Source organism: Pipra filicauda, unplaced genomic scaffold (assembly GCF_003945595.2).
Source record: "Pipra filicauda isolate LSUMZ 115617 unplaced genomic scaffold, ASM394559v2 scaffold439_size563993_pilon, whole genome shotgun sequence".
NCBI lineage: Eukaryota > Metazoa > Chordata > Aves > Passeriformes > Pipridae > Pipra > Pipra filicauda.
In genome coordinates this window covers 438453-563978 of record NW_024104575.1, presented here as the reverse complement: position 1 = coordinate 563978, position 125526 = coordinate 438453, and the positions used below count along the sequence as shown (strand labels likewise).

Sequence of the window (125526 nt, the reverse complement as noted above, 5' to 3'; positions counted from 1 at the left end):
GAGAGAGTAATCAGCATGGAATGGGCTGCCCCAGAGGGTGGTGGATTCCCCATCCCTGGAGATTTTTAAACGCAGATTGGACGTGCATTGAGTGCCCTGATCTAGTAAATGGACTGGCTTTGGACCAAGGGTTGGACTCGATGATCTCGGTGGTCTTTTCCAACCCAATCGATTCTATGATTCTATGATTCTATGATATAGAAAAAGATAAAAGGTAAGAAAATAATTATACTTTTTTTACTCTGCTTTCTTCCTTAACTAGTTAGCAACTGACATTTATGTTACTTTCTCTAGAATGAATTTTCTGCAAGAAAATCAAAATTAAGTCTAAAAGAAGGTGGCTACAGTCTAAATGTAAATCCTCTTTCTCAGGGCAGGAAGGAAATGGGATGATCTCCAGACATCTGTGTGAGTGACAGCATGCTAACGAGAGGCAGATGGGCATACTTATTTGGCACAAGTTTTTTATAATTTGGTGTAACTATTCTCTTAGCTTTTTCCTTAATTACATTGACATGAGGTAAAAAGAGCAACAGGTCCCAGGATGTTTGACTTAGATTTGCCCTGATTTGTACAACTGTAAAAGACAAATATTTTAGGATTTCAGAGGTTAGGACTAAATAAGGCCAGAGATTTAAATAAACCCATGTTTAGGTCTCCATTTCCTTGAATCCATTTACAAAACATTATACTGAAAATGGAACTAGAAAAGTTTGGACTCGATGCTGTTAGTATTGAAAATCTGCTAAAACCCTGAAATTGTAGCTTTAAAATATATTTTTATTATTGTGTTTCATTAGTCTCAACAATATCAACCCACCAGAAAGCTATGCATGCATGAAAGAGCTGGAGGCACAGCAATTAGTTTTAGATATTATGATTTTCCAGGAGCTGAAAGGATCTGATCAGTTCAACTGCTGTGGAAAGGGGTTGCTATTGCCTAACCCTGCCTCAAGCATCAAGGTTTTGGCTTGCAAATGCTACCAGGAACCTAGGCTTACTTAATATCTTACTTAATACCTATTATCTAAGAGCAGCATTTTTGTATTCTGCTCAGTGTGCTGCATGCTCCTCCCAGACACACAAAATTAGCTTAACTTCAGTTTGAGAGAAGAAAGGCTGTATCATATAACCAAGAGTCCATTGGGCAACAGTTCCCCTTCCTTTGGTTGCAAGTCCACACCTGGACACAGAAGTTTTATATTTTCTTCTAAACCCATTATCTAAGATTAAAAAAAAAAAACCAAACAAAAAAAACAAACCAAAAAACAAACAACCAAACAAAAAAAACCCAAAAAACCAAAACCACAAACCAAACAAATAAAAAAAACCCAACAACTGCTCCCCCCAAAAAAAACAACCAAAAACCACAACCAACCAAACAACAAAACTCAAATCCACATATGATTTGTCCATGCTATCAGGTTATCCAGATGATGTCTGGGAACAACGAAAATAGAAAGCTTCTGGACTGAAGCTGTGCTGGTCTTCAGTTCTCTTCAGAGATGGTGTATTGCAGCAGGGCTAGAGATTCAAATAGTCCAGATGCTTTACAAACCATAGGTACTGTAGGAGCCAGAGCTTTGCCATACATAAATACTGCAGCAGAGATAGAAATAGTACCTGTACCTTGGGAAGACTTTCTGAGCTAGGCTTATTTATTTGGACTTTGCTGAGTGTGCAGTCTTAAATGGATGGTCCGTGAATTTCAGTTATCTGGTCTTTTTTAGCTTCTATGAATAAATAATCATAACCCATGAAAAGATTAGCAGCTTTTCTCACTGCTAATAAGTCAGAATCCCGTCAAACAGTATAGTACTCCAGGTTTCTGCTAGTCAAAAGGCTCTGAAAGACTTAACTGATACAAATTTAAAGTCTCATAGTTTCATAATGGAGCAAATGTCCTTCCAAGGGGATATTAAGATAAAATGTAGTGCTTGCTGTGGTGCCATTCAGCAGACATTTAAACAGTACCAGCTAGGACTCAGAGAATAGTCACTGAGGTTATGAGGTTTTGCTCTGAAGTCTTCTACCAATTCCAGAGCACACAGAAATCCTGTGCCAAGTTAGGTCCTCCACACTGTTGGGAGAACATATACTCCAAAGCTGCTCTATTGCTGAGTGAAGCTCTCTGCAGGAAGGAAAGAAAGTTCAATCTTTGTTCAGCCAGAAAGTTCAGGCCCTTCCACAGATGCAGCTGAGGGCTGTATACTACCCCGTGCAGCTGCATCTGGCCTAAGCAGGCAGCTGGGATCTGCCAGGGTGTGTAGCAGGAGTGCAGAAAATACCAATGACTAACACTAACCACTCACACCCTTACATTACTTCTAGTTTGATTCAGACAAGACTACCCTTTTCTATTTTGTTTTGCCATACTCTCACTCACTTCCAGAAGGTAATCTTTCTGACATGTTGATTTTTGTTATTTAGCATTTGATCTTTTCACAAAACTCAGCATTTGGTCGCCAGAAGGAAGTTTTAGGACAGCTGAAGTGCTGTCTTAGCAATCATAGATGAGATGGTTATATCACACAAAAGCCTTTTTGTGTCATGACTAATTTCAGATCCTCCCTATTTCTTATGCAGATTTCAGCCTTGTTCCCTCATACACAGAAAAATAAATTCTGCATTTCCTTCTGGCTTTTCCTCTAGGACACAGACTTATTCAGAACAATCAGATGAGCTCAGGAGGCAACAGGAAGACATCACCAACAGCACTTGCTATCTACCCTGCAGGACTCCTTTGCATTTCACTGCATGTCTGTCCCTGGCACAGAAGGGCTACAGGAGCTAATCTTCTTCCTATAACTGCACACTTGGTCAAAGGCCATCTTTTTTTCTCCCTTTCCCAAGAAAAGTGTCCTGCTAGGGCAAACTCTAGACTGCACTCTCCTACCAGCAGTGAAATTTTAGCTTTCTGTGTTTTTCTGCATGTTCTGGCTTTGCTAGGAGAAGTCTCACCTATGTCAGGTGAGTATCTCTACAAATCTCTTATCTACAGTGGTCCTGACTAATATCTGCTGAAGGATAATCCTCTTCACAAGTGCAGCAGGTGTTACAGAACTTTATCTACCCTTTGCACCACTGTAGCCTCATACAGGCAAATGCCTGATAATGTTAAGATAAATCTCAGCGGAGGTAAAGAGAAAGTATGATTGCCGTCCCTATTTATAGGTTTGTTATTCTCTAGATGAAACTAATGTACACACAGGTGTCCTGTTCCCAGGAAGCCATATTCATTACGAAACAATTCAAATATAAATAATTAATCTGTTTTATTGTATCCAATTTCAGGCAAAACAAGGCTAAAAAGAGAAAATAAAAGCCAAACAAATACACAGATCCTACTTAAACAAAGTCTTCTAGTTTAATTCTGATGGGGCAGTTTCTTGCAGCTTCTGCTGCTCTGAATAAATCAGGCGTGCATTTCCCTTCACTGATAGAGTACTGCTTTCAGAAGTAAAACTTGCTTTGATTACAGCTGATTACTCACATGCTTCTTTCGATATTTTCTGAAAGCAACATCAGGTGTGTCAAAAGACTCTCCTTATGGCTGCCTCTGCAATTACAAAGCAAGTCTCCTAGATACTATTTTTTCTTTACTTGGGTAGATGAACTCCTTACATAATAAACATGCCTTCAATTTTCGAACATCTGTGACTATATTTACCTCAAAGGACAGATATACTCCACAGCAGGACCATAGCATGTTTTGACTCCCAGTCACCCTGATTATGGCATCTCCTGAAAAATCCTGCAACTATCTCCCATGCTTAACTCACCAGGAGAGATGTTTATCTGGGTCTTCACCTGAATCATCTGAAGCCAAGGGGTGGGAATCACTCCCAGGCTCCCCTGGTAGAAATGCAGCTTGTGAGACTGTTGATGGAATTTTTTCATCTGTTTGAGAAGAAACTTCTATAAGTAAAGTAGTTTTAAGGATTTGCTCCCATTACTTATCAAGAAGTACATATTTTCATGACAATTCAGCTATCAGATACGCAGATTGCATACCTATCTCCCTGCTTTCCTAATGACAGACAGCAAGAGTAACAACATGTATTGTTACTTAAGTCTTATAATTTGAACTTGAGAATTTCTTTTTCCAGAAACACTGAAATAAAATCCCTTGCACCCCATCTATTACATTAGGGGAAAAAATGCTGAAGAAACTTGAGGGTGGCCCCCTCTGCCAGTGCCTTCCCTGGACTTTCTGTTTCAGTCCTGTTGCCATTGCACTGTTTCCTCAGATTACAGCTCCATAACATAGCACCACTGCTGGTGATCTCTTCTGGTTCCCCATTTCTAAAGAAAAAGAAAAGCTTGCCTTGGCTTTACAGGTGAGATGTCAGCATTCCTTCTCAATCCAACACGACAGCTGGCTTCCTTCCCTAATCCCTCAAGGACCAAGTGCCATGCCCATATCTCTTTCAGAGCATTCTTCCAGTGTGCTCTTTAATTCAAATAAAAGCTGGCATTGAATTTTTCTGCCTGATCTTCCTCTTGACAACAGAGGCCAACTTCACCACTCAGTCAAAAACAGGAGCCCTCCCTCAGCCCTATCCTCATCTGAGATGTATTTAAGCAACCAGTCAGCTGCTTTGTACAACTGCATAATATTAAAAGCAAAGAAAATATATTAAATTCTACATTAGGCCTATGGAAATATTAGAGAAGTACAATCAACATTAAAAAATCACACCAAAGATAACTGTTAGAGTATATACTAAAGAAAGCAAGGTCAAAATTACAGAATTCTAGCACAGAATTTATAAGAGAGAGACAGAAAAAATCGAGCCAAACACTAGGGGACTTGCCTTAGAGCTAAAGATCTGAAAATGTTTGGTCTTTAAACCAAACATTTTGTAACTAACTGTTATTTGGGACTAGCTTTGTTAGAAAGATTCACAACAAATTAAGAATAAATGTGCAATAGCCTGAGGCTGGAATTGAGTCATTTTTTCCCTACAGTTCCTTTTTCGTACTTGGTTTAGTCAAAAGACTGCAAGTTCAGTGCAGAAAAAAAAAAAGCACAAAAATTTTCAGCTTCAGTTGCTCACAGCACAAACTATGCTGACCTTTTCCAGACAATTACATAAACCAGCAATGATAAGCAGTAGGGATCCCTATTAAAATACAACCCACAGCTTTTGTATGTGTGCATGCCTTCTTTTTGACCCACAATTACTGGCTACACTGAAAAAGATTTTATGAAGAAAAACAACAGATATGACAAATTCCAACAGAAATCAGATTCCAAATATGAAAAGCAAGCATAACCACAGCTGAATCCAGCATTTGCTTAATTCACCAGGGATGGTCTGAGACATCTTTTATCCTTTATATTCAACTCAAACTAGGCATGCTAGTAAAACCCCATTAATCTGTTTCATGAGTCATAGGCATCTTTGTTCTGTGCACTTTGCTGACAGTTTCCTTTATCTGAGGGTGGAGAATGTGCTTTGTGTAAAGTTTCAATTTGTGTGTAAGTTTTCTCTGGCAGAGTGCATGTGCCCTACGCAAGAGACTGTTTTCCTGTGCCACATATTGCTACAGCTGAAATAAAGTAAAAATCTCAAGCAGGAAATCCTTCAATAAGAACTGTTCCTCTTTTCTCAGTCTTTGCAAAGAAATGGAAATAACTGAGCAGACCTTTGGTTGCTTGGTTTCTACCATACAGCCTAGGTAGTTGTATTTAACAGAAAAAGTAAGTAAATCTAGCATCACTGTTTGCTTGTTGGATCACCAATACAGTGATTACTGTTGGGAAATAAGTTATGGTGGGTTTTTTGATAGCAAAAAGCAGCTTTCTGTGGAAAAGGAATGCCAACCTCTCCTACACAGTTTGGAGGGAATCAGATTTCAGTCCACTGCTACTCCTTTTGACTTTTCCAGCAACAGCAGGCATTTCTGAGACATTCCCCAAATCATGTTTGAGGATGGCAATATAAACAAATGATTCTTTTTTCTTGAAAACAGGTTTAAATTCACCATCAGTAAAGCGAACATAGCTACATAAAAATGCATCCACCTCTCAGTGCAAAAAAGAAAGTTCTACTTCACCTTCTGAAGGAAGATACTTCGAGGATGTATAGTTTATTATTTTCTTCCATTCTCTCATTCTCTACTAAGGAATGTTTCTGAGCTCTAAAATAGCTCCACACAAAATTAATACTGTTGAATTAATGAAGGTCTGTAAGCCAGATGCCTGAGAATTTGATCAAGGGATCAAGTGTTGATTTTCACCTTCCCATATTATCAACTAGAACACTTGAAAAAGGATGTAAACATAAATGATGTAAATTTAACTTAAGTAAATATAAGCAGTATTAGATTTTATATATGTATCAAATTAGTTGCGTGTATCAATCTCAGCTTTTAGACTTGTAAAATCCTTTATATCATTATACAAATGCATCACTGAATAAATGCTGATAGCAGGGGATAAGACAATTTGTGGTATACTGTGAATTACACTGATAATTAAACATACCTGGAAACTCACAGGAAACCTCAAGAGTTGTATAAACAAAATTTAAAAGTTATATAAATTATTATTTGCAAATAAAGGCAAAGAGGCATGTGCAAGAATGGCATAAACTTGACATTCAGCTGTTGCCAAAACTGGTGTGCTGAGCTGATGTTTTCCTTAAATCCCATTGTGTTGAATTTAAAAAGTCCACTGCAAAAGCACTGAGCGAGAACAGAACTTGACAGGTCAGATGCATGTTTGTCCATTGTTTCACCCTCCTCATGCATCCTCTCCTGCCCAGCATTTCTCCTGAGGCAGGAAATTCATTACCATAGGCCAAATAGAGAAGCAAAGCTTGATTTTCCTTCTCATTAGCCAGCTTTAAGATGTGAGCACTAAGGCCGGTGAGTAGAGCTAATGCAGCAGAGAAAAATACTGTGAATCTGGAAGTGTTTCAAGACATTTCCAGCTGTGCATAAGACAGCAACAAAGAGATTCTTCTATCTGCCTTGTCTCGATGCTGTCTTCAGAAAAGAAAGTGGGCTAGGAAGTTATTGTAGAGTGGCTGGTAGAGCGTGGAGGAGACTTTTGTACAAAGCCCCTGGAAATCATTGGGTTGTTGTTGTTGCTATATCAGAGAAACAACATGTTGAAAACATCTGTTTTTTTCTGGTGGTGTCAGTTTTGTGATGCCAAATCCCCTCAGCACCAGAATGTAACACAGCTGAGAGTCAGTGTGCTATGTGCTCCTGCTTGCTGTACTTCAAGATCACAGACCAGGAATAAAAACAGAAATCTCAGTTCCTAAGCTCCCTATTTTCATCACTAAACAATCACTATCTTTGCTCAAAATATGGAAAGTCCTCTTTTGAAGCTTTACACAAACCATAAATAATTTTGTACATTCTGTACTCTAATATAAAGACAGTGGATGTCTGCAGGACTTGGCTACTTTAATTATAAAAGGACAGCTCATTCCCCATAATCACACTGCCTCACAGAATATTCTCAGAGAGAGGGTAAGTGCACCTTTCTCTACCTTTCTGTAATGTTCATCTAAACCACAGGCCACAGTTATCCCCAGTGTCCCATTACATGGCACTGTTCTATAGGAACCCACGCTAGCAGGGTGCCTCTATAGGGAAGGGACTTGTAGTGGGTTTCTGTGGCTGGGTTTTGGTAGCAGGGGTGGGGCTACAGGGGTGGCTTCTGTTAGAAGCTGCTAGAAGCTTCCCCTGTCCCATGGAGCCAAGGCCAGCCACCTCCAGGACAGACTTCCTGCCACTGACCAAGACCAAGCCAATCAGGAGTAATAGTAATGCCTCTGTGATAACATATTTAAGAATAGAAGATTGTTGTATAGAAGAAATTCCAGCCAGGGAAGAGTGGAGTGAGAACATGGGAACAACAATGCAGACACCAAGGTCAGTGCAGAAGGAGGGGCAGGAGGTGCTCCAGGCGCCAGAGCTGAGGTTCCCCTGCAGCCCCTGGTGCAGACCATGGGGGAGCAGCTGTGCCCCTGCAGCCCATGGAGGACCATCGGGGTGCAGAGACCCACCTGCAGCCCATGGAGGAGCCCGTGCTGGAGCAGGTGGATGCATGAAGGAGGATGCGATCCCGTGGGAGGCCCAAGATGGAGTGGGGTCCTGCCGGGGACATGCAGCCCGTGGAGAGGGAAGCCCACGCTGGAGCAGGTTTTTCCCGGGCAGGACTTGTGGCCTTGTGGGGGACCCACATTGGTACAGCTCATTCATGAAGGACTGCACCCCATGGAGAAGTGACCCATGGGACAGCAGTTTGGGAAGAACTGCTGCCCAAGGGATGGACTCACACCGGAGAGGTCCATCAAGGACTGTCTCCCATGGGAGGGACCCCACGGGAGCAGGGGAAGGACTCCTCTCTCTGAGCAGCAGCAGAAACAACAACTGACCACAACCCCCATTCCCCGTGCCCCTGCACCGCTGCGGTGGAGGAGGGAGAACATGGAAGAAAGGAGGGGTGGGGAGAAGGTGTTTTTAAGATTCTTTTACTTCTCACTCTTTGGCTCTTATCCTGTTAGTAATAAATTTAAGTACTATGCCCACTTTGAGTCTGTTTTGCCCATGAAGGTAATCAGTAAGTGACCTCTCCCAGCTGTTATCTCTACTTATGAATCCTTAGCTGTTTTTTTTTCTGTCTCCTCTGTCCATTTGTAGAGGCGAGAGTGAGAGAGTGGCTTTAGTTGGTGCCTGGCATCCGGCCAGGGTCAACCCACTGCAGGACTGAAGTGGCAAATGTGTACTTGTCACACAAAGCATAGATGTATACATACCATTACCTCTTACCAAAGATCAAGAAGAAAGTAATAACAGACTTCTGTAGTATTTTGTACCTTTAAAAAGATCCTTACTGACATATATATCAGCAGATGTCAATCAGAACTGGGACCATCTATAGTAAAATATATAATTATGGTAGAAATGCTCTGGACAGATGCACAAAGTTTACTGCCCTTCTGAGATACTTGATATGATCAACTGATACGATCAACTGATACATTCTACTTTCTTATCTGGTTTTAAAGTACTGAAGTCTGTCACTGCACTCAACAGAGTGCAGACTGAGGCATAACAAACCATCCTAGTCATCAGAGTTTGACCTGGTTTTGCACAATAAATGAGATCCAACATAGTAGCAATGAAAGACCTCATTAATACACATTTGTGCTTTTGGTCCCCCCTCCACATCTGATATCACTATGTAATTTTACCTTCTTTTAAATCTTGGCAAGCATAAAGCTTCAGATTTTACATTACGAGGCTGCAGTGGAACACTCTCCAGTAAGTCTTAATTTCAATGTGGTCTCCCCTCTGACTCCATGGTACCAGATGTAGCTGGGGGTGCTTAAAACTAAGGCCATGGTGAATTCTTTTGCTGCCTCATGTTTAGTGCTCTCAGCAGACAGCAAGGGCAAGCTTAAATGACTTTCCCAATTACCCAGATGCAGAAGTAAGAGACAAGGCAACAAAATGGAATAGCATATGGGAAAAGAAGGTGAAGCAATGATAAGAATGGCCAAGAGTAATAACTCTGAGATTTTCGAAAATGGCAATAACAAGCCCCACATGTGAAAATCTGACTCCATTAGGACTAGTAAGACCCCACTGCAATTCCTCACTCTACTCCCCCAGCAAAAAAAAAAAAGGTAGGAGGATTTGCTGTCATTTGTTCAAGCTTTCTGATAGCACTCTGGGCACTTAGGAAAACAACAGTGTAAAAATAAATGAGTCAGAAAAATGGATGTGGGAATGTCAAATGCATGAGCTATTTTTCTCAAGTGACACTTGCTTTCCACATTTCTTAAATTCTATGGAGAAGTTAGTCACAGCTAGTGTTCCCAAGGCAGGAACAGTTATGCTCAAAATTTTATGTGTTCAAATGGAAAATGCTGTATTGTTTGACTTAACTATTGTTTCCTAAACTCCCTAGACAGGAAAAGGGGGTGTTCCAGCTGTGTGGTTTGTATTTCACATACATACCATTTTGCCTTGTATTTATCTTCCTTTTTTTTCCTTAATTTTGCAATGCAGTAAAAAAATTAGACAATCAAGAACATTATAATTTTCTTTAGATAATAAGAGAAAAATATTAGAAAAATACAGTTGTCAATGTTCTTGCTCAGGATTACAGTATAGATCTGCCTCCCCAGATCCCAGCATTAACAAAAAACCCACATGTAAATATGTAAATTTTTATTCATAAGATGTATTTTAAGGAAATAATAAAAGATGACTTGAATTAGGCTTACTAAGTGCCTTTCTGTTATAGATGCTTTTTTATTCCTGCAAAAGCAGAAATGTAAAAGTGGAAAGGAAGTAAATAATTAATAAAGAATTGGAGGAAAACACTATTTCTCTCTGTAGTATGGAAAAAACCAACTTACAGTGTTATTCCTGACCTTCAACTGACTTTAAATCACTAGTTTAAAAAAAAAAAAAAAAAAGAAATTCCAAAGATGAATCAACTGATTTATTTGTGAAATACACTATCACTCAGTGCCAATTGAAACATGGAATAATTTAAACTGCTTTTGATTTCTTCTCAGCTGGACCACAACATCAACAACTCCTCAAGTTTCTGCCTTTCCACCCAAACAAATATTTAGGCTTCCCTATCAGTATACCCTTCTTTCCATCACTGTCGTAGAGATGGCTGCAAGGTCATCTTTTGGGAACCAAACTCAGGGAATCAGCTTTTTTTCACCAAAAAAATGCAGAAGGACAGCCATTTCTGAGTCAAGATCCAAAAAAAGCTCTATGGGCAGAGGAGGAAACCTCGTGAGCTGGCTAATTGGCATCATTGAGCACAAAGACACAGACTGTCATCTGCTCCTAAACAGATGATGAGATAAACCACAGGAGAGATCCTAAAGCAGGAAATCCAGTTCTGAAAATTATTCTTTAAAGAAGAATTTTAAAGTTTTTCAAAGGGAAATAAGAATAATGGTTTCCTACCCACCTTTTCAAGCATCCACCCATCAGGAGGGCATTTGACTATTTGGATTAATTTGTTCCTCAGACCATGCATGACTAGCAATCTGTTTGGTTCTCCTGTGTGTGGAAGGAGGTTGATTCTGGGTATTCTCATATTTAAAGACTTGCAAGTTTTTCACTGCCATGCTTTTGCACTTATTTATATAGCTATGTCTTTTCTAGAGCAGACAAGTGTCTACCTGTCTTAGTACACCGGCACCAAACTGAGCGTCTTTCCACACACACGCATGACTTAGTCACTTGAGCATCCTTCAGTCACTCAGTCCACAGCCAGGCTGTGCAAAGACAGAGGCCACATCTTTCAAATTACACTTGGGCTTGAAGCATAAATTTAAAAGCTTTAATCATAGAATGGTTTAGGTTGGAAAGAGTCTTAAGGATTGTCCAGTTCCAACCCCTTACCATGGGCAGGGACACTTTCTACTAGATCAGATTCCTCTAGACCGCCCCTTCTCCTCTCATTTACAATCCCTGATAAAGAGTTCCTCCTCATCTTTCCTGTTGAGCCCTTTAATGCCAAGGACAACAACAGTACACTTCATAACATACTGGAGCAGCTGCAACACACGACTAAAATAGTTTATGCCTGTCTTAGGCTGTAGATGGCTGAAGTTGCCAACAGCATTTGCCACAGTATCTTAATGAAGGATTCTTATATGGAGATCTAAGCAAGAAATACAGAGATGTTTTTGTTTTATCAGTGGAGCTGAAAAGATTTTACCCTGATGTGATGCATCTTGCGTGCATATACAAAAATCATTATGAACAAAATGCCTTCACAACTGACTGCTAAATTCTTGCTGTGTTTGTCAGAGCTGCTGGCCTCTTTCAAGAATCCTGCTACGCCCTCATGGTATTTACAAAACTGAGCAGTCACCTAACCCATGCTACATAACAGAGGTGGAAATACAGAAGACAATAAACCATAGAAGAATAATTAGCTTTCATTAAGCCTTAGCTTTCTTCCTTGTTCTAAATCAGTTGTTTCTAACCTGAGCCATCAGCACAGCACATAATCTGGGGTCGTCTCTTTGGATGACCACTGAAATTCCTAAATCCTGGTCATCTTAGAGTTCATGTAGTTCGGTAACAGCCCCTTAAAAGCAACTGGTCCAGATCATGTCCCTGGTGCAGGTGGCCTTTTGGTCCACACTGCAGGAGGCTTCACCTGAATAGGTCAGAGGGTATGCAGGAAAGCAAGCCCTAGCAAGCCGTAGTCACACAGTGCTATGTAGCAGTGAATCTGATGAGAAACTTGTTTAAACATGTCTTAAACTGGCTCTTTGTGGTCCCTTTGCAAACACGTGTTTCTTCTTCCCAACACCCCCCACAGCAACTGTTATCTCCCATGCAGGAATGTCCTGGGAAGGTGTCCCGAGGCGTCCCATTGGTCCTTTGTTTAACCCCTTCCTATTGGCTGTTGACCCTTTACCTGATGGTTTCTTTTGTGTGACCCTGAACTTGTGATTGGTTCCCCTTTGACCCTCCTAAAAGCTTTATAAACCCCTCCCCAACAATAAACTCCCTCTTGCCTCCTCTCCACGCCCGGTGTGCTGTCTCTGTGCCTGCCATGGAGCCACGTGGGTGTTGGGGGGAGGGGAGGGCACCTCTCCCCTCCAGGCTCGGGGCCTGAAAAACCCTGTCGCTGGAGTCCCCCTTCCCCGTCCACCAAGACGTCGGAAATGGTTCTTCAGATGGAGAAGGAACTAGAGCTGGGCTCCCCCACGTCGTGGGTGGGGAAAGGGATCCAGAGTGCTACATTCCTGAGGCAAGGAAAAGAAGGGGAACACATAAAGTGACACATATGATTGCTTCCTTCCATCCTTACAGGAAAGATGTTTTAGGAAACTTGATTGTTTAGGAAACAATGATACATGCAGACTTCAGCTTAAAAGGAAGCTTTGCAAGAATAGAAGAACCTTCGGCCTTTTTTTACTGTCTAGAGAATGTCAGTAGTGGGAATACCACAAATATCACACTGTTGCTGAATATGAAGGCATTCCAACTTTGTTTTACTTCTTGTGAATATCACACTTTATGAAAGTGAGCTATTTTTACTTTGAGGAGAAAATACAAGAACAAAATCATTGAATAGCATATGTTTAGATAATATGGCAAATGACAACAGTACCTGAACAACTAAAACTTATAATCACATGTTCCTGTTTTATAGAATAAAACACCTCTAAAATTTGTCAGGAATGCCAAAATCACAATTATTTAGACTGGGAAGGATGCAGCTCAATCGAACAGTAAAAACAGAATGTGGAACTTACCTGTTTAAGAACTGCTTCAATCAGTTTTCTCTTTCTTTTCTCTCTGAATAGCAGTCAAACAAAATTTCACATCAGGGAAAATAACATACAAAACTACCATTAAGTTATCTTAAAATTATTTTGTTCTTAGATAAAAAAGACAGACAAGAAATTGGACATCACAGGTTTTTCAAAAGGAACAAACATTTCATAACTAAAAAGGTCACTTTGCCAAAAACAGAGGAAAGGCATCCTAGATTTTCTTTTCATTAAGTCAAATATTTACATTAAAACAAAGGTGACTTAAAATTAAAAACAAAGTTTCATGGTGAAATATAGAGCTATGAGAAACAGGTTTCAAAAGGTATGTAGTAAACCTGAATCTCAGCAGTTAAATTACAAAGATATGTTTACACACTTAGCATAAAATTGAAATATTACTAGAGGAATTACTATCTGTAGAAGACCTACTCTACTTTTCTTGGAAAAGTTTACACCATAGCATACCTTACAAGGCTTTATCTTAAAAAAAAAAAAAGTGCTTTTCTCTCTAATTAATAAGCCTGTGTAGAGGTCTATACCATATACTGCTACAACCAGACTGCTTTCACCATTTATACTAGACTAGATATTTCTAGCTCATAATGTTATAAAGAAAAACTGTTATAAATGGCTCTCTAGACAGCAAAAAAACTCAACTGAATTCACTGAAGATACTATAGTCTAATAAAACAGGAATTAAAGAAAATAACGTTAAGGGTTGTTGCTTCAGGCTTTATTTGTTTGAAAAGGGTCATGCAAGAAATAAAATATTCCTCTGTTTCTAATAAAATCCAATAATGCTAAAAAAATTCTTAGAAGAGATATAAGTTATTTCATTAATCAATAAGCTGCATTTTCTATTATGGAACTAAGTTTGGATGGCACCCATGTCATTTAAAATACAGGTACTTTATAAACAATTTTTCACCTAATGTCTCATCAAATGTAGACCAGTATGCAGAAAAATTATCTATAAAATTGTATTTCTTTTTATGAACTGCTATGGAAAAAAAAAAAAAAGTGAGAGACTTTGGATGTAGAAAGGTATTTGGATAGTTACCAAGAGATAAAAATCAACAAAACAAAGTACAAAGCTATGTGGGGAGAATCTGAAAAGGAAACAATACTCAGCTGATAATTATAGTGGGAGAAATCTCTACAGTAGTAGAAATGGGATGAGCTTTAAAGGAGATAGGCTGTCAGTTGCCATAGACTTTGGTGCTGTACTACCCAAGCCACTGCTGTAAGTGGTGTAGGTATACTGCAATAATTGCTACTACTGGAGGGAACAAGTGGTACCAACAGAGAGGACATTTACCTCAGGAAAAGCTGAGGGTGGTAAGGACTAGGGAATTGGCTTTTGCAGAAGTTGCTTAGGATCTCCTGAAAAGACTCCTTTCTGAAACAATCATTGTTATCAAGCAGGCTGGTTGTAGAAGAATCTAGTTTGTTTCCTTGGGAAGAAACCCTTGGGCTGCAGTGTCTTCATGTCTTTTCTGCCCTGCAAAGCAGAGAGCATCAGAAAATAGCACCCAACAGGGGAGCCAGCAGAGATTCTGGAGCCTCTTTGGACTCTGGCTTATTCTCAATATACCCTTAGAACTGGGAATACTACTGTTCCTTCTTAAAAAAACCCCCAAAAACCACCAAAAAATCAAAAACCAAAAAAAAAACCCCAACCAAAACCATAATGAAACGAAAATCAAACAACTCTAATGTAGTATTATAATTTTTGACCAAAGATCAAATGGTGTTAATTATGTTTTTAACATATTCTTTATATTCAATCCTTAAAAAAAAAGGGACTGTATTGACTGACTATACCACACCAGTTTGTTTGTGGCCCTAAAACTTCAGATTGTTGCTAAAAGTTTAAGCTTATTTATGGGAGACTTTGCCAGAGGAACTAGCCCCTTCTCACAGCTCAAGATGAAAACACTGGGAGAAAATAAGTTGTCACATGTTTGACTTTTATTTAAAAATACAGACAAACATAAACCTTTATATCCTCACAGCAAAAAGAAACATAAAGATGAGAGTCCATGCTTCAGTAAATGCCATGATAGAAACCAGTGCTGAAACCCTGCCCTTCAGTTGGATTTCTGATTGAGTAAAAACCATAGGATACACTTACGGCAAATACTCTTTCAAAACATGCTGTTTTGATGAAACCACATCCTCAACACACTCAAATACACTCCTTAGATGTGAGCATGTTCTTAGCCTCACAAACATTGCACTTGAAATACAGTCATTGCAGAGTATTGCCAAAAGTAAAAAAGGCAATATAATTTCCAGGGTTATTGTACTCATATCAATTTTGTAACAATAACAGAATGTGTGTACATCAAAGAATAGCTTGCCAATACTACCCATCTCCTTTCTTTTTTTTCCCCTAGTGCTGTCTTTGCCCATCTGCTTCACCATCCACTGGCAGTGGCTGTGGCCTTCTAATTCCAAAAAGCGTCCTAGAGGGTAAGATTGGTAATGTTTTAACTGCTCCATGAAGACCTGGCTTTTAGTAAATAAAAATCTATTTGTCTTTGCTTCTTTGAATATCTGGAAAGCTATGATGTTTCTGGTAAGGTTGGAAACTCATAGGTAAAAGGGGAAAAAAGTTTTGCTGAGGCAGGAAAAGAGCTACAAGGACCTTATTTCAGAAGAGGAATTGGATGAAACTGAGAAGAAGGAACATTTCCCTTTGTAGCTCACAGACAGCTCTTCAGCTGTGCACATCAATGAGTTTGTTCAAGTTTGAATAGTTTGACCTGGGTTTACAACTTCCAGCCTTCATTGTGATGCTGTATGTCACATTTTTTCTTCAGGCCAAACCACAGACCATGCACATCTTTTAAAGTTCCTGTTCTTTAAAAATGAGTCTTAAGGTAACCTTTTCTCCTTTTGAGGCATCTTCAGATCAGGCAAATGCCCAAGCTATCTGCAGAGGCTTCCTGGTAGAGGCTATGGGCAGGACAGAGACAAAGACCTGCTAGGACAACCATTGCAGGCTGGGCAAGCCAAAGATAGGTGCTACTGGAAGAAGTGGTTCTCAGATTATGAGTATCATTCATACAATCAGATAAACAGCCTTATTACTAAATTATTTTGATTTTTACAGGTGAGTTGGCCTTACATGTGAAACAATAAAGCCTGGATTTTTTTTTCTGATCAAAGTCCACCCATAGAAGAGATAGTAATCACAAATAAGGAAACTCATTTTCACAAAATGCCAGTGAAATCTTCAGATCAAAAGATTAGTAAGATTTAAAAAAAAACAAAACAGATATTTATAAGTCTGGACAATTTATTAGCCTTAGAGTTGCCATGGCCAGCTAACTGTACCCCTGCCTCAAGGATCGAACCAACTGGAAAAAGCTCTAGTACAAAGCACAGTTATCTCACATCTGTTCTAACAGGAGGTTTATTTTACCTCATCTGAAGATGGCAGCTTTGGTGAAGACTAATTTTGGCAACAGGAAGCTACAGGGCCCTGATCTGACATGGTAATGTCAGTGAGATAACAGTTTTCTCTGTTAGTTCGGCAATTCTTGGGTGGGGGTAGTGGTTTCGTATGATGTGATTAGAGAAGTGTGCTCTGAGGAGTACCAATTCTTGTTCTTTTTGGCAAGAAACCAACTTCTCAGGTGATGCTTAACAACAGCTATAAACAAACATTCTCTTAAAGGACATCCTTTGAGCAACGTTAATAATTTCCTGTGTATGTGTACATAAATGTAATGGCAGGATCCATGCTGCTGGATTACACAATGCATGTGCACATATTCAATATTCACGTGCCCAATATTCAATTCTCCTACGCTAGGAGTCTGGGAAAAAAGGAAGCTATTAACCATGTAATGTTGACTTCAATACTACTCATGCAAAACTCAGATATTTTAACGGAAAAGCTTATCCTTAATTTAAAACACAGTATAATTTTAAGTGTGTCTATTACTACAGTTAAACCCTTTATTACCTTAGGGTAAATCTAAAAATGACTTGACTAATCACTGTCAAAAAAGAAAAAAAATAACACCATCAATTTATGAACTGGTGACAGTGATTTGCTAACTCTATGACATTCCACTTTTCCAGCTGGGAAGGTTCAACAAATGCTAAAGAACAGCTATAGATCTCTGTGAGGAAGGTCTATGACCACTGAATCTGAGTCAGTTGCAGAGCACCAGTTACCTTCTGAATCACATCCTGTGTGTCACTGAACTTCTTATTATCCAGTCAATAACCAGCACGTTTGGCAAGCGAAAAACCAGGATTTGGGAGTTGTGTACTTGTCATACCTGCCCCCAAGCAGAGCTCAGCACAAGCGTCAATACAGTTCTGACCACGACCTGCAGCAGCAGCGCTCCAAGCTGCTACTACCACACTTGGGCACAGACTGGACCTCAACACAAGGCATTCAATACATGGCACAAAATGACCACTGGAAAGGGATTTATAGGAAATCAGAATCTTTAACGTTCGTCTTCCCACAGCTACAGCGCACACAGGTTTACATTTGCACCTATCAACCATGGGTCAGGGCAGCATTGCTTGTAAATACAAAACTCAAAGCTATTTTACTCCGGCTAGAGAAAAAGCAAGCCTGCAATAAGCAGGATTATTAAGTGCCCCGGTGCCTTTAATGTTCGGTGATTTTTCCCGAGAAAACACAATGAAAGAGAGTGCCTGGGTGAAGACAGAGCAGCGGTGCCTAAGCGTGCATCTCTGCTATTAAAATCTGTGGCCAAAGTTTAGGACTGTAGCCCCCTTTCGGAGCCTCCTTTGGTTCGCAGGCAGGCTGCACGGCAGCGATCAGGGCTGAGCAGCACCCCGAAGCAGCTTCTCCATCCCGCCGGTTCCGGGAGGGCTCGGCCCGGCCCACAGGGGAAACCCAGCTCCCGGGCTCAGCCCGGCGGCGAAAGGGGCTATCCCACGGCCGCAGCTGGGCGAGGTGCCCGCGGAGCAGCCGCGCCCGGCCCGACAGCGCGGCGGGCCCGGGGCGTGTTCCGGGCGGTGCCGCAGCCCCGGGGCGGTGCCGCTCGCGGGCCCGGCGGGAGCAGCTGCGGCGGGAGCCGGGAGCGGCTGTCAGGGCGCGGCAGAGCCTGTGTGTGTGTTTGTGGGGCGGGCAGCCATGCGGCGCTGGAGGCTCCTTCTCTTCCCCGTGCTCCTCGGCGTGCTGGTCCCCGTCAGAGGTGAGCAGGGCCCGGCGGGGAGCGATCCTGCCGCGGATGGACTGGGGAGAGAGGGAGTGAAGGCTCCCCTGCCCTCCGTCCCCGGGCCGGGGCCGAGCGCTGCGGCTCCGCACGGAGTCGGGGCTGGGTGGGGATCGGAGCGGTCCCAGGAGGAGAAGGGACGGGAGAGAGCCGGGCAGGTCCCCGGCTGCCCCTGTCTGTCCGGGGCAGGGAAGCGGCGCTCCCTTCCTCCAGCCTTTTTTTTTTTTCTCCATTTAACTAACTGGAAAAGTATGCCTGAACTTTCTGCCCGCCCTCCGCACTGGGAACCCTGCCTGGTGTTTTATCTTCGGTGAACACGTGGTACTTACCCCAGTAGGGCCCTTGGGTGCAGGGGGGTCCTCGAAGGAGGCTGGGAGGGGGTTTCAGAGCTGCGGGAAGCTCGCCTGGAGCGCGGCTTCCATTTTAGGAAAGAAAGCGGAGTTACGGCGGTCCCAGGGCATCGGAGAGTTACTCACCAGAAAATCTGCCGTCACACGATACCCTTTAAAAAAATTAGTATGGCAAAACCGCAGGGTAAAACACACTGCTGTATTTTTTGCTAAGCTTCTCGTTGCTTCAGTGCGTCAGGGACGATTTTCTTGAACGCTGATCAAAAAAGCGTGTATGTAATAGTGCGCTGGTGTTTGGTAAAAGGAAACATTGGGCAGAGGGAGGGGGAGGAGAAAAGTAGCAAAGTCCCTAATACCAAGTTTTTTTCATAAGGAAAACTGCTAAACTGGAATATGCAGTGCAAACTGTCATTTCCCATTTATATAATTTTTTTCTAAGACATTTCTTTCTTATTTTACTATGTTAATAATCATACTTGATGTTATGCCTAGGTATTTTCTTTCCAGTGTTTTGTAAAAGCAATACGTCAAATTTCTTCAGTTTAAAGGAGAAAGAAAAATACTTGTTCCTGACTTTGCCTGGAAGCTGTAGATAATGCATAGAGATATCAGATAAGCAGTCTGGCATCAAGCCTGCTTTGAATTCAGTTCTGCTGTGTCGCTATTGTGGTCTTGAATCCTAGGTTAGCAAAGCTGAGCTCTTGCAATAATAGTACAATTTTGCTGTAACCACCTTTAAAACTAACAGATCATTCAGACTGCTAACACTTATCATCTTACTACTTGTGTGGAAAACTCTCTCCTCTGCATCTGCAAGCAGTCCTCACAGTCATAGACAGCAAAATCTTTGCTGTGATGCTCTTAACATGTGGAAATATTTGGGGTCACTCAGAAATAGTCTTTCTAAACTTTTTGTCAAGAAGTGTGGAGATGAAAAGAGACTGTCTGGTTTCTGCTTACTAGAGGGAAGGTGCACAAAAACTGCCTTGAGGAGTTTTGTTTTGAATTCTGTGAAAAAAGATACTATATTTTAAACAGATTGCTTTTACAAAGCTCGTTAATTTATATGGGTACTCGTTAATGCCAATAATATAAACTGAGTAGATCGGTTATAATTAGTTTGGACACTTTTCCTTAAAAATATGTAAGAATTTGAGAACTGCTGAGAATGTCAGCTTAAGGAGGGTGGGGCCCTCCAGGGGAATTTCAGATCTGTGGTGGTGCAGTCTTAAATGACAATAAAGACAGAACCTGAATGACATACTTTTGAAAAACTTAATTTTGCCGTCAGTAGGCTGGCTGTAGTCTCAATGTGCAGAACTGCTGTAAAAAGTTAAGGATCTGTCTTTATAAGCAGTTCAGCAGTTGTGTGACTGTGGAGATGACTGGTTTCACTGTGGCTGCCTGCTTTCATGATTAAGTTAGATGAATCTACTCCAGACTGATAACTTCTTACGGATCATCCATTTTAGGCATGTGAAAGCTGTTACTGTTAAATCAATATTCAACATATCGTGAGGATTTAAATGTATTATTAAGCAAGGGTGAACTTCATTATTTGAGCTTGCTTAGAGGAAGAGCTCACGGTTTTAACCTCAAAACTGGTAAAGTGTTGTCTCATTTGCCAAATATGAACTCTGCGAGTCTGGCAAAGCTGGAATTGAGATACCATTGAGGCTGTATCCAGAGGAAGGTCGAATATGAGTTTTTATACACGAGTTTCTATGGATAGTCTGACAGCTTGCCCCTGCTAAGGAGTGGGATCTTTCTGCTTCCTCCTGTGTTTGGTCTGGTGCCCATTTTAGGCTTGCACTGAGATGGTTCAGTTTGATAAATCAGCAGATGACTAATCTGGTGCATTGAGTTTGCTCTTTGGAGTGTTTGATGGGTGTTGATGCCAGCAGAAGGGAGTGGCAGGGCCAAGCATGGGAGAGTGGAAATGAGGTGGGGACAGAGGAGGAGAGGGCAGGAGGCTTCCTGCTGTGGCTGACTGTGAGGAGTGAGACTGGTTCAGTGATCTTACACCTGCAAAACCACCAGCTTAGCCCAGCATCTAATTTGACCAGTAATCCTGGTTTTCAAAATACAACAAAAGAAAAGTATAAGACAGCATGACTTCTGTACAATGTATATGAGGACTACAGCAAAAGAAGAATTAAACAAAAAAATCCATACATGATACTCCATACATGGACTCAATGCTCTCAGAGGTCTAAACCAACCTAAATGATTCTGTGTAATTCTGCATATGATGGCCAGCAAAAAACTGCTGCATGCAAACACAAGGCTGAAAAGTCTCTCTTATCTGCTGCAGAAAAATCAAGGCATGAAAAGCTATTTTACTGAGGATATAGAGTTTGGACAGGGGGATATATGGTTTAAGTATCTGTTGCAAGAATTGAGTAGACCTTGTTGATTAGAAATGCAATTGTCAGAGGAACAGTTATGGTAGTGAGCACCCCATATGTGAGCAAAATACATGCTGGAAGCTGAGGTATCTATGTTGTAAGATCAGTAGCCTAGGGTGAATTGCAGGTGGAGATCCCTTCTTTGTAAGGTGACTGTAATTAGAAGGCTCTGAGGAAAGGGAAGGGAAAAGGGAATGGGGAAAGGAAAAGGAAAGGAAAAGAAACACTTGTGCTCCTGCCTTCTTGTTGAGGCAAGTCAGTGTTGAGAGAAATGACCAGTTGGATGAAAGATGGTGACATGATCCTGTCTGTAATCTAGATGGAGCTTTCAGCTAGGGCAGGGAGGTGCTGCAGGGACTCCTGGAGAGTGCGCTCTGCTTTTTGGGCTCTGGAGTTTTTTGCCTTTTAAATCTGATTCAAAAAAACCAAAAACAAACTAACAAGCTGCCACAAAACTTTCAGTTGAACAATTTCAGTAGGAGTGCTAGACTGGATACATGGCAGTATGAATATTAAAAGTGCAGCACATGTTTCTATTTTCTCTAATTTGAAAAGCTTGAGGCCTTGTTTTTTTTTTAATGTGGTGTTATTTACATAAAATGGCCACTGCACTGCTACATCAAAATGATGTCACTGCAACAATCCTTAAGCTCTCCATAGTTAAAGTGATTTAACTTGGCAAGAGTTAAGTGTGACTCAACCTACTGCAATGCAGCCAAGACCAATTTCAGTATTTTCCTGATGTTACTCTGGTGCATGTGATGGGTTTGCCTGCGCTTGAGAAAGGACTCTGCTTTAACTTTTGCTGTCTTGAACGTCTCATTGGTATCACCTTTCATCAGGTGACAGCTGTGTTGGTAAAATGCAATAATAATAGGAGTCATTGGTTAAGATCATCTTGCCGGGGGCATTCCTCTTTCTTCTAGCTAAACTACTTTTTCATGTTCCAGCACAGGAACTGACTCTTTGGAATCTAGTAAAAGTGTTTTGAGAGAATGTTATGAGCAAAACAGTCTCAGGTTGTAGAACTTTTCCATTCTTCTGACACAGACAGTAGTTTTCCTCGCTGATGATGATGATCATGATTCCAATCTGAGTAATTTCTTCACTGCATTAGTGATCACTTAGGGGTCTGTGCATATGTATTCTCAGAGCCAGTGGTGTTCCTGAGCATGTTCTAGGGGGACTCCAAAGGCCATTACTTCTGCAAACTCATGGCAGCCTCTTCAGCATGTAACTTGTCATGTGCTGGGGCATTTTATAGCCAGAGAAGTTCAGCCTTCTTCATGTTGTTGATTTGCTGGCTTCAGACTAATCAGTTCAAGTTGGGAAAATATGGTGCCCGTTACTTAGTACTGTTTTTGAGAGCTTTTCCTTTAATCAATGTCATCAGTACAATGGAAAAATTCCCTAGAGACATTGCCTTAAAATTTTGTGGGTGACACCATGGCAGATGGTAGGGCTATGTTTCCACCCTTTGCAACAACCAGTTCCAGACATACTGTACACCATTCCAGGTGGAAGCAATTGGGGTCTTGCTTCTTCAGCGAGAAGGGTTAAAAAGAATGTATTTACAACACCAGTTGTAACATACCAGCTATATTTTTTGACTTCTGGCTCATTCAAGAGCTGTAGCACACCTGGAATTCCAGCTGTTAATGCAACAGCTGCATCATTCAAAGCTCTGACATCTGCTGTTAACTGCAGGTACGCTTCTGGATAGGCTGAACAAGGCTGTTGTAAGGTAAATGTGTTTTGAATCTCTCTCCTCTTATTTTTCTGGGGAATCAGTTGGTAATTACTTTTTAAATCTCACCAGCGTCCCCTTAATCAGTTAGGTACCTCTTTCAGCAGATTATTCACATTGCTAGGGGAAGAGCATGTGGGTCTGAGTGCCTGCAGCATTGCTGGGGTCAGTAAGAGTCCTGTAGCTGGTTCCTTCCAGTACAAAGCACACTGCCTGTACCAAAAGCCTAATGCCTTCCTGCCTCATCTGTCCATCTGCAGTGGTCAAGAAGGGCAGGGCAGTAGGGGCAGTGGCAACAGGTAGGGGCTACCAATCTTGTCTATTCAAACTGAGGCTGCTTCCATCTGTCTTCCCCACTTCCTCTGTGTTCGTCTGCATTTATCACTGCTACACAAGGGCAATAAGGTGCACTGAGCACCCATATCCACTAGGACACAGTGGAGATGGGGCCAAGTGCTGCCTGGCTGCCTTACAAAGCCCAGTAAATGTGATTATCTGCACCTGCTGGTAGTGCAGTGAATTCAGGTGGATTGTCTGAACAATGTACAGTCCAGAGACTGTGGCAGGAGAAGGCAGTAGTTGAACTGAGTTCTAACTCTGTCCTATGCTCACAACTCCTCAGCCAGCAATGCAGCATCTCTGAAGGGCCTTCCATTCAGCTTGATCATACTCTCTCTTTTTCCATTTAGGAGCATCCATAAGTCCCAGCATCTGTGATAGGAGCATACAGAATTCCTATTCTTTTCAGGCATTTTTCCCCAAGATTTGCTGTACTGAGGGAATTTTGATGTTATCCCTGGCCTTGCTGTTAATCCTATGGCATGCTCCCCCCAATTGGACCTAGGAGGTCATTCCTTGGTCAACAAGGGATCCACCATGTTATCAGCCTCTGCTACCTAGAGCCTGCAGGTTATTCCCAACACAGGAAAACAGTGTTCCAGCTTGTGTGTCTTGCCCTTGGCCTTTCTGTCTGTATTTTATTGGTGCTGCAGAAGGTCTCTGTGCTGCCTTGCAAAGGCACATAGTGCCAGCAACAGCACTGAAACACCTTTTCTGCAGACTTGAGATCAATACTGCAAAAGGTAGTGTTTGGAAGATTGCTCGGTACGTACAAACTAGTTTTAGTTTGCTTTTTCATAAAAAAAAAAATAATAATTTTGTTTTTCTGTATGCTTGCAAATTCTTGTCTGGGAAAGATGTCCCTGCTTGATGCAGGAAATTTGTTGCGTGCTGCAACAGGTACATTTCTCACCTGTATAAAATAAATGTTGTGATACTCATCACAAATTTCCTTTTCAGCTGGTTTAGTCTCTGCATTTGATGTGACTGTGAAGCTCAGAAAAATAGAATCCAGAAGATTTTCTACAAAGGATTCCAAAAAGTCGTAGGACAAATTTCTTTGACAGTCCAAGAACTTATTCTTTATGGAGTAAGGCCTATTTACAGTAGTTCTTCTAAATATTGAACAGTTTTTCTAAATATAGAACAGTTCCTTTAAAATACATAGTGAATATGTCAAATGCAGGAGTCATTCAAATATGTTCTGGGAAAAAAAATAACTTTGAAAGAAAACATCTACGTTTTAGGTTAGGTCTGATCACACAATATCATTAGCTGCATAACAAATGCATTTGGCTTACTTTATACAGATATCAGTCACTTGTGAAGCATCCACATACTATAAACATATAAGAAATGTCATCTTTAACAGTACTTATAAAAGGAAGCTCCCTTGACCGAAGCAGCTGTTAGTTAACTGCAGATGTTAATTTGCTCTACTTTTCCCATAGCTTGTGTTCTCTAAAACTCCCATTGGATCTCTTCTTGCTTCAAAGTTTTTCGCAGGAAGTGTGAAAAATACATTTCTTGATGTATGTACGTTCTGGATGTGTTTAAAGTAACCATAAAGCTCATTTCACTTTGACCCAAAGAGTTTTAATAAAGTAAAATCAAACATTGTTTTTAGGATAGCAGTCTTTCTTTCATCAGGTAAAAGTTATCACTCAGATAAAAGTTAATCTTTCTGTGAAATAGAAGTTCTTTTTGATTAAACCCCTCTCAATCTAATTGGTTAAAATCTGATTTTAAATATAAAACTGTCTTTGTATGCTTTTTTGCTTAACCGCAGAAAAATGTTGCTTGTATATTTTCTGTTTGTGAAGAAGTCCAATATTCTGTGGAAAATATAAAGTGAAAAATTGTTAAACTCTGATATTTCTGGGAAAGTTAATCCTGCAAGTCTGGTATACCTTGCAGTATTGGTAGTATTACTGTTTTTATAACTGCCACAAAAATACTGCACTCTAAAGCTTTTCTGTCTGGAAAAAGTGGAGTTAGAGCGTTTAGATTTAACATTTTACCACCACTTGTTTGTTCCCTGTGATTTGGAGGAAAATATTGAACCTATGTGAAGAGGGAAGGAGTAGTGGTGATAGTAGTCGTAGTAGTAGCGAGATGCGGTGAATTAAAAATAAGTGAGGCAAATGTGTCGGGTAGTATCCAATGTTTATTAGAGCTGATGCTATTGTTGGACAAAACAGAGAGCTCTGGAGTCACACAAATCCTTGTTAAATTTAGAAACAAGAAGTTTCAGGATAAGCTTTGGGGGAAGGGTTTGGGGTAGCCTATGTGGAAAGCTTTTAGATAAGGCTATCTTTTTCTATATTTTATATCTTTATATTTCAGTCTACTGATTGTTCCCTCACCTGCAGCTATCCATACCTGTCTGTATTTTCCCTCTTTGATGCCAGAAATGTCTGCCTGCCTGCCTCTGTGTTTCTCAGTACATCCTGGATGCAATCTTGCGATTGGATCCCAAATTCAGTGGTTACTTCACCCTCTATACCCTGCTCTCTTCCTCTCTAGTTGTTGCAAATGGTTATAGAGACATCACTTCTTCAAATCAGAGCAGTTACTGCTTGTCTTAGCCAGCAAGTTTTCAATCCAATTTACAATATCATTTTCTTCCCCCATTCTCAAGAACTTCCAGCTTTCCTTTATGCTGTTTTGGCCTTCTGTAAAGGGCAGCTCTTTTCTGGGCATTCTTACCAGCGATGTGGATTTTTTTTTCCCCAGAACTTTAGGCAAGAGCTGTCATTCTGAAGCTCGTGGCTGTACTGAGCTGACAAATCCTCTGCATCTACACTTAATCTCTCTCTCTCCTTCTTTCTCTTCCCTGCCCGTTGCTGCTTTCCCTTGGGTGTTGTCAGTGCATTATTGTCACTGGCTCCAGTGCCAGTCCTATACCCAGGCACAGCTCCCTTCAGCTTGCAGTTCTTACCCGTCCTGCAGACAGGTTTTCCATCCATTTGTATTGCTTTCCTGTGGTCCTCCATGAAATGAGTAAATTTCTAATAAATGAGTAAATTTCTAGTGCAGACTGGAGTCTGGCATTTAGAAGGTGATACAAAATTCAAGTGGAGATAATGAAATTATTTCTTAGAGTGGACATGGAGAATTCTTGTTGAAGATTTTGTCGAAATATAACAGAAGTACTTTCACAAGATGAACCAGAAATGCTTACGGTTTCAGTGTGAATGCGTTCCAGATGTTTTGCTGAGCACATGAACACATTGAAATTGCTTAGAATATAACCTTGGTACAAAAGGGAGGATTTGCCATTTTCCTTAAGTAATGTAGGATGAGAAGTTAAAAAAAAACTTGCAACTGCCTTTTAAATGAGAAACAAATCTGACAAAACCTATGCCACATTTCTGGCTTGCCATCTCTCTGTGGCTGCCACTTAGTGGAATACTAACTAATCTATTTATTTTATCTATCTGGTTTCAGCAACTGAAGCTAGTCACATTGACCTGGGTGCATGGATGTCTTTCAGAAATATTTTTTTGGTAGTAATTTTGCATACACAGTAGAAAGGGTATTAGAAGTAGAAAAGGTGAGCCGTCTGCTGCAGTGTTCCACATTGCCCAGAGCAGAAGCTGCTGTCACATCACACGTCCTGTGGCTGAAGCTGTTCTGCCCATTTCCAAACCAGTGCTGTTGTGGTGCGATGGAGCACAAGCTGTGAAATCCTGGCTCACTAGATTGTCACATAATGCAGCTGTCTCAGTTAGTACCTTAATAGTAAATACCTGTAGGAAGGGAAGTGTCACTATTGCTACTGAAACATATATCAATGCTTATTTTGAGTAGAACAATAGGTTTTGTTATAAAATGAGCTGACTAGTACGAGAAATGGCTTAGTCTTAAAGCAACAGATTAAAATATGGTTTGAATCATTGCAAACACTGTACTGAGTCTGGTTTCCTCTACTCCCTGCCTTCCCCACAGGAAACCGCAAACAAGACCCAAAGTCATCGTCTTCTTACTTTTTGCAAAAGATGTAGTAGCTCTTTTCAAGTACACAGATTGAAAAGCCTGAAAAATCTTTTTAGCCATAGCTGAACAAACCATAATGAAAAAAATCCAGAAAAGCAAAGTCAATTTTATTGTTCAGGTAATGTTTTTGGCTAGATTACAGAATTTGTTTGGATTTTACTATTAGTATACAAATTATATTGAATTGCTAAGGCTTCTGATGAGGAAGGTGGAAGAAACAAACTGTGAAATTAAATGTCCGCTTACAAGTATCAGCAGACATAAAACAGCCCTGCTTACTAGGAGTCCTCATGTCGGTGCTCTGCTGTAAAAATAATAGTATTGATCTGCTTCTGTGTGCAGTGCAAGCGTATATTTCAAATAAATTTTATTTTAAAGAAGGAATTTATAAATGCAAATCCAAATTCTGTGTACTTGTTCAACATAAATTATAATTTAACTTTTTTTTCCTTAATCATAGTGAGGATTATTTACCAGTAAAACAATTGAGGTTTTGGAGCCAATGCATATTTTTACCCAGTGCCTGCCAGATCACAGATTTTGGTTTCTTAGTACTTCCTCCTTCCTTGTGCTAAAATTTTATCATCTTTCATCTAGTGCAGACCCCCCTAACCTTTCAGCCCCTGAGCCTTGCTGCTGCACTTCCCTTTTCCTCTGAGCCCCCCGGGAATGCTCTTTCTTCCATCCCTCCCTGCCTCAAAATCTTAAGAGGCTACCGGAGATGTAGTGTGAGCAAATAAGGATGCAGACAAAGGAAAATACTGTTGTTTCCTGACCATTTGTTGGGGACGAAAGCTTTCAATCTTACATACTTTATTGCTGTGTAAAGTGTTTTATTGAATCAGGATAAGCAGAAAAAGCAGACAGCTCTTGAAGTCGTGGCTAAAGACATCACACAATTTCCCTGAAAACACTTCTGTCTTTCTCTGCAAAAGGCTGGGCAGGGTACTGAGCTCTAGAAATGCATATAGAGGTCTTCAGTGCAAGGAGGAGAAGCTGTTGTTTTATCTGACTAGAAGCTGTCTGGATAAACTTCTGCTGATAAAATAGCATTAAGTTGTTTGATGTCAGTTGTAGTTACTTTCAGGAGAACCAATGATTTTATTAAATTGCACAATAGAGAAGAGTTTGCAACCTGCTTGAATGAAACAGTTTTCCTAAATTGGAAATTAATCCTTTGATTAAACACTGTTATGGTCCTTCCAGTGTATATGACTGTTAATTTTTGGTGCTGGCTGCAATTTGGGTTGTTATCCCAGTGAGGCTTAATGTTCATGAATCTGTTCATGAAGGCCAGAACACTTGAGTGTTTGAAGGACCTTGAATGCATGCCCCTTTCCAGCCCTGTCATCTCCACTGGTGCCCATGTTAGTGCCATCAGTGTGTGTATGTTGCTGTGCGCTGACTAGTTTTGACTGCTTGTGATGTGGCTGCTGTTTTGAAGTACACACTTCAGAGCAAAAGGCTTCATGGATGTCAGTCAACTGCAGAAGGGTTTCTGTCAGGAACTAGTGAAGGTATTTCTAGATGTAAGTGTAGAAATCCTGGAGAAGTAACTGGATTCTTTGGCACTGGAAGAAGGAGAGGTGCTGAGAATACTGACTTTGACCTCTGGAGAATGTTATCAAAAATTTGCAACAGGCCCTTGCCTACTGAAGAGAGAGGCTAGGGTGCAAAATACAGAATTACAAGGGTAAATACTTACTTATGCACATGAGGTATCCTGGCCAAATTGGGGCACCCCAATGTGGTTTTACACAGGGTTCTTGTAGGTTTTAAATGTTCAAGTATAAGAAAATTTGACTACTCACTGACATCCACAGTACTGAATACTAATTGTAGTAATACTTTGCAAAGCACCTATATTTCTTGCTGATTTTCAACTGATCCAGACATTCTTGAAGTCAGACTCACTTTAGTTACTTATCTATGATGCCAGCAAATGATGGGAGGATTTCAGAGAGGTGTTAGAGGGGCTAGGATGCTGTTATCAGGCATATATTTTATCCTTTGTGGACAACTCTAAGCTTCCAAGGTATAAAATTATTATTTACAGAGCTGAGCTGTCCTTTGCTTTCTTTTACATAAGCATGAGCAATACCAAAGTCTTCAGTAAAATTCCACTACATTGCTGCATTGCAGTGTATAATGTGAAATATACATTAACAAAGTTAATATACTTCAGTACTACAAAGACTGATTGATGTAATAGTTAAGGAAGAGAACTTACATAACAAGTAAATGTGAGCCTTGTGGTAAGAATGCACCTGGTTATGAAAATTTAGGCTATGGGAGTAGTAGCTGTCAGAAAGCTTGTTAGCTTTCTGAAAGCTTAAAATCCTGTCTCTCGAGCAGCTTAAACTTTGAAGCTGTAGACTGTGAGCAACATGTACTTAAAGACTTTTGGTTTCTTAGGTTTATAAAAATGAGATACTGACATTTCTTATGCTAGGACAGAATTTCAAAGGGCTGAATGCAAAGTAGGTACACAGTGCCTGCTTGATCTTGGTGAGATTTGAGAACAAGTTTTCCTGACTGCTTCAGAGCTCCTTATCCAATCCTGGCACAGGTTTCTCAAGAGGCAGTGGTGGAAATCAGGGGTGTGTTGGACCACTGTTAGCCTCCCTAGGGGAATAGTGATTATGTTGAGACCTGGGAAGAGGGACAGGGGTAATCCTTGCCTGCTCCAGGGGCCAAAGGACAGGGCTGGCTTCTGCAGGTGCTCTGTTGATGCAAGAGAAGGCAGTGGCAGTAGTGGCCCCAGGGCTGGCCTTGCTGACATCAAGTAACTTCATGCTTAATGCATACAGTGCATCAGTGTAGTTTAGGGCTGCTATGAGAAAGGATGCCAGGAACTCAAGACCAGTTACCTAGAAGGGTGAAAATTTCAGCATGCAAGTGCAAGGACAAAACATGCAGGCTTTAAGTAACTTAAGGTGAGGCAATGTTTAACCAAACACCTGTGATCTTTTTCAAGGGTATGCTACGCATGGATACAGACAAGATGATGCTTCTGTCTGCCGGTTGCGTTTTGCCATAGACCCTGAATTGACAAAAAAGGAAACTAAATATTTGCTATCTAGAAAATGCTTCATTAAAATGCTCACTAATTTTAGTAATGTGTTTCTGCTTGGTAAGGCCAAGTACATAGGTGAAATAGCAATAAGCATAGTATATGACACAGTCTTGAATTGGGGTCAGGCCCTCCTGAAATTACAGGTAAGAAATAATGTGCAAAATTCAAATAAATATGTCCAATAGCTTTTTATGTGTTGTCATTGGGATTCAGCACCTTTACTGAATTTTGCAAAACCCCTTTCCTCTCTTTCTGCTTCCTATTTCAGTGCCCCCCAAACTTAATCTTGTAATTTCTTGATGAAAGTACCCCACTTCTGTCACCCAAATGTTCTTCTAACAGCTTTTATTAGTGTAGCGTAGGTTTCTGCTTACAAGCTTTGGGAGACAGAGGAATGTGTTTCAGTTCTCATATGTATAAAGAATTGCAGATGGGCAGAGTGACTTATTTTATTTGTAATTCTGTGACTTTTGTAGCACAAGGAGTTTAGTCCAGTGACTAGAATGGGCCCATGTCATAGAACCTCAGGGTGCTGAGGCTGGAGGAGGCCTCTGGAGACCTTTCAGTCTCACTCCCTGCTCCAGCAGGGTCAGCCACTGAAGGTTGCCCAGGTCTGTGGTCAGCTGGGTTTTGCTTATTTTGGACGTGCGGGGGCGGTACTCTCTGCAACAGAACAGCTTTCCCCAGAGTGTAGAATATACTTCAGCTCTTCCCAAGCTGCTGTTAGTGACAGTGCCTTGGAAGCGCTTTTAAGCTTAAGGAGAAGATCTGGGACCTGTGGCTCTTCTGTTTGGTGCTGTTTTGCCACTGAGGGTTATCACTCAGCATCCCAGCTGTAGATTGGAGGGGGAGTGGTCACATGCGTTATGAATGTGAAGAATTACAGACTGTAAGAAAATAATCAGACCGCAGTAGACAACTCATCACTGGGTGGGTTGTGATTAAGATGCCAAATATTTGCTTTTATCCTCACTACTTGATTGAAGGGAGTCACAGGAGTTCTTACTTTTGTATAGTTCTCTTTCACCCCTTCTCATTTCTGTATAAGCAGCTCTGCATTTGACAGGACTGTCGCCATCGTGTTAATTCTCTAGCTTTGCAACTGACTCAGTTCTTCTGTATGCTTTCTGCTGATTCAGAGCTATTCATTCTGTCCTCTTACTCCTATGTCAAATCCTCCCCCGGAAAACTCTGCTTCTCTTTAATAAGAGCTCTAAGAGTCTTATTATATTTTCCTACTTTCTCAAAGGGGCAACAAAAGTTGCCCAGTGCATGGGAAAATTTTAAGCAAGCAAAATTCCCCAAATTGCTACAAAATATGGTTGTTTTCATCTCTGGTAAATGGCTTGTTTTACTATGTTTTGTTAAAAAACCCTCCCATGACTACAGCTAAAGTAAATAGTTTGAGTCAAAATGTAGCCTTGTAGGCTTTTAAAAATATTAAGTTGCCATTTTTGAACAGAAGGAATAGTTAGTAATTCAAATTTAAATAAATCAAAGATAAGTCTAAACTCTCTTTTTAGCAGGTAGATCACAAAAAGATTAGACCACATAGTTGTCTAACTTTTTGTGTACTGTGTTTTCAAGATAGGTGCAAATTCAGTAACTTTTCAGTGAAGAAACTTTTCTATCACTGTACAAAAACGAAATATGATCTTTTTTAGGGTAGTCTTATACATGTCTTTGAAGAGGAAATAAATTTTTTTATTCGTTCCAGTGGGAGATTTAGCTGACTTTATTCCCATCAGTTACATTGGTAAATGCTCCAGATATGCAGAAAGCAGACACTCTCCAGATGTAAAAAAAAATTGTCTTTGCTTTTTTGGCTGATTTACAGTTGTTATTGGTGTTTGGGGCATATTTGTTTTAAGCAGGAAGGGGCTTCATTCTGCTAAACAAAATTTTATGCAAAGTTTTTTGTTTTCTCTTGCTCTGCAGAGAAAGCAAACTTGAAAAGCAGCATTGATAGGTCGGTAGTTGTAGGAGGGGCAGGATTTGAAATCAACAGTGTGAGATGAGACTCTGGGCAGGGATAAACTGCTGCTTGGCAGTGGGAGTAAACGTCCTGTCTGCATTGCCATATGCAGAGATCTCACCTGCAAACCTCTGCCCTGGCTGAGAAGAAAGAGTACAGTTTTAAGTACATTCCTCTGTTAGCTACCTAGCTGCAAGTAGTTTTCATGTTTCAGGTTCTCCATTTAAAACATTAGAGATACAGTTCTTAGAGTAAGATATGGAGAGCCAAGTCACCTTTCTCCCAGGTTTTTTGTAATTAAATTGCTTCTCTTGGTTTTGCCTTAGGACATACTGGAAAATAATTGTCAAAATGTGAGCTGAACAGTAGAAGTCCTTTATTAATAGATAACTAATGCTGGTGGGGCAAAACCTGGATTGAAATCAAGTGCTGTTAAGGTTAAAAAAAATTGTAAGGGATAGGATGTCTATGTTCTCATATTTAAAGTGCTTTTTGAACAAGTTCCAATGTGTTGACCTTTCTGTATTTTCTGTAGGTTCTGTTATGATTATGTGTTGAATATTTCTACTCCTTGTGTTTTCAGTCCCCAAGAAGAAGGAGCACAAGGCATGAGAGTATAAAATCCAGTTACCCAGTTTTCCTGCTGGAAGTTGGAAAAGCTGCTTTTCGCCTCGTTTCCCGAGTTTATGCCTTTGTGGCTTCCAGTATCCTTGTCCTGCAAGACTGCTGCCAAACCTTGTGCAAACTCTACAGGGAAGAGGGACCTCTTTGAGCTCAAGATTTTTACGTATTTCATGAAAATAAGTGGCTAGGGAGCAGGACAGACACCAGTTGGGCAGTCGCAAACTGTATGAGATTTAACAAGAGCAAGTGCCAGATTCTGCACCTGGGTTGGGATAATCCTGGTTCTGTGTAAAAACTGGAGACAAGAGGCTGGAAAGCAACCTGCTGAAAGAGATCTGAGGGGTTGAGTTGATGGCAAGTTGAACATGAGTCAACAGTCTGACAGCCTGGCAGCCAGAAGGGCGAGTTGTGCCCTGTGGTGCATCAAGAACAGCAATGCTGGCTGGTTGGGGGAGGTGATTGTCCCACTCTATTCTGCGCTGGTGCGGCCTCAGCTCAAGTCCTTGTGTACAGTTTTAGGAGCCTCAGTGCAATAAAAAGACCAAACTATTGGGGTATGTCTAGAGGAGGTGCCCAAGATGGTGAAAGGCCTCAAGGGCAAGATTTACTAGGAATGGCTGAGGTCACTTGGTTTGTTCAGCTTGGAGAAGGAAAAGCTGAGGGGTGGCCACATAGCAGTCTACAGCTTCTTCAAGTGGGCAGTAGAGGCAGAGGTTCTGATCTACTTTCTCTGGTTACCACCAGCAGGATGCAAGGAAATGGAATGAAGCTGCATCAGGGAAAGTTCAGATTGGACCTTAAGAGCGGGTTCTTCTCTGAGAGGATGATTGGGCACTGCAAAAGGCAGGAAGGAAGTGGTCATGGCACCAAGCCTGACAGAGTCTAAGGAGTGTCTGAATGAGGTTCTTATTCATATGGTTTATTTTTAATTAGTCCTGTGAGGAGCAGGGAGTTGGATATGATGATCTTATGGGTCCCTTCCAGCTGGAGATATTTCTTGATTGTAAGTTAGTCAGCCACTGATGGAGTAGCAGGTAAATGTCGAGCTGTGGGATGAAGACAAGGTGACCATTGTCACCTGGTCCATAGGCCGACAACTGGAAGACCAGTTGCAGCTTGCAGGCTCTGTGGCACTCTGTTGTGCACAAGGTGCGGGGGAGAGAGGGAGGGAAGGAAGAAGGAGAACACTGCATTTTTAGGAAAACAAAATTCAAGCAGTCTGTTGCTCAAGTCAGAAAGTTACGTTTGTGGTGATTCATCACAAGTCTCCTTTCTTGGTTTGTCACCATTCACGTGACTAAGGGAGGAAGTTTCCAAAGCTCCTGTCAGCTTCTGCAGTGGAATGTAAATATGACTAATACTCTAGCAGTAAGTATCTGAGAGCGGTGATAGGTCTTTGCAAAGCACTGCTATTTGCATGGTTACTTGGATCTCCTGAATACCCTCTAGCTCTTCAACTATTCAAAAACCTATGTTTGCTCTTTTGTTTTACCTACTGTTTTTCCCACAGCTAACACAGACTATGCTGGTTACTAGGGACAGCCTTCTAAAGATCTGTCTCTTGAGATTCTGGTATTTGAGCTACAGACATGAAAGGAAAATAGTATAGACACTTCTGAAATGTTCTTGAATATGCTTGTGCCCCTAGGAGCTAGAAATACCTGCTGTATCATGCTTTATATGCAATATAGTATCTGCTTTATTTGTAAATATCTTTGCTTAGACTAAGAAAATGCTTATAAGCTTAGTTGCTCTGGATGCTCCTTAGACCTGTAGGGAGTGCAGTGTATTCTTGCTGATTTTTTTTCTTCTTGGATCCTGATAATACCTTTAGTCTGGTTCTGTGGCTTTATCTCCTGTTTTCGATTCTTTCTTTCCTGGAACCAGCTGAATCCCTAGTACTGAGCTTTTCTTCTTTCAGACTAAGTCACTGAACTTCTAGTTTAGTTGGACCCACCCATACCAAAAGCTGAGCGAGTACAGTTGTAAAAGCAACTGCTTTAAAGACAAAGGAAGGTTTGCCATAAACAGTGGAGAAACACCTTTCTTTGCTGGGAAAGCAGGCTGCCAGCACCTTAGAGTGCAGATTATTGTAACCAGTTTCATAAGCTAGTATTTGACATTTTCTGCTACTTTATCTCAAAAAAGTAATGTATGTGAGGACTCTGGCATCTTGCTGCATACTCAGAAAGCAGAAGTGTGGTTGCAGAATATTGAATCTCTCCAGTCAATAAAGCATGATTTTTTTCTTTTATTAACTCTCAAATTTGTTTATTCCTCTGTCAAAGCAGCATGTCATCTGTGAGATTGGCAGTCAGCAGTCACATCCTAAATTATTTCTTCATGAAGATCTTATGTGAAAACAATCCCTTAAAATAGCAATGTCACTGAAAGCACCCCTTTTTACAATGGTTTCCTCCTCTTAAGGGAAAGCACTGCAGCTGGAACTATTCTGAGTTCCTGGACTATGTTTCATGATGGCAATGGGAAATTCTTCAAATACCCTCAAATTTCAGCTGTGCCAAAGCATAATGTTGAGTGTATGTGCTTGTTTTTCCATCTGTCACTCCTCCTAAAAAGAAACAGGGCTCTTGAAATATACCCACCAGTGTAATGTTCATTCTCTTAGTGATATAGCTTTAACTTTGAGACAGATAGTGTTAATAGTTTGTGATGGTTCATCCTCCGGTTGCTACTGTGGTAGAGTGTTTTGAGGAGTATGCATCTTCAACAGATCCCTCTGCCTGCCTTCTTAGAGTCAGACTATGAAATATCTGATCAGGTCCTGTCTTAGGCTTTCTTCCCAGGAGGACTGTAGCCTGAGAGATACATGTACTCGAGAAAACAAATAAACTAGAATTCAGAGTTGAGGAACAACTGTGCAAATACCTGTTTAAATTTGAGTGTTCTGACCTCTTTTTGCCTGTTAATATGGAGGTTTCTTGGTGTCGTGTAGCCAAGGAGGTAACTTCAAAAGTAACTGACATTGGGGTCTTAACATCTTCTAATTTTACAGAGGTTTTTGAGATTGTATTGCAAGATGATATTGACTTCAGATAAGCAGCCCTACTTGGCTGTGAGCAAGGTGATTCTTGGTTCAAATGTTACATTATGGGAATCACTGCTTAGACTTCAAATTTCAGTTTCTGCTGTAGCAGTTCAGTTGACCAGATGAACACTTTTTTTTTGTTCCATTCCGGTTGTCATTCCTAGCTTCCCTATTAAAAAAAAAAAAAAAAAAAGAAATGTATCTTAGTCTCTTTTCTTCTCAGGGGAAAAAAAAGGCATTATTACTGCAGTTATCTGAGAAGTAAAAGAGATTTCAATTTTGACTTCATTTAAGAGGAAAGATGTCACCAAGTATAGGAGCATCCATCATTCCTGATATTAAAGTCATGACTTGTCCTTGTCTTAGCTTGGCCTGTCATGCAAGTGAAAGGGACATTCTGCTTGTGGTTTGATTTCGATGTTTGTTTTTTATTCCTCTCTTCAGACTTTGCAGTAGCCAGTTCTGATGCCTTTTTGGTAGCCTCATTCTTAGGGGAAAAGCCAGACACACCAATGCTTTGTGCAGTTATCTTCTGAATTCAGGTAGTTCTGTTTGGAAATAACTTCTGCTCTGTCTGGCTTGATAGTGAGTAGGTAGAAAAAGTCTTTCAGCTTCTATTGGGCTGAAGGAGTGTATTTGTATGTCTTTTCCTTGAATAGCCACTATCTACTTCCATGCCATTTTCTTATTCCATGTTTCAGTGAAAATAGGGATAATGAACAATCAGAAATACCCCAAGAGTTGTTTTAGCTGTCCACTTATTTTACAAGCCTCTGCTGCTGAGATCACACTACTGTATTTATGCTGTGAAACCGGTTTTTATCATGTATATATTGAGTTAGTGTGTTTGCAATTGTCTGGATAAGCAGCAGTAGCTCTACCAATTGACTTAATATAGCAAGAGTGGGTATTTTTGTCCTAAAGACTGAAAATAGAATTTAATCCGCCTTAAGTAGAGAGCCTATAGTGGCACCAGCTGCATTTAGCTATGTTTTAGGAAGTTAAAGAGACTGCTCAAGATCATATATGCTAATATCTTAACCACCTTCATACTGCTAATCTTGTTAGGGGGAAAGATAAGTCTGATAAACCCATTAAAATTAATTTTTAATGCCAAGATTTTAAAAGCAATACTTGATCACATGACTTCCATAATGGCCTTTGTGCTCCAAGGCTCTTCTTCACACTTGAATCTCGTAAATTCTTGTGCATTGGAGCTGTCCCCCTGCTCATTTTGTGGTTCAGTGGAAAGAAGGCTGGGAAAGAATATGCTGTGGATGGCACTAAGAAAGCATGCAATAGCAAGTGGCAAGAATAAAGGATTAAGTTCATTATATTGACTCTTATGGCCCTCTGGGTCCTTTCTATAGAGCAAATTTTTAGAGCTGTCCCTTTTTTTCTGAAGAGATCTGTGGATAATGATCTGGAGAAATAGCGAAGAATGTCTTCAACCCTGACTGAAAATATTCTATTCTGAATCAGGGAGCAGAAAACATAAGATAGATCAGAAATATGTTTATGACTTTAATAAGTGTTGGGTGTGAATAAGAAAAAGTAGTGTCCTTACTGTTTCTTTTATCTTCTACAGGCAATTTTGATGACTTCAACTTAGAAGATGCACTTGGTAATTATTGCACTCACAAAGTTTGGGAGGTAGGCGGGAAAATAGTGGATGCTCTTCTGAATTGTTTGTTGCCAAGTATCACTACATGACCAAGCATGAAACCTTCCCTGCGTATGTTTGGTTTAAACCTCAGTGGAACAATTCAGCTATGGGTATGTTGACCACATAGAACTCAAATTTGTCTTCAGAACAATTAAGGATTTCTTTTAAGGGGAAATTGTCTTGCTTGTATAGATTTGATCTTGTGGTTTTCATTGTATAGACATATATTTGTCTTTTGTGTAGCTTCTGAACAGTGTATTAAATAGTATTTAACTTTTTTTCTCTAACCTTCTCTGACAGGAGAGATAAAGACGACAAAGAAGCCTCTTCCATCTCAGAAGACACCACCACAGGACTTTGGTGGGATATAATTGGCTTGTAATGTCTTTTGTTGTAAAGTAAGGTGTAGTGTACATAATAATTTGAGAGGCATGAACTTTTCAACATAGTGGCATACAGGGTTGTGATATTTCTATAAAAGAAAGCAGTTCCCTAAAAGCAAAAGGATTTCTTAATTTTGGAGTCTCCTGGTAGTGCTTTCACAAACGTACTTTGTGATTTCACAAACTTAAAGACTCTGTGAAAATCCCTTTTGTTGACTTTCAGTCTGCATGTTTGGAGCTTGCTCACCTTGAGCTGGCTCTTGACAGGTATCATGATCACCAAAAGCACCATGTCGTTTGGCAGATAGTGCCTGGTAACTGTGGGGCTCCTCTGTGGGCCGCTGTTGAATGAGCATGCTGTTACATTCTTGGTGAAAACATTGTGAGGTGCATTTTGTGTAAAAATAGTCTAAAACTAGTTCAGTTTTTGCATTACACTTAAAACTTCCCCTCTGTCTTTGTAGATGATTTTAACTTGGATGATGCTCTTCATCCTGGTAAGTGTCGTGTTTTCCTGGATACTGCTCAAAGGTATTTGTGCAATGTCTATCCATGCCTTATGACATAAATGTAATAAAGGGCACTGAGTTGATTAAGGTAGCAGACTGCAGATAAAATAATTGCAGTCTAGTTATGTTTATTTACTTTCATTTTAAAGGTTCTAGATCACAAAAACTGTATGAATTTCAATAATTTCTTAGCCAAGTCCTACATGTTTCATTATTGTATCTTCACTAGATGGCACTAATTCCATAAACTATTACTTATGGAAGTAGTTTTTAAATCTGAAGTAATCTCTTCCTTTATAGAAGTAATTTTAGTAGCACAAGTAAACATCAATATGTTAGAAATAATTTGAGGGAAAATACTCTTTCTGATGTGAAGACTGTGACCAAATACAGAAAAAATTGCTAAGATCTCTTATTCTCCAATTTTGTAGCAAGCTAAATGAAATGTCATTGTGGGGGCCATATTTTTAATTCTATTATTTTTAAGTGAGGTACCAACTTTTATTATTGGTTAAAATCCAGTAATTTTAAAAGAGTACATAATGTACCTGATAGAAAAATGTAAAGAATTTCAGCCTTTAAAATACAATGTGCAAATTAAAATGCTGTTTAACACTTGAGTTCTTCTGTATATGTTTGTTATAGCAAGGATCTGACATACAGGTTAATATAGCAGAAACACTGTTAGTTGCATTAAAATACTATGTTTAGCTAAAATAACCAAACAAATACAGCATTAGTTAGTGAAAGGAAAAATGACATGGAGAAGTTTTGATACCATTTTTTTAGGTCAAATAGTCTTTCAAGGTCATTGCATGCTCTACTTTTGGTCTCTTCACACGAGTAACTTATTCTAACTCTTTACTTGTTTATAGATGGTCCCAAGCCAAATCCTCCTGCAAAACCTAGAGACACTGGTAAGACTGACCTAACAGGAATTTCTGAACAGTAGAAGAGTATTTGTTAATCTACCCCAGTTCTTTTCAACATTACTGTATTGTAGTCCAGTTTTTCTATCTTAACCTTTTTTTTCTTTTTTTTTCATTAAATCTCTCTTCTGCATGTAGATAACCCCAAGCGAGATCAACCTAAAGACACTGGTAAGGCTTCTAGCACAAACTCCTGAATCAGGGTTTTACTGTCTCAGTTACACTTCTACTAATTGATCTATGTTAATTGGCCGCTCTCTGTGTCAGATGTTGCACTGGATAAACACTGAGGAATGAAGAAAAGTTGTCTTGCAAATAAACTTTGCAGCAGTCTTGAAATTCCATAACAAAGCTGTTGAGGCACTTTCACTTAAAAGCAGGATGGTGTAGGGAGGAGGCAGGATGGGACAGAGTGTGTGTGTGCTTGGGGCAATGCTGTGCTTGGCTGTCTGTGGTGGAGCACCCGTGTATTGGATTGAGCTCTTTCGTCTTTACAAACGGAATCCCTTCTAGTCATGCCAGAAGGTAAATAGGAACTGCCTATGATCTTTATTCTTAAAAGATCTAAATTAAAGATAAAGCTCCAAGTTAAAGGGTTGTTTTGGGGGTTTTTTTTGTTTGTTTTTTTTTAAAGGCCCAGTTAAGTAATACAATTATTTGTATTTGAAAGATAGGCTTATATACATGTCCTTCCCTGCCTGTTGTGCTTTAGAGGTCTTTGCCTAACCCAGAACAAAACAGATTTAGATCGATGCAGTTGTGAAAATGCCATTATCCATGAACATTGTGGTAAAGAGTCCTTAACTGGAATGCAAGCCCTGGTTCTCGTTCTTTCTGATTTGCAGCAGATACTTGAATTTGGGTCTTGCATGCCTCAGTACAGTGCTTTCACCACCCAACTAAAACATCCTCTGATGCAATACTTTTAATTTTGCTACTTGAAACATATTTGCTTTGCATAAACTAAGGATTCATTTGGCAGCAGAGGGGAGGAGGAGAAGGTCCCATGAGGGGGAAGGGAATGCTCCGTAAGGTAGGGTTCAGTGGAAATGGAGAGGGACTAGACCAATGTCCTGTAATAAATCAGAGAAGGGAATTACATTTGGACCGTTTGTGACTAAGAAACCCAACTCTGAAGATTCATTCACAGTTGCAGCCTTGAAAAGAAACGATCCTTTCCTATCCGCATCCTTTCTTTGCTTTCACAGCACAGGGAGACTTGGGTTATTCCAATTAAGTAGCTTATAGGGCTTCTTGCTTTCTTAGCCTGATTTGTGCTACTCTGCTCTTCTCGCAGTTGTTCAGAAAGTCTGGAGGCAGGAGTACTGCTGTCAAACTGTGTAGTGCTCAGCTGAAGGGACTTGACATTGTGAGGGCTTTTAAAATGTGAGCATATTGTGACTATGATGCTAAGCCTAAAACCACGACAAATTCAACTGAACGATCTTGAGAAAATTTCCATGTCATTATGGGCCTTGAGGTGTCTTTTCACTGAACTTAAAACAAGTAAGGTAATGCTATTTACATTTTTTATAGGCACATTTGATGATACAGATCTACTTGATGGCAATTCGCCAAAAGGAGGAGGTGATGGGAGTGGCAGCAATGGTAAGACAGTAGGTCGTGCTTCATATTGTTTCTGTGGTTACCTGAGTTTTTGATAAAATCTTACTCCCAAGCTGGTTAACATGCTCTAATTTGTAACACCTTCAGTTCTGGTATCTGAAACTTAAGAGCATATCTTTGAATTCAAAAGTAATGTGTTCCATCTCTACCAAAAAAACCCACCCCAAATAATTAAGAGGTAAAACTTGTCTAGAGGTAAAACTTCCATGATTTTTACTGTTATACTAAGAAGGATGGCTTTTTGAACTGAGAAATGAATGTGGTACTTACTTCATAATTTTCCATAAATATAGTTCTTAAAGTCCTCCAGGTGCTATTTTTAGATCTTCTGTGACATACTGGCAGTTTCATTTAGCTCTTGTAGTTAGACGGTCTGAAGGTGGGCCAGAAGAAGATCCACCCCATGTTCTCAAAAATATGCTTTGTCCCAAAGGATGAACTGATCCTTCCAAGTGATTCTTAATCTTCACTTTTTACTGTGAGAGTGGTGAGGCACTGGAACAGGTTGCCCAGAGAAGTTGTGAATACCCCATCCTTGGAAGTGTTTTGAGGCCAGCTTGGATGGAGCTCTGAGCAACCCAGTCTAGTGAAAGGTGTTCCTGCCCATGGCAGGGGGGTTGGAACTAGATGATCTTTAAGATCCTTTCCAACCATATGATTCTTTGTAGGGTGTATCTACTCTGAGCAGAATGAAACCGTTTCATAGTTTGCCAGACTTTCTTTCAGTAATTTGACATTTCTAATCATTGTGGCTCGGCTCAATACAGAGGTGGTCACTGCAACCAGGCTGCAGTAATGGTCATCCTTGGGATGTGTCTAGTCATCCCTGTGTGCGTTACTGAAACTTTATTATTTCCAGACCAGAGTTAGCTGAAGTATCTTGATGGGGTTTGAGGTGTGCCAATGGTTACTGACTTCTTCAGAGAGTTATCCTAGACAGAGATTACCTATGCCACTTTTTTGGGTAGCTTTCACCTTTCAAGCTATGTTTGGGGCAGTATCTTGAAAATTGGCAGGGGCAAGAAATATCTGTGGAAACTTGTGGGGTGTTTTGATCTGCACGGGTTCCTGCTGCAATGGTACAAGTTGCATCGTGACAAATATAGTTAGTATTTATAGAACATCGGTCTTGCTTGCAAAGAGAATTGCAGAAGTATTTAGTAAACGAGGCTGGGATTTTAGGAAAAGATGGTTGTTTCCGTGGAAATACAGCTGAGTGTTACTCTGAAGTTATACACTGTTCCTCTCCACTGAGTGTTCTGTGGTGGTGCACAAGTTGGTTAAACCAGATTTTACAAGTGCTCTGTGCTCATTTTGTAGAAGTGCTGAGTACTCAAGGCTGTAGTTGACACCACCATGACCAGTACTTTGAAAGCAGAAAGTTTGAATGCCAGAGTATGGATATAATAGATGGTTTGTAATTTTGGATAATTAATTGGCAAAAAGGTTGTCAATTATGATATGACTGTTCTTTAGACATGTAAAATGTAACCTTTCTGTTTGTTTTTACAGAACGAAGGGGCCAAACTCCAAATAATGGCCAAGAAGATGAGGGTAAATGCATGAATTTGTGTGTATGATGGCGTCTGGATATATGAAGTTTGTTTTCTGGAGTTTTCTGTGTTGCTCATCTTCTGCTAGAATGTTGACTACTGGGAGTGGGTTACAACTTAAAAATTTTTGTGGAATGTGGAATTCTTACTTTCAAGCTCTGCTTTCATAATCCTTTAAAATCTCTATGTTGCAAATAATTCGTAATTGTTAAGGTCTCAGAGATGCTGGTGCAGTGACCGCACGCATGGAAAGTAGATATTGCCATGAAAGGGGGTAGCATTTTTAATTAGTGGAAATTAGAACAGGAGTGCTTAAGTTCCTTAACAACAGGCATTGCTAAGAAATCAATGGTTATAAAATGAGACAAATCACTTTTCATTATGCATAAAGACAGAAAGAGTTGATGATTACAGTTTCATGTAATTTCAGTTTAATGATTTTTGGAAGTGTTCATAGGGTTTACTTTGAAACAATACAATTTTGACATGGCTTTCAATTTTGAAAAATGTATACAAACCTCTGTTTTTTTCAGCTTCTCAGGGAGCAATAGCTGGAATTGTAAGTGCTGTGGCTGCTACTGTAATTGGGGCAGTATCTAGTTTCATTGCTTACCAGAAGAAGAAACTCTGTTTCAAGCAAAGCGGTAAGAATTCTAAATTAATTTTATTTTCTACTGTCTAAAGAGATGTGTTTTTTTATTTATATGGGGACTAGAAACTGATCCTATGCATAAGGTAGTTTTAATAGCCCAGTGAATTTATGGTCACAGGGAGTAACCTTTCTTACTAATCATCTTAAGACAGGGTGACTGAAGAATGCCTTGCCTAAAAATTAGACTTTCAGAAATAGAAGAACTTAAGGCTTTACATTCCTAAAATAAAAGCACTTCTTGTTAAAACGTAAGCAGGAGAGACTGCAAGAAAACACTTTTTAAGGAAAATTGATTGGGGATTTGAGACTATTTTCATGCTGAAAAAATACCTTGTCATTTCTAATTTTGTAAGTTTTACCTTTGTCTTGCTATCTGCTTTATTTCCATCTAAATAAGATATAACTTAGATCAGAGAACTTTGGGAATCCTGTGGGTGATAGGAGGGGCAGAAGCTTTGGTTTTGTCTCTTTCAGTCTTTCTGACTATTTGGTGTGGGGTAGTGCAGTCATCCTGCCAGGCACTGCTGTTTTGTAATTTGGGAAATTTGGAAACTGAGTAACATCTCTACTATGCATGTTAAAGTGAACATGCAGGCAAAACAAGGACAACTCAACTACCATCAGGTAGCCCATTTTTTTCAGTGCTGTTTCTTATGTCAAATTATCTCTATTAATCAATAACTTTGAATATAAGAGAATTTGAACGCTAAACATCTCTTTGTTTCCCAGCAGATGAAGAGAATGTGAATATGGATAGCCATAGGGGAGCACAATCTGAGCCACCTGGTAAGACAAGAATCTAGATGGAAAATCAATTTTTTGATGGGGATCCTATTAAATGCACTTCATTGACATCTGACATAGTGGAGAAAATTATTTGCACTGTTTTGTTTAAAAAAAAATACTTATAACTATCAATTTTGGCAGAATATGATCCGGCAGTGTGTCCTGATGGCCAAGAAGGCCAATGGCATCCTGGCTTGTATCAGAAATAGTGTGGCCAGCAGGACTAGGGAAGTGATTGTCCCTCTGTGCTCAGCACTGATGATGCCACACCTTGAGTCCTGTGCTCAGTTTTGGGCATCTCACTTACAAGAAAGACATTGAGGTGCTGGTGTGATTCCAGAGAAAGGCAACAGAGCTGGTGAAGGGTCTGGAGCCTCTTAGAAGAATTGACTGAGAGAGGAGCTGGGAGAAAAGCCTGGAGAAAAGGAGGTTCAGGGGGCACCTTATTGCTTTCTACAACTACCTGAAAGGAGGTTGTATGGAGGCCTCTTCTCCCAGGTAACAAGTGATAGGACAAGAGGAAATGGCCTCAAGTTGTGCCAGGGGAGGTTTAGATAGGATATTTGGAAAAAATTCTTCACAAAAAGGGTTGTCAAGTATTGGAACAGACTGCTCGGGGAAGTAGAGGAGTTGCCATCCCTGGAGGTATTTAAAAGATGTGTAGATGTGGCACTTGGGGACATGGTTCCGTGGTGGACTTGGGAGTGCGGGGTTAATGGTTAAACTCGATGATCTTAGAGGTGTTTTCCAAAATAAACTATTCTGTGATTCTATGATTTTACCATGACAACAAACTTGGAACTAATTCAAGAATTGCATTGTGAAAATGTGGCCACTCTTCTCTGTTTTTTTATTTGAAGAGATTGTTTGATTGCCTTGAGAAGTCATTGAAATACAGGAGCTTAGAGAAAGTAAAGAACTGAATTTTCTCTGCAGAAGTATTATTAAAGACAATTATGAAAACACAAGCCTGCTCCTTTAGTGTAATACATAACTGCAATTAGCAGTTAATAAGTCTGTGTTGTTTCTGATTGGAATCTGAAACCTTTTCTGATTACAAACTGATACAGAACTCTGCAAGAATGTATATTAAAAATAATTATGTTTGAATTGTTGCCTAAAGAGACTGTGGAGAAAAAGGCTCCAGGCCAATTTAGTGTATAAGATAAGATAAAAGGAATTGGTCCTTTAATTAGCCTCAGGCCAGGGGAATACACAGCACATGTGTGCACCCAAACAGTGGTTTTATGATTTTATAATAAGGTCCATCCAATCCCAGGTCTATCTATCCCTGGTTCTGCCCCATTCTACCCCCCGACATACCCCTTTAGGAATTGAGTTTGGGATCTTTGGGACCCCTTCTTCCTCATCTTCATCTTCTTCACAGCACACATAGTCCTTGGAGCTCCTCCAGAGTTCTGGGCTTGAAGGTTACTGTGTCTGTGTGATACCTCCTAGTCCAGGCTTAGGGTGCTGTGTTCTTAAACAGAAGTGTTTTTCTACAATTCTACCTTGAAAAGAAGACTAAACATGCTAACAGAATTTAGAGGGATTGATATGAAATGGGGTAACAGGGTTGGGTATGTGTAACTATTATGCTGCAGGGTAAGGAGTATAATACAGCTACATTAAAATCTGCATTTACTACACAACTACTTCTAAAATCTACAAAAGTTAAAAAAATTCAAAAAGCTCTGAGGCATCAGAATAGAGATGTAACTATACTGGAGGCAAGGAGGACTAAACTCGCTTTGTTGTAACTAAAGCATTTTCTGTTGTGAACAGGGAATGATTCTTGTATGAAAGAACCATCACGTAATTGATCAAAGGTGACACCTGTGAAAGGTCTCTTTTAAAGCAACAAAAACGTTTGCAACCTCACCCTTCACTTACGGTGGTCTAGGGTACTTGGCTGATAGAACAGGTGTTTAACTCTGGGAAAGCCATAGATAGTTCTGGAGGAAATGGTATAGGTGAAAACTTGGTCTTCTAGCCCTTGTGACTGGTCAACAAAGGAGGAAGTAGTATAACCTCGTGCTGAAGTTTACTGAGTGTTTTTGAAATACTGAATATTAAAATACCGAAGCAGTATATATTTTCAGTATATTCTTCTGTGAGTTTAAAATCTACAGAATTATTTCTGGGGTTTATGTAATTAAAAAACCCCAACAGTTATATCTTATTTTTCTCAGATATTTCATCTGTTTGCTAAAAACTTTCATCGGGCTTATGGTCATCTTTATAAACACTTTTCCTCAAAGCTGTTAAATGTATAAAACTCTCAAGGGCACATCATTTTCTTGTGACTGGCTGTCAGGACTGGAGATAGGCAGGTATCCTCAATTCAGCGATGCATTAGTGAAGCAAATAGGATCATTCAAAGACCTATACTAAAGGCAGTTAAAAATATGAGTTGTAGTTGGAATATCCTAAAATTTTGTCTGAGATTGATCAGAACTCAAATGTGAAATGTGTCAGATGATGCATATTTTATTTTAACCAGTAAAGTCAAACTCAGGATGTTATCATATATGATTATTCCTGCCTACGTATTGATGTCACATTACATCCCATATTTTATACCTCTACTATATTTTACAGACAAGCATGATCATGTTTTGTGCCAAGAAACTGGGCATCCATGATCAGAATGGTGCTGCTCCTGATCTAAGTTCTGGGAGTCAGCAGATGTCAGCTCTGCTTCTGCTAATAGAGTGCTGGTGTACCTACACAGCTTCTAGTTTAAAAGAGGTCTTTTATGAAGCCAAGTCAGATGGCACAGCAGAATAGATTTATGTTTTTAAAATTTTATGTAGGCTTATCTTTGACTTCCTAAAAGTATAGTTAACCTAGACACCTTGTTTCAGTAACCTACTTTTCCATTATTTACACAGTCTGTACTCCATTTCATGTTGGCATCCGCAAAAACTGCAAGCCTGAAACTGCAAGTGTAGATAGATTCCCTGATGTAGTAGGATGTGGTTATTTGAGTGAGAAATCTGGCATGTAGTATACCTTGATGTGCAGTGTTTTGGCTTCACAGAATCAAGCTCTGCTTACCTGAATTTATCACACAGTGCCAAATGCCTACTGAAACTTTGTTGTCTGCATGAACTATTAAATAACTTACAATGTCCATGAACTTAATGTACTAATCTTGAATTGTTTTTCACTTCTTAGTTCAGCGCACGCTTCTGGAGAACTAAATTAAAGAAAACGTGATGAAGAACAGATCTTGAAACTGGATAGAGAGCTTGCCTTCTGCCTGAAAAAAAGAAAAGGACACAAAAAAAGCATAACATAAACAGCAGAGTCTGAAGTTGCATTAGAAAACTGTTCTTGTTTGAAACATCTCTGGGAGTGTGACTTAGACCTGAGTACTTCTGTATGGTTAGCCCTGTGAAGCATTGTTGCACACCAATACATGGCCTTAATGACAGGAGTGTAGAAGTATGTTGTGCCTTTACATTCTTGCCTTTGCTCCTCTGACAACTGGGTGTGTCTCAAATGCATTTGGTATGTTTAACTTTTCCTTACCTCTCCAAAAACAATAAGCAGTTAAGGTTTTGTTATGTCATTGCTTTCAGGCAGTACAAGCATTTTCTTTTAATACCCTGTGTGCAGTGAGTGTGCCAACCAACCAGTCTGGTGTATATTATGGGCACCGGAAAGCAAGTGGCTCACTGTGTATGAATGATGGATGTGGGTGTGGGTGCTGCTGACCCAATCTATGTAGCTGCCTGGGTCAGCCACCAGGGAAGAGATACTTGTTCTTGAGCATTCAAGAGACAAAAATTCAGTTTTGTTTTTGCATTTTTTTTCATTGCATCTGTCTGGTACAGATTGAGAAAACCCAAACTTAGTGCATACAGACCCTTCATCCTTTCTGGCTCTTCCTGCTTTGCGAGTACTGAGCTGGTCAGTTGTGGAAAAGCCTTATTTGCACATCAGAACCATAGCTGGATTTTGTATATCCAGCAAGGTCGATATTTGGCATTGTCTAAATAGTTGTGGCTGAAGCACTGGGGAGTGGGGATTAACATCTTTAGACTTCCATAACCAAAAGCTTAACATCAAATAATGTTGAATTCAGAAGGTGTATCATACACATGGAAGGGACAGAAACAGTACTACAGGTCAAAAGTACAAAATAGCAAGACTGACCAGAACAACCCAACCCCACTCCACAGGCATCCACTGAACAGTATAAATAGCATACGTGTGAGAAGTGCTTTTGGACTTGTGAAGGATTGCCCTTGGGATGACAACCTATGACTGCATCCTTATTTGAAAGCACTTGAGAACTGTGCTGTGGCTCTTGAAAGTGAAAGGAAGGTTTCAAGGATCTGTGGAAACATGGAAAACTGCAACTCATAACAACTAAAGGACTAAATCTGGAATAATAACTAGTTCCGTCTGGAAGGAATAGTCTGACCAGTTTTGTTGGCTTTCATTCTAATTCTTTTAAATTTTCATGCAGTTTTACAATATGTGTCTTACTAATGTGTTTTAGCCACCTGACAAAGTTCTACAGGAAGATGACATTTCATGGAACATCTTAGAAGTCATTACTGAATTTGGATATTAAACCTGTAAATATATCTGTACATTCAAATATGAATGTATGCCAAGGATAATTCATTTAAGAATTTCTTGTACATGTTTCTTAGCTTGCAACAAAGCTTTACACAGATTTTAGTATTTTGTTATGGAATTAATTTGTAAGCCTCTTGCCCCACTTCTGCTTTTGGTACAAAAGTGCTAAAACCTTTAAGTGTGTTTGAGAGTGCAAAAGTGGTTATTATATAAACATATGCTCTATGTAAATACAAAGAAACGTCCCGCTCACCTGAATGAATAAATAGGTATCTCATATCAATGCTAAGTGTGGAGAAAACAGAAATAAGTCAGAGTTTGTTAGAAATAGAATGGCAGAGGAAGCTCAAAATAGCTTTTAGCTAACCAGATTTTTGAATCCTTTTTCAGCTTTTGCAAGCTTAAAAATTACTTATTAAAATCTCCTATCAACATTGTGATTTTTCTAAAAATAAATTTAAAAAAAAAGGTTTATGTGTTTTTCTCCTTAGTAGTTCTAAAAATACAAAACTTTTGGTGCTCAACTTGAGAAGGAACCTTCAAATAGTTTGTCTTCCTGCTCCATCAGCTGTTCAGATTTATTTCTTACAGACATTTTAATCATTTTAGAAGAAAGTTGTCCAATAGCAGTAAAGTTTTGAGTTGCTTTCACAGGGTGCTTACCAGTACAAAGTGCAGAGAAGACATCTCTGTGAAGGACAGGCATGGCTTTTGAAGAAGATTTGATAACACAGACTCTACTGAAAATATGGACAGCAATAGAAGGTTTAGTATGGGCAAACTAAACACTGTTGAGTGTTCCTCATCCAGATATTATCACATCCTTTAGAAGCAGACACTTTTGCAGGGCCATGTGTTGTCTCACCTGAGGTGAGAGGACCATAACTGAATGAGATAACAATGCAGGGGTTGCCAAGTGCCTAAATACTAACAAATTTACTAATTCTAGTTTTCAGTCTAAATAAGCATAGGTTACTGCATGAATTTTGGGGACAAGTATACTCCACAAAGCAGGCAAACCTAAAGACAGTGTTTGCAGGGAAAGGCTGTTGTAATGCTGATTTCAGCATCTCTCATGTCTAGTTTTGCCCCCTTACAGATTTGCAGGCTGGAGTTGTGGAAGAAGGAAGAAAGACTCGCTGCTGCCACCTAGGAAGAAAAGTTTAAAGAGAAAGCTTGAAATTATAGGCTTTTCTCTTGTTGTGAGAGGCTGCCAATTTATGGATTTCTGTTACTTATCTGTGGATAAAATGTAGCAGTTTACTTGCAGCTATTGGGATATTAATTGCTATGTTGCTATTTGCCTCACTACCCATAGAGTCTTTGATTTGTTTCTTCCTTGTTCAGCTGCCGTTACATTACATAGCTAAATATCCTAATTCATTATTTGTCCCATTCCTTGGCACAGTAAACGTTATCAGTTAGAAATTATTCATCACCCTAATTAAGTAGTTTTATGGTCATCTTCCACAGATCAGCTGCTGCCCATCATGGCCTTATGACCTGCGAGGACTTTCAGATCCAAATTTGGGAATTAATGTTCTAGTTTCTGTATAAGTATCAGTCAGATATAGTGGAATGTACAGTGGAATGAAAAAATACTGTCATTTCTAGGCCCAAACTGCAAGTTCACCCTGGTGAGGTACCTTTACTATTAAACTGAGTTAAAATGGATGGCAAAAAAGAGCTCTATCCTATCCTTGTGGCACACCTTCTTCAGTTCTGTTTTTTCTTCAGTCTACCTCCTTTGAGGACAAGGAGTTACCATCAGTAATAGGAGGAAGAATAATCAAAGCAGGATCTTTTTGTAGAATAATACACCACTTTAGCTTCTACAGGGTAGATGTGGTGGCAGTTTAGTTCGTACTCTCGGTGGAAAAGACTGCTTTAAAAATATTTTGATGGCTTTCAAGTGCGATGCCCATTTCAAATACTTATCCAGACAAATTCATCGGGCTGTGGAAATGAAAGCAGGCAATTCTTAAGCATGAAATTTGGCAGCCTTTTACTGTAGCTCTTATTTCATCTCATTTCAACGTGAGTGCCAAATTTTGAATGCTAAGAAAAACATTTTAGTGCACTCTGGTTTCAGTGTACCTTGGGCTGAATTACGCTCTCAGTGCCACATTTCTGTGCCTTTTTTTCCACTAATTAGGCCACCATCTAAGCCATACAGTTCTATGTGTGTTTTTCACTTGACAAGATGATGAGACAAACCTTAACCTTTTTACAAACTGAAAATATTATTTTCTTTTTGCTCTTTTCTGTTACACAAATGTAAAAGACCTGTTTGAAAGGAAGTGATTATTAGGAATAGAAAAAGGACTTGAATGGAGCAAAAATACATTTTTTTCAAATCTCTGCATTTGGAGTACTTTAAGAACCACAGAATAAAAATACATGTTCCTCCATCTGCTTGTGGAAAAAACATTAAAGTTTCAGCTAGTGCATAGTAATTGTAATCTGTTGACAAGAAATTGTATCACCAATTCACTTGTGTGTTTGGCTTGCATTTAAATTAATGCCTAATATTACTGGATGCTTCAGTATTTTAATTAAAATACTTCTGGTTTTATGACAAAAGATGAGTAGTGTAGGATATTAGTGGCTTTCCCAAGTAGTTCTACTGTATAATTCAGTTCTTTCATCTCCTATAGACGCATACAGCAGGTTACCCATGCCAAAGAGAGCAATGTCTAACCTCTGCCCACAGGAAGGATGGAGCTGCCAATGTGATGAGTTGTGGCTGCCCTCTTTTTCCTTTTTAGCTTCTGTCATCTAAGAGAGGCCTGACAGGCAAAAAGTAAGTGGCATAAAGAATAGACAAACACGCTGTCTCCTTTTCTACCCTCATTTGCCATTTCTAAAATATTGGGGTTTTTCTTGAAAGAGCAAATTTTAAAAAAAAGATAGAGTTCATCCACCTTCTCAGGTGAATAATAGTCAGAACTCTTTTTTTCCCTTTAAATTGAAAGCAATGGGTCAATGATATCTCAAAGTATTGAAACCAATATATGGTCTGGTGTAAGGCTATATATTTCTTTTTAATATATAATGGGTTTTTATTTGCTATCTTGGGCGAGCAGTTGCATGTTTTTGACAGAACTAAGATTAATGAGTTCCTGCAACGCCTCCAAGAACAGAAGTGAGATAAATATTCAAGACATCCTGACTCCTACGCTAGGTCCACTCTTTCCAGTGCTGCCTTTGAATTGTTTTATTTAACTATACAGAGCAGTAGCTGGCTTCAGAAGAATTAGAGAAGATGTACATCATCTTCAAACTTCATCTGAGAATGTTCAATATCACAATAAATTTGTATCACTCTCAGGTGAGAGAATGCATTTTGGGAAGACTTCACTTAGAAGAGCAACTGCTTTGAAATAGAGCTACTGAACATGAGGTGCTTGGACTTGCCTGGGACCAGTACATAGCCTTGCTAACTTTCCTGTTCCTTTCTGGCAAATTCAACACTGATATGAAGATTACCACACACAGGCCTGCTTCTGGTATTCTTGAAAAAAAATAAACTGGATTTACGGGATTGCTCATTTCATGGTATAGTTCTTGTTTTAACTGGCTGACAAAGTCACCTCTTCAACCTAAATGTCCTTAACTCTTTGGAGATGGAGCAATTGGCCCTGACATGGACAATGATGATACACAAATTGAACCTTAAAGCTTCTATTAGTAGCTTAAAAATAGTTAAACCATGTGATACAATAAGCCAGACTTTTATAAAACATTCTGCTGGTTCAAATTTGGGTGGGAGGAGTTGACCTACTCTAACATCAAGCTTCTTGAAGATTCAGTATCATCAGGTTCTTTCAGTCCAACTTATGTTGTTGCATCTGTTTTTTGTAGTTAGCATAAAAGCATGAATTCAGTTGTATGTTTTAGTTAATAGAAATGCAGTTGGGGGCAGCCTGTGCCCCACATTAAACTGAATCACCCAGCACCACTACAGGTGTTCAGGTTGGCCATTCATGGAGTAGAGTCCTGAGCTATTTGCTGCCCTAGACAAAACAGCACTGACAAAACCCCCTGCAGCTTACCCTCCAGCCCAAGAGAGGATGCACACCAGTCTCCTTGCTGGCGCCGAACACCAGTGTGATGGCTGCAATCCAGTTCAAAGGACAGAAGCGTTGGCGTATGCATTTGCCAGAGAGAGGCTGTAACAGAACTGGATTTAATCACATCAGTGATTTTAAAGTATGTCCATGTACAGATAGATGCATGAATTTTGTTAATTTTCCAAAGCTTTGTATCATCATACTTGGTGCTGTCTGACATTTCTCTACATGCATGGACATGTATAATTAAATACAAAACTAGATCAATGGAAAAAATCATGATGAGCAATGTTTATTTTACCTTGTGAAGATAAGAATCCACAGGGGAGCTGAGTATGCTTCAGTTGTGTAGTCCAACATCACATTTTACGTTTATAAAATTAGTTTATAAAATTTAAGTTTATAAAATTTTTTTGTCATCCCTCTTTAGCCAATTCCCAAGTCTCTGCAAAGCAGATTCTTGGCCTCTTATTCCCTAACATGGTGGCCTGAGTTAGGGGTTAAGGTGCTGGCAGTATTGCCTTTATCAGTAGTTGTTGCTCAGCCAAGAACCGAGCAGGGAAGTGGTGCTTTGAGGACAGAGTATGTCTGAGTGATTCTTTCAAGCGCACTTCAGAGAAAGATGGTCTCCTCTTACAAGCTACTTGAGCTCTCACAGCACCACACCCTGCTTTGAAGGCAAGGATGTCAAACAGGTTGGTTTTCCCTTGCGGGGAGGAGGTGGACTCAGAGCATTCTGGCTCCCTCCTCATTGGGTGCTGCCATTGCTTCCCCCGCTCTCCATGCTTCCTGCCTGGGTAATAAATAGATTTCTTGGAGCACAGTTTGCACCTCAGGTGCTGCTCACAGCTTGGCCCTAGCAGGGTTGTTTGCTTTTGTTACTTGTCTTGTACGCAAACAGGTTTTCAGGGACTTCTCCCTGTTCTACATTGCTTGGATGTGATGGTGAGAGACCTCTTTGGGCAGAGACGCTGATTCTAAGTGTGTCCCTCAAACCTTAGCACTGCCATTGCAACATCATCACTTGGAAAAAAACAAGCGGTACAATCAAGGCACTGCATAGAAGAGCATGGAGAAATTCAGAAGTATTTTTCTTTTGTGCTTTGGCTTCCTTCTAGTCCATGTAAGAGGTAAGTGACCTTTGCCTTGGCTTATTTCTAGAGCATGATCATTAAAAATGAAAAAAAATCAAAACCTTAAACTCCAACCCCTAAAACAAATATGTTTGTTTATTTGGAAATGCTTGCTGCCTTTTGTTTGTTTGTTTGTTGCTACCAATTCGTGAGAAGCATTCAAGAGTGTTTACATAAGTACTTCTGCAGTTTCTAAAGAGATATATATCTCTTGGATGATTGCTCATAATAGCCATGCTAGTTGGAGTTTCTTTTTTATAATATCTTATTTTCTCTATTATGTTGCTCCCATAAAATTATTCACAAGCTCAGACTTGAGTATAAACTTTTTAAATGGAAGCGGTAAAATGAGAGCTTCCAGAGGAACTTAAGAGTTTCCAAAGAGATCCTTAGTAGAATACTGACTTCAGGTTTTAAAGCTTTTCTCGGTTTTTCATATCTTGAAACATATTAGTTTTTTTGTAAAAACAAATTCTTATTCAGTTTAAAGATTCTCATGCTTTTGTATTGGTGCATATGGTTAAATAATTATAAATAATTGATTGATTAACCTTAGTCTATGCATTCAGCACACAAGCATACATTTTTTCATGCAGGATTAGGTAAGAATTGAATGCGTTTTATGTACATATTTTTGATGAACAAATAGCAGTCAGGAAAATGTAACCCTTTCATACTTAGTCATTTAACTATATTCAAACACAAGGTCTTTTTGCAAAACATTCTGTTAAACTTTTCTTGATGTCAAACCAAATAGGATCATCCTTGTGTGCACTTGCCATATGGTGTACTTGTAACCTTTTCTTTTTTGTGTATTAGCATTACTTCAGAAACTTGTAGTGCAGTGTTTGGCTGCAGGAAGAAATCTATCATTGATCACTAATTCCAAAATAGCTGCTGCTGCTGCTGCTGCTGCTCCTCCCACCACCTCTGATTGAAATGGAGTCCCCAGGAGACCTTGCAGTGATGAGCAGGGAAAACACTTTGCCTTAACTTAGTGCAATATTTTGATTTTAACAAATGAGAAATTATTTAGAGTTCTTCAGCAAGTAACATTGCATAGAAAGAGCAGAGCACTAGGACTGTGCTGGCCCACATGTAGCGTGTTGTGAGCAGTGATGATGCATGCAGTCTCTCATCTCTGGCATGCAGATTTTCTTGTTCTGGAGGACTGTCTTATGCTGAGTATTTCTGTTCAAACAATCTGAGCATGAGCAAGCCAATTTCCATATACTCTACCATTTTAATTATAAAGGTAGTCAGCCTAATCATTCTTGATTTATGCATGTCTTAATTTAGAACCTGTTCAGGCCCTGCTTTGGGGGAGAAGTCATTGCTGAAAGTTGCTGTGAGCTTTGGGCACAGTCTTATGACTGTGGAAACTATTTAATCCACTTTGATGAACAAAATTAGTTGTTTTAATCTATAGCAACAGACACTGAATTTCATCATCAAAGTATTCACCATGTTTCAGGGGACATATACAGGAACCACTTCTCAGTCCCCAATCAAGACATGATATGAGAAAGGCTTGGCCATGCTGGTAAAAAGCTGGTCTAAGTCCTCATGATAGAAATGTCTGTGGCATTATTCACCTTTTTATATTGCAGCTTAATTCTTTTCTAAGCTGTAACAATCTGTGATAACTTCTAGAAACTACTGGGCCACCACAGTCAGACCAGATGACGTTATTCTTCTTCTCATTTAGCACTTCCTTTATGTCTGGCTATCTTCAGTTGGTTGGCTAGATTCCCTTGATGGACACATCTCAACAGAAGAATGGCATAAAGAAGGACCATATTGTGCAAGGAAAGTGAGACCTGATACAGTTCAGAAACTTCCATGCTCAGTGCAGTCTTCCATTTTAAGCTACTTTGGCTTTTGTAGTTTCCAAGCCTGGGTAGGTTGCATGAAGGCTCCCACGTAAGTTGAGCTGCAGCAACTAATTGTCTGAATGTCTTTTACTCCAATCCAAATGAAACTTTCCACTGGAGTCCATCCCACGTCACTTACTGAGGCTGGGCTGACGTGGTAATCCAGCTTGGGCTGTGTCTACATTGCCCACTTAGGCTGTGCTGAGACACAACTCAGTTAGGTTCCTAGCCCCCTGGTAAGTGAGATCATGCACTTGTTGGAAACATAGCGTGGGTCTTATTTGGACCATAAACCTGTGTGCACACCTGCAGTGGGGAAGCAGTGCAACCTGAGGGCTCTTTCCTTTAGGGACCTGGAAAGCAGGTGAGACTCTCACTCAGACCTGACTGTCCAGAATGCTCCTCAGGTTCCCAATATGGACATAATCTATATATCCATGGTCTTTAAGGTCAGCTGATAGATCACATGTTTACTTAGTAACAAGGATGGTGAAAAGATTGATGTCTGAGATGCCTTAAGTTTGCTCCATCAGGTATGGAATGCTACACGGGTAAAGGGAACAGCATTTATTGCTAGCCAGTAAGCCACGTACCGCTGTTCAGCTAAGGCTTACTAAGTTTTTGACTCAAAATTAATTGTATTCTTGATTAATTAGCTGGGCACTTTATGGGGAGAAAATTACAGACCTCTTTGGATTTGAGACACTATGTGACTTAGTTCTATGAATAATGTAGTTTTCACTTGAGTTAAGAAGCAGAATAGAAGAGATGAAAAACACAGTCCTGTTTTTCTTACTGCTCCATCTCGCTCCAGTCCTCGCTGTCATTCTTGTGAGGTCCCTGTGCACATGCTGAAGCACTCGTGGGAGCGAGGGCAGGGAAGTATCAGACAACAAATTCTCTCCTGCTGACCTCCAAAACTATTTCACTCCCAATACCAGAACGGCCATTATCTGTAGGCATGTCAGTGCTATCATTCAAGGTTGTGATTGCAGTGAGATAAATTGACATACCTGAACTGGTTGAAACAGTAACTGAAACACTAATGGTAGAGTTGTTGCAACATCAGAGCTTGAGAAGAGAAAAAAGGGGTAGTTACTCAGCTTCTCAGATTCACTTTTCAAACATTGCTGCCACATTGCAAGCCTGGCAGCAGTGCCCAACCTGCCTGTTTTCAGTATGTATTTTAACTCATTTGCATCAGCAATTGTCAATCCCTTTCCGTCCCATGATGGTAATTAAAAAAACAAATGTCAGAATTCTTTCAAGATTAGAAATCAATAAAAATAGGCCCTTAAGAGAAGGGAGGTTCAGATTGTCTTGATTAGTCTTCCTTCATTTCCACAGCCTGACGTCTATGAATGTTATGGGAAAATACTGTCTAAAATCTGATCTGAGGCACAGTATCTCATGAAGGCAAACACCATCTCAGATGATAGAAGGGGCTTGGATGAAAACATGAAAATATAACAGTTTCACTTCCATTGAATAAGCTTTGTCTGTCATCAATAGATTTTTAATTCCCGAGGAACTTATGTAGGAAGTAAAATCACAGCAATATATTTTTAAAGGGCAGCAATGCTCCATATTAAATGAAAACAAAGGCCAGAGTAGGCACTAAGATTAGCAGAAAAATTAAAGCAAAGTCCTTCCTTACATCCCAGGTCTCCTTCCTTACATCCCAGGTCTTACAACACCAGTGGTGAAGGAACCAGGAGCATACACTTCACATCAGGAACAGTCCTGAGTTAACAGCAACAAAGCCCCCAGGATCACAATCTATATTGCATCAAAACTGCAGCTCCATCTTGCAGACTACCATCTGCAAGGAGCAGAAGTTGAGATATGAGCCAGATATTTCTATTCACAAATGTCTCACAGACCATTTTGTTTCCTGAGTGCAATGGTAAAAGAAAGAAACTGGCTCTTTGTTCATAAATCCAACCGAGATATTCACAACATTTTGCATGACCATGACAAGGCTCTTCATTTCAGTTCTCTGTGGAAGACTAAGCTGTCAGATCCTCTTCCAAGTCTCTTGCTTCTGAAATTCAGATACAAACTGATGCTCCATCACCCTCTGTCCAGGGTTATTCTGAGAGGCTTCTCTGTGCACTGTGGTGGCACGTGCAGAGGCTTCTTCAGCCCTGAGAAGGGAACCTAATTGTATTTCTCATTTACTCTGTAGAGACTTTGTTGCTGAACAGACCTGCTTGCTTATGTCCAGCAAATCTTTCCAGCATCATTCTTTTCTGGAAAACATGTTCTTAATGGCATGAAAGAGAGAAGAGGCAGCCCTTGCTTTATTGCTGTCTTGCATCATAAACACACAAGCAAAGAATCTGTATAAAACACCCTGATCATCCACTTCGATTTGGCAATATTACTAACCCCTTTGGAAGTAATATAGATATTTATGCTGATGGGCTACTGTGACTTCAGGGGGCACAGAATTCCTGAAACAAATTCAACTTGATGTTAAGTTACAGGATAGCACTATTGAGATCTGTGCTATCTATCCCTGCTGAAGATCTAGAGGTATTTTGCATGTATTTTACCAGTGTACCAGGTATGTCCAGAGCAAAGCGAATATCATAGAACTAGAAGATTTTCTTTCATGTTTGATGAGACCATGCTGCACAGAGCTAAAGCAATACTGCCACTCTTGCTTTATTAGCCCATCTAAGTTACTAGTAATTATTTAAATGTGTTCTTGTTTGAATAAGTGAGACAGTCCTTTTAATTTCCCTTGAATTCAAACTACAACCAGAAGTGGCCTAGCTAAAAACATGAAGCCAATAATCAGGCCACATGTTGTGGTCTATATACTGGATCTTAGGTCTTAATTATAGATTTTAAAGCATACTCATTTTCCACCCCAGCATCGAGGAGTTGTAATAGCAATCATTGTTTATGAAACTAAAGGGTCATGAAGGAAAAACAAGCTACAGTAACCTCATCAGGAAATATGGATCATGAGGGTATTACATGAAAGAAATAGTTCCTGCTAATTGAGATTTTGTCCACAGTGTCCACTCTGGGGTGTAAACTTTAATGTTCTCCCAAAACTTTTCTTAAATGAGTAATTTCCTTTAAACAAACATAATTGTTTCCTGAATAAAGTTGGATCAATAAAAGGGTGTGTTCTGAATCATATGCATGGGAAAATCCATCCCATTTTCTCATTACAGAGGAAATAGGTCTCATGATTTTATTATAATCAGAAATGGTCTGTGCAAAGAATAACTTACTATTTCAGCTAAAAAGTACATAAAATGGGTCTCATGAGTGATTTTGGTAACATATTGTTCCCTTTTAGAAAATTTTTGTTCTCATTTTTTGTCATTCACTTCTTCCCCAGTCTCTGCCAGCTTCATAATGTTTTAAGCTCATTGTATTCACAAAACAATTCTTATTTAATTACACTGAAGAAATCAGTTCATGTCTTAAAATACTGTAAAATAAGCTTTTTTCCCCTTTCTACCTAGCTCACAATTTGAAGTTAGTTGCTTCTAATTTATTTGTAACACGGGTAATACCATACCAATCATATGACTGCTAGTAATGAACTCAAAACCAATTAATTTAATCATAATAATTTAATAATATTAATAACAAAATTATTTATCTAACACACATGTGCATCTGTGCATTTGAGATGTATGTATAAACACATAAAAATACATTTTCTCATGGATTTTAGCTTCATTTTTAGTACTACACTGTGCATATTAAAAGCCTGAGAAGTTAATTTCATTTGTCGCATAACCGGATTCTCACTTAGCAATATTCATGCTGTCTTATTTAAATACGCATCATTTTAAGGGCCACAAGCTCTGCTTGTATGGATTCAGTGCAGGACTGAGCCTACTTAGGGAAATTAGAAATTGCAGAGTGATGTCATGGTAGCTTTCTGTCAGAAAACTTCTGACCACAGTTATAATGATGGACTGGTAACACTCACCTGCGGAATCCAGCCTTGTTCCTCGTAAATCCTCCTTAAAAGCTGTGGGACCTCAGACCCTTGTGATCAAACAGCTACATAGTTAAAGGGTGATGGATCCATCTAACATTTAGGTAACAAATTAGATCACAGACAAAAGACACTCCTGTCTGCATTTTAGCTACTGGATATTTGTGTGACATTTTCAGAAAATTAATATGAGCCAAAGCTTGCGAACATTAAATGCACATGTGCCTGAGGGCTTTGCAGGGGACTGACTGCCTTGGCAGGGTAAGATTACCGCAGCTCCACGGTGCTTCAGCAGGATGTGTCTTATATTCAAGGGAAATTACTTAAAACTGTCTTAGTATCTCTGTGGCAAACAGCAACCGTAACAGTCTCCATATCACCAGCCTTCCACATATGATATTACAAAGGTTAGGCTGGGTCTACACTTCATTTTTTTACTGGCATAGCTACAGGTCTTGGGTGGGAATGAGGGAATTACATCCCAAATAAAATTGTCAGTGCTAGCAAAAGTCCTGCTGTTATTACAGTTCGTTGTGTTTGAGCAGCTAGCATAAGCATAATTAAAATAGGTCCTTTCTCAATACAATCCGTATATCCATCTGGAAGGCTTACCTTCTTAGCTTTGCATTTTCTCATTTGCAGATAAGGACTGTTTTGCAGTGTTAGGCAATGCTTATAAGCATTTTTTCAAATTCTCTGTTATGAATCATTGAGGACCACCCAATAAAAACCAGTATTACAGTAATTTTATTTCTTTGTCAAAACATGGATACTCCCAGAAGAAAGGTTAGAAGTTATGCCAAGAAATAGCATACTAGCCCAAAGTAGTAATAACAGACATAACTCTGTTACCACCTGCATAGCTAAATATCTTCATAACTATTCAGGTCTCATAACTTTTTTCAACCAACAAAACAAATAGCAAGAAGCATATACAAAAGCCCCAATCAAATAAAACCCCCAAAGGCACAGAGCTGTTTTCACCCCACTAAAATGTCTTTCATTCTCATTTTCATGAGTATATTTCTAGCTGTTTATATTATGGAAGCTGATCCAAAAAAAAAGGGTCATTTTTATATGTGGAAAATGAATTTCTTTCAGTCTGTTTATTCTGTGGAGAAGCTTCAGTAATTTATTTTCCTTGTCATTTATCTTCAAAGTTCTCTGAAGTGACTGCAGTTCTTATTGAGCTGAATATTCTGAGTCTCTAATGTGGTTTTGTTTTTAGACGCACCCTTTTGTGAATGAAGTCTGGGCTGTTCAGCTATTTAACCATCTGTTATCCTCCAAAATTAGATTCTTAAAATGTCTAGGTACAGTCTCAGAAGTAGTAATGAGCATTTAAAATTCTGCTCCACAAAGTCCTAGTCCTTGTGGTCACTTGATCCTATTATCAGAGGAAGTTGGGATGGAAGTCTAAGCAATCTTTTGGTTTATTGCAATATCACTTGTAATGCTGCACAGATGTCCACATACAAAGTGCCCATCTGTCAAGGTTTATATTTACACAGCTAAAGAGATTTCAATGTGGATTCCTGTCTTCCTCCCAAGCAGTCATTCTGTGTTGGTGTCTGTTTCTTTTTATTGCTAGATTTACTGTCAGAAATAATTTTTAAAATATCAATCTGAAAAATTTCTCTTCTTAAAATTGATGTAGCTTTCTTCTATTTCTCCCTTGCAGTCTCAAAACAACTCCTTTTGCCTTTTCCCAGGTTTTTGATGACAGAACAGACATACAATAGGAGAGGGAAATGTTGTTGTTGTCCAGGAGAAGGGCAGATGTTAGTAACTGTTTCAGTCTGTTGTTTTGCTTTAGTTCTCAAGCAATTGAAAGCATCTGCATCATCTTCCTTGAATTCTTATTAGATTCCACCTCCTATTTTTATTTTTTTTTTCTAACTTCAAAGAAATATGGTACCTGAAGTTTTCCAGTCTTCCTTCATGAGATGATTTTGTCATATTCTCTTTGCAACATTAGGACCTCAGTAGTTGCTTTCCATATTGTTAGTTCCTGCATGTCAGGACCTGTAACGAAGCTGGTTTTGCCAACAGCTGTTCAGTGTTACAAAATTATTTCTGATGACTCATGTTCTGATTATGGTTACAAAATTATTTCTGATGGCTCAGTCCAACATGAAATGGTTTTAGCCCTGACAACAGCATCCTGTGGCAGTGGGGCTCAGGTCAGACAGCCTCCTCCAGCACTCAGGATGTCGATCAAGTGAGGATTTAACCAGAGGACAAAATCAAAGGACAGTCAAATTTAAGTTGCTTATACTCCTGACACCGAAGAAATGCTTCATAAACATATAATTTGACCATATAAGTCAAGGCAATGCCAGGATGTCAGCCTGCTGGTAGTGGCCTGCATCAAGATCAAATGGTTCCATGGCTGGGGAGCAGCATGGTGTGACAGCCCATGGACAGGGACTCAGGACCAGTAAAAGCTGGTGGTGCACTCAGGGCTCTGCCAGGGAATATATTCTGATGAAGCAACTTATCTATTTTATGTATTTATGTATTTAATGGGTTCATACTTAAAAAACCAACCTGTCAGTGTCTTAAAATATAGCTGTAGTAGTGGCTTTAAACTGAAAGAGAGTAGGTTTGAATTAGATGTTAGGAACACTTTTTTTTTTTTTTTTTTACTGTAGGGGTCATGATGTGCCAGAACATGTTGCCCGCAGAAGCTGTGATGCCCCATCCCTGGAAGGTTGGATGGGTCCCTGAGCAACGTGGTCTGATGGGAGTTGTCCCTGCCCATGGGAGGGAGAGTTGAAACTAGATGGTCTTTAAGGTGCTTTCCAACCCAAATCATTCTATAAATTCCATTAATATTACCCACCTAAAGACCCCATCCAATGGTTACTGGACTCGGCAAGGTTAGTGGCCAGGGCACCGGAAGGAGAGGTGGCAGGATAAGGTGACACACTGAGAACAGGTCAAATTATAAGAGATAAAATGCTACTCTAATAATATTAGTGGGAAAGCCTTATGCTGTTACCTATTTTTCCTTACCAAACATGGGTTCCTCATAATATTTTGTAGGGACAGATTTGCTTTAGAAGCCATTTGCTACTTTGCGTTCCAACCTTGCTTTATCTCTTCTGTCAGACCCCAGCTATAATTAAGTTCACAGATTCACATTAAAATCATCACGGGAATCAAAACATTTCTACTTTATGCTCCTGTGCTGACTCTTATTTGAGGATCACACAGTGTTTCACCACTGATAATTAATCTTTCTGGGAGCTCTTTGATACAGCAAGAGCTATTATTCAGGAACAGTGATTAATGAAAAGAATGCCATGAAGATGTACAGCACCTGTCAAGATCAGGGAGCTGAGCTGAAGCCAGAGCACAGTTGTGCTGAAGAACCTCTGACAGCCTCTCTCTGTTGCTCAGTTTCCCCACTTGAACAACAATGCCTTTCTTGCTGTGAAGTGTTCAAGACTTATCAAGAAAAACACTTCAATGAAGAGTTTGGTATTAAGCTTTTTAGATGGGAAAATAAACAGATGCAGAACAAGAGCATCTTGAGGCTTACTCGATAGAGCACAGTAATACTTTTCTGTTTAGGGAAGTCATGACACATCAAGACTTTTTGTCAGTTTGTGCCAGCTGATCTTGTATTTGGAATGCAAACACAAGGATGATGCAGTTTCAGCCTGGATGAAAACTAATGGATACATATTCTGCAAAGAGGTGTTTCATGAATGCTGTGTATTAAAAGGAAAGTGGCAGATTGTAGAGTTGAAAGTAAAACTCACATGAATAACTGTGTGTGTTCTGTTCAAAGTTGTCTGCTTCAGTTTATATATTTTAAACATTTCCCAGTTTTATTTACCTGCTAATTTCAAAAGTCAGGGTGCTAATTGCCCTGCTGTGACATTTAAAGACATTATGGTCACCTAACACAGAACAGGAAGGATTTTTTTTTCTCACTTCTCAGACTTTTTAACGTACAGGGAAACTAAATTAAGTAAACACATCTTAATATCTTTTGCTTCTGGCCCATGTTACAGGAAGAATTAAAAAAAGAAAGTTGATTTGTGTTACAAGTGATCACAGGTTTGCCAGTAAAGCTGCTCTCTGAAGCTGCACTAGTAAAATAATAATGAAGATATTAAAAATTCTCACCTAATGATTTTGGTTTGCAAGTACCACACTGAATACTATTTTCAGCTGTCTCCTGGCAATAGTCCTGTGCCCTATAACAGGCATCCTGTGTTCTTCAAAGGCATGTTTGCACAGCAGATGAATATAGATAACATGAGAGAGCAGCTTCTCCTTGCACTACCCAAACAAATAGCTTCTTTGAATTAAATGAGCCCATCTCTCACAGTCATTCAGGACTGCACAGCACAGGGATGACAGCTGACAGCTTGTTCTGTGCCTGCTCCAGTTTGGATGGGGAGATTTTTTGCCTCTTACTGGTGTTCTGGCTCTGTACAGAGCCCTCAGGTCTGGAGGTCATGGAAACCTGTCCACTGACTTAGTGTCTTTTTTTTTTTGTCACATTCCTTATAGGTCAAGGCGATTTTGATTTAGCTGATGCCCTTGATCACCCAGGTATGTAAATCTCACATCCTTATTTTACTATGGCATTTACACCCATAATAAATCTTAAGTCTTTTTCCTTGAGGAATGGAATAGGAAGTGGCTACCACTTAAGTTAAAGAGATAGAGAACTGGACAATGCTAGATTTCAATGTTTCTGTCATAAAATGAAAGACTTCTTTAAAACAAACAAACAAAAAATGGCTTTGAAAACACATCCCTTCATTTTTAGCTTCTGCTGTGATGAACAGCTGTCTAGATTTGCAGATATCTGCTTTTGTTAAGTTGAAGCTTATTGTTTATTGGCGTGTTGTTGTGTCCACCAGATGACATAATTACAAGGAAGCCTACAGTGATCAGAAGACCCACAAGGCCTGTGCTGAGTGAGTAATAATAGGTTATAAAGCTGATTTTCTATATGTAAGAAACTGTCTCATGAGATTCTTGATAATTTTTGCTACTGTACTTTAGCTGAGATTATTTAAATTATAGCTGTCTTCTTTATGTAAAGTAAGTGGTTTTTTGACAGTTACCATTTACAAGTCTTTACCACTTCCAATAAGGCTTTACAGCCTAACTGGCCAGTGATATTTTATTTCCTGAAAATCTTCTTCACGCTTTTCCAGACTGTATTGAACTCCCTGAGGAGTATAACAATGGGTAACTGTTGCTAAAAATGGATAACTGATCTTCTACTTTTTTCCCATTCTTTTTTGTTTTTGCATAATTATTCATGATGCTTGATAACAGACTCGGAAAAGAATCAGAAGGAAATTAGGTGTTCTTTCTTCTCACCATGTATTTACTTCATATTATCTAGTACTACTTGCTACAAAACCTGTGTCATAAAGGAAAAAGGGCTCTAGACAGTGGAGAGAACCAAAAGGTTTTAGCTGTAGTCCTGAGAATGCCAAACAATAAATTCCAATGTTAATGCTGAAAAAAACACATTTTTTATGGAACAAGTTATAATAACATAGAGCTTTTTCACCTAAAAAACACTGAAATAAATTTCTGTCTATCAAACAAAATATTTGAATTGGAAAATGCTGGATAACATTAGCCCACACAACAACTTTAGGTCTTTTTCTGGATAAACAGTGCAGTAAGACTTGCGATACACGAAAGCAGTTATATTTTCCACACAACAAAGGGCTTGCTCTTTGAACAAACAGGAGCAGCATTTTGTGAATGTGGTAGCTACTGGATCCTTTAGTGGTTGCATTCTTCCTTCCCACTTCATTTGGCCAAGAAGATCTGTGTTTGGCCTAGATTAGAAGTGTCTGTCTATTTTAAAATATTGCACTAACTGTGGATTTGATCTCATCCTAATGTAAACATTTCAAGTAAGTTACTTGAATTGTGCCTAAAATACTCTGTCCTTGGTCATGTTTAAAGGTAGCTTAGGGATTCCAATATCTGCACTGGAGCTGCCTCAGTCAGGTGAAATGAATTTGATTTTTAGGGACTCAGAAATCTGTTTGAGATATGACTGCCAAATGATTCGAATCCACTGCACTAATTCTTGAGAATTAAGAACTCCACATTTTACAGACCATTCGGAATCTCTTTCAGCACTGAAGAGGATTGCAGAGAGTTTTAAAAATCCCAAGCCCACAGTGTTAAAAATCAATTATTGGATTTGGAAAGTGCAGAAAGATGAAACAATAGTATGTTTCAGCATCTGCCTAATGCTTCATCTTAATGTCAGGGTTGCCTCTATGTCTCATTCAGTCAATACCATTGAGAGGTGAGGCTGGCTGAGATTTTTGGTCAGTTGAGGCCAATTACTACACAGGCCATGTCCTGTGGGCATCCCACACATCTCTGCCTGAGCTGAAGCTCTCCGGTAGGTACCTTCCTAGTGCAACAAAATTCATCCCAAAATTTAACAGAAGGTAACGTTCATTTACAAAATTTCAAAATAACTTGATTTTACTCACATTCATCCTGCATTTGATTTAATTAAGCCATATCCTCAAACCCTTGTGCTCATGAGCACCGAGGTGTATGTGCTTAGGTGGTCTGGTGAGCATCATGTGCGATATGGGACAAGGTATGCTAGCTATTGAGCTCTTATCCTGTCTCTGTGGTTCTTCGTGATCAGGAATGACGAGCTTGTTTATGTACAGATCTTTTATATCCTTTAGGAGAAATCAGGTATTATGGAGAGATTCTTTTGCCTGATAATATTTCTTACTTCATTGTCTCCAATTTTCTGTGTAACATGCACATGCAGACATTTAAGTCTATTATAAAGCCTTTCTAGCTCAGGCAAAGAAAAACTAGGCTATCACCCAACCTCAGACAGGTGCATTGGATTGCCTGAAGCAAAATTTTTATGTCACAGTGACCCTCACATAGATTAGTTGATTCAATCTCTCTCTCCCAGTATGTTTATTGCTTCCTAGGATTTGTTCTTGAAATGGGTATTCAGTTTTTGTAGTTCAATAAATTACACTTAAGCCAAACATACATATACCAGTTTTAAGCACAGACGTAGGTGTTGACAATTTAGCATATTTAAAAAATAGATACAGCACAACATATTTAAAAAATAGGTTTATTATGTTAACATAGCAAATTTTATTTATGTACGTGCAGATATATTAGAGATATTGATCTTGATTCAACTATAAGATTTATTTTGACATCATTTACAGCAGAAAAAAAACCTTCATATTTTGGTAGAAAATACTGTATCATTTGTCAATTAGTGTGCAGGAAACTACTAGATTCTATTAGAGTTTTAAAGAAAAGTGTAATAGCTTAGGTAAGTTTGTGGGACTAACCTGAAAAAGGTGCTTGTCAAACATTCAGTTGTACGTGTTCTATTAAAACTAACATTTCACTTCCCACAGGAGTTGTGTCTAACTCACTTTTCTGCATCTTCCTCCTATTCATTTTTAGACAATGATCTACATTTAGGAGATGCTCTTGGTGGGGGTGAGTACTCTCTTCTTTCCTTAAATATAATGTTGGCATTTTTTTTAGTCTTTTTCTCAACTCTGCCTAATTTGTGAAAAGAGATTGCAATACTGCAGGAGGAGCTATGGTAATGAGAGTCATTCCAACTCCTGTACCTGCAGCCCTTCTGCCTGAGGCCATCATGCAGAGTGGGGACAGCATCTGGTTGCCAGCTACCTAAGAGCTTCCAGACTGGCCTACCTGCATGAACTGAAGTCAGCTGTGGCTTACATTACCATGATAGACTACCCCAGGAATGGCTGGGGGTAGGGAGCTTGGCCCATTCAGTTGTGATGGTTCAGGAAGGTATCCTCTGACAGAAGTTTGAAGACAGCAGGTGATGGCTGTAGTTTCTTCAGCTACCAAAAATGAATCTGCCTAAGATTAGGAATCAGAGGTAACAGTGGATGGAGAGGTTTGAGCTTCTTGTAACTCTAGTGATGGCAAATTAGAAATTCAGGAAGGAATGTTTCAGAGATGAGCACTGCTGATACAGCTTAAGCTTGAAGAAGTCCAACTGTTGTAACATGCTATTAACTGCCAGGTATTTCTGTAACACCCAGACCTGACCTAGGAAGTATTCACAGTGCAGCACAGAAGCATATAAATTCTTGACTTTAGGAATTTTTACACCACTTGTTTAGTGTGTTTAGAGATATACCAAGGATGTGAAGAACCTAGATAGGTTCTTGTACACTCATATTATCCAAAATGCAAGTAGTATTGAATCAAAGCCTAAGGTTCCACTTGAATCACAGTCACACAGAAGAAAAATTACTTCTCAGCCCATCGCCCAGAACTTGCCCCAGTGGTCTGGTTTAGTAGTGTTTCGATCTTAGAGAATGACACCTTTTATATTGTGTTTTCCCATTTCCAGGTTCCCCAGTGGTACTTCATGCCTGTGGTTTATTAGTCCACACATTCCAAAGATTAATCTAATTTCATTAATAATTCCCATGTGTATATTGTCATTTATTCCTGCCCATACTAATTGTTCAATTCCTGCAAGTTATTAATGAGTACTGTTATGGGAGGATGGGTTCAGTATATTGAGTAAATTATCAATTAATAGCTTAAGTATCTTCAATAAACCCAATGTTTTCACTCTGAGGATGGCAAATGATGTTTCCCTTGGTTTTTATTTTTTTGTTCCATTTACAGCTGAGGTTCTTAATTGACATTCATACATGGTATAATGAGGTTAGGGATATGTATCTCATTATCAGTATTTTTGAACACATTATTTTTCATTAGCTATGACATAGAATATGTCTTCTTATCCTTAGAGAAGGCTGAATAAGTGCAGGAACACAACAGAAATGAAAAATGGGATTGGTAGTTTTCTGCTTTTGTGCCATAGTGAGTCTTAGTTCATTACACAGAGGGCTGAAACAGAGCAAGTCCCTTCTTCCATTGGATATAATTCATTGGACGAAGCCTGATTCAGCAAAGTTTTAAGACTCTACCTAAAATCCATTGGCTGTAGGCTATACTCACAAGACGTTTAGCACAGGTCTAGATAATTTGCTGAATCCAAACCTAAATGCTACATAGAAACAGAAGCATACTATTTAGCAGCTAGGCAAGAGAAAACATGGTGAAAGGGCATCTGGCATGTTTGGAAGGTGAGGGAAAGATTTAAGGAGGGGGAGAGAAAGTTCTATTTATTTCTGTGACCTAATTTTGATTTATTCAGAGCTAAATTCTCTGAACAGTTAAATATGTGACTGAACTGGTTGAAGAAAGAATTGCAAGAGAGGACGTACTCTACATATGCAGAGCAACAGCCCTGCACATTAAATTTGGCAGGTTTTGACCTGAGTGAGCTCTTGCTACTCCAGCACTGTATGTGCAGTTTGGAAACTGCTATGAGTCAGATCTCCTGCTCTAGCCAATGCATCTCTTTTCAATACTTTGGCAAATGCTAGCACAAAGTCCTAAAAAAAAAAATGAAGCTGAAGTCTGAGTTCATTTTGCACAGTTCAAGAGCAGAATTTTCATCATGCATTAGTTAAATTCAGCATCTGTTAGATGAAACTAATCTGCAGATTTTATTAATACCTGCTGATGGCACAGACATGACCTGTTGCCTCTGGCCCGGCCTGGAACACCAGCTTCTCTGTCAGCTCTGCAAAACTGAACCACTGACACCCAAGTAACACATTGTATCTCCCTGTCAGCATTAAACAGTATTAGCACTTGCCAGAAATACATTAAATATTTTCCTTCAACATTTTCATGAATTCTTCTCATGTTTTAATTTAGAAAACATTCCCTGTTCACTCCCAAATCAGTTTTAGTAGCTAGCTATTTGTTGATATAATGCTTAAATAGTTTTAAATAGTGACAAAGTCCTTTTCTTAATTCGCTGGAGGACAAATTAGAAATAAGTAGAAAATCTCAAATTACCATACTTTTTATTTAAAGCTCCCAGTTTTGCCCATTCAACCATCTAACAATATTAATTATCAATAGGTGACATCTCAAGAAAACCTTTATACCCACCTCTTCCACCACGACCAGGAAGTTATAGTAATTCTGGTAAGAATATTTTCTCCTAAGAAAATCTAGCCCTATGAACTGTTCAGAGCAGATATTTTTAAGACTTTACTCTCTTATTTCTTTATTAATAGCTTTTATCATCCTTTCCATTCATCTCCCTTTTTAATCACTGTTCCAATCTTTGGGAAGATTTTCTGAGCTTTAGTGTTGGTACCATAAAGATTTTCTGTCTGCCCAAAATGTGAAATACTGTCTCCTAAGTGGCATGAGACTAATACTTTTTTTACATTTCTGTTTTGGGCGTGTATACACTGCACTATGAGACGGTTCAAATTTGACATCTAGCCACAGGACATGGATAGATAAGTCTGTGTTCAAATCTGTACTGAGATGTGCATCTGAGATGGCTCTGGGGCATACAGCTAGTGGGACTGAGGAGAGGGATGTAAACCTGTATTGTTTTGAGTGCGATCCCGGACACCCACTTAAATAAAATGAAATTGGCACATCTATCCTGGCTACCACCATGCATCCTGTATTTACTCCTAGTATGACTGTAGTGGTGAGCCATGGACATGTCCTTCTGGAGTCTTTCCTAGAAAGGACCCATTGACTTTCTGCTTCAGGAACCACTGGAATTCGAGATGTCAATATTATATAAGGATCTGTGCTACTGAGAGCCCAAGTCCACATATCCCACAGGTGGAGAACTGGTAGACACCAACAGTGTTAGTGCTTCACCTTTCAGGTGAATTTGGGTAGGTGACCATTCAGTGCAAGACACACGACCCATCTACTATGTCGAAGCTGGGATTTCAGAGGTCTCTCATGCTTCCCTAGAACATTAAAAAAGGAGTGGACAAGGGAACTGGAGGGGTTACATTGATTGGATAATTTTGCAACCAGAATCTTAATCTTCATCTTGCAGGGGGTTTTGATGACTCAGATCTCCTTGATGGGAAGCCTTTACCACCGGTCATAACAGGTAGCATTTCCCAATTCCCCTTGCACCTTCTTCCTAGCACTTGTAAATCAGAGCTGTTTGGTTTTGCTTTAGTGGTAATCTGTTTGTCTCTGAGGGACATTTTTATTTAGATTAGCTTTTCTTCACCAAAAAACATGGTTATGAGCCTGAAGCTAAAACTTGAAACATATTCCTAAACATTTTGTAGCATTCTGGCACGTGCCAGAACCCTGCTGGATTTATCCCTTTGAATTCAGCTAGGACAGTCCCAAAGCAAGGGGTTTCTGCCCAGAACTGAAAGCAGATGCACCAGATCTTGACTTAAATTACAGATAAGTCATCTGATTGTCTGGCAGCACAGAATAGCCAGAGCATACTGGCCTCCCACTCCCTGTGAAATCAGTTTGATGCAGACTGCTAGGTATGACACTTCTATTAGATGATAATATTCTTCTCCAAAAATGAAGTGTCAGGAGGATGAAGTTACTCCTCCAGTCAGCACAGCTGTCAGTGAGGACTAGAAGGGGAGCTCCTCTCTTGCGGTCCTGTCAAGCTGCACCTTTTGCCCTCTTATACAAAATTATACTTTGCTGAGCAAAAGGCTGAGTTCTCAAAACAAGTTGACAAACATTTCTTTGATGAAACTTCACCCTCTATTCCAGGAGAAGAAGAGCATCATTTCAATCATGGAGGAAACACAGGTATAGAGTAAATCATTTATTCTACAATTTATTTCTGATCATCATGATATAGAAAAACAATGTTAGCCTTATAAAAGTAGCATATATACTAAATTAGGCTTTAAGACAACATTTTCACACCAGCTGTAATGTAACATAATTTCTATTTGTCTGCTTAATTCTATTGTTTCACCAAACAGTTCTCACAGTTTGGTAAAAGCATACTTCAGTACACAATATGCTTAAGTCGAACTATTTCAATGCCTCTGAAATAAAAGCCAAACCTTTCTTTTTCCACAGATTCAGGATTAATAGCTGGAGTTACATCGCCTGTAATTTCTGCCTTTGTAATATTGGTTGTTGGATCGATAGCAGCCTACTCTGCTTACAAGAATAAGAGACTTTGTTTCAAACCACGTGGTAAGATCAAATCAGTTTCCCACTGATTTAGTTCTAAAGTAGATGGGAATTTGATAAACAATTTGAGTGGGGGCAGAAACAGGGCAGGAATAAAGGCGCTTAAAAATTTTGTCCTAATGAGCCTCACTGGTCTCTAAGAGACACAGGTAATTAATATTCTTCATCATGGACAAGCATGGGAAGCCATAACATGCCCAGAAGATGGATATACATCACTTTGTGAAGGAAATTACAGGGTGTGAGGTCAATGCCACCACAGAAGTGCCTGACTGTTGTGGCTCTGCATGTGGAAAACAGCCTGGTTGCCTCAGATCAGCCTCACCAGGGGTACCCCATGTAGCCTCTGGCCAGGACCCGCATTTTAGCTCTGGCCTGGGTAGGATTCCTGCCCCAGGCTGTACCACATCCCCACACACCTGTCCTAGCCTTGAGTCCAGGTGGCTGGCTGGCTGTCCTGGCTTGGCCTGTGGCCTGACTAGTTGCCTTGTCTTCACCTGATGATGGCTGGCCCAGTTGCCATCACCACCGCTCTGTGCACACCCACCACCAGGGAGGAAACAGCCTGGGCCATGCGCTGGCTGCCCTTGGCTCGTGGTTCTGTGGGAACAGCCTGGGCCTGGCCCTTTGCTGTCATAGAGGGCAATTTAAACCTCTAATTCACATTATATGTTCTCTAATGAAACTAATAGCTAAGAAATAAGTGGAATGCAGGAGAAGCTTCACAGGCATTTCTAAGAGATCTGTGTAATCCCCTGGCACTTCAGGAAGTCTAGGAGTACCATGGCAGGCTCCAGGGCAGCTGCTGTTGCTTAGGCACTGTGGGAAGGCTTGGGCAGGGTTACATAGGGGAAATCCAGCTGTAATATAGCCCTGGACGCCCTGGAAGAGGCTGGTCAGGGCTGTGAAGGCTGTTTGTGCCCTCAGGGTCCCTCAAGTCACTCATTTTCCCTCCGTTTGTATGGCCAGAATGTGACTAAAGCATCAGGTCAGTGATCCCACAGCCCTCTAGAAATAGGGAGTGAGACAAATGGGGAAGGCTGTCCATGTGTCTCTGGGGATACAAGGTTCTACCTGTTGTCTCAAGCAAAAAATACTCTGAAAAGCTGGCAAAGAGCATCCACGGTGGAAATACTGAATGTTCAATCTTAATTTTTCAGGTGGAGCTGCAGTGTAAACCACTGAAGGAAGAGTTGCCCTCTGATCACAGGCTCCTTTGGTTGGTGACATTCTACTGTGCTGTTCTGACAAAAAAAAAATATCTTCTTCTAATGAATGTTTTGTCGAGACTGCTCTCTCTAACTTGATGTCACTTTTGTGCCTTGAGCTTCATGTCATCAAAGATATGCTTAAAACATCCAGGGATTGTATTGCACTATCCGATGTGCATTTATAAATGTTGGATATGGATTTTGACTCAGAAATTATTTTAAACAATAAAGAAATCAAGTACATTATAAGCTAAAAATGGAAAGTTTTGGGTTTGTCAGCATTTGAGTCATTGAACAAATTTCTTTTTCTCTTTTCAAAATTGCCCAAAAACCAATCCCTCTGATAGAATAGGATAAAGGAGTTTGCCATTTTCATTCATGCATGTTGGGTTTTTTCAGTATATTTCTGTAATATTTATAATATTTAAGGAAAACTTATAGTTGTCTAAAGGATTAAAAATTTTACTGCCTTTACTTTGTATTTATGTCTGAATTTTAGCAAAGTGAAAGGAAGTATAGGTAGAAAATTCATTCTTAATTTTATAATAAATTGAAAAGAATATGTATATTGACAAACCACTTTAAAAAAATAAAAATAAGAGAAACACATGCTGATTTTATTTCTGTATTTATTTATTTAATTACTTAATTACTGAAATGATGTTTACCTCTTCTCAGGAACTAGAATTTCACATTAATTTAGTTTCTCTTTTTGAAAACTTAGGCCTTGCTCTAGGAACCTTTGAATGCACTAATCTGGAAGCTGTTTTTTTTAAAAAACAACATATTATTCATAGCTTCTGAAAAGGGACAATGGGTATAAAGCTTTCTGATTCATTGAGATTGGGTTTGTGACAATTCATTCTCTAAAATCTGAGTCATAACTTTTAAACTTTATACATACGTGGAGGTGTGGTTGACATAGTTTTCTAGCAAAACTGTTTCATCTTTTTGCCTCATTCCTAATCAACCTTGACGGTCTCACAAACATCCTTCTGTAAATAAATCTATCACAAAAACTAACACTTTTCCAGTCTCTCTGACTTCATTTAGCTAACTGAATCAAAATACCAGCAAATAAGTGAAATACAGATGAAAGATGACAAAACTATTAGTTTACTGACAATACTTCCATTTTTAAAGCATAAGGCAATCACTATGTTGTTATCTTAATTTTGTATGCAAATCATGGTTTTGCTACCAAAATTCCATTTAGATGAAGGTAAACATGACTTTGTATTTATTAAATTGTTGAGAGGAAGACATAAACTGGAAAAGTACTTTTTTCTTAAAGTAGAATACTATTTATCTAAATTATTTTTAAAATGGATATGTATCAGTTTCTTAGATTGTCACAATCTTTATTCTGATCCTGAAAGTAAGAAATTATAATGTACATCAGTTTAAATATGGAAATACCTTGACAACCTGCAAAAAAATGAACACCTTTATGGCTATCACTTTCAATTTATGAATGAGAAAATATTTTTAATATAGTTTTCAAGGACACTTGATATTTCTTTTAATATACTAATTTTCCAAGTTAATAGTTAGAACAGATTGATGTATATTTTTTCAGATAGACATAAAGTTTTGAGTAATGAAATGTTAAGTCTTTTGCTATTACCACTTCAGTTGTTTGTTTAACCAGGAAAATATATATATTTTGTTTCTTTCTCCTGAAAATTTTCAATAAACACATACTGTGTTTTATCTAAGATGATCTAAGTTTTGTTTATTTTGTTTGCTACTTTCCGGGACATATGAGGACTGGTACCTTCTATACACAAGTTCAACTGTGTCCCACTAGGGCGGAGAAAGAAATGCTTCAAACTAACGACAAATTACAGGGAAAAAACCAACCAAACCAGCTTAACTATCTATTTTTTCCCAGTACCTGTTTAGAGAAGGATCTATGTGCACTGTTAACATTTTTGCTTTTGACATACTATGACACTTCATTTAAAATTGCCCAGAGTGTTTTCAAAATAATTTATTACTCATGTTAATGTTAGCCCAAAAGCCAATTTATTACAGATAATTTGAACAAAAACCATGAATCTGAATGGATAAACCCTGCTTACCCAAGTGTTTAACCCTCTGAAGCTCTTTGGTCTAACTATATCAGCATGCGGCCAATATACCAGTGTGCAGGCACACTTTTCAGTGTTAATTAATTACCTTTTTAACCAGGATGATGATTATGATAATAATATTTTTATAATTATTGTGATAATTATTTCTACTTTTATTTTTTGAAGTAATTGAGGGATTATGTAGGGAAGATCCAATGTATTTAAATCTGGAAGGGAAGGAAGGAAGGAATAGAAGCTGGCTGCTGGAACATCAGAACTCGAGCTTGTATTACTGGCTTGGATATTTAAAATCTATTTTATCCTGCATAAAAAGTTGGTGACACACAAGTGAAACAGAAAATCATCTAAATGTAGACATCACTTTAATTACCAAGAAAAAGTTTTTATTGGTCATAAAGTCCCCAAAATGAAATAGATCTGCCAGTGAAATTATCTACAACAGCAATCTTGCTACTGATAAGCATGTTGTTTAGTTGACTTGTCTATATAAGCTGATGGTGAACACAGATTCCCAAGAATTTTGTTTCTGTGGGCTAAGTAAAGCTTGATTTCCTATGTGTTTATGTTCTTCCTTTGTTAAACACCTCACCACTACTAGAGCAATAATACCCTCTTCTCTAGTGGACCTTTGGGATTCTCCCAGTGTGTGAAAGCACAAATGCTGCAGCTTGGAGCAGCAACAGTGAATCTCTTGCAAATTGTTGGAAATAAAGTTTTTTAAATAGTTGAGTGGTACCATTAGGTATTTTCTTCAGTGGCACACTATCTGAAGTTCTTGACCTTTGCTAAGTAGTTACTGATGTTCACAGCACATGGTGATGCAAAAATACCTCAGCTGAACCATGCCAGCCTAAAATTACCTTGCAGAGAAATTGTGTGGCTGAGTTACATGTCATGGTTACATGACTTCTAAGTCGGTGGCAAAAACACTGTGTGAATAACTGTGCATTTATTTATGCATTTCTTAAAATATTTATAGCTCTCTGAATAGCACAAGCTCCCTGAAAACATCTACTTATCTGGGTGACAAGTTATCACACTGTGTGTATCCGTAAGGGGGTACAATGGCCCCAGAGAGTTAGGGGTAGACTCCCTTAAATTACAGTAAACCCCATGTATCTGGGTGACAGCATGCCACGCTGGAGTCATCGTACTCTAAGACCTCGTTCCACACTCTGCCATTTTCACCACCACAGGCTTTCTTGTTTCCCTCCAAGGGCTGCACGGCAGAGTCTCCCACAGCCTGTCTTCCTTCCTCTCCGTTTTTCCACAGCCATATGCGTGGCTGGGGAGGCTCTGCTGCAGCGCCTGAAACCCGGGCCGCTCAAAGCAGCGCGCCGGGGCCGTGCGGGGCCGTGCTGGCAGAGGAGGAAGGGGAGGGGAGGGCCTCCCCCAGGCGCGGGGTGGGCGCTGCCGCGGGCCGCCAATGGAGCGGGAGCGGGAGCGCCGCGCCCACTGGAGGTGCCGTCGCCGCCGGCGGGCGCGGGGGCGCCGCGGGCAGGTGCGGGGGCCGTGTCGGGGGGTGCGGGGTCCCAGCTCCGGACTGTGCCCTGCTCGGGAGCGGGGCGGCGCGGGGGCGCACGGCAGGGAAGAGGAGCGGGCAAAAGGAGGATGCCTGTCCTGCAGTACAGCCAGCGCCGGGAACGCGGGCGGGGTGGGTCGTGCCAACACCGCCCCCCCGACGGTCTCTGCCGCTAATGCCGTTTTTCTGCCGCTGCGCAGGAGTCCTTGCGAATGTAATTCACCTGCCGCTGTCTTCAGCAGGAAAGAGGCTAATCCCGTTTGGCGATTTAGCGGGCCCGCCGCCAGCAGGTGAGGCGGTGGCGGAGGTGGGTGCCCGGCCCGAGCCGTGCCCGGCCGGCCCGGGGCCTACCAGGATGTCCGGTGAGTACCCCCGGCCGGGGACCGGCGTTCCGCAGCCCCCCTTGCGCTCAGCAGCCTCTCGGGCGGGAAGGGCCGCTCGGCAGCGCAGGCTGGTGCCCCCCGGGGCTTTCGTCCTTCTCACACCCCGGTGCGGGCGAGGGTCTCAGTGGTTTCCTTATCAGCAGTGCTTATCATCCTGTGCTGTAATCAGCAGCTTCAGATTGGGATTTTAACTGTCTGGGTGCTGGAGTGAAATAGTTGAGCTCCTTTATGTGTTCTGCTTGTACGTACAGGTTGGCCTGCTCGGGTCTCTGTGCGCTTTCCTGGTGGATCCGCAGGGTGACAGCCTGGGGTTGGCTCCCTCAGTCTAAGGCAGATTCAGAGAAACCTTTCTCATGCCCCTTCTTACAAAACAGCGGTATTGGTCTTATTCGATTATCCTTAAAGCCGTGAGGTACTGATTTTAGGGATAACCAGATGTGGTGGGTAAAGGTGCCGTTTTGTTTCTTGAACATGCTCTGAAAACCAAGGGAAAGGTTGAGCAGCAGCTCCCCCAAAGCTGGGTTTACTGAACAATTTGAAGGATGTCAGGTATTCAGCCTGATGGATCCCAAGGTTGAATTCCTGTATGTGGCACCTCAGCACCACTGGGAAGATGCAAAAAGGGAGTCTGCAAATTAAAGAATTAGAGAATTGTGGGATTGTTTGGTTTGTTGTTTTGGGGTTTATTTTTGTTTAAAGGAAGGTGTGTAAAGACTGGAAACATCTAACTTGATATATATCAATTGCTCTGTTCTGTCTCTGGATTGCTTAAGCAGTTATTACTAACTTTTTTCAAACTGGTATGTAACTGTTTTGTAACTAGTTTTGGGTGCTATGCCTTATGCCTATTTACATATTATAATGTTGCATTTCAGTTTTTATGAGGGTCGTTTACTATTTTGAATAACAAAATTGCAGGCTCTTGAAGCAGAATGTAACTTCTTAACTGAAAAATACATAGTAAAAGCTACAAAGAATTGGAATCAAGTCCTCTTCCAACACAACAGTCACAATCCTGTCTACTAAAATTCGGTATTGTTTTAATAAAAGATAAGAGCAGATCTGCTTTTGGATCAGGCAGAACTTCATTAGGCCAAGAGAAATATTGCATTCCATTGAATATCAGTTGATATTGTTATGAAAAGGTCTGTGTAAAGTGTTGCCTATTTATCTTCATTACTAATGTAAATGTTTCTACTACTGTACCCAACTTGAGGAAGCTGTAATTTTTTTACTAGGGCAAGAGTTACCTCTTTGCTGAAAACTTGCATAATAATTTCTGATGGGGGTCTGACACAGGTTATTGTCTGATAGCGTTATTCATTTACCTACTTGTAACGAAATACTTCTCGACTGCTTGTAACGTTGTGGGTGTCAGCTGGAGCAGAGCTTTCTGTTCCAAGGCGTGGTTGTGCTAGGTCAGAGAAGTGACAAGGCCTGTTGCTTGCTTTGTCTTTGTGGTAGTCTAACACATTTTCACTGAGACATGCTTCTGGGGGAGGATTCATAGAGACCTATGTGTGGGAGGGGAGTAACAAAATCGTTGTTAGGGAACGTGCTGTGAGCTGGGGCTGTGTTATGTCATTGTCGCTTGGGATTTCAGAAAGGTGCTTTGGGCTCAGTGGGCACAGGTCCAGACTGTAGCCTGCTCGTCCTGCAGGTTGTCTCTGAAGTAGCAGGGGGGAGGTGACAAAAGAGCAACAGATGGTATTGGGGAGGGATTTATGAAAGCAACTGTACAATGCTGGTTAGTACGAATGGCAGCACACACCTAACTAGCCTGTTGGAGGCGTTTGGCTATTGACTTATCTGCTCTTATTTTTATGCATGAGATGACAATGTGTTATTTAGAATACGCTTGTAGAAAAATCATAACATAGGAGTGTCTGGTCTCCTGTTGCAATTTTGGACTGGGCAGCTTGGTAAATTTGAGTTGTTCCTCTAGGAACAACAGTTAAAGCACATTTATCCTTTCTCTGTCTATCAGAAGAAATATGAAAATACATTTTAAAAGTTCTGTCTCGTGGATTATGGAAAAAACCTTCCTACCATATTTAAACTTGTCTTGAAGCTGGCAGGTGCATCTGGGTCACTCAGTGGTTGTTATTATCAGACAGTCCTGATTCTCAAAATGGGTACCTGGTGTTTGTTAATTCCCTTTGAACATCAAAGTGAGCATCACCTTGTCTGCTTGCTCTGTCCATATTCGAAGTAAGGCTTTTAGATGCCCTAGAGTTGGTTTTCATGCCAGTTGAAGAATTTTGCCTTTGGCAGTGTCTGAGGTACTACTGCCATGAGTAAGTAGCATAAGAAGTTGGCGATCTTGGCTAAAAAAGATGTAACAAGTTCCACATAAGATCACCCTGACTGTAGTGATTCATATACTTTTGCTTTCTTTTCTGTGTGGCTATCTGTAGCTTCAGAGCAGGTTCTAAAATAACTCACCAAGTTACTTTCTTGAAAATCCTTGTTTCGTTCTAAGAAACTATTGTTAGGTAATAAAACTGAGAAGCCACTACTGATGATAATGATTTCTTAATTTGCATCATCATATGCTGTGTAGCAATCCATATAAGAGAAATGAGCAGATTTATAAATTCATATGATAGGGTTTTAATAGGATTCTAATCATACATTTACTTTTCTCATAATTCTCTGATAGTGGTATTAGCAATAAGGATCCACAACTTGAAAACAATTTGCTTGAAAACTTAATATTCTTCACACTAGGTGTTGTCCATAAAAAACCCTACTGTCATTCAGCACAAAGAATTGGCAGTTATGCATAGTGGTGTTCTTGACAATTTAAAAAAAAAAACAGTGGCAATGAATTCTAAATACTTACACCTTTGGATTTCAAACTTTTAAGATCAAATCTTCTTTTGCAGCTTAAAGTCAGCAGGTGAAACCCTGTGTACATTAGAATTAATGCAGCATTGTCCCGATTTCAGTTAAAAGGGGACAGTTTACTTTCATAAGTTTATATGAAAACCTGATCCTTAGTTTTTGGTAATGAAAATAAAATGTTTACTTAAGAGGACAGTATTCCAAGGAAATTTGTAAATAAGGCAAGTCAAGTGACACTTTTTCCTTGAAAGCAAGGATTAGATGAAAGAAGAAGTAATGATAAAATATTTTGATTTCAACCCCCCTATGGTTCCTTAATGGATTAGTGATGCCCCTGTAGGATTTTAAAATAGCTAGAACATGCTTCTCTCTTTGCACCAGAAATATTTTAATGTAGAATTGTTTCAGTCAATAGTTTGATTATCTGTTTAATTAATCATTCACTGTATTAAGAAGGCCATAACATGTATCTCACATCTGATTCTCAAAACAGACACTTGATTTCTTTGTGAGGTATCAGAAAGACTTCCTAAGAAGCAGTATTTGTTTGGCAGTTTACTTCCTTGTGGTTATGACCACAGCTTTTGCTCCAGAGGTACAGGGCATGAAAGCATGTCTAGGATGTGGTAATTTGCCATACCAGCTTGATGAACTATTTGATGATTAGCTTGATTAGCTTGTGTGGTTTTATATGTATTACTTAAGTAGAGATTCAGTTTCTGTAGGTAAAAGTATTTGCAAAAGCAATGCAAAGATTGTGTTCAGCTTCGTGGTTGTTATTTAAAACCGTATTTTAAGATTTAAACTCCCACTCATTTCACAGCTTGGTTTTTGTATTAACCTACCTCCCACATTCCTCTCAGTAGTTGTTTTATTACCTTTCTTTGGCTGAAGATGCTTGTTGCCCAACAAAAGGGCTTTTCTTTGTTGACTTTTTGTCTTTTCAGAGTAATTTTATTGTTTAAGTAGCCTTCAGTGTCTTTTTGGTTTATATTGATTTTTATGGATGCTTATATTTATTCCTTTAACCTTTTGGAAGATTGCAGTAGGAGCAGTTTACTTGAACAACTGTCCTTTTAAAGTAGCTTCTTATTCACTGTTTTCTGGAACGCCCATAACTTGTTTGAGCTGTTACAATAACAAGAGTTTTGAAAGCTCATTTTTTCATTTGCTTCTTCTGGAAATTGTCATTAGAAATATTATTGGAGTTTACTTAGCTGTGAGTTCTGCAAACTATTTTAAATTTGGGTGGGTGATTCAGGCTTTTTGGCCAAGTTTGATACTACGAGGATTCTCCTAAGGTGCAGAGATGTGTTGCAATGTCAGCAAACATAATGTATATAATGCTTGATTTGAATTCAGGTCTGGCTGGAGATGAGTGAGAGGTAGGGGCAAAAAGGGGGGAGCAAAGACAACACACCAGTGAGTCTGTGCTTTGCTCTAGATTTGGAGGACATGAAAAATGAAAATACTTAGTATCTGAGAGTTTAATATTCACAAGCACCAACCATACTTTATTGCATACCTTGATGTTAGGCTAGAGGTTTGAGCTCATTAATTTTGGCAGCCTCTGGCTGAGGCAGCCATGAGGTCATTTTTTGGGTTCTCTGCAACTAGTTCTCTGAGATTCTTTCCTAGTGTCTCTCACAGACCCTGGAAACTGTATGACAGGGGTTTTATGTTGCTATTGTTTGGTTGTTTTGATTTATTTAACGTAATTGCTTGTGCCTTAGGATGACAGTGGTTTTAAACAAGTATTTCAGTGCAAGTGTTTATGAAACTCTGTAGAGCTCAGTGGAATTCCCCTCATCCGTGTGACCTGCTTGTCTTATTCTGGTTAATTTTGCAGCCTAGAATGCTGAGATCATCCTTCTGCTCCAAGAAGGCTGTTCACCTTGCTAAGTCATTGGTTCTGGCTCATTCCAGGAGAACTCTGATAGTGGTGGTTCTGTCAGAGGGCAGAGCTGAAGAAGCAGCCCCTAACGATAATGCCACAGGCCTGGTATCTCTACAAAATACAATGTCTCCTGTTGTGCAGAAGTGTATCTTTCCTTCTTTTTCTTAATTGTGACTTTTTTCCCATGTGTTTCTTGACAATGGGGAACACTCCTAATTTTCTTGGTGTCACTTGAGGTAAGGATCCTCAGCTTCTGGGAGGTGTACCAATCTTGGTAGCAATTCCTCTGCACTTGCTCAGCCAGCACCAGTTACTCCAGTACAAAGAGGACAGAGCAAAGAATAATGTCTGTTAGTGATGTTATGGAAAGAAGAATATTTCTGGCTAGTACTCAACATCTTGTTCTTTTCCTTAGCTTTGACACTGTATAAACAGGAACATTTTCCTTTTTGGTTGTATTATATTATGTTAGATAAATCTTAAACCTAAAGATTTACAATTTTGGCTTTTCTTGGTTGACATTATGTTTAGACAGTAAGACTTAGAGAATTATTTGTTTAAGGCTAGTCCAAAAACTTCATGCCTGTCATTATGTAAATCAGGTAATCAAAAATAACACAATTGAGAAACATACATAGTGCAGTCACGTTCACTGGATTTTCTATTCGATTGTGTCTTCTGGGGGGAGTTTTGGAAGAGAAAAGTGTTTATCACAGAAACTGCAGGTTGTTATAAAGCCACAGCCTGTTGTTTAGCTAGAGGAGGAGGGAATCTGCCAAAAGAGCTTATGTTAGAGCTGTAAAGTGAACCTTCTGAATGTTTCCTTGCAGTAACAGATCAAGCCTTTGTGACCCTTGCTACCGATGATGTGTACTGTCAAGGCGCTCTGGTTCTCGGACAGTCATTGAGGAACCATAAGACATCTAGAAAATTGACAGTTCTAATTACACCAGAGATTTCCAGTGGGATGAGGTAAGTATTCATGTATTTTTGGAGATCTGATAATATGGAAGAACAAACAACAGCATGAAAGATTTTAGTAGGCTTCCCTGTTGGCTAGTGATTTCTGACAGGAGTCCCAAATAACATCCATGGTAAGATTTCAAGCATAATAAGAATTCACTTACAGGAGTAGAGCTTGTGGCTAGAAATTGTCTTAAGCCCATAATTGAGAACTTAAGCTGAAAATTTTGGAACTAAGGTTCGAATGTCATGCTTTTGAGCTGAAAGAAAGGCACTGCTGTTGGTTTGTTGTTTTGTTTTGTTGTTTCCCCCCCCCCCCCCCAAGTGTTTCTGTTTTAGAAAGAGCAGGATATTAACCACCTGTAACATCAGAACTCTCTAAAAACCTAAGGGGCTAGGTTTCAGATGAGTAGTCTTAAAATATTGGTGCACTGCTATCATGATGAGAAATTAATTTCTTCTTGCTTCTTTTTTTCAAAATCACTTTCCAATTTGGGTTATGCTTCTATAGCACTACAGAATTGTATTTACACCAATCTGTTTAGGTCTGTCGAACTCAAGCCCTGTTATTTGGAGGACTGTGTCACTTGTTAAAAGGAACATGCTGTGCCATAGCTACTTAAGCTCTTAGTTCTGTTATGGCTTAGGCAGTGTGCAAGCTTCTGATTTCTGTATGACATGTGAATATATTTGCAAGGCATCTGGCTCAAGGAACATGTTTTCACATTTTTCTGTGATTGGATGCACAAAAATCTGTTTTTACAGACTTTCTTAATGTATGGATTTTGTTATGCCAGAACACTGTCACCTTCCTGAGGGAATACTGTATCCATTTGACACACGGGTCAATACTAAATCCCCAGGGTTTTTTTCATCCCCATTCAGTGAGAAGAAAAACCTTTATAATATATATTTTTAATCAAAGATAGCATTTTTTTAAAAAGTACATCCCTGAACTATCCTTCTAAAAATCTGTACCCACTCTTATATCTTTCTCGGTTGACTCCTGTCCCTTGAAGACCAGGCTGGCAAAAGCTAATGTCCCTGAAATCTAGATTTCAAACAGCACAGGCTTTTCTCTTTCTGTGTTTGTGTGATATCCAGGACTTTGCAGTTAATAGTGTAATGCAAATAAATAACCTGTGTTTAAAAGACTTTTTTTCTTGTTGGAAAATTGCCTACTTCAGTGTTACCTATAAAATTCCCATGAAAGACATGCATAGAAAAAAAGTGTCTTCCTAAAAGTCTCATTTGAGATGATTTGTAGTAATAAGCAAGTATATATTGTCTGTTTGAAAATGTGTAGTTTTGAAACTGTGTTTACTTGGGCGTAATAGGTGCAAATGACTGTGCTGGCAGTGCATGTCTTATCCTGTTCAGTGTAGAGAGAACAAAGTATGATGCTGTTCTTTAGAATCAATTGTGCAGGATGAAAGCTGCTTTAATTTCTGTTTGTGTTTATACAGGAGATCAAATGACTTAAATAAGGATTGTTTTCTCCTTCATACAGCAGCTGTTGCTTTTGAGATGTGCTGGCCCCCATGGTTTGTGGTCTGACTGATAGATGTCACTTCAGCAGACTATTTGCAAGGACTTTGCACTTCTGACTTCTTATTCTAACCAATCGATCTAGCCTTGGTTATTGGCATAATTAACATGGTGCTGTGTGTCACTGTTTTCATGCCTGAAGTGAACTCTGATGAACTTAGGTCTAAGTGCCCTTCTTTCTCTCCACTGCTCACTCTGGTAGGTCAGTCCTCCGCAGTGTATTTGATGAAGTAATCCAGGTGGATGTGCTTGACAGTGCTGACTCAGTCCATTTGGCTCTAATGCAGAGGCCAGAACTGGGTGTAACCTTTACTAAGCTTCGTTGTTGGACTCTTACTCAATTCAGCAAATGTGTGTTCATGGATGCAGACACTTTGGTGAGTAGAGTGGGAGCTGTGGAAACATTTGGGTCTGTCTCCTCAGTGTGGGATAATCCCTTGTCAGGCAGCCGATCGGCCTGTGAAGTGACCAGATTTGCTGCTCACAGTTTTGCTGTCTGCATAAAAATAAATTAATTCTTAGGGAAAGTAGCCTCAGGATTGTCATCAAAAGAGATCACAAACTCACTCTGTGCACAGAGGCTTCTGATAGATGTTTAAAATAGATCTCTCTCATATACTTTTGTTTCTAATTATTCTGGTCAGGAAGGCAGGCTGGTTTTAAAATGGAAAAAAAAAAATCCAGAAACATTAATTCCTTTTTTTTTTAAAGCCTTTAGAAGTATAGAGATAAAAAATGACCATAATTTTGACACAGACAATCATGTCAGCCTTCCCTTGCACTTTCATGGCTCACTTTGAAAGTCTGGGATACATTTTAATTTAGTAGAATAGTATTTGAATCAGAAACCAAATTAAGTTATTCTTCTTGAGGAGAGAGGCTTATGATTTCCTGATTTACATTAAAGTTAAAGGAGGAAGGCAAATTTTTGTCTTTGTTTTAAATTCAATTAAGTAATCTTTCTCCTAAAAAAAATTTCTTCTGGTTTTCACTGTTATAGGTGGGGTCTTGACTTTCAGTGACTGCACAGCTATCTTTCCATCAACTTTAAATGTCATCTGGGCCTTAACCTGATTGATTTTCTCACTTCTGTGTGAAGCTTAAAAAACAAAGAACTTCACTTACATTAGAAAACTGGCAGCAAGATACGGTTTTTTTACTACCCCTTTAGTCAGTCTGTTGCTAGCCCAAATTATTTAGATTCGCAGTTTTCATTCAGGTCTGTTGCAGTTACTGAGAATAATGAACTATGAAAGGTGAGCTAAGAAAGAAGGAAACTGTGTATTTTCAGAGTATGTTATAATATTTAAAAGGACCTTCTAGATGGTCTCCAAGGTTCATGAAATAATAACACAGGCTCTGCACTTTTATCAGAGAAATCTTGGAGAACCACAATCAATGTTGCCTTATTATATTAAAAATAGGGGTTCTGACCCCTAGCACAATTTACATTGCCAATACTTTTATGCCCTGCAAGCCATATACTAGACCAAACTAGCAATTTACTGCATTGGTACTAATTTAGCAATTCATGTTTTAGATAAACATTTCTTCTAAGATTTTCTTTCTTTTCCTGCTCTCTCTAAGGTGCTTTGCAATGTTGATGAATTGTTTGATCGAGAAGAGTTTTCAGCAGCTCCTGATTCTGGCTGGCCTGACTGCTTTAATAGTGGAGTATTTGTGTTCCGTCCCTCTTTGAAAACTTACAACCTACTGCTCCAGTTTGCTGCTGAACATGGCAGCTTTGATGGTAAGGGGCAAGGCATAAGGAATGAAGTGCAAGTCATAGTTTCCATGCTATCAGGCAGAAAAGACGAAAGCAGGAGTTCTCTGCGCTTTATGTAATTCTGCCCCACAAAGAATTAAAGGTGCAGAACTTTGCCTCTTATGCTGTATTTAAGACCTGTGGATTTAATGTGGACTGTGCTTCCCAGAAAAGGGCAATGGAGGGACGTTGGATCTGAATCTTGCTCAGTAAGTTTTAATTTTGCTGTCTGGCTTAGGAGAGAGAAATACAGCTGATCTTCAGTCTTCTGCTCTGAGGGAGACCAAACCCTACTCCTTTCTTCATATATTACAATAGAACTTCATTTGCACTGAACTTGCATCGGAGTGAATCAGGTATTATTCACTTGTACCTGCTCACATGGCCATATTTTCAAGCCCAAGTTGCTGTCCCATGAACACACCAGTCTCATTCCCATGCTTGGATGTGAAATTTTGATATAAATTTGAGTGTACACATAATACATAATTCTGGTAATACTGTTTTATGTATTCTTTAGGAGGTGATCAAGGATTGTTGAATAGCTTCTTCAGCAACTGGGCAACAGCAGATATTGGCAAACACTTACCTTTCCTCTATAACTTGAGCAGCAGTGCTGTATACACCTATGTTCCTGCTTTCAATCAGTAAGTAGTAACACTTCTGACTGACTGTAAACCTCTGTAATTTGTTAACAAACATCCTTCTGTAAGAGAGAGTAATAGTGGCATATTCTGTTGATGAGAAATTACAGTAGTAACAAATGATCTTACGTAAAAGCCATGCAATAGAAGCTTAAATGCAATATGAATGTCTTGCATCTGGACACAGGGAGAGTCCCAGAGTTCTCTACACTGTCTCATGTTCTTTCAGAGAAGCTTCTTTCATGTTTGAAAAGATGTAATTACTTTGGCATTAGGTTCTGACAGCTCTACTTTTAAACTTGTTCCTTTCATTTTGAGTAATTGAGAAACAGTTGGAGTTGTTTAAATTTTTTGAACCATTTCTTAGGTTCTTCTGTGAAACAAAATTTGTGCTACTAATTATATGACTTCAGACAATGCAGTTGAAAAATTTTCAGGTAAAAAGAAAGTTGGGTTTAAGGTGTTATGAATTTCTGTTCCAGTTGCACAATACACTCTTACTGGGAGGTGAAATTACATCAATATAATTAGTAGTAATTTTTAATATGAAATCAGTAATAACCAATTATGTTGATTTAATATTTGAAGTGGTATTTGTTTGTGAACAGAGCATGCAGGAGGACTGGAAATGGTACTGCATGAGCCTGTCAGTTTCCTTCATGAGCTTTTCTACTAGAATGAGCAGTTGGAAGCGAATGGCAATGCAACATTTTGTATTTTAAATGAGATGACTTAAACTAATAAGATAGGAAAAAAAATTAAAATATATACTCATCTTGAACGTGTTACTGCTGCAAAATGTCCAGTTATCTCACCTGTGAGAGTGTGTTTCTTTAGGAGTTTATATATGCTAAAAAAATATTTAATGTATGTTTAATCTCTACAGTTTTGGTAGAGATGCCAAAGTTGTTCACTTCTTGGGAGCAACAAAGCCCTGGAACTACAAATACAACCTTCAGACAAAGAGAGTTATGCAGGATGACACAACCTCTGGATCTTTTCATCAACTGTCATTTCTTGCCCTCTGGTGGAATATATACAGTGCCAGTATACTGCCTTTGTTAGAAAAACTTCAAAAGATGGAAGAATCAGAATCCAAGGAATGCAAGGTAACTGATAAGGAGTTAGTTGGAATATGTCGAAATCAAAAACAAAAATTCTGAAAATTTTATGTTTTTAGAGGAAGAAATTACATGATGTGGTGGGCTAACCCTGGCTGGACCCCAGGTGCCCACCAAAGCCACTCTATCGCTCCTCTCCTCAGCTGGACAGGGAGAGAAAATATAATGAAAGGCTCATGGGTCCAGATAAGGACAGGGAGAGATCACTCACCAGGTACTGTCACAGGTGAAACAGGCTCAACTTGGGGAAACGAATCAAATTTATTACCGGTCAAATCAGAGTAGGGTAATGAGAAATAAATCCAAAACTTAGAACAACTTTCCCCCATCCCTCCATTCTTTCTGGACTGAACTTCCTATTTTCTCTATCTCCTCCCTGCAGTAGCACATGGGGATGGGGAATGGGGGCTGTGGTCAGTTTATCATGTGTTGTTTCTGCTGCTCCTTCCTCCTCGGGGGGAGGACTTCTCACACTCTTCCCCTGCTCCAGTGTGGGATCCCTCCCACAGAAGACAGTCCTCCATGGATTTTTCCAACATGAGTCCTTCCCATGGGCTGCAGTTTTTCATTAAGTACTCCAGCATGGGCTTTCCTTCCATGGGGTGCAGTCCTTCAGGAACAGACTGCTCCAGCATGAGTCCTCCACGGAGTCACAAATCCTGCGAGCAAACCTGAGTGCAGGCTCCTCTCTCCATGGCTCCACAGGTCCTGCCAGGAGTCTGTTTCAGTGTGGGCTTCCCATGAGGTTGCAACCTCCTTCAGGCATCCACTGGCTCCAGTATAGGGTCCTCCACAAGCTGCAGGGGGGCAGCTGCCTCACCATGGTCTGCTCCATGGTCTGCAGGAATGTCTCTGCTCAGGCACCTGGAGCACCTCCTCCACCTCCTTCTGCACTGACCTTGGTGTCTGCAGGGTTGCTGCTCTCACATATTCTCACTCCTCCACCTTCAGTTGTCCAGTTGCACAGCAACTTTTCCTCCTTCTTAAATCTTTTATCCCAGAGGTGCTATCACTGTCACTAATGGGCTTGGCCTTGGCCAGTGGCAGGTCCATCTTGAAGCCAGCGAGCATTGGCTCCATTGGACATGGGGGAAGCTTCTGGTAGCTTCTCACAGAAGCTACTCCTGTAGCCCCCCGCTGTCGTAGGGTGTCTGTCAGTAGGTCTTGGTCCGTGAAGAAACGAAGACACACACACACACACAAACAGAGTGATGAGACAAGAGGTGTCTGCTGCTTCAGAGCAGTAGGCAGGTTTTATGGAGCCCGCTGGCCCCTACTTTCCCACAGACATAATGTAAATATATTTTCACAAAAACACCTAGGAATTTAACACCTGCACACAATCAACAACCTCGTCCTTGTACTGTTATCCTTTTCTAGATAACTCCCTAAAACTCAAGGCTGTGTCCATGGGAATGTTTAATTAGCCTCACTGTTCTTCATGGGAAAGGCCTCACACCCTGCAATATTTCAAGCTCCTCAAGTTTCAGGGGTCCTGGGGGCTTCGTGGACCTGCCACTTCCCCCCACACCCTGGTACCAAAACCTTGCCGTGTAATTCCAATACAGGTGGTCTGTTGACTGGTAGTAGCACTGATTACTTGTAGAAGCATCCAAAGTAGCAGCTTGGAAAGCCAATAGTACTAAAAACCCCTCCTAAAGATTTACCGCAGCCCTCTTCTTAATTTATAAACCGTTTTTTTGGCAATGTATGTGCATAGATTCTGCAAATTAAAGACAAATTAGCTGAGGAAGGTGATAGTCTGGCTCTGAAACAAACACTTTTGTTTTTCTTGAAGCTAAGTTGATATAGACCATCAAACTAATCCTTGAATTATAATAAAATTTCACCTTTTCAGGACTGCATTATAAGTTGTTTCATGATAGTCATAACAAATAAATCAGGATTGCAAAAGCAGAGTTAATTACACTTAGGATGTTATACACAGTACTCGTATGTCACGAAACATTTACTGATCTCTATGCTTTTTTTCTTCTTTGGAGGAAATGCAGAAATCTATGCTTTTCATGAATGGAATAAAAAAGTCTGTTGATAAATAGATGATTTCTTTGGGACCAGCAGCATAAAGTAATGTATAGAAGTACAATTTTTAATTTTGTATCCAGACATGACAAATTAGATCACATTTATGCATATGTAAATATTTCTTAATTTTTTGTAATGTTAAATTATTACCATCCTTGAACTAATTGCATAGTCCCATAGGATCAGTTGAACAATTACCATCAGGGAATAATTTGGTTTGTTAACATCATGACAAATTGGAAGGCAGAGCAAGGAATGGGTATTTTTTGATCTTATACTTTAACATGCTTTATTTTTAAGACATTGTACATTAAAGAAATACTTTAAATATGGTAACATGAAGGTGGAAATACCTGTTAGATTTACCTCCTGATTATGCTAACATGCTCATGAGTGCAAAAATCTAAACTGCAACGTGCTCTGAATCTAGGACTGCCCACTTTTTTTTGCATTAACTTATTCCTTTCATGCTGAAATCCCTCTAAGGAAGTGCAACTGTTGTAAATAAGTTATTACTTTTCTGAAAAAATTGTATTTTAGTGGTGAGATGTTCTTGTTTTTGTTAGCACACTTTCAATGGAGTTGAAATTACACTGAAGAAAGTCAGTCCTTGTGTGGCCAATTCACAGCAAATGCCTGAGCTTCCAGAGCAGGCAAATGAAATAAATGCCACAGTGTGTTCACCTGAGGAACTCACTTTTGAAGCTGTAAGTATGTTGTATATTACTATTTGCACTAACAAAGTAAAATTATATACTAAAAGGAGATTCTTTCATTATGCTTCTGATCTGGGAGATTTTATCTTCAATTTAGCTGTAGCTCTTGAATGTTCTTGCTGGCATCAAAAATAGTCTAAAGGGTATTTATTTTTTTTAATCTTAAGTCATGCATGCTTGAGGTGTCTGGAGGTTGAAAGAGTTTGCATTGTATTTTAGGAAGAGGTTACTTATTCAAAGTTGTTAGGTACTTAATAAAATGTAATATAAAAAAATCTGTTACCAAAGTAATATTTTGAATATTACTAGTCTTGTGAATTAATATATTTTAAACTAGAATCCTTTCTATCACTCCTCTGTAGAACTTTTTTTGTTGATTCAGAAAACTGTTCCCAAAATTTCTGTGAATTGGGCAACAAGTAGAGTCTTGAAAGAATCCACTAATGAACATTTCAGTCTTCCTGTCTTTTGTCACTTTTCTTGTATTTGTGTATTTCTGTTGCACCGGGTCCCCTTATTGTATGCAGGAATTAAGTTGGACATAATAACAGAATGCTTCTGCAGGTATAAGTCATTACACCTTGTCTGATAAACCATGCTATGCAAGGTACAATTGGGAGAAAATAAAATTAGTGTTCTAATGTCATCTGCTATTGTAACTTGTGGACTGGTCTCTAGTAAGATGAAGACAACTTTTAATATGTTTAGTGCTTCATCTCTTTAGACTATAGTTACTCCATAAAGTAAAACTGTAGTCTCCCTTTCCCTTTCCAGGGGCTTAAGGAAAATTGTGAGCCTTCCAGCTCTATAACTTTAAAATAATTTATTTGCAAAGAATGTATTTTCTTGTGTGCCTCATGCATCTGACTCCATTGGGAAAGCTCAAACCAAATAGGAACACATTATCAAGGTGTTTGTTTGGGGTAAAAAAAAATTATAATGTTCACTTAAAGTAGTTTCATTAAAATTTAAATTTCTATTATTATTTCAATTACTAGAATTGTTTATCAGAAGACCATATTAATTAGAAAGAAATAGCCTGATTCTCTTCTTAGTTAGGAATACCATCATTCCACTTTTTGTTGCTTTGCTTCAGTAGTTGTGGTATTGTTTTTGGGGAAAAGACTTCAGAATGGGGTCTGCCTACTCATTTATGTTTCGGTATTTGTCAAAGGCAAATATTTGGGACAATATTTTTTGGGCAATCTATTTTGCCTCTGTTTTGGAATACATTGTTCTGTTCTTATTTCATACATATAAAAAGCTTATGCATCACAGAGGAAGCTGTTACCCTAAAATGAGATTTTTCCTGTTGAGGTTTGACCTCAAGAGTGGTAGGTGTCCGAGGCTGTATCTGTAGTCACTGAAGAATGACAGACACTTTGAACCTATCTTAGGATGAAATGAAATACCTATGGAGGTATTTGTCCTAGATTAATTACAGTAAGAATTTTGATTCAATGCCATTTTGATAGCTTAAGCTAGGTGAGATGAATTTTCTCCTTGGTCATAATGTGCTTCCTTGCTTTTCCTCCCATCACTACTTCACCCTACCCCAAGACTGAAAGCTGTTGTATTGTATGAATGAAAAAATATTCTCCTAATAAAACCTCAGTGGCTGTATTTTAGCAACCTGTATATGAAGTTGAACCAAGCGATTCTAGCGTCCATCTCTCTGAGCCTGACAGACCTTCAGAACAACCTGTCTCCCATCCTGCATTTCAGGAAACCTCAGAACTGGTACATGTAGCTTTGTGCATTGTACATCTGTTGGTGATTGCATGCATGTCTTAGCTGCCAACATAATTTTCGGGAAATCTCAACTAATTATGATACAATGTGCAAATAAATTCTTTAATCTTTTAGCTATGTAATTTCTTAACTGCTTCCAATACTGGGGTATGATCCCTTTCTAGTGTTCTTTTCAAAACTCGGAGTTTTTAAATGGGTATTTTGTGTGCTAAGCCCCAAGTAATCAATGCATGGTGTTAATTTTAGTTCTCCAATACTAATACAAGCAAAACTGTTTGGGGTTTTTGTTTCTTTGTTCTGTTTTCTTTGATTGTGGGGTTTTTTGTTTGTTGTTTGTTTTTTTTTTAATCTGCTGAAGTGATATTTCCAAGCAAGTGGAAAGGGAATCTGCAGTAGCCTAACTGACCAGGCTTTCCTTTGTGATCTTGCACTGCATTTATGGATACTTGCACATGTGGGTGGTGTGAGAATAGGAACAGACTTGGTGTTGATGGCCTTGACAGGGTGTCAAGGCCTTGTAAGGTACACAACACAGCCATTTTCCTAATGAGGCCTTTTGTGTGATTGTGAAGCACTGTGGTGAAATACTTTAAGACTGAGAAAAACACCTGTAGCTCCCCTGCAGCCAGAGGTGTTTGGGTCCTGGCTAAAATTCTTCATTTCTAAAAACATGATGATTCCAGTCTTCTTGTTAATTGCATCCAGAGCTGTTGATAAGACTTGCTAATGACAAAGAAGGGAATCTTCCTGCATTACTGCTACTCAAAAATTAAATACAAATGCATACTGTATGTTTGCATATATAGGGAGCAAGCACGCTCTTCAGAATATATACTCATGTTTAGAGTGATGTTGGTTGCAGGTGGGGATACATATGGAAGGATGCAGTACCTAAGCATATAGTGTCATGTTGGCTGTTTGAAATACCTTACCTTGTCTTGCACAAGTCCTGTGCCTCGTCTGCCCGAAACTGGCAGATATAGTGGATATTCCAGGGCATTTAGGCAGTTTAAGCCACTGATTCCTGCCCATTAAGTTCTGTTCTGAAACACCTGTATATTGAATTTATGAGGGCTTCAGTAGAAGGTCATTCTAATTGATTTCAATTTTGTTTATAACATGAAATGAGTTGTTTGCCTTTAAGCCTCTTCGAGTAGTACTGAAAGCAGGTTTTCAGTGGCTGCCTTGATTAGTCCTTGTTATATTTCAGCTTTATTACAGATTATAATTGTTGGGATGTTCCCTTTTTACTGGCATTGGTCAAGCATGAACACAATTTATCTTTTATGTGGTTGAAATTATTGCTAATAATGTCTTGCATTTGTGCACCTATGATAATTGTGAATTCCGGTTCAAGGTCAAGTTTTGGACTCTCATTCAAAATGAACTAGCTACTGGTATAAAAAATAGTGTCAATCTTTTGAATTAGTTTGTGCGAGCCATGTGTCTCACATCTGCTAAATAATACTGATCTCACTGGTGTTCAGATAAAACAAATGACCAAAAATTCTAGAAATGTATGTTCACCTGAAAGCCTACTGAAAACAAGATTCGCACAGATAAATGGTTACACTTTTTATTGTAGGAGTTATTCTACTCTAAACAGACCATATTTGTAAAATTTTTATTGTGTTGTTGCTGAGTGTACCAAGGTTTGAGTAAAGATCAGTAAAATAAGTGTTTGGTATGTTCAAAGATGCTATGGAAAGTAGTAAAAGCGTGGGAAAATGATCTCACATTATCAAAACAGGAATGGAGGAGTGGATGTTTGAATAGTTTGTTTTACTGTTTGAACTGGGAGTGTACAATGCAGAAGTTTGACAATTAAGGCTTAACATCAAAACACTGAAATGAGAACAACCAAATGACCGTTCTCCCACTGTTCTGCTTCTTCCCACAGAACGAGATTGCAGATTCTGTTTCAGAGCTGTCTATTCACCTTAAACCAGCAAAACCAACTCCAGAAGATGAGCGGAGAAAATGGGAGGAAGGGCGCATGGACTATATGGGGAAAGATGCTTTTGAACATATCAAAAAGAAATTGGATGCATTTTTACATTAAGATAGTGTACTGTAAAGGCCATCATGATATATGTTTCTTCTATAAATGCAATTCTTGAATACTTGGCTATATTAACAGCTTACCTGATGCCAGAGGTTATTATGGATCCTCATAGATTCTTGGAGGAGATTAACAGATACAGACTCTTTTTTGTTTTTTAACTTTTAAGTGTGCCTCATCTTTATTGTTACTTATGTCTCATCTTCATTGTTCTCCAACAGTGCCTTCTAAAGAAAAATGAATGGTACGCTCTGAGTATGATCTCTCATGTATTTATCACCCTTCCCTGTTCCTCCCCATAGCATTCTGCAGAAACAGTCATGAGTGGGAAACATGCTGAAAATTGAAATTATTTTGGAAGTTGAGTTTATTTCCCAGACTGAGATTATTCCTGAAGTACTTATAAAAGACACTATAAAGCTATTTAAATAAAAAACTTGTTCCAGAAACCAAATTAATGCTTTCAAGGGCAACCATGATGTAGACTTCAATATGAGAAAACAGTGAAGAGATGAAATCCTGTCCTCATTGGAGTCTGCAACAAAACTTTTTAATTTAAATATGATTAGGATTAGAGGAACTTTAGACTTCATCTGAGATCACTACTGGATGTTCTGTGTTTGTCTGTTTATAGGAAGATGCTCAGCTTTATAACTAGTGTAAGGAAGAGTGGTTTAAAACTCTTAAGACAGACTGGTAATGTATGTTAACCTTTTATATTGTTGCTATAGGATACTGTTGCTTTTTAAAAGATTGTTAGCTTTACTTGCATATTCTGAGTTGTGTAGTCAGAGGAAGAAACACGATGGTATGGTGTAAACCTTCCGGTGCTTTATATAAATTCGTTTACAATACTTCAAACTGCAGCTGATAAAGGCTTCCTTCTCACTCAGGATGATAGCCCCATATTACAGGCAATTTGAGTGCAACTGAAAACACAATTGGCACTTGTTTTAGTAAACAGGCCCTTTGAAGATATTTTAAAAAATAGCTGTGTGTGGGAACCAAAAAATCTGTGAGGGTTGTTCCAGAAAAAATCTACTGATGAGACACCATTTTATTAAGAATACTTATGGGGGATTGTTTTGTGAATTTGGGTATTTAAATTTGACTTATCTCAGTGAGTTTGCCTTAACAAACAAGAAAAAGTACTTTCTTTCAAAGTAAAAAACTTTGAAAGAAAGGATCTTGACAGTCATGCTAATATGATAACAGGTTTGACACAGTTATCTGTAACCTCACTCAGTATTAGAATAAAAATTCTGCAGTGATGATGCAGGACTTGAAACATTTTGGTCTTAATATGTCACCAATTTTGGTAGAGATATACATAATGAAATAACTTGGGAATTCTGTTTCAAAATGCTGTTACATTATGCATAAAAGGGATCACCATAGGTGTTAGTGGAGAAAAAAAAGCAGGATAGGAGGGAAGAAGAAATTTTTATTTCTTTTTCCTCCATCAAAAAGGATGTGAGGGTGGGGCAGAGAATACTTGCACAAATTGGGAAATTAATGAAAGAAATTAAAAGTCCTTTAAAAGAAGAAAAACATATCTTTGAGCATCTTAGAATTACTTTCTAATAATCACAATAGTGGACTTGCTTTTACTTTTGTAGGATTTTTCTGATTTTTATCTAGTTCTCATTTATTCTAAGCACTCTTAAAGAGTGAAACTCATTGGTGTGTCTTCTGCGTATAAGCTTCTAGGTTAAGTTAGATGTTTTAGGGTCAACAGAGAAATGGGGAAGGATCATCTCCCTTTGACTAACCTGGGGACCCTTGATAGCCTGCGTCTTTCTGGGTAGGTGACCTTCACACGTTAGCGCAGGTAGGTGCATTCTACCTCTTGGTGCTGTGGCCCAGTGCAGCGCTGTGTGGAGATGCAGCAGCTGCAGTGTCCTCTTACTCACGTGGCATTTGATCTGCTGATTAGCCCTGTTTCTTTGTGATCCTTGTGCACTTCTGAGAAAGTTCTCTTGTTTTAAAAGCATTGTTGCTAACATAATTCAAACAGGTTTTGAAGACTATAAAACTAGTCATCAATGTGAACTCATGCTTCGGGGAGGTGTACATTTTACAGTAACAACTAGATCTTACCGGGCACATTAATTAGATTATGAGAGAAAAATTATTGATGTGAAATCAGTAACTGAAAGGTTTTTTATATAGGTGTATGAGTGTAGTAAAAGGAGCTGTGATTGGACACGTCAAACGGTTAGTATGTAAAATGGTACCGTGTGGCTTATACAATGTTTTGCAAAGAATGTACATTAATGTAATGGAAATAAAAGAAATGGAAAAGACATATGAAGTCATGTACTTATCAGATGATGCAGAGTTACAGGTTGTTTGCACTATGCCAGGGATTATTATTTGTGACTGACTAATTTTTTTTAAATTTTATTTAATTGCTTTTGAGACATTTAGCATTACCCGCTGAGCAGAATTAAAAGGTTAGACTTATAATTATTCCTACAGACATACATAATTATAATGTTTAGGATCTCTTGAATTAGCACAACAGTATTTTGTTTATTGTATTTCATGGAAAAGTGTAGCTGTTAAAGGCCCTGCCCAAGTTTTTACATCCTGTCTTCACATAAAAAAAAAATTGAACTAATTACACATAATGTAGTGTTGTAGTGGCTTCTAGCACACAACTGTTGTCACCAATGTGTGAGAAGGGAAAATCTTGTATGTGACTCCAGAATTTGCAAGTGCTATGCTTCAGGCAACATTCTGTGCTTTTATGGACATCATTCTGAAATCCTGGGATCACAGGCAGGTCTGAGGGGTGTTATGGGCTGCATGCTGCCGTGAACCACAGGGCTGAGGTTTCCTACATCGAAACACGACTTGGGGAGAAAAAACTTAAAAAGCTTTACCTGGAATTTTTCCACATTAAACTGTGGTATAGCCCCAGGTATTTTTAGGATGAAGAAAGTTAAGAAGTGTAGGCTATTGCTGTGTGGCAGACTGTATTTAAAGAGGACAGCTTGTGTTTAAAACAAAACATGATGATACTACTTCTGTCATGTGCTTGGAGTTATTCATAGCCTGATTTAGAGGGTAATTTTATTTGCCATACAACAATTTTATTGGGTGCTCTTCATGTATAAACAGGAGATAGTGTGGGTTAGACATGTGGGCTAATACACTTTTGTAGCCTACAGTAAAGGAGATATTCATGAAATATCACTTTTCTTAATGCCTGGTGTCTTGTGAGGACTCTTCCAACTGGGTCATTCTTTGTAAATAAGAAGTTTTCTTTGTCTCTCTAGTTCATTCAACTCACCATTGTTTTTCTGAAGCTGGTATTCGAAAAAATGCTTAGTTGTTTTATTTTGGTTTTTTTCACCTTGATTTTTCTGTCCATGAACAGGAGGCTGGATTAGTAGCAGATGGCGATATATGTTTGTGTGCTCCTGTAAACATATAGTTGTTCAACAGCAGCAAGTCTGCAGCATGCCTACTTATTCCTTAATGGATTCTGTTGCTTTCCTAATCTAAACTGGTTTGATTCCTATGACTTTGAAAATAACATGAGATGGGCCTGTTTTCTTAAGTCACAGCTCATTAATTCACATCTCACATTCCAATTCCCCACCAATTTTCTTGTCATGATATTGAGATTATATTTCTGTAGTTTGATTTTCTTTTTTTTTTAAATCAACCTTTTAAATGAGATTAAATGCATAGTAGTACGTTCTTAAATAGCCTGCAAAAATACATGTCAGTTAGTGGTCATTTAAGTAGTCCACATCATCAGTATATTGGTTGCAAAATATCTCAGCTGAAATTTTGTTCATCCTAAGTTGGCTGGCTCATAAATAACAATTTCTGTGGTGCTAATGGTTAAAGGGATGACACTCAAGCTTTACTTTGCATCCTGGTATAAACTTTCAACTTGTAATAACATCATATTATAATTATAGCAAAGGTAGTTAAAAAAGTACGGTGATATATATTTGACTTAAACATCATAAATAATAATTGTTAGAAAACTGGAAATGATATACTATGAATAAAGGGAAAAATAGTTGCAAGATTTTTTTTCCTGAATTTTACTTTGACTGTTGTCAGAGCCCTTTCGAATTCAACAAACTGGATGGATAAAAAAAAAAAAATTCAAGACAGCCAGCCTCTGACCGGTGATTATTTTAGGATTTTCAGGATGGCATGATGTTAGCTGCCTTGGAAAAGTGTTTGTTCCATTTTATGGCACTGTACAGTGTTCTGAACAATGATAAATACATGAAACACTTTATTTGTTTTATTTTAGAGCAATAAGATATTCAAAGCCTTCTCATAGTATTAAATACTTGGAACAGAACTGACTGCATGTGATGGGTGGGCACATGTTTTATCTTTTGTTTAGAGACTATTTTTTTTTTTAATTTTTAAACCTCCATAAAATCTTTCTGTTTCCAAACCTTTTACTTACAGTTTTTAGACAAACGGCAGAGTAGAAGTTGGGGTTGTTTGGATGCTGTAATAATCCCTTTTATTTCAACATGGGGAGTCGAGATTTTTTTAAAATTTTTTTTCTTACTTTCAAAAAATCTTAATAATGCAGTAGTATGGTAATCAAAAAAGAAGCTAGGTTTTGAATAAATTTGATTTTTTTTTAATGTAGCTGATTAGATGTAACATTACAATCACAACATTCTAAGAAAATCTTCAGTATTTTATTGAGTTCAATACTATATATATGACTGCGTGTGTGTATTTTAACCTACAATCTGTCAAAAAGCAAAAGGTTTTTTTATATTTACTCCTTCTTTTTGGTCCTTTATGTAAATGCTTCTCAAATATACTGAGAGTCCTTGAGAATTTCAAGCTGGATGAACTTTGAGCTCAAATTACTTTTCTGAGTTTATTTGTTAAACAATTATTTTGCATCCTTAAACGATGGGATCTTGTGATCCATATGCTGGCATTCCCTTGAGTCCCAGCAGGGAGCAAAGCAATGTGTCTAATATTTAAACACGGTGAAGTGAAGTTTCTTAGAAGCTTATTGTCTCAATCCTGTGAGATTTGCCAATTACTCTGTTGAGTCAGTCTAATGCAACAATTCCAAATGTCATTTAATAATGATCAAACAATTTAAGTGGAAGTCAGTTTCGTACAACGTGAATGTCAAACATTTGCACAGTACAACCACAGCTCTTTCAGTAAAACAAACTTAATTTGTCACAGAGTAATACTCCCCTCTCTATGGTGTGTGTATTGAACCATGTGTAGGCACATTCTGGTATGGTTATCACTGGCTTGGAGATTGGTTAGTTGTCTCAGGTTTTCCCAACAGGCCATTTTTATGTAGTCCTTGCTCCTTTCTACAAAGGGAGAAAAGAAGGGAGAAAGCATATAATTTAGCTTTTATTCTTATATTAATATATTTTGCAAAAGATCGTTATAGATGACTTTTCAAGCAAACTTAGGGAACTGACTCAAGAGTTTCTTCCTTCTGGTGTTATTCAAGCAGTCCTTGTAACAGCTTTTTTACACATTAATGCATTTTATGCAAAAGTGTGCTTGAGGATAACTCTTGGGTGATGTTGGGTTCACCTGCTTTAACTGGGAATGTACATTTGCCAGAAGATCAGAATAACAGCGTGTGCAGATCTTATGTGATATGGTTAGAGTATATACAGACAAAGAGATCTGCAACCACTCCTGGCTAGGATCTGCATGAAATGGGTAAAATAATTAACCTCCATTCTCTGCTTACCACTCCTCAAAATTTTTATCTTTTAAGATACATTTAGATTTAGACAGTAAAAGAAGCTTAGGACTGAAAAACTCTTCTCTCCTGTCCCTCATGTTTTTTGAAGTGATGTGCATCCGGTTCACCAATTTTCCATTACGTTGTTCTCCTTGTCGCCTGCAGATCACCTCTGTGTGCACTGTCTGCCTCTCCCTCTGTGTATGGGAAAAGCACATTTCTCTTTGCCTGGTTGAGGTTTCTTAACAGTGAGTTAACAAAAGCCAGTTATGCTATGCTGCCAGCCCTAATTCTTCCTCCTCCTGTCTGAAAGCCCCTCTGGCTTTCCACAGATGCCAGCCAAGATAAAATTATCTATGTTTGGATGTCAGGAAGGCACCATGGATATCTATGTGACTCCTTAGCATCTGACTCTATATGGCAGTTTAGCAAATTTAAGTTTCAGAAGAATGAGGTGTTACACAAATGTTTAATGTTTACATTTATATGGGGTGATTTTTTTTCACGCTGTGCTTGGAAATGGAGTTCAGGGTTTTGCTGATGTATTGGCCTTCCTAGTCTGGCTTTCTAGTTTCGACCTATGCTTACAAGCTGAGTGAGTGCTTGAACACCTTCCCATGCCCTGGTAAAAGCTCTCATCATAACCTAGTGTGGGACTGGGCATGTTCTTGTGTATGAATCATAGAATCACAGAATATGCTGAGATGGACGGGACCCATCGGGATCATCAAGTCCAACTCCTGGCCCTATGCAGGACTCCCCAAAAATCGCACCATGTGCTTGATAGCATTGTCCAGCAGTTTTTAAACTCTCAGGCTTGTTGTTGTGACCACTTCCCTGGGGACCCTATTCTGGTGTTCAAGCAGCCTCTGGGTGAAAAACTTTTTCCTGATATCTAACCTAATGGAGTGGGGAAGGCAGTGACGTGTGAACTGAGAAAAAGCTTATCCTTGTGTTTAACTGACAGTGTAGATGCTACTAAACTGATTGGCTTGACTCTAGAGAACAGCATTTGGTTTTGTTCCCACTGAACAGTAAGATTTGTCCTCCATCTCTGAATCGGCCAAACTGGCTTTAAAATGCATGGTCTTTTATGCTCTTTTCTCCCTGCATGAATCCAGTGAAATGCAGCTGCTCTGGTTTTGGTCCAAGTCAGCCACAGAAAAATGTCAAATCTTCTGACGAGTTCTTAGCAATGTTGATGTGGATTTAAATGCTATCAAGCAGTGAGAACAAATGTATTTTTAGATACCCCTGTCAAGTGTAACATTGATGCATCCAATCAGTTCATTGTCATAAGTGCCCTTTGATTTATGTGGAGTGTTTTCCACATAACTTTCTTGGTGACCTTTTAGAGGAAAGACAAAATGGGAAATAACCTGAAGAAATGCCCAGTCAGCTTTTGGGAGACTTGCACTTGATGTTATGTCATGGTCATACACAACCATGTTTAGAGCTAAACAGCAGTGACTTACCACACTGCCACATTGGAGGTGTAAGTCAGGAGGTTCTCTGAAAACACTGCAAAAGGTGCACAGTCCAGGCATACATTTGCTTCTCTCCTGAGGCTGGCGAAAGCGCTGGGATCTGCTGTGGCAGCTCAAGAGCTGAGAGAGGGACCTGCTGCAGGCCTTCCTATCTCTTGTTGTTTCTAAAAGGCAAAAAATGACACACAGGCAACCTTGGTACTGAATAGAGCTGCACTGGTGTGGCTCTGCAAGTCTGCTAGCTCTAAGGAAATAGGTCACCTGAAGTACCTGCTCTGCAGCTCTTACCATCCTTTGTTACTTTTAAAATCTGGGTGACCTTTAGCTGTGTGGTACGAGTGAACATACAGTGTTCAGAAAGGCTTAAAGTTTGAATCTGAGTTTCTTGCCTGCAATCTACTTTTTCTGAAGGCAAAAATACAGAAACCTCCATTTAAAAATAGGATTTGACACAAAACCTGGCAAGAGCATGGTTAGGATTACATATTGAGAGATGAATTTATTTAACCTGAGGGCAGCAAGAGAGGATTACATATTTTAATCCCCTCCGTTTCCCTAATGACTGTACAGAGTGCTGACACTTGCTTGGCTTGGAGAAAATGACCTGTACACAGAAGTGATTAGTGTGTGAATTTTTTTTTAACACCTCCTACTGAAAACAAAGTGCTTTCTCACAAAACAAAGCACATTTTGCATGGCCCTCATATGAAATCAGAGTCACTGTCACTCAAGTGGGACATGCATCTTATAAATTGGTCTCAGATTGTGAAATTTGGGACCTATCTTCTCAAGGGTGATGCTTTTCAATGCTCTTGCAAGTGAGATGACTTAACTACATGGAAAATGCATTTCGGTAAGAATTGTGGTTTAACATTTCAGCATAGCTAGGTACTTTGCTGCTGATCTTGAGATGTTAACTTCAGCTATCTAATTTTTATAACACACTTGTCAGTTCGGTTTTCCGTGGGAATTCTTACATGATAGAAAAATGAATGTACAGATGAGGCAAAAAATTGCTGTAAATTATTAGGTGTTTATTTCGGAGAGGCAAACGAATTTTGGTATGTTTCCAAATAAAATGTGGGGTTTTTTTCATTATTTATTTATTTTTTTCATTGTCATCATAATTTCATTTTTGTGCAACAGGTTTTTTTTCATTGAAAGATAAGCCCTGAATAGGGATACCCTTTTGGGCTGAGTACTGTTGTCTTAATAAGTATATTTCCTGTACAAACATCTGCAATGAAAAGTTTACTTTCTTATCAGTTATCGTTTGCTTGAATTGAAAATCACTAAGAAAAGAATTTTTTTGGGGGTATTTAATCCAGAATTATGCACTTGAGGGGTAGATTATACAGGTGACCCCTAATTTTTAAACTACAGGTTTACTAAATTTCTGTGGGTATGGAAAAAGGTTGAAGAAAAAAACCCAATAATATCTCCTTAAGTTATTCCAGTGTAATTTAACCCATATCTCTAATTTCTCTATGAATGTAAATGTCATGTAAATGTGAAAACTGTCAACTTCTTTAAAGAAGCTAACTTTGATTTTGGTATTAAACTATGCTATCTGCTTTGTTATTTTCTTCATGACACCAACAGAATGGGAATGTCCCACAGCATGGCTGCAGCCATGGCTTCCATATATTATTGTAAGGGGACAGCTGTTGTGGGACTGGAGTCAGCGTCTTGCGATGCTCTTCCACAGCTTTTCTTATTCTCCTCATCACAGTGTCAAACAAGGGCTCAGTGTCAGCTGACAGAGGATTTGCCTCAGACGGATCTTGTGAGAGATTGAACAACAGTGGAGGGTCATGATGGGTTACACCATCACCAAAACATGGGCAAATTCCTCTTCTGAAACAGGCTCCAGAGGCTTCTGGTTGGAATACTGGAGTAGCATAATGAGCTTTCCACACGGTGCCACCTGTCACAGAAGAAGCACATTTGAACATCTTAATGGCATTAGGAATTGGGAAGGGTGGGGGATGTGTCGTGAAAGTTTGGTTCACGTTTAAGTGATCTGCTATGTCATTCCTAGGGCAAGCTTATGTCACACCTGGGGCAGGGGTCTTGTGGAAGCTGTCAGGATTAAGATGTTCTTTGTGGCTTATGGGAACACGTTGGCTCTGGGTATATGCTGGACCCTATACAGTATGTGAATGTCCCTATACAGTATGTGAATGTGAATTTTAAATAGAGGGAGTCTGACACTTTCTTGTGTCCCTTTAAAAATCTACAAGCCTCTTGGGGAGGGAAAATGGAGAATGCAGTCTCCAATTTCTGGCTGCAAGTACTTGTAGGTGGTTCTTCTGCTGCCTCTGTATATCTGAGTGAAGAAGTACACCTGGGCAGAAATTCATCACAGTTTATTTCCATGCTCATGTTCCAGCACACTTTTTAATAGGGTGGTAATTGCAGGCCAAGAAAACAGTAAAATCTGGAGTCTAGTTTTTAAGTTAACATGATGAAGGCAGGTCGTTCACAGCTTTAGGGCTTGCACATCATCAGGCTCTTGTACTGGCCACAGGACAAGCACAGGTCTGTAACTTGCAATGAAAAAATGGCAAATGGCTAGGACTAAATCTGAATGCAGCTCATCAGCACACTTTACTTCCTCCTCCTTTTTCCCCTATTCCTCACCCCACATTTAGAATACAGTACACTGAATTCAGAGGCAATTCTGTGTCCAGCAAGAAGACAGCAATTAGGTACTATGTCTGAAAAAAGGAGACAAGAAGAAAGGGGACATTTAACACTTGGAGCCACTTCTCTGATCCAGTGAGCACAAATAGCTGATAACTGCATTGTCCCTACATGGAATTTTCTTTTTACTTCAATGGAATTAGCTGAAATTTCCTTCCTTTCTTCTCTTAAAGGTGTTCTTTAAAGCCTGCAGCTTTATTCTTTGGTCTCTGTCTTGTCACTACTACTGGAACACTATTTTGTTAATAAATAAAATTTTAAAACTTCTGAAAAGGTGAGGGGAAACAAATAACAGATATTAAGGGTCAGGTAATATTTTAGCTTAAAAGATCTAGTGGCTAGTTGGCTGTGTATCTATTTATTTTTCACCCTGTGGTTTCCACATCCTGCTTAAGCTATGCTTCTGCACTTCTGTGGAGGGATGACATCTCAATGGTTCTGAAATGTTTTGGCATAATAATTCCGTAACATTTCTAAATGTTAGATATCTCCGTTTCTGAAATTGTGAGAGAAAAGATGATGAAGGTTGATTGGGCTCACTTTCTGACGGCTTACTAAGGACAGACAGATACTCCTTAGGTCTGTTTCAGTGTGTGCTTTGCTGCTGGCTGGCTGAGCTCCATGTCCTTCAGCTTATCCCTGTCTTGTAACTAAAAGAACATTTGTCTCGTGACAAATATGCAAGCATCCTCTTGGATATCAGGGTTCCCAGAGCATGGGATTTGGGTCTTATGTTTGTCAGTCAGGTAGCACAGATACTTGCTACAAGGAGTTAAATAAGCACTTTTTGGGACAGGCATTTTTTCTGAGTATCCGGCTTAGTTGGAGTGCTGTTGAGATATTGGCAAAATAACCATTTATTAGGTAAATACAAGATGGAGAGGCTTATCTAGCTCTACATAGGAATTTATGTGATCAGTGTTCAGAAAAAAACTAACTAGTCATTCTTTTCCATAAATAATTGGGCTGAATTCCTTATACACTGTATGAAAATTTGGAGTACTGAGTGTAGTGTCTGATGCTGCTAAATTTTAGCATTCACTTTTCATGGCTGCAAATAATTACTGGAAATGCAGAGTGAGAGACAGCCAGGTCCTTGTTAGTTCACTTTGAAGGATACAGAGAGGCCAATTGTAATTAACCTGTGTTGGTGAGCTGAGCAGACAATTGGGTTACAGGAGGATAAAAGAAAAAAAAAAGGTGGTAGAAATCAGTGCTGATAAAAGCAGTGGGAGTTGCACTCATCTCCAGGAGGCAAACGGGGTATGCAATTTTCTATTGACGTAGCTCTGATAGAATCAGAAGGTGCATGTGAATTTTAGGGCAACATGTTAATTTAATATGTCCAAGGGAAAGGAAACCTGCTGCTTCAGTACAAACATCTCTCAACCCCATCTGGTAACAATCAATCAGTTTAATGAGCAGAAAGAAATGTACTGTCACTAATAAGACTTATTGTGCTAGGGTAAAGGAAAGGACTCTTTTACTTATAAACAAAGGATTCTTCTGGCTTCAGTGAAGGGCTTAAAGGATGGATCCTGCCTGGGTGACATCAAAATACAATGGCTTCATATCCAGGCTGGCCAACAGACAGATGTAAATGGACACTAAATACATAATATTAGTGTGATTTACTTACAGATGAGCTAAAACTCTCTAGTCTGTCAGCCCAGTCAGAAGAAATGGCAGTTGGAACAAAGAATCAAAATTTATACTTTAGTTGAAAGCTGAGCCATATATTTGATTAGCTAGTCTTTCATATGCAGAACATTGCATTGTTTTCAGGACCCTTGCCATAAGCAGTTGAGGTTCAATGGGAAAAACTGTAGAAAGGCATGCATAGGAAATCTAGCTGTGCATGTGGCTTCATAGGAACATGAACTGCCACGAAATACATCTTGCATCTGCATAAGTATGCGTAGCTACTTATGTAGAACTTATATAGCTTAGAAGAACTAGTGATGAAAGCTGGGTGAGAATAGCAGTCCTTCAACTTGAAAAGCAGCTCTTCAAATGCATAGCTTGAGTGGAGTATGTATTTAGCCTTTCAGTAGGGAAATGGGGCATGACTCATCTAGCAGGAGTTTTCTCCAGGAGTCCGGCGGTCAGACACAGCTTTCTCTGCCCAGGAACTTTGTTTCCAGAAAAAAAAATGTGTGTTAAAAGGAAACAGAGATCTCCAAGAATGGTGACTGATTTAGATACATAGGAGATTTGAGTTTCTGACTGCTGTTCTGCTCTAGGTAATGTGAACTGGTGACTGTGCTTGGGGTTAGATTGTAGAATCATAGGATTGTTTAGGTTAGAAAAGACCCTTAAGATGATCATGTCCAGCACTGCCAAGTCCAACACTAACCCATGTCCACAAGTGTCACACCTACACGTCTTTTAAATACCTCCAGGGATGGTGACAAAAACACTTCCCTGGGTGGCCTGCTCCAATGCTTAACAAACCTTTTCATGAAGACATTTTTTCTAATATCCAGTATAAACCTCCCCTGGAGCAACCTGAGGCCATTTCCCTTTGTCCGCTAACATAACTTGGGAGAAGAGACTGATGTGATGAAGCCTGGACCTACTGGTAGTTTTGGTGTGGGGCCAACTTGCCACCAGTCTGTCAGGTGAACTGATCTCTCGCATCTCCACTGGCAGCTCTAAGAGCTGTGCTCTCATAGTCAGTCTCTTAACACACTCGTCTGCTGTGTCCTGGGTGCATGGGGAGGGAGGTTCAAATCGGCAGCCCTGAGGTTTCTACCAGGCACGGGCCATGCCCCCGTCTGCTCAAACCTCCGGCCAGGATCACAGGGTGCGCGCTCCAGGAGGTCATGAGCAGCTGCAGCGCTTTGGGAACGAAGCCACTGCACTGGGGAGCTGGCGGCGCTCCCTCTGCTCTCCCACAGCTGTAGGTGGCCTTTCATACGGGGCACCTCGAGATGCGAAAACGAAACACGAAGCAGCTGGCTGCGCTGAAGGGCCGGGAGGTTAGGTTTTATTTTTATTTTGCTCTGTTTTGCTGTTTAAAACCTCCTCGCTGCAGCGCTCTCCGCCGCCCGGCAGGCCGCGGCTGTGGCGGTGCCGCGCTGCCCCCTGGCGGCGCTTCGTCTCCCCGGCCCGGCCCGGCCCGTGCCCGGCACCTCCCGCTGCTCCCCGGAGCCCGCGGGGCCGGGCGGGGAGATAGCCCCTGACCAAAACTGATTGCCTAAAGTGCTAGGTTATGGGCTTGGCTGAACGAATCATAGAACCACAGAAACGTTTGGGTTGGAAGGGACATTAAAGATCGTCTAGTTCCAGCGCTGGGTTCTTGTTGAAAGTTCAGTAAAGCATTACAGCTGCAGTCAGCTTGTCTAATGCCACAGCTGAAAAACATGAAACAAATAAGATAGGACTAATAAAAAGAAACCAAATACTGCTTAGGATAAAGACCTTCAATGCACAGTTCCTTTTGCTTCAATCCTACACTAAAGTTGATCCCGCATGCTTATGCATCAAAAGTGATACAAACACTGCAACAAAATGGGGATTCTTGAAGCTATGCTTCCCAGGAAGCAAACCCCTTCATCTCAGGCAAGGCAGGACAGCTAACAATGAGGCCATTCTGCACTTTGCAGAAGAACTGAGAGTTTGAGACAATAAACTTACTCCAGATATATGTATGCATATTTTTACATGACACTCTCTTGGGAGCTAGAGATCATTACATGGTCTGTGATTTGCTGGAGGGGGATGTTGATACTCACTGTCCTTCTGGTGCCACCGCACTGCGTGCAGAAACACACCGCAGTAGTGAAACATGAACTCGTGCCTGGAGTGTCGAACTGTCCCACGCAGCAGAGGCAGCAAAGTGCGCCCATCGATTACCCTGAGGGAGAGAACAGGAGTCACCAGACTGCTTAAGGATTTCAGTCTGCAGCTGGAGCACGAGCACCACTCACTCTATGTATGCAGCATTAGAATTTCAAGCGTCATCTCTCAACTAAGGTACTTTTTAGCTAATGAGCCCGAGATTTTTAATTATGTGAATGGGTGGAGATCAGGAATTAGCACTTACTAGCAGTTTTTGCAAATACAGCTAGTTTACACATCCTGCCTGGGGAGATAAGTCACCACTGCTGTAATTTTCCTGGAAGTAGGTGATAAGCACAGGTTAATTTTGCTACCTGAAATGGAAGTCAGTGAAGTAATTGACAGCTCTGTGAGCTTCAGGCTTTGTAGAAAAAAAAAACAAGCCACCTACTGAATTGACTAAGAGTTGGTTAATTTACACACCACCAGTACTTTTTTTGCTTTTTGCAGAAATGACTTAGCCACCTACGCTTTCTTGTGTTCTTTAGAGGAGGCTAACATAGATGCTAGAAGCTGTTTACTATTGAGGAAGCTACTTCTTTGGTACCGGCAGAAAAATGCCGGTCATGTGTCATTTGCTCCACCTTCCCTACTTGTGAATAATCAGGCTTCCTAGGCTTCCTGTCCTAGTACTCTAACAGGACCAACCACCTTCGTGAAAATCTGTGGATTTTTGATTTAAAAAAAGTAAAATTAAAAAGGGTGGCTTTGGTTGTGGGTTTTGTTTTGGTTTTTTGTTGGTTTTTTTTTTTTACAGTCATCCTAGTGTCCCAAATCAACCAAATTGCCTTTTGGTGATTAGAGGACTGAGATAGTTAAATGACCTTTGATAAAAGATACTGGTTTTTCCTTTGCCTTTTCCATACAAGCAGACAAGACGGGGAAGGCTATGCAGAAAGTAAGTTAGAGAATTGCCTGGTTTCGAAACAATCAGAATTTAACCTGTGGCTGTCAGGATGCATGACTTAGTCAGTTTCTATCTAAATCAAGAAAGAGAAGCAAATATGGTCCATGAAGCCACCTCTGTACCTGTCCTGAGGCACTGCCCCTCCAGCTAAATGAACTACTGTAGGAAAAATGTCCATAAGGCTTGTAGGTTCATCAATAACTGTCCCTGCAGGCAACACTCCCGACCACTTAAATATTCCTGGAACACGGATTCCTCCTTCCCATCCTCCCATTCCTTTTCCACCTGTTAAAGAAGAGGAGGAAAGTTTAACAAAAAGATAAAAGAATAAGAGATACTAGATGTTCATTGTGCATGTATAATAAAAGGGTTTAAAATTTTTAGAATATTCACATAACTTTAATGAGACCACACTAAATCCTCTAGAACAGTAGTGACTACATTGGAAATTCTGTTCTTCAAAAATAAGTCTTATTAACATCTTTATTTTACACTGCTTTCTTGGGTGGCACATATAATAACCCACTACTAAGCAGCATTTTTGGCAGAAGAGGAACAATTCCACCCTCTGATGCCTGAGAAGTCATTCTGATCCAGAGCTTAAGTTGAAGGTCATTTCAATTTAAGTATCTGAGAATACTCTCCACATTCCCTAAAAATATGCCCAAGAAAAAATCTGTTAATAAAAATCAGTTAATAAAATGAATGAATTAATGAATTAATTAAATAATTAAGAGCAAAATCTGACTTGTAGATGGAATAGGGGTTGCAGCCACACTTGGTGCCTGAGGAAGGGAAATTAGACAGGGCAAGCTTGATTGTCAGCTCACAATCAAAGACAGCAGGAACATTACAAAATTAGTTGCAGTTCTGGAGGGCAGCAAGGGGAATTAGGATAATATTTGATTGCCCTGCAGGAGAATACAGTCCCAGGGAGGCTCTGAGGTGGTCCCAAATGGAAGAGTGTAGAACCCATGCATTAAATAGGGGAGTGCTCTGAATATGCTGCAGTGACAAAGACTTTCCACCTGCATTTCTGTTGAAATTGTCTTGAGGTAATACAAAGAGTTTTTCTTAACTTGATTTCTCTTACATTCCTCTGGTCTTCTAAATTCTTTTCTCTGTGCAGTCTCTCTTACAAGTCAAAAAATTCATTGAATAGTATTTCAAAGTGAGAACCATTAACTAATTACAGATATAAGTTACAGATGTCAAGGATGGGAATATTAATGAAACAGTGTGGTTCAAAGTCAGAACTCCAAGTCAAGGATCCAGTTAGAAAACAAAAATTGCAAAAGGATTGAGCTCAGGTACCTATATGACCTTTTCTCTGTTATTCCTCCGATCAAAGGCAGAAATGACAAATTGTGGCTCGAAAGTTTTGTAGGAAAACGGGCGAACAAAGCTTGAAGGCAGCTGATTAGCTCAGCTAATAAATCAGCAGCTGAATGGTAGCTTACATTAGCCCCAGGCTTTGCTAAGTAATACTGTATCTTGCTACAAAGGAGGTGTGCTAATGGTTACAACTGAGAGGCAAGGTTCCCAGAGCTTGGATTTAAAGGCTGACAAGGTGTCATGATGGAAAACAAACAGGGCAAGTCCAAGTGCTTCTGCGATAATCTTTGTGCTATGTAAAATAGTGGTATCTCATGCTTTGTCAATCAGCAGAAGCTCTTCTCATTATTTGGATGTGTGGCTTATTTGTCTTCTTGTTTTCAATATGCTGTTTCAAATAACAGCAGTGAGTTTTACAGATATTTATTAATTAAACTGTATTTTTTAATCTTGCTAGTTAGTTTCAATGGGATGTCCCCTGTTCTACCATGTGTGGACATAAATGGGAATGCTTTTCTGTTATTGATATCTAAACTGATATTGTATCTTCTTTTGCCTTCTCTCTAAGCAGGCATGATTTCATCACTGTCCTCTCATACTGAAATCTCTAATGACATTTACCTTTCCTCTCTGGCCTCTCCTGTTACTAATATACTTGTGTTCAGCTGGTAGAAGTGAATTCATTAGATTAGATTCTAAACTATTCAAATGTGTCTGTTGGCCTTTTTGCAACTGTTACTGGTATGGAAACTTCATATCAAGAAATAAAGGCTCATTTTGCATTCAGGACTGTTCCTAGATGGATCCCAGCTGTATCAAACATTGCTTGTGTGGCCCATCAAGTAACTTGCTACTAGACAGTGTGCACTGTCGTGCTGAGCAAGGTCAAGAAGCACACAACTCTTCTTCCATAGGGAAATAAGTGAGGGGTACAGTTTTCAAACTTCATTATACAGTAAGTGCCAATCTGTGCAAGCTGTCACAGTAGCTTTTCAAGGCTTAACAGTCTGGAGGGGGCACATGCAAGAGGTACCATAGATCTTCATTTCAGATCTATAATCCAAGATTGTAATATCAGCATATAGTTTATTAAATTTAATATGTCTGAATGTATTTTAATCTATCATTTTCTTTTTAAGAGGAAGTCTTATGCATGTACACACTACAAAAATTTTACCTTTATAGATCCCATTCCATCCACCCAACTGAGAATTTCTTCTGTGAGCCTCTAAGGATCCTCCATGATCAGATGCAAAATAAATTAATGTGGTATTCTGCAAGCTTTCTTTGTCAATAACATTCAGAAGCCTTCCTATAAACAAAGCATAGCATCATAATTACATCAGGAGATACACTCAGATTTTCTAGGTCTCGACTCAAAATTCAGTGAAGACTGAGTCTTTCCATTTACCTGAATGAGTTCTGTTATTATCTACCACATTCAATGCAAAGAGACCTCAATAAATAAGAGAGATGGGCAATCACCAATAGTATGAAGTTTAACAGTGGAAAGTGCCAGATTCTGCACCTGGGATGGAGCAACCCTGGTTGTGTGTATAGACTAGGGAATGAGAAGCTGGAGCAAAGTGCTGCAGAAAGAGACCTGGGGGTCCTGGTCAGTCGCAAGGTGAATGAGAGTCACCAGTGCCCTGGCAGCCAGGAGGGCCAACCATGTCCGAGGGGGCATCAGGCAAAGCATCGCCAGCTGGTCAAGGGAGGGGATTGTCCTGCTCTGCTCTGCACTGGTGTGGCCTCACCTTGAATATTGTGTGCAGTTTTGGGCACCACATTATAAGAAAGATATTAAGCTATTAGAGAGTGTCCAAAGAAGGGCAGTGAAGATAATGAAGCTGTGTGAAGAGCAGCTGAGGTCACTTGGTCTGTTCAGCCTGGAGAAGAGGAGACTGAGGGGAGACCTCATTGCAGTCTTCAACCTTCTTACAAGGGGAAGGCGGAGGGGCAAGTACCAATCTGTTCACTCTTGTGACCAGTGACAGAACTCAAGGAAACAGCATGAAGCAGAGTCAGGGGAGGTTTAGATTAGACATCAGAAAAATGTTTTTCAACCAGAGGGTGGTTGGGCGCTGGAACTCCCCAAGGGAGTGGTCACAGCACCAAGCCTGTCTGAGTTCAAAAACTATTTGGACAATGCTCTCAGGCATGCAGTGTGATTCTTGGGGTGTCCTATGCAGGGCCAGGAGTTGAAGTCGGTGATCCTGATGGGTCCCTTCCAACTCAGAATATTCTATAATTCTATGAAATAATAATAACCCAACAAAAAGCAGATGAATGCTTATAAAATTTGTTTGTAGTGTCTATAAAAACAGGAAAATAAAAATTACCACCAACTGAAAAATAATTTAAATGATTGACCCTTTTATCCAAACTACTCAGAATACTCAGTCAACTTTATTCTGTAAATTCTCTGAGTCAAGGAATATGCTGAGTAGGTAGCCTCAAACATCTTGAAAAGCTTAAATAATAGTACCGCCTTGATTAGTAGCCATAGTAAACTGCCGTGTCTCACCAGGAACTGAGCAGGGACTCTGAGACCAGGCTACATACTATCAACCAAAATCATCTCCTGATAGCAGTGATAAAAACCTTGTGGACTGTAATTCAAACCTAATTTAATAAGGAATGGTTTTGTACTGATAACATCAAATGTTTATACAGAATGTGATTTATCTTAGATTGGTTGTCCTTATCACCTTCTGCATCAAGTATATTTGCCAAGAACAGCTTCCATAGCTATAGAAGCAGCAGCAAAAGGTGAACTGCACGAGGAAAAAGCATAATGTAATATTTAACATCAGCACCACTTACATCTTCTAAGACCAGACAGAGATGGAGAAATGTCATAATTTTGATTAACAGCATGATCAAGGACATATTTGATTATATGTCTGCATTTAACACTTCAGCACAGGAGTGTGTCAATTAAAAAAGATAAAGAACAAATCCTTACAAAGAAAGTTTAAGCTTTTGTCTTAAGAAAGAAAAAAAAGAAGTGTGGTTATGGTATGGCAATCTTTGAAACCAACTGTGTATCCGAGGCATGATTTTTACATGTGCAAAAAGGGAGTCTGGTGATCACTCCTTTAAGTTCTTTTCCACATTCAAATAAATGAAGAACTTTCTTCAAGACCAACACTTACCCACCATCCAATCCATCTCCTCTACATTATCTCCATATAGGCCATGCCTGCTTCTTCCTTGAAACTTCTCTGTGGTAGTGAGAGGGGTGTGAACATGTAAAAGGGAAACGAAGAGAAGAAATGGTCTATGCTTGTTTCTGAAATAAAAGAAAACAAGGGTCATTTCTCTTCAAACTGTCACTCAAAGCAAAATATAACAGTGGTATTATAGTTACTATCTCAATAAATATTATTATTGTGATCTAAATAATTTTTTTTTTATTTTGACATCTTTTTGCTTTTGAGGTTTTGGGACACAGAGGGGTTTAACCCACTCTCAAAGATGTTTGTTCTGTATCAAGATCAAAACAGTAATGAGCCCTTTCTTTTTCATGTTCCAAATTAGATATGCTAGAACATTAAATAAGCAACTAGGAAAAGTTGTAGCCGAAAGACTGACACAATCTCAGAGGCAAAGAGAATAGGACTTGCTTGCCTAAACTTAAACATGGATGTATGTCACTGAACATTTGAAGCATCCTCATGGAAGAGGCAGATATGACACTGTACCCACAGTGAAACCTTGATCCCTTAAACATCATGCCAGGTGGGATATCCTAGGAACCTAAGATTACCTATACTCAAAGTTTTACAGAAGGAATATATTTTACCTCAAATTTCCTTGAGAAAACAAACACACAACCCCAAAACCCTGACAGAAAGAGTATAGTCTTTTTCAAGGATGTTCCCAGACTTAACACATGAATAATTTAAAGACTTAGTGGTTTGTTCAATTCCAATTGAGGTTACTGGTAGAAATGAAGGACACTTGTCAGAAAAAAAACCCAAACACGAAACTAAACAAAACTCACTATCACTCTTCTGCTTGTAAAATATTAACTTCATATGACACTTTCTATAACAGTCCATTTACCAGTCTAAGACCATTTTTCTGTTCCTACTGACAGAAGGCACAGTCCTTGGCCAGGACCCCTTTGTATCAGCTGAACAAAACATAAACACCAGAATAATCATCTTCCCTTTCCCAAGGAACTGACCAGCGATGTTGTCATGGTTTAGGAATGGTGCTTTCCAGTTTAGTGCTCCCACTGAGACTCTCCAAACCACGCTGCTGCTTGCCTGCTTTTCCCCCTTTCTCTACACCATGCAGCAGGCTGGAGAGGAGAATTGAAGGCACAAAAGGTAAAGATCACAGGCTGAGATAAGAACAGTTTACTGGAAACAGCAATGAGATAACAAAATGAACAGTAACAGCAACAATATTAGTAACAAAAGTGTAGAAGAGAGACAAACGAGTGATTCACATGCAAAATGCTCAGAACTGGAGTTACCCGACCACTCCCTCTGCCATGCTTACTTGACCGGGAGAGACACCGTCTCCCCATACCGGCAACGATGTGAGGTGGTACAGAATAAACTCTGTAACCTTTTGCAGCCCCCTCCTGGTGCTGCAAAAATTAACCCTCTCCTGACCAGAACCAGGACAGATGTATAAGACAAAAGACAGCAGTTGGATGCTGACAGGTAGGAAAATGCCAGAAATTAACAAATTAATGGCCAGCTTTAGGACAGAGAGTTCAGCATGCCAGCTACCTAACCTAGTGTTATATGACACAATAATGATATTATTGTTAAAACCCCTTAAAATGTGATACAATTTTTGTTGATTACCTTTTAATGAATGTAACTGCCTCTTTCAGCATATTAGAAGCAGTTCTGTTTAGGTTCATAGGTTGTTCAGTGATATCATGGTTTCTCATCAGGATACAGTTCCAGTACTTGGTGAAACCATAGCTGGAGAACCAGGAGAGGAAGTGAAGGAGACCACAGATGGCCAGACAGATGATTATTTTCCATTTTACTGGGAAAAAATTGGCAAGTTTTCCAATCACAAGAGTAAATACTGCAAGGGTGATCATCTGTGTGTAAAGCCAATACGTATCTTGCAAAGACTTGGCCAGTTCAGGGTCGTCTGTGCCTTGACACTCATTCAAAAGGGTAAAAGGCATGCCATAAAAATAGTCAAAGCCATGATTTAAAGGATGGTGGCAGTGATCACGGCGGGTTTTGCAGTTCACACCCATATGCCACTTCCCTGAAAATATAAAATAAAGATCTTAAATCCAACATCATGACTCCTGGGTGTGCCTGCCTGTATTTCTAAGGGGTTGGCTGTAACCCTCAGTTAAGGTGCAGCTGAGGGAGGAGCTGGTGTGGAATGGGGATAGATTCAAGGAGCGACAATGCATTGGCGCTTTATCTGTCTAGAACAGCTGCTTCTCCTCGCCTATCAGTTTAAATTCCATGTAGGGCAATGGCCCAGCTTAGACACATCCTTGAATAAGAGCAAATAAGGTTGCAATAGTTGGTGCTTCTTATTTTTCACATGATGAAGTAGCCATGCATTAACAGGTAACATGGTGGGGAGAAACTGAAGACATCCTTGTGTCAAAAGAAACAGCTAAGTGCAAAAATATGAAATATTTTACACACAATTTCTATCTGACCTTCATAATCTTGGAACAAATTTCCGGAAAAAGACGTATGTATTGGCTCTGTGTGGCCATACTCATCCTAAAATGAGTAGCAGAAATAGGCCATTCCAATTATCCAGTACAATTGGATATATCAGAATATGTAATACAGTGATAATGAACCTTAATTAAGTCATATTACAGAGCAGTGTAATTATCCTGACATTGAAGGACACAGTCTATAACCAAGGGCTTAGGAGCTATTACCTAGACAAATAACTTCTGAGAACTGCTGACCAGTCCTGCACTTGTGTACATGAATGTAGTTTACAGTATAAGCTATATCAGACTGCAGTGAGCAGGGTGTGAAGTCAGTACATCACTGAGACTTGCTTCAATTTAGGAACTAAATGACACCTCAGTGTGCAGAGCTGAGCAGAGGTGTGAAAAGCACAGTAATTACAACTAAGCACAACACACCTTTGACTACATCAAAAGGGGTTTAAAAAGGAGAGATGCTTGAAACACACAGCCTTTAATTGCTCTTCAGTCAAAATTAGCAAAGAGTTAACAGGATTTTCTTTTTTCAGACATGTATTTTGAGCCAAGACCCACTGAAGTAAATGGGATTATTTGAGCTTTTTTTGTAAGGGTTTCCTTTTGCAGAAATAAAGGGACTTTTACCATCCTAACTGTGATAATAAGCAGGATGTTTAAATAACAGAAAATCTTGCCACCAGGTATCACAGAATGGGTAAGGTTGAAAGGGACCACAGTGGGTCATCTGGTCTGACCTCCCTGCTCAAGGAGGGTTTTCCTTGCACATTGCGCAGGATTATGTCCAGACAGTTCTTAAATATCTCCAGTGAGGGTAGGTCCACAGCCTCTCTGGGGAATCTCTTTCAGTGCACAGTCACCCTCACAGTAAAGAAGTTCTTCTTATTTTCAAGTGGAACTTCCTGTGCACCTGTTTCTGCCCATTGCTTCTTGTTTTACTGCTTGGCACCACTGAGTAGAGCCTGGATCCTTCCTCTTGACACGGTCCCTTCAGATACTTCTACATATTGATGAGGTCCTCTCTCAGTTGTCTCTTCTCAAGGCTGAACAGGCCCAGCTACCTCAGCCTTTCCTCATAAGACAAATGCTTCAGTCCCTTAATTATCTTCATTACTGATGAATAAGTCAAACAATACTGGGCCCAGTATTGACCCTTGGGGGCACCACTAGTGACAGGCCTCTAACTACACCCTGTGACACTGATTACAACCCTCCAGGATCTACTGTTCAGCCAGTTCTCAATCCATCTCACTGTCCACTCATCCAGTCCATGCTGAATTTGCCTATGAGGATGTTGTGAGAGACAGTGTCAAAAACCTTGCTGAAGTCAATATAATTAAGACTACTGTGCTGAAGTCGATACAATTAAGACTACTGGTGTCTCAGTACCAACCAGCAGACAATATTTTTCTGCTCTAATAGATCAGTAAAAATCTCTGTTGTTTCATCCTAAAGCAATCTGGACTGGGCAAACAAGATTCTTTCCTTTGAATTTAATTCCATTTGCAGTGTGAATTTATATATTCCATATATTCTCATTTTGGATCTATCAGATATGCTTTACTGACATTGGGACTTGTGGATAGCATTCTAAAAACCCTGTTGATTTTGAAAGTTGTGCATACAAGAAAATCTAGTTTAACTGATCCTAGACATTTTGCAAAAAAGAAATGTATGTACAGAATCAGCCTAATTTGAATAATAAGCAATTAAAAGGTGACAAGTTGCTCTGTCTCATACCTACAAGTGCTGTAGAATAACCTTGCTGCTGCAGTATTCTGGCAAAAGTAGTTTCATTTGGTGGAAGCCCCCCAGAACATCCGTTCCAAAAGAGGACCTGCTGTTGAGTGCTGGAGGCCATGCCTACAGAGGAATAATAGTCTTTAAAATAAAACAAGCCAGATTTCAGATTTTCAGTCTGCTCAGAATGTGCTTTCTAATGAATGGGACTCAGTTGTCTAAGCCTAGTGCCTTTTTATAAGCCACGTAGTATGACGTGGGATATTCTGATCGGCCTCCAGAATTATGTCTCTTCCAAGTCCCATGTCATTATATGCTACTCCAATGCAGATGCCTCAGCTATGCTGGGGTGTCTACAAGTGGCAGGAAGACGGCTATGTTTGGACATTAGGCAACGTCTTACAATCAAAGTTCTATCAAAATATAATGTTAGAAAAAAAGAAAATAAGTTTTTTATAGAACAAAAGGTTTACAGAGTCAGGGGGACACACTTCTGAAATGCACAGTTCATGATTACATTTCTCCTTAAGCAAATCAGAATCACATCAGAGGTGCTGCACTGATTACTATTGCCATATGCGGTGGCTGAAGTTTTCTGTCATAAATTTACATGGCTGAAGTAAATTGGTTTTAAAACATAATAACTGAGAACTATTCCACAGTCTGACGCATTTCACTGTGAAAAAAATTGCCAGGATATTAAAAATATTACATTTAATATAATCTTAATACCACTAAACAGGCAGCATTTGCATAATTTTCTTCTTCATTTTTCTGTCTGTAGGTGCTTTGTGCTGTTTAGATTTTCATCCATTTAGCCACATTAAATGTGCTTTATGTGGGCATTTTCCCATAGAAATCAATCATTACTCATCTCTATTTTTTCCCATCTCACTGAAACTCCAAATCCCAAGATTAACTAGTCTTTAAAATTGTTTGTTTAAGGGGATTTTTAATATCAACACTGACTAGACTAACTACATCAAACCATTAGAGTGGCCCAACCTGATCTGATGGGGTATCTGCCAGTCAGGAAAGCAGCTCTGCTTGGAGTACAGACAGCAGCTGCAGCAATGTGCTGATTAAGTCTCACTCCTTCCTTTGCCAAGCCATCAATGTTAGGAGTCCTAAAGAGAAAAATCCCATCTCTGATAAAAACATGTTACACAGAAGTTCATGGTATCCCACTCCTCTTAGTTTTGTGGAGAACATCACCATCAAATTTACAAAAATCTGTTTACCTACAACTCAACTAGAAAAGCTCTGTGTTATATATATTTTTGAGACACCTCGACTCCTTAGAAATTAATTTTCCATGGATATGTATGTTTTTATTAATAACTAAAAAAGGGGGGAGAGGGAGGAAGAGAAGGTATTTCAGGTCTGTCTCATATCAAAATCTCATGCAGCATAGGGAAAAAGAGTCTGTTAATAGATACAGGAAAACACAATATCCAAGATTATAACAGGCTAGAGCAAAGATAGGATATCTCTACAATCATTCTCTCAATCAATCTACATACAGATTGATAACTGCACTAGGGATAAATATATCACATAGTCTAAGCTGTCTAAATGCCTAAAATGCCTAGTCTAAGCTGTCCTAAAATGCCTACTAAAGTTGTTAACTGATATTAAATTCTAATCTCAGTTCTTCATCTCCCTGGAGTTGTGGAAATTTGTACATTATACACATGCCTGACAAGTACACTGCACAGGCATAATTGTAAAGTTTTAAGTCCAAGAAAGTTTCTCAAGCATGCTTGTATAATTTTGATTAGAGTAGAAATTACTGTAGAGCAACTATTTTGTACGTAGGTTGAAAAGAAGTGTATCTAATCAGTTAATACTGAATTTTTTAATACTGTCATCAGTGCTTTTTTTACTTCACCAGGAAGGGATAATTTATTTCATACCTTATTGTATCATTGCCGTAGCAACCCACATCTCCAATACCAAGATCATCAGCCAGTATCAGCAAGAAATTAGGTTTTGAAGGACTTGATACACAGGTTCTTGGAAACAAGCATAAAATTAGCCAAATGTTTAAATAGCTCCTAAAAGTAAAAGTAAAGAGGTAACATTACAAAAAACAACTTTAAGCTTTACAATGGACTTCAAAGTATTATTCTTAAAGTTTTATGGGGACTCAGTATAGTCAAACAGCAACCAAATACTGCCAGTAGATGGAGCTCCTGAATATTTAAAAAAGTCCTTGAGCTTTCTATTATCAGTAATTTTTTAAATTATTATGATTTTTATATTATTGATTTATTTATTATTGTTATTTATTCGCACAGAAATTTTGTGTCTGCATTTCTTTATCGACGTATACCCTGATCTCAGCGGATGTTCCCAGTAGATTGAGTGGTTGGATACTTGCAAGTGTCCTGAGGCACTCCTTGCACACGGGTGTGGGATGGTCCTGTTAAGGCTCCTGGAATGAGTGGGACAGGAGCATGAAGGTAATTGGTGTGAAGTCACACTGGTCATTATGGCAATGGCTTGACTATTGCATCTACTGCACCCATTCCTACATACAGTGTTTGAAAAGTGCTCCTTAAGCCATGGGACCATCTGCAAAATCAAGGTGCAGCAACAAGCTTAAACTTGATTATCTTCCTAAGATATATCCCTAAGAATATCTCCATGCATGTTTTAGTTGTTCAAGGTGTTTGCAGTCAGAAGCTTACAGATACCCACATGCTAGAACATACCTTCTGAGTTCATTAATAGATACTACAATGTGTTAAATGCGTAGTAAGTACTAGTACTAATACATAGTAAGTACAGTAAGTCCTATACTACATATTATACATACTCCTAAACTTCTGTGTCTTATAAAAGTAGGGTAAAAGGTCTTGAAATACCAATAAATCCAAACCTGTATTAGCTACTCTTAGATCCTCAATGAGTTGTGGCAGGAGTGGCAGGGAGAAAGTAGAGATTTGTTTACATTTTCTTAAGAACAACACCTAAAACCAAGAAAGACTCTCAGTGAATGTTTTTCTTACCATTGTTTTCCCTGATAAACTTCATAGTTTTCCCTTGTATGAAACAGGTCCATAACTGGTCATATGAATTCTGGTGAAAAAGCAAAAAAAAAAATCAGAGCCCAGCAGTTCCAGTGATCTTGCACGAAGTTCCTCAAGATCTGGCCTGTTTCCAACTGCTGATAACTCCAGGAGGACTTGTCGGAATTTGGAAAGAAGGCTAAATGTTAATGACTTTAAAAAAATGCCAAAGGTGCCTATTACGCAATACACACACAGAAATGTTGGTGTTCACTGAAAGGAAGGTTTTCACCATTTTACAAATGAGGTAGTGGTAAGTAAAACTAGTATCTCACTTTCTACTTAACCTCAGATCAACTTTAAGGAAAATAATCTAACCTTTACTGAGATTAGAAAATACAAAAAATACATCAAATAAAAGCCATCCTGGAAACTAATATTTGCAGTGTAATTCTTAGAGAAGGGACTGTAATGTTTTCATGTTTAGATGCCATCTAGTACATTCAAAGAGGTATTTATCTCTGAATGTTACTAAAAACTATCTGTAAACAGAAATATCTTTATTTCCTTAAAGAACTCCAAAGCTTAATGCCATTTATAAATTTAATTTGCTGGGTTTTCTACCTGCCAACTCTATGAACTCAACCTTTAAAAATCTAGAAATAATCATTCAGTTTCTAAATATTTATTTTTGTCTCACAAGGCAAACTTTATGAGTGGAAGCGATTTTCTGTGCTTGCTGAAAGAGAGAGCACACTCTTTTTCTCTTTGGAAAAAGAATGGCTTGGGAAATGCACTCCTTTTCCTTGTGAATGGCCTAAGGGATCTTCAGAAAACATTGCACTGGAATTGTGCAAACAGTAACACAGAAGTACATCGTAAACTGGCTCCACTGAGGACTGGCACATGCTCGCCTTCAGGGTGTACATTGTGCTAAATTAGATATGCTATTGATTCCCTCATTGTGAAAAGGGACAGAAAAATCTGAAATATCCTATCCATGCAAAATCCCTGCTTTTCAACCCTTCTTTCCATTTCAAAACAGAACAAGAACAAAGGTGTCGTCAGCTGTATTAAGGAAGAGATTGAAAGTAATTATAATATTTACTTTCTATAACAACTCAAAACCCATTTGTAAACAAACAGTCACTTCTAAACACAGAGAACTGAAAAGTTTCATCTGGACTAATGAAAGACTTGTGGGGTTTTTTCCTCCAAAAATCAGCAGGAAAATATAGTATTTTCTGAGAATGTTTTTTCTGCCCTTTTAGTATATATCAGTGTTCTTGAATGTCTAAGGAATACTAAACTGGCCAGACCAGAGTATAATCCTCCCTGTACATTTCAAAGGATGAACCATAAGATTAAAAAATTGCAGATATTTTTATTTTGACCAGGAAAATGGTATTAAAAGAGTCAGAACCTGGGGTCCATTGATGATTTGTCCAAGCAACATCTAGATGCTTGTTTGGCTATGGCTGAGACAATATGGGAAATAAAAAACCCAAACCAAAAACAATACCACCACCAAAAAAATACAAAAAGCCCAAAAAACCCCAAAGAAAACCACAAACCCACCAAAAGAAAAAACCCCAAGCAAACAACAACCCTCCCCCCCAACAATAAAACAAACAAACACAGAAACAAACAGAAAAAAAGTCAAGAAAAACCCAACAAACTTGATTGCTGTCAGTTACAGAATTTTCTGTAGCGTTGAGTTTCCCTTTACTGTTGGCAAGATCTTGAAAGACACTACTGACAGTTCATCTTCCCTGCCCAGTGGCTGAGTCAGAGATTAATGGAGAAGCAGCAAGACCTCTCTGACCCAATGCAGTGACTGTTTGAAGCAAGACTGTACTGCGGATGCAGATGCCTGAAGCCCAATATTGTGCTTTGAAAAGCAAAGGACTAATTACTGGGATCTCAAATCTTTTTGAGATGGCAGCGTAGTGGTGTTTCATTATCACAGCCTGACTGCAGTTCCCCTGAAACCCCGATGAACTGTGGTCCTACAGGACAGAGCTGGGGTGATGATCAGGCAAGTGCATGACGGCATTAACCTGTAAGAATAAAGAACGAGCGATGGCTCTGGTCATCATCTATAATGGTGATATCTTTAAGATGCTTTAACAATTGTGGCAGAGCTCTGCCTTTCCAGCAACTGTTAGACAGCATTGCATTTAAAGAGCTTGTGTTATATGATTAAGCTAAAACTATTGCAATGAAAACGTTCTCAGTCTACAGCAAGCAGTGGAGCAAAAGAACCAGACAGATCTGAACATTTAAGAAATCCCTTGAGTTCCCAGGGAGTTGATATGGTTTCAAAGCTGCTACAATAGCTCTGCTGCTGTACACATTCTCCCCCAGGTTCTTGCACCATAGCCAGCTGGTCACAGCACGCGTGTCGGTATTTAGACAGAGACTTTGTACAGCCCTTCAGGAAAACTGTGAACTTTGAACCAGGGAGGTGCACTGGTGGTATTAAAACGATACTTTGATCTAATACCATTGGCTGTGGCACCATCTGATTTACTGAAAGCCATTTTAGGAGCATTGCTCTTACTGAAGGAGTAGAAGAAGTACCACACATTAAACAACCCCCACAATTTAAATACATGTATTCACATTTCTCTGTTAGGTTCTGATTCCTTCTGAAAATAGAGCTCTTACTGACAGTGCTGACATGTGATGAAGCCGGTACTGGGCTCTAGTTTTCCTTAGCTGTTAAATGAAAAAGCAAGAGATTCATAAAACTAACAGCAGCTGCTAGAAATCAGAAATTTCTTAGAGAAATCCAAGAATATGTCAGATAGTAATTCCCTCTGTAAGCCAGTAAGCCACGATAAATGATCATCGGGACTAATAAAAAAGGCCAACACCTTTTTACATGTGGAAAACAAACAAACCCTTGTCTCAGTTACTCTTTTTGTTCCGAAATCCCTCTTGCTCCTTGGTGTGCCGAGCAGTCCTGATCCTGTAAGAAGTGAGTGGGCAAAAGTGGGCTGGGATTTGCTCCTTTTCCTCTTGCTCTCCCTTCCCCCCGCCTCCAGAATGGACACCACCTGGGATCCCTGCCAGCAACAGTCAGCAAACTGAAACTGCTGTGCAGATTTGACATGAATTCCAGGCGGAGTACAAAGTCCTTATTCTTGAAATACTGGCATAACATGGCTACTGCCTTTTCTAGATTTCCTATCCAGTTTATTTTGTGCATATTTGTATAAAGTCTCTCACTGCTCTATTTCAGTGCTTTAAAAGAGATGCTATGAATAATAGCAAGAGATGCTATAAAGGGTTTTGGTTCTCCCACACAGCCTTTTCAGCCTTTGAGACGGGATAAAAGGATTGTCCTCCCTCTTTTCTTCTATCATGTTGTCTTTTTGTTTTTGTTGCATTTTCCAGAAAGGTAGACATACCTAAATTTTGTTTTCTTTCCCTACACCACAAAACTGAACATCTAGTCTCCACCCCCCTTCTTTCAGATCCTAACTCTGTTGTAATACATTTTACAGTTCAAAAGGTCTTTAGCAACTATATGGTTGAAATCCTTCTATTTGCTGACATTTCTGTTCTCCAAGTTACTTGAATACAGTGACTGCTGAATTTAAGACTGTGTTCTAGAGAAGTCAGTAGGAACCAGTGAGGTGGAAAGTTGAAGCAGCTTAAACTATCAGATTCATATAAGCCCGTGGCAGGGATAACCCGGGCTGGAGATTTTTTATTTGTTGACCTCCTCGCACTTACAAAAATAACTGAATGTAGTATAAATTGTCACATGGGGCTACTTTTACTCATATCTATTTGACTATAATACTTATTTTCTATGACTGCTTAACAGCTTGTGTTGCTTCTGGTGCAAAGATTTTTCTTGAAAAAATGATATTTATCAAAAATTGCATCATGCTTTGGGAAAGGTGGATCTTTGAACACTGTCAATAACATAAGCATTAATTTTCACCTGGCTTTGGTCCAAATTATGACTAAACTTTTTTTTCAGTCTTTCTAGACATTTACGTGGTTCTCAGCATGTGCTCACTACTGAAGATGTGCCCATGTTGGTGCTGGCATGACTTAAAAATGCAAACTGATATCCCACCACTCCTCCTCTCCCCCCAAAATTCCACACCTTTTCATTTTTCCCTGCTAACAAAACTATCTGGAAGGAAACATCTTGCATTCTATTCCTCACCACTGTGTTAGTGACCCAGTACAGAGATAACAGCTGTGATTACTTGTTGTTGAAACAGAACTAAATTGTAGACAAAGACTTTTTCTAGCAACAAAAGAAAAAGTAAAGAAGTAACACTGAAGCAGAAAGGAGACGACTTTTATCTCTGCAGTTTGAGCCCTGCAGTATTTCCTGCTCTTCAGCTAACCAGTTTTTCACTGTGCCTGAGCACAGGAAGCTGCTGTTTACTCCCTGTTCACACAAGCAAATTCTCTGCCAGCAAAAACTTGAGTCACTGTGTGCTTTATACTGATGTTTTCTTTCCGGTTTTTTGCACTCTGAGTCCTAAAAGCAATCATTGGCATTTATTTATCCCCTTTTCCCTTTGACAAGTTTTCTAAGTGAACTTAGA

At 39.4% G+C, this 125526-nt stretch overlaps 4 protein-coding genes across 11 annotated transcripts; 3 read left to right on the top strand and 1 right to left on the bottom strand.

The window, feature by feature from the left end:
• Window positions 1-18219: 18219 nt before the first annotated feature.
• On the top strand, window positions 18220-49064 carry CD99 (CD99 molecule (Xg blood group)). Its single transcript, XM_027710119.2, has 11 exons — window positions 18220-18493; window positions 37670-37705; window positions 38048-38107; window positions 38595-38627; window positions 39515-39556; window positions 39707-39739; window positions 41105-41176; window positions 42707-42748; window positions 43281-43391; window positions 44132-44185; window positions 47366-49064. The coding sequence occupies exons 1-11, from the start codon at window positions 18433-18435 to the stop codon at window positions 47389-47391; spliced, it is 570 nt and encodes a 189-aa protein (XP_027565920.1). The 5' UTR covers window positions 18220-18432; the 3' UTR covers window positions 47392-49064.
• Window positions 49065-53902: 4838 nt separating this feature from the next.
• Window positions 53903-73649, top strand: XG (Xg glycoprotein (Xg blood group)). Its single transcript, XM_027710101.2, has 9 exons — window positions 53903-53984; window positions 64365-64406; window positions 64721-64777; window positions 67305-67340; window positions 69837-69902; window positions 70792-70848; window positions 71490-71528; window positions 71808-71927; window positions 73085-73649. The coding sequence occupies exons 1-9, from the start codon at window positions 53924-53926 to the stop codon at window positions 73099-73101; spliced, it is 495 nt and encodes a 164-aa protein (XP_027565902.1). The 5' UTR covers window positions 53903-53923; the 3' UTR covers window positions 73102-73649.
• A 2713-nt stretch (window positions 73650-76362) lies between these two features.
• Window positions 76363-103254, top strand: GYG2 (glycogenin 2). 6 transcript variants are annotated; one of them, XM_039385824.1, is made up of 12 exons: window positions 76363-76472; window positions 80660-80676; window positions 81201-81206; window positions 81285-81296; window positions 82711-82852; window positions 84594-84768; window positions 85979-86141; window positions 86677-86803; window positions 87687-87909; window positions 90534-90674; window positions 92313-92423; window positions 94336-103254. In XM_039385824.1, exons 1-12 carry the CDS (start codon window positions 76363-76365, stop codon window positions 94495-94497), a joined length of 1389 nt encoding a protein of 462 aa, XP_039241758.1. In that variant the 3' UTR covers window positions 94498-103254. The 6 variants fall into 6 exon arrangements, with proteins under 6 accessions (XP_039241758.1, XP_027565899.1, XP_027565898.1 ...); XM_027710098.2 differs by lacking the exons at window positions 76363-76472; window positions 80660-80676; window positions 81201-81206; window positions 81285-81296 and adding exons at window positions 76693-76732; window positions 76954-77115; XM_027710097.2 differs by lacking the exons at window positions 76363-76472; window positions 80660-80676; window positions 81201-81206; window positions 81285-81296 and adding an exon at window positions 76802-77115 and having other exon boundaries at window positions 92299-92423; window positions 94336-94422.
• LOC113982132 (arylsulfatase H-like) lies at window positions 102726-123921 on the bottom strand. Of its 3 annotated transcripts, none has more exons than XM_027710087.2 (11): window positions 123853-123921; window positions 120947-121016; window positions 119849-119989; window positions 118938-119059; window positions 117933-118055; window positions 115333-115756; window positions 113662-113798; window positions 111681-111815; window positions 109291-109453; window positions 108156-108277; window positions 102726-103639 (listed from the first exon to the last, which is right to left on the bottom strand). In XM_027710087.2, the coding sequence occupies exons 2-11, from the start codon at window positions 120997-120999 to the stop codon at window positions 103269-103271; spliced, it is 1791 nt and encodes a 596-aa protein (XP_027565888.1). In that variant the 5' UTR covers window positions 121000-121016; window positions 123853-123921; the 3' UTR covers window positions 102726-103268. The 3 variants fall into 3 exon arrangements, with proteins under 3 accessions (XP_027565888.1, XP_039241756.1, XP_039241755.1); XM_039385821.1 differs by lacking the exon at window positions 102726-103639 and adding an exon at window positions 107547-107774; XM_039385822.1 differs by lacking the exons at window positions 120947-121016; window positions 123853-123921 and adding an exon at window positions 120316-120530.
• Between the last annotated feature and the right edge of the window lie 1605 nt (window positions 123922-125526).

Excerpts from the sequence above, each read along its gene's own strand:
- CD99 (XM_027710119.2), top strand. The coding sequence starts at position 18,433 with ATGCGGCGCTGGAGGCTCCTTCTCTTCCCCGTGCTCCTCGGCGTGCTG. Across the intron at positions 37,706-38,047 it reads CAACTTAGAAGATGCACTTG|GAGAGATAAAGACGACAAAG; the intron begins GTAATTATTGCA and ends CTTCTCTGACAG. Across the intron at positions 41,177-42,706 it reads TGATGGGAGTGGCAGCAATG|AACGAAGGGGCCAAACTCCA; the intron begins GTAAGACAGTAG and ends TTGTTTTTACAG.
- LOC113982132 (XM_039385822.1), bottom strand. The coding sequence starts at position 120,509 with ATGGTCCCATGGCTTAAGGAGCACTTTTCAAACACTGTATGTAGGAAT. Across the intron at positions 111,816-113,661 it reads GGAGATGGATTGGATGGTGG|GAAGGCTTCTGAATGTTATT; the intron begins GTAAGTGTTGGT and ends CTTTGTTTATAG. Across the intron at positions 109,454-111,680 it reads ATGGAATGGGATCTATAAAG|GTGGAAAAGGAATGGGAGGA; the intron begins GTAAAATTTTTG and ends CTTCTTTAACAG.
- XG (XM_027710101.2), top strand. The coding sequence starts at position 53,924 with ATGGAGAAATTCAGAAGTATTTTTCTTTTGTGCTTTGGCTTCCTTCTA. Across the intron at positions 53,985-64,364 it reads CCTTCTAGTCCATGTAAGAG|GTCAAGGCGATTTTGATTTA; the intron begins GTAAGTGACCTT and ends CATTCCTTATAG. Across the intron at positions 64,778-67,304 it reads ACCCACAAGGCCTGTGCTGA|ACAATGATCTACATTTAGGA; the intron begins GTGAGTAATAAT and ends ATTCATTTTTAG.
- GYG2 (XM_027710095.2), top strand. The coding sequence starts at position 76,929 with ATGCCGTTTTTCTGCCGCTGCGCAGGAGTCCTTGCGAATGTAATTCAC. Across the intron at positions 77,116-82,710 it reads GGGGCCTACCAGGATGTCCG|TAACAGATCAAGCCTTTGTG; the intron begins GTGAGTACCCCC and ends GTTTCCTTGCAG. Across the intron at positions 92,424-94,335 it reads TTCAGGAAACCTCAGAACTG|AACGAGATTGCAGATTCTGT; the intron begins GTACATGTAGCT and ends TTCTTCCCACAG.